The following is a 144,179-nucleotide window of genomic DNA, read 5'->3' as shown; positions in this document are numbered from 1 at the left end:
AGATCTTTACTCTGTGGAATGTAGAAAATTGAGGGGAGATTTGATAGAGGTATACAAAATTATGAGGGGTATAGATAGGATAAATGCAAGCAGGCTTTTTCTACTAAAGTTGGGTGGGTGGGAGTTCAACCAGATGCCATAGGTTAAGGGTGAAAGGTGAAAAGTTTAAAGGAAACTTCTTCACTCAGCTTCACGAGAGTGTGGAATGAGCTGCCAGTGCAAGTGGTGCATCCAAGCTTGATTTCAACATTTAAGTGAAGCTTGGATAGATGCATGGATGGGAGGATTATGGGCGCCTGGTGTAGGTCAACGCGCGTAGGTATTTCGAATAGTTTGCCATGGACTAGGTAGGCTAAAGGGCTTGTTGTACTTTTTTATGGCTAGATGCATATTTCACCTGAGCACCAGAAAAGGCAAATGACAGCACTAACAAGAAATGTCCGATTCTACCCTGCTCTGTGAAGTGTTAGTGGTGTGGAAAGTGTTCTGATTAAACATTGTCCTTTCAGGCTGAATACTTTACAGAGAGCCTTAGCTGCTCCAGAGTGTCCGTTGTCCAATGCGCTTGATGGGAAGCATTAGTCTGCATCCAACTTCATTTTGCCCTCCGGATAAACATTGTTTCCTTCAGAGACCTGGTCTCAGAGAGATGACTCAGGAGCAGGGAATGGCAAGATTGATAGCTGTACCTGCTGGGCAGGTTTGTAAGTGATGCAGTTAAAGGTCAATCGTTACAGGTGATTTTTCACCTGGTTTTGCTAAAATATACACTAGTCGCACTGCTGCCCAACTCTTGAAGGGGAGTCTCAACGATTTTTGGTTTCTCCTTTGATGTAGTTTGTTTTATTGGCTTTGTGCAGCAGCCTTTTCAGGAGGTTGTTGTTCATAGTGCAGATGCCTCTGCTTTTGAACAAAATACATCTGCATCAAATCTGACACAACCTACCCAGGAGACCAGGGTTCACACCTCCAGAAGGGTTAGGGTTAGATTCCTCTTCCTCAGATTTCTCCATCTGATCTAACCCAAGTTGATGTTCCCATGGAAGTATTTGGTGCAACAATGTAGAGAGAGCTCTGTTCTGCACTAAACTCATGTTACCCCAACATGTTACTCTGAAACAGGACAGTGTAGAGGGAGTCTTACTCTGAATGTAACTGATGCTATCCTGGTATGCAAGTGGTTGATAGAACAGTGCCTGTTCAAGAAACAATCCATGGTCACTGCAGAAGGCCTCACATTTACGCCCTCTCGCTTGTGTTCAATAAAAGTAAAAAGAAAAAAATGCCATCCTTGGTCTGAGTCGCTGTTGAGGTAATTTTTTTCCCACTTTCCATTCTTCAGTCCCTGGACCCTGCTGCAGCTTTTTATGATCCACTGTGTACTGTTTTCTCACAGATAATACGGGCCTTTGGTAGGCTGCATCTGCAGGATGCAAATGTGAAGCAGAGCCTGTTGAACCGACAGCTTGGAGAGGGACCACTCGCCAGGTATCTTGAGAAGAATCAATACAGGGTCACACACACATAGTTTCCTTTCAGTTTAGTTGCAAATGCAGAGAGCAAGGTCCTTTATTCAATTCCCAAGCTGCAATGGTCAGCCCACTATACTGACGGATCTGGACTTTGGAACCATCATGCCCACACAAACAGTCTCAGCTCCTGCAGTTTAACTTGGCTAGGTTAACAATGGGCATGGGCAGGTGATTTGAGGATGCAAGAACAAAGGTTAAGAGGGAAAAATAAACTAAAACAAAATACAAAATTATGTTTCTCCTTTTAAGGAATGACTCCTTCCATTTACCCATCAGTGCTCTGCACCAGCTAACATTAAGACAGGTTGATCTGCAGCCAATCACTGCTGCTGTCTTGCTGCCACACATTACTTTTGAGCACTCATCTGCTCCTTTTAATGGGAATGCATCCTATCTTATTTGTGAAAGTTCTTTCTTTCTTTTTCAATCTTTTTATTGAATTTTTCAAAAACAGAAAAAACATAAAAAAGATGGAAAAAATCCCAAATTGAAAAATCAAAAACAAAATAAACTAAACACAACTAAACCTAAACTTAAAAAAAAGGCAAGCTGGGTTATTCTATTACATCAAAAAAAAATTATTAGTGTCATCAACTCCACTCCTCTACTCAAATTAATGAATAATATTAAGGAATCAGAAAGGGTCAAATTACATTCCGTGAAAGTATTGAATAAAAAGCCTTGAAGTTTCTTTAAATTTAACCGAGGAATCAAAGGTACCACTTCTAATTTTTTCTAAGTTTAAACAGGATATGGTTTGGGGAAAACCATTGAGATGTAGTTGGAGGATTTATCTCTTTCCAATTCAATAAAATAGATCTTCCAGCTATTAAAGTAGCAAATGCAATCATCCGCCGAGCTGCAGAGGGCAGATCAATCATTGGTAAGCCAAAAATTGCACTTACACGGTGAGGCTGTAAATCAATGTGCAAAAATATATCAAAAATATCTTTCCAAAACTTTTCCAAAAGAGGGCAAGACCAAAGCATATGAGTCAGAGAGGCTACCTCAGAGTGGCATCTATCACAAATTGTATTTATATGAAAGTAAAAACGAGCTAATTTATCCTTAGACATATGAGCCCTATGTACCACTTTAAATTGAATCAACATACGTCTAGCACAAATAGAAGAAAAATTAACTAATTGAAATTTTTTCCCCATTTCTCTAAAGGTAAAGAAAGTTTAAGTTCCTCCTCCCATTTATTTTTAATTTTATTGGATATATTTGGTTATATATTCATAATCATATCATAAATGATTGCTATTAAACCCTTTTGATAGGGGTTTAAGCCTAAATTTTTTTCCAAGATATCAGTTGGATATGAAATTGAAAAAGTAGGTAACATCGTATTTTAAAAATCTCTGATCTGTAAATATCTAAAAAAAAGGGATCTGGGCAAATTATATTTATTAGACAACTGTTCAAAAGACATGAAAGTTATCCAAAAATAAATCACGAAAACATATTATACCCTTTGTTTTCCAAACCAAAAAGGCTTGATCCATGAGAGAGGGTTGAAAGAAAAAATTAGATATAATAGGACTTGATAAAATAAATTTATTCAGGCCAAAAAATTTACAAAACTGAAACCATATTTGAAATATATGTTTAATTATTGGATTAACCATTTTGTTTATTCAATTTAGAAAAAAACAGGCAAGTGAGGTCCCTAAAATGGAAATCAATGAAAATCCTTGTCCAGAATTACATTCAAGAATAACCCATCATGGACTGATGTTAATATCCACATCTTGTGTGCGAAATATTAAATATCGAATATTAATTGCCCAATAATAAAATCTTAAATTCGGCAGTGCCAAGCCAGTTAGCCTAGGGTTTTTATTTTGCCATATATATGAAGAAATTTTATGATCAATAGTATCAAAAAAGGATTTAGGAATAAAGATTGGTACCACTTGGAAAAGATATAAAAATTTAGGTAAGATAATCATTTTAATAGTATTGATTCCACCAATCAATGATATAGACAGTAAGGACCATTTAGTAAGCGATTGTTTAACCTGGTCTATTAAAGGTAGAAAATTAACGTTAAATAAATCCTTATGTTTTTTAGTAATCTTAACACCTAGATAAGTAAAATAATCCATAACCAATCTAAATGGTAAACGTCTATAAATTGGAACTTGCATATTTAAAGGGAAAAGTTCACTCTTATTAAGATTCAGTTTATAACCAGAAAAGTTACTAAGCTGAGTGAGCAAGGATATGAAAGCATGAATGGATTTCTCAGGATTCAAAATATATAATAACAAATCATCTGCATATAATGATAACTTGTGTATCACATTTCTGTGGGAAATGTCAAATGTAGAAAGTGAGTCACGAATAGCAATAGCTAATGGTTCCAGGGAAATATCAAATAACATCGGGCTAAGAGGACAACCTTGTCTAGTGCCCCGAAACAACTGAAAGAAAGGAGATCTTATATTATTGTTAAGTACCAAAGCCATACAGGCATAATACATCAATTTAACCCAAGATATAAATTGCGGGCTAAAGTTAAATTTCTCAAGTGTACTAAATAAGTATGGCCATTCAATGCTTTTTCGGTATCCAATGAGATAACACATTCACTCCATTCTAGCTGATGGAGTATAAACAATATTCACTAATCTCCTAATATTAAAGGATGAATAGCAGTTTTTAATAAATCCGATCTGTTCAACCAAAATAATTTGAGGCAATACATTCTCCAATCTAGTTGCCACTATTTTCAAAAACATCTTAGAATCTACATTCAATAAGGATATAGGTCTATATGATGCACATTCAGTGGGATCTTTATCTTTTTTAAGAATTAAGGAAATAAGAGGCACCATAAAAAGATTATGGTAATTTACCTATAAATAATGCATCCTTAAAGATTTTACATAGCCAGGGAGAAAGTATAGTAGAAAAGGATTTAAAAAGTTCTAATGTATAACCATCTGGGCCAGGTGCTTTACCTGAATTCATCGAAGAAATAGTATCTTTTATTTCTTGTTCTGTAATAGGAGCATCTAATACTAAACGTTCATTAGGTGATAATTTCAGAACATTCAATTTCCTTAAGGATTCGTGCATTATAGTGGGGTCATCAGGAGATTCTGATTGATATAAGGAGGTATAAATTCTTGAAAAGATTTGTTTATCTCATCATGATCAACCATCGAAGTTCCATCTCATTTACGAATTTTAATTATCTGATGTTTAACCAAAGCAAATGTCAATTGACAAGCCAATAGTTTATCAGATTTATCACCATACATATAAAATTTACTCACAGACTTAATTAATTGATTTTCAATTGAGGATGTTAAAAATAAATTATGCTCCATTTGAAGTTCGACCTTTTTTTTAGAAAGCTCTTGACTGGGAGCAATAGTGTATATCTTGTCAATTGTTTTAATCTTATCAACTAACATACAAATCTCTTTATCTCATAATCTGCTGGATTGAAAAAAACAAATTAATAATCTGTCCATGGATGCATGCTTTAAAGGTGTCCCATAGTACCCCGCTGGAAATTTCATCCGTAGAGTTTGTTAAAAAGAAAAAAATCAATCTATCCCTTAATGAAATTCACAAAGTCCAAGTCATGTAATAATACAGAATTAAATCACCATTGTCCAAAACTAGAAGGTGTATCCATTAGTTTAATAGAAAGTTTCAGTCGCGCATGGTCAGAAATGACAATGAAATCATAATTACAGTCAGTAACAGAGGGAATTAGATGAGAGTCAATAAAAAAGCAGTCAATTCGAGAATAACAATGATAAACATGAGAAAAGAATGAAAACTCTTTTTCTTTTGGGTGTAGAAACCTCCAGATTTCTGAAATTCCAAAATGAAGCATAAAGGAATTAATAAAGGTAGCAGATTTATTCAGAAGTGCCTGATTAGACTTGGATCTATCCATTGAAGGATTTAAACAGCAATTAAAATCTCCTCCCATTATCAAAATATAGTCATTTAAATTGGGAAAGGATGTGAATAAGTGTTTAAAAATTCAGGATAATCAATATTCAGAGCATAAACATTAACCATAACCACTTTTTTATTACAGAGTAGGCCAGTGATTACCAAAAATCTACCATTCAAATCCAAAATTGTTTCGTAATGAACAAGTGAAATAGATGAATCTATAAAAATTTAAACGCCTTTCACTTGAGCCTGGAAATTCAAATGGTATTGTTGGTCTTTCCAAAACCTGAAGAAATGCTGATTATCCTCTTTCCTCACATGAGTTTCTTGTACAAAAATAATATGGGCATTCATTCTGCGGAATATCTTGAGAATTTTTTTCTGTTTAATCAGATTATTTGATCCATTTGTATTCCATGAAACAAAATTAATAATCTTAGCCATCATAATAAGACCAGTAATATGGTACGTAAAGGGTTAACCAGAATATAAACTCATGAACTCGGAAGAGGAAAAGAGGTTCAAAGAGGAACCGGAAGTTACGATATATCGGACATCTTAGTAGTTTCAAAGTAGCCCAGGTGAAAAAATCTAATTTAAAAAGCAAGTAACTCCCATTCCCCACCCAAGAAGACCCAGAAAAAAAAGCCAGAGATTGGCCAAGAGATAAGCTAAAGCTAAATCTATCCCCATCTCTCCTGATAGCAGCCCAAAAGATAAATGTTTTTAAAGAAAAGCTACCCATAATTCAAAAAACATATGACGAAAAGTATCAAACAAAATAGCAAGAAAAAAAACTACTGCTATTTTTTAGAAAAGGTTTAAATCATGGAACAGAGTACTAAGATACTGGTATTTCAGAAAAAAGAGAAAGCAAGCACCAGTTTATGTTGTTAGTTATTATTTTCACGCATGAACAATTGAAAATGATGCAGCAGGAAAATAAGGTCTTATGGGAAGAACAACGCAGGATGACATCTTAAAATGTAAAAATAAGAGAGCAAATGTAACTCTATTCAAAAAAAAAGAAATCGAACACCAAAACATCTACTTAATAATTTCAAAAAAAAAAGCAGAATCCCAAAAAGGAACAGCAAAGTTAATCTAGAAATACTAAAAAAAAACCTACAGTACAAACCAAAAAAGAGAAACAATTGAAAATGACACAGCAAGAAAACAAGGTCTTATAGGAAGAAGAAAGCAAAACAACATCTTGAAATGTAAAAAAAGAGTGAATATATCTCTGTTCAAAAAAATCAAAAACCAAAACGTCTACTAAATAGTTTCAAAAAATAAAAAAAAGCAGAATCCCAAAAGGGAAAAGAAAAGTTAATCTAAAAATACTAAAAAAAAGCTACAGTACAAACCAGAAAAGAGAACCCTCACATTCTAACTGACCTGATCAGTAAGCTGGTAAATAGCTTAGAAATTTAAGTAAAAACCAAAATAAAACAGAACCCAAGTCAGGCCATAGTACAGGAAGTTTGCTGGTCAAGAAATTTTTGAGCTTCATTTAATGTCTTGAAGAGACAACAGGAATTATCAGAGAGAACGATCCTCAATCGAGCAGGAAAAAGCAGAGCTGGTTTGAGGCCCGTTCAAAAAAATTCCAACATCAGGGGTTTAAACGCCATTTGTTCCTTCAGAACCCCGGGGCTGAAATCTTCAACGAAGCGGGATTTGAAATCTTTAAATTCAAACGTGCCTTTCTGCCGAGCAAAGCTAATCAGACGTTCCTTGATATGAACATAATGAAGACGAACAATTACTGGCTGTGGATGATTAGATTTTGGATGTAAAGAGTGATGGACAAGGTCGATTTATGGAGGGTCGTCCAGGACTTCCGTGCTGAAAACATCGAATAAAAATTGAGAAAATTAATTAATAGGATCATCCTCCTCAACATCTTCAGGGAGTCCGATTATCCGTAGATTAGACAATAGACAATAGGTGCAGAGGTAGACCATTTGGCCCTTCGAGCCTGCACCGCCATTCTGAGATCATGGCTGATACTATCAATACCCGGTTCCTGCCTTGTCCCCATATCCCTTGATTCCCCTATCCATCAGTTATCTATCTAGCTCCTTCTTGAAAGCATCCAGAGAACTGGCCTCCACTGCCTTCCGAGGCAGTGCATTCCAGACCCCCACAACTCTCTGGGAGAAGAAGTTTTTCCTTAACTCTATCCTAAATGACCTACCCCTTATTCTTAAACCGTGCCCTCTGGTACTGGACTCTCCCAGCATCTGGAACATATTTCTTGCCTCTATCTTGTCCAATCCCTTAATAATCTTACACGTTGCAATCAGATCCCCTCTCAATCTCCTTAATTCCAGCGTGTACAAGCCTAGTCTCTCTAACCTCTCTACGTAAGACAGTCCGGACATCCCAGGAATTAACCTTGTGAATCTACGCTGGACTTCCTCTACAGCCAGGATGTCCTTCCTTAACCCTGGAGACCAAAACTGTACACAATACTCCAGGTGTGGTCTCGCCAGGGCCCTGTACAAATGCAAAAGGATTTCCTTGCTCTTGTACTCAATTCCCTTTGTAATAAAGGCCAACATTCCATTAGCTTTCTTAGCCATTAGATTCTGTCTTTGAGATCGATAACTTTAGATTTATAATGATCCAGTTGTTGAGACATCGAAGCTAAATTTTGTTCCAAAGTTGCAATTTTTCGGTCTATTTGCCGAGCGCCCTCATCAAGTTCTGAGATTGTTGTTTGCTGCAGTTCAACTTCACGTTTAAGCGATCAAAATTATCCTCGATTGTCTTTAAAACTCCTTCAAACACGGCAAATTCTTAAGTAAATTTATCATCTATAAGTTTCCACATTGCTTCAACAGTTAATGGAGGCTGTTAGATTGTTTAAAACCACCATCTCTTTTTCCATTAGGATCCGAATCTTTCCTGTTTTTTGCTTCTCGTGATCTGGTATTCATTTCCAGCGAATTAAAGTCAAATCCAAAAGTATATCTTTAACATAAACCTTTTGGTGTAGGTATAAAAGAGAGTAAATAAGGGTGGCTACAGGTAATAAAAGTAAAGGGAATGGAGCAAAGCCAAATTAAACCTCACTCCATGAGTGCCACCAGGAGACCCCATTTGTGTAAGTTCTAAAATCCAAAGAAACTCAGTGTGTTTACTGAGTGCTTCTGAGATTAGCACTGATTAAGATTCAGAGTTAGGTGAGGAAACTCAGAAGACAGTGGCAGTGAAGGAGACAACATCAGCATTAATAAATACACTGCTGTGACGTCAGCTGCCTCAGACCTTTTGTGTGATATATCACTTTATTGGATATGAAGTTCACCTCAACCAAACAAAGGATACATAAATTATTATGTAATGATGAGTTTTATGAGATTTTTATTTCTTACTCCACAGATGGTGACCTGAATATGGACAATTCACACTTACAAGTTTGAATATCTTGTTGACCCAGAGCCCAGATCCTGCTCTCTGTGGAGGCAAGCATACTGACCTGCCCAGAACCTTGATACATGTTACAGCTGACTCCCTTTCACAGCCCAAAAGCTTCATTGCTAACTACTTAACTTGTACATTCTCAGGGTTATAGACTGAATTTATTATCTCCTTTGATCAGGAACTCATGCAACATCCCTCTGCTTATCCTTGCTTTCTGCCCTGCTCAAGGGCATATTCCTCATTTGTAGGACATCTCCATTCCATCCAAAGGATGACCCTGAGCTTCCAGTGGCCTGTTACTTAAGTTCTCACACACACTGAATGTCTAGCGTCTGCGTCTTGTAGCAAAGTCTAACCTAAACTTGAGGGTTATCACCTTGTCTTCCAACAGAGTGCAAGAGTCAATACTGAATTCAAGTTTCAGGTGCTGGAAATCTGCAACAGAAACAAACTACTGGAGATGTTCAGCAGGTCAGGCAGCATCTATGGGAGAGGAACAGTTAATGTTAACATTAACTATCTCCCAGTAGAACTCGCAAACCAACTGAATGTTTCCAGCATTTGTTTTAATTTCAGATTTCTAGAAGTTGCAGTGCTCAATATCTCACAGTCCCAGCAAGGTTTTTTACTCTCCCCTGTCCTTACTCTCCTATTTATAACTCAATTTCTAAAGTTCAAAGTAAATTCATGATCTGAGTATTTCTATGTCACCATATACATCCATGGGATTCAATTGCTTGCAGACATGCTCAATAGAATATTAACCATTACAGAATCAATGAAAGATGGCACCAACTGGAGTGCAAAAGAGAACGAACTGTGCAAATACAAATAGAAAGAAATACTAATAATAAATAAGATCATGAGATGAAGATTCCTTGGAAGTGAGCCCATAGGTTGTGAGAGCATTTCAACGATTGGGCAAAATGAAGTTGAGTGAAGTTATCCTCTACACAACTGCAGAATTGGCTGTGATTAACCCACCTTCAGCAGCCTCTCCCAATTACACAGCATCACTTTCTTCTGGTCTCTGTTGGACACCCCATTTGTTCTCTCTGCCCCTCTTCTCTACAACACAAAATATTTGATTTTGATCTATAGTCTGATTCACCCAAAAGCATGAAAGGCGTTTCTCTCCACAGAGGCTGCCTGACGAACTGAGTACTCTTTTATTTCATAATTCCCTTTCATCCTGGGAAGCCACAACTGGGAGCAGGGTTTGTGAGACAATTCTCTACATGCACTGTTTCCAGCACAGAATGTCACAGTATCATATATTCGACACCTCAACTTAGTTATAGTCTGACATCAGACTGCATCAGTATTTTATCCACCCAAACAATAGTAGCCTTCACTCCTTTAAGATTGGGGCTTTATACAGAGGTGTTTTTTCATCAACCAAGTAAGAAACAGATGTTTGGAAACCTCTGCCACAGTCAGAAGTCTGGTGAGGCAGCATGGGCAATATTTCTGATTCCTGGCACTGCATGTCTAACAATGACATGGTTCAGGTACTCGGGCTCTGTCTTCATCACTTACTGCTGCAAATCAATCCCTGCTCCACAATTTTAGCATCTAAACCCAAATCATTCAGACTGGAATTAGAAATTATTCTATTCTGATTTACACTGGACCAGTATCTGTTGTTTGCTTTGTTACAGGGAGGCGCATAAAGCAATGATGATCCTCGAGAAAGCATCCAGTCATCAGAAGACGTTTCCACAGCTGAAGGTCCTCTAGGGGAGATAATACTCTGCACTGTAACTCAATTTGTGAGTGAGTTACAATCAACTGGATTAATCTGGCCTGGTTCTTAGTATATCTCCATCATAAAATCCACAATGTTCCATTCAGCTATCTCAGTTCTTTCTGGCTGTGAAGCCCATACCTGAAGGTACCTCCTTAGCTGCCCTCTTCCCTATGTTGACAGTGGACATTCATTCAGCTACATCCTTCATTTCAGAATCACATCTGGTTCATGAGATTCTCAATGTAGATGGAAATAAACCTGCAAAAAGATGTTCTACTCCAAATTTTTTCAACATCCTCTCGTCTGGAAGCCCAGCAGTGGGGTAATGTTCTGACTTCCACCTCCTGAGCCGAGGCTGTGTGTAGAAGTAGGTAAATTTGATTATTACACCACTGGGGCCACATGCTTTCCTGATCCTGCTGATATCCACACAAGCACTCTTTTTAACCAAGCTTTCAAACAAACCCACTGCCTGAATTTTCTTTCAGCAGACCAAAGGGTAGTGAGAAAAAATGCAGCATTCATCCTGTACTCAGCATCATACACTTTGGGAAGTCAAACTCTGGTAGAACATAATAGAGTAAATGGCATTGTTGAGAGTGGACCTCTAGGGTGCAAGACAACAGCTGGCCGAACATGGTGACACAATTTGATAGGGTAGTGAAGATGGCATAGTGAAGACAACAGCTGGCCGAACATGGTGACACAATTTGATAGGGTAGTGAAGATGGCATAGTGAAGACAACAGCTGGCCGAACATGGTGACACAATTTGATAGGGTAGTGAAGATGGCATTTGGCACACTTGCCTTCATTGGCTGAAGGCGTTGTGTAGAAAAACTGGGATGCCATGTTGCAACTGCACAAATAATTGGGCAAGTTGCACTTAAAAGTATTATATACAGTTCTGGCCACTGCACTCCAAAGATTAGTGTAATTAGAGAGCTGAGAGGTTCAGCAGCATGTTGTCTGGAATGAAGAACTGTAGATGTAAGGAGAAGTTGGATGGAGCACTTGGAAAGGCCAAGACTGAATACAGGTAGTCGTCATGGTTTTGTACATGGGACTCATACATCACAAATCAAATTAAGTTCTTTTGAGGAAATTACTATGAAAATTGAAGGTAGATCCAGAAGATTGTGATAAGGACAGCTTCCTAGGAACACAACTTCCCTTAATGTGAGTACCCACTTGTTAGATGGGGGTGTGGAGCAGGGTCTAGTATTCCGATGGCAACAGCAGCAAACATTCTTAGCCAAATGTTGAAACATTGGGATTTCTGAATAATAGTTTTACTGTATTCAGGTTCAGTAAAAATTCTGCAAATTTCAGCCTCCCCAAGAATAGGGAATAAAGGATAATGATGCTTGAACTATTTGATATGGTGAAGTATAATTTTGGTAGTGAAGGGCAAGCTTTTCCACACAATGGGTGGTGAAACTAGCTGTCAGAGCTGCAGCTAGAGGAGCTACAATTCCAACATTTCAAACACAAGTATGTGGAGAGAGCAAAACAACACGGATACAGATCCTTCAGCACAGCCAGATCATGGGAAACACACTATATCCACCCAAGTTGTCCCAATTCCTGTGTTTGGCCCGAATCTCCTCAAGTCACAAACCTTCATGTACTTATCCAACTGCTTTTTGAATTATACCTGCCTCAGCCACGTCCCCTGGCAGCTCATCATATCCACCACTCTGCATGAAAACTTCACCCTCAGATTCCCTATTAAGTCTTTCTCCTCTCACCCTAAATCTATGCCCCAAGTTTTGGATGCCCCTACCTTGAGGAAAGACTTTTTTTTGTATTATTGTAGCACAGTGAAAACTTTGTCTTACATACTGTATACAAATCATTACACACTGCATTGAGTTAGAGTAATAGTAAACTATTGCACAGAAACAGGCATTTCAGCCCATCTAATCTGTACCAAACTGTTTAAACTGCCTAGTCCCATCAACCTGCACCCAGACCATAGCCCTTCATACATATAACCTACCCAAACTTCACTTAAACATTGAAATCCAAATCACATCCACCACTTCCACTGGCAGCTCATTCCACACACTCACTGTGAAGAGCTTTTCCCTCGTGTTCCACTAAAACTTCTCACCTTTCACCCATAACCCATGACCTCCAACCTCAGTGGGAAATAGCCTGCTTGCATTTACCCTTTCTATACCCGTCATAATTTTGAATACCTCTAGCAACTCTCCCCTCACTCTTCTACATTCTAGGGAATAAAGTTCTAACCTATTCAGTCTTCCCTTGCAAATTGGGTCCTGCAGACCTGGCAACATACTTGTAAGTTTTCTCTGTACTCCTTCAATATTATTTGCATCTTCCCATTTAAGAACACACTGGTGAAGCACAGTGATAGCACATAGAATAGTACTACACATTACAGGCCCTTCGGTCCACAATGTTGTGCTGACCCTCAAACACCGCCTCACATATAACCCTCCCCACACCTTAAATTCCTCCATATACCTGTCTAGTAGTCTCTTAAATTTCACTAGTGTGTCTGCCTCCACCACTGACTCAGGCAGTGCATTCCAAACACCAACCACTCTCTGAGTGAAAAACCTTTCTCTAATATCCCCCTTGAACTTCCCTCCCCTCACCTTAAAGCCATGTCCTCTTGTACTGAGCAGTGGTGCCCTGGGGAAGAAGCGCTGGCTGTCCACTCTATCTATTCCTCTTAGTATCTTGTACACCTCTATCATGTCTTCTCCAATCCTCCTCCTCTCCAGAGAGTAAAGCCCTAGCTCCCTTAATCTCTGATCATAATCCACACTCTCTAAACCAGGCAGCATCCTGGTAAATCTGCTCTGTACCTTTTCCAATGTTTCCACATCCTTCCTATAGTAAGGCAACCAGAACTGGACACAATACTCCAAGTGTGGCCTAACCAGAGTTTTATAGAGCTGCATCATTACATCGCGTCTCTTAAACTCTATCCCTCGACTTCTGAAAGCTAACACCCCATAAGCTTTCTTAACTACCCTATCTACCTGTGAGGCAACTTTCGGGGATCTGTGGACATGTACCCCCAGATCCCTCTACTCCTTCACACTACCAAGTATCCTGCCATTTATTTTGTACTCTGCCTTGGAGTTTGTCCTTCCAAAGTGTACCACCTCACACTTCTCCGGGTTGAACTCCATCTGCCACTTCTCAGCCCACTTCTGCATCCTATCAATGTCTCTCTGCAATCTTTGACAATCCTCTACATTATCCACAACACCACCAACCTTTGTGTCATCTTCAAACTTGCCAACCCACCCTTCTACCCCCACATCCAGATCATTAATAAAAATCACGAAAAGTAGAGGTCCCAGAACAGATCCTTGTGGGACACCACTAGTCACAACCCTCCAATCTGAATGTACTCCCTCCACCACGACCCTCTGCTTTCTGCAGGCAAGCCAATTCTGAATCCACTTGGCCAAACATCCCTGGATCCCATGCCTTCCGACTTTCTGAATAAGCCTACCATGTGGAACCTTGTCAGAAAAGCCGTAACAATTAACTTATTGTACTCCAAGAACTGAACACCAAGCACAGTAAAAGCTTTATGTAATAATGTTATCATGTTAGACCAGCCTCTTAACATGAAATGCCAATTGAATGCTGCTGGTTGTGAATTTTGTACGTTTCCACCAATTATGTTATCCTACAGACCCCCCAGACTTCATTAAAACCAAGACTGTGAACCCAGCCCCAAGTTCCATGAGTGGAGTAACAGCAAGTGCATCTGGCTTGCCAAGAGGTGTATTGGCATGCTCATGTTCATGTTGTGATGGCAGAACAGGCCATCGTCAGGCCTGAGCGGATGTTAGTATGCATCCTGGTGGACGAAAACAAATGACGCGGGATGTAAGTAACAAGGAACCCAAAAGTGGTGTATGCCATGATGGGAGGCAGCAATGGATGAAAAGGGATCGTATTTACCGAGGAGGCTGGAATACTATTCAGAGGCCAACAAGGAAGTCGTGGCAACAGGAATGAAGTTATCTGGCATTCATAATGGCTGCCTCAATACCAACACAGCCATAGTCAATGGCAGGTCCTCTTCTGGAGCTGTTCTGGGCCCCAGCAGGATCCAAGGAAGGAAATCATGCCAACACTAGTTGGTCAGAAAAGCCCTCAGAGAAGCGAAACACTGTGGTGTGATGCAGCTTAATGCCTCTGAGCCCATTGCAGCCCAGGGGTCTGATACCAATGGCAGACTGCAATCGGAGGAAATATCAGATGGGGTGACAAACCAAGCAGCCCAGATGCTGATGAATGCCTGAGCCATGTCTACGGCCATTGTCAACGTTAGAGGGATGACCTCCGTCCACCTGGTGGTAAATTCCACCATGGTAAGGAGATGCATGAAACTGTGGGGGGGGGGTGTGGGGGTAAGAGGACCACAAGGTCCACATTGACATGGTCAAACTATCATTCAGAAATAGGTGCTAATGGCACTTGAACATGATGGTTAATATTTGCCTGCAGACACTCAACACAGGCTGCAGTCTAATTGTGCACGTCTTTTCTGAAGCTATGCCACACAAACTTGAGTGCAACCAGTTTCTGAGAGGACTTCCAGCCTGGATGCGAGAGGCCATGTACGGAGTCAGTAATAGTCCACCTGCAGCTTGCTGGCACTATGCGGTGAGGACAACCGGTGGAGACATCACACAGGAGAGAAACCCCAACTTTCCTAAACTTAATGTCAGCCAGCTGCAGGCCCATGACTGATGTCCAGCAAGCCTGGACCTCTGGGTCAGTAACTTGGCCGGCAGCCATAGTCAATCCCTATGTGTATGGCCTCAACGGTTGTCCTTGAGGGGCAATCAGCCACGGAGTTATTTTTCCCCTTGATATATTGTATACCAGTTGTGAACTCTAATACACAGGCCAGTTCGTACTGCTGCCATGCAGACTAAGCGTTTGATTTTTGGCCATCGTGTGCATGAGAGGTTTGTGGTCAACAAACTCTGTGAAATAGCAATCCTCCAGAAGAAAACCAGTGGTGGACAACCAGATAGAGACCAAGAAGCTCACAGTCAAACATTGGGGAGCAGGTGCGCCAGTACGGTTGTGTTGGAACGAGCTTGTCTGGTATTATCAAATGCCCTGGTCACGTCCGCTGACCAGTGATTAGAAGTATTGCCTTTAAGCACACTATACAGGGGGAGCATCAGTTTTGCAGCTCATAGAATGAAACTGTGATAGAAATTCACCCTGCCTAAAAATTCCTAGTTTTTTTAGTAGTTTGTGGCCATGGGAAATCCATAAAAGTAGTTATTTTTGATGGGAGGGATTTTGCACCTTCTATGGAGATGTGATGGCTGAGGAAGTCAGTGGATGACAACCCAAACTGGCATTTAGCAGGGTTAGTAATCAACCAGTGTGGTTTAAGCGGTGGAAGAGTGTGCGGAGAAGAGATAAGTGTTTGAATTTGGATGTACTGGCGACAGGTATGTCATCCAGGTAAGCAGAAAGAAAATCTAAGTCTTTATTCATCCATCAGCTGTTGGAAAGTCCGTTCTGTATTTTTCCAGCCCAAACGGCCAGCATACACAGAAATTCAGGGTTTTCACAGCTGTTTTGGGAATGTCTTCCAAACACACAGGCACCTGACAGTAGCCCCTAACTAGATTAATTATTTTTTTCCAGTCAACTTTCTGGCTAAACATGCTGAAAAATCTTGAATGTGTGGGACTGGATAACAATTGTGGGTGGTGACCTCATTAAGACACCAATAATCACCACAACATGAGCAGCAACCACCATCAGAATTAGGGATCATATGGAGGGGTGAAGCCCAGGGGCTATTTGACTTGCATACAATGCCAAGTCTTTCCACATTGGCAAACACAGCCTTTGCGGTTGCCAGCTTTTCTAGGTCCAGTCTATGCACGTGGGCATGAATTGGCAGGCCAGTTGTAGAAACCTGGCATTCATCCACGTTTAGTGACTGTAGTGGAGAATGTGGGCTTAGTTAGGTTTGAGAATTCACCCAGTAGTTGAGTAAACTCATGTGCAGTGGTGCATGCACTTGGCAGAGTCATGGGGAACTTACTGGGGGGGGGAGTAGGGTAAAGAATCAAAGTCCTTGACAACCACAAACTGGGAGTTCTTAAGACAGACTTAATAGGCCTTGGGTACACAGGAATGGTCTAGCCACCTTAGCCAGGACGAAGTCACCTGATGAGTCCCACAAGTCTGGATCCAGCTACTATTGGCAGCAACCAGTGAAGTTTTATTGCTCTTTACCTTCTCATCAATAGGTGATGCTGACAGCGCACTCACTTGGGCACCAGTGCCATACAGGAAGCACTGCCCATAATGAATAGCAGAAGGGGTAGCTGGAACTGATGGTGCTCACAGACCTCTGATGTCCCAATACACTGGCACTGTCAAAGCTGCAAGGCAGTCAGCACTTTGCACCAAACTTGTGTTCATACACAAGCAAGCGGGGTAAGAACACAGGCCTGATGCCTTCTGGTTTGCAGCTGCAGGCATCTTTATGTTCGGGGCCTAGCTGACCAGATTCGGAGGTAGACAAAGGAGGAGGAACGATGCACTGCTGCCTAGCTGAGTGTAGTCTATCAGCCACTTCAGCAAGCGCCCCATAGTCCTTCATGGGTGCATTAGTGAGCACTAGGCAAACTTGATCAGGCAACGTTAAAAATAAATGTTGGTGATTTCCCAGGAGAGACAGCATGTGGTTCATTAGCTCCAACAGCTTAGCACTGTCCAGGCTGGGCAGTGAGAGCAACTGTCAGGTGCGCTCAGTCTCTGATTGTCCAAAAATCTGTAAAAGGTGTGTTTTCAGCGATCGATATTTATCATGGTCAGGTGGAGTCACCACTCTCACAGCTGTAGCAATGCTACCACATAGAAATATTTATCGTTGTCAGCAAAGACTTTTCACAGTTCAAATTGGGCCTCCACCTGTATGAACCAAGCAGCGGCATTTTCTCACAAAACTCTGGCAATTTCAAAGCAACTGTGTTGACCAACACGTTCAATAACTCTGGAATCATCCCAGAGCATCAGGATTACCAATGTAGGTTTTCACAAATAAAAACAGTGGAGGCGTTTTATGTTTAAGAAAAGCGGTACAGCTCATTAAATGACTCCAAAAACTGAACACCAAGTGCGGTAAAAGTAGTTTACATAACTGCATCATCGTATCAGTGAACCCCAACTCACTGTTGGTGGTTGTGAATTATGTACAGTTCCATCAATTACCCTACAATGACTTGCTGGGTTGCAAACAAAACTATAATTTACTATATTCACACTGTTTCTCTCAGATATGATTACTGCAAACCTGCAATTTCCCTTTTGGAGTTGAGCTTTTGAAACACCTGCATGGCCTAGCATTTTTGCCATGTGAAATAAAGTCTTGAAGATGCAGGCTGATTGCAGTATGGTGTGCTTAGGCCCTTTACCATGTGCTGTTCCTTATCGTGGTGAGGAAGTTTGTGTGCCTTAATGATTCTGGGAGCTATACCAGCAGGGACTTCAATCCCTGGTAGGTTCAACTTTGCTGGGCAGGTTCCAGGTGAAGGGCCAGACGAATATAGCACCTGGGGTTAGGCGTAGGGCCAGCAACCCTACCCTGTAAAATCTTTACCGCTATAGAAACCGAAACAAAGAAATTTATTAATGCTGGTGAGAGCAGTGATGCAGAACTGGGAACAGAAATTATGATGGACGGAGATCAAAGCCACCAGGACATCTCCGGACTGAGAGCTAATCTTCTTTCACCCAAAGAAACCCTCCATATTGGTTGCTGGAATGTTCGAACTTTATATCAAACTGGAAAGCTTGCACAGACGATCAAAGAAATGGAAAACTATTGACTGCAGCCACTTGGAATACAAGATACATATCGGACAGATTCTGGAAACCGACCCCTAGCATCTGGCAATACAATCATATGATCAGGCTGCAAGGACAACCACCATTTACAAGGTGTGGCACTCATCATGGGCAAGGATGCCTTGAGGGCCTTATTAGAATGGAACCCCATCTCTGAAAGACTCCTGTATGTTCATTTAAACTCTAAGTTTGCTAAACTGTCCATAATTGTGGTATATGCACCTACTGAGGATGCAGAAGAAGAAACTAAAGATGAGCTTTATAACAGCCTTCAAGCTGCCGTGGAAAAGATCCCGAAACACAATGTGGTCATTATAATGGGGGACCGTAATGCAACAGTTGGGAATGAAAACAGCAATCGCAAAAGTACTATTGGAAGGCATGGTGTTGGAGTCATGAATAACAATGGTGAAAGACTTTGTGACTTTTGTGAAATGAACCGTCTTACAGTAGGAGGCACCATTTTCCAGCATAGAGATATCCATAAACTCACGTGGAAATCCCCAGATGGGAAAACAGAGTCAGATTGACCATATCATTATCAACAACAAATGGAAGAAATCACTCAATGATGTTCAGATAAAAAGGCTAGCGGATGTTGGTAGCGATCACCATCTCCTTGTAGCAAAAATGAAACTAAAATTGAGGAAAGTGAGAATGGGCTTAGGCAGAGGCCGATGCTGCGATTCTAGCAAACTTCAAAACTTCAAGGTACAAAGAAAATTTACACTCAAACTTACAAACAGATTTAGCATACTTGGCAAAGATACTGACATGACAATCCAGGACTTTACTCGTCTCCTTCATCACATTATTAAAGAGATCCTGGGATACCAAAAGAAACGGAAAGAAGAATGGACTACAAGCAGTCCCCAGGTTACGAACAAGTTCCGTTCCTGAGACCGTCTTTAAGTTGGATTTGTACATAAGTCGAAACAAGTACATCCGGTATTATTTAGCATCAGTTAGTCAAACATTTGTCTTAGTATATATTTTACCTTTCTATGCATATAAAACACTTAAGAAACGTATGTATTCCAATAATTAAACCAGTGTTGCTTAGTAATAACTGTAGCTTTCATCAGGGCAGGACCTTTCACATGCTCCATTATTCTCACTTTATCCTTTAAAATTGTTCCAATCGTTCTGACTGTAGCCTAACGCTTTTCCAATGACCGATGGCATTTCACCTCTTTCCAAATGCTTTATTATTTCCACTTTATTTTCAATTGCGATCGCTTCCTGTCAATGGAACAGAAACACTGTGGGCGGCGGGTCCCGACCTCAGCCAGCTCCCGAGGTCCGCTGGGTCCTAAGGACCACCACACTGAATTTCCCGGGCCCTAAAGTCCACTGCACTGAGACAGGCTAAATGGGACAAGTGGGGGCTGTGCTGGGTTTGGGTATTTGATCCTCCACAATATTCTGCGTGGGAATTTAAAATGGAGGTGGCAGTGTTTTTTTTTTAACAAGGTCGAGTTGTGAGCTTGACATCAACCCGGCACAGATGGTATGGGAGTCACTGGATCGACATTAATCCAGCACTGGGTCGAACTCAGGAACCTCCGTTCTCGAGCCTGGTGCTGATCTCACTGCAGCACCAGCCGACTGGAACCTGGGGGGGAGGGCAGGGTCAGGGTGAATCTTGCTAAGGAAAATTTAAGGCTTAAAATGGCGGTCGCCGTTCTCCTTCCTCAGTTTGTAAGTATGAGTTGTCCGTAAGTCAGACATTCATAACTCGGGGACTACCTGTATAAGACAACCTGGATGAAAACAACAAAAAGGAAAGAAACCAAGAAAAGAATGCTGAGTACAACTTCCCGTCGCCTGAAGGAGAGACTTGCTGCTGAATATGCTGAGAATGACAAGGATGTTAAACGAAGCTGCAGAAAGGACAAGCGACAGTATTTTGAGACACTTACCTCAAAAGCTGAAGAAGCTGTTAAAAAAATAAATAAATATGGATATGAGAACATTATACAAAGTAACCAAGTGCATGAAGGGGAACTATGGAAACAAGCATGATATCGTTATTAAAGCAAAGGCTGGCAATATTATCAAAAATGAGAAAGGAATAACCATCAGATGGAAAGAACATTTTGAAGCGGTTTTGAATAGACCAACACCTCGAGAAACCCGAGATCTGTGAGAGTAATGAAGACCTTGATATCTCCACAGAACCACCCACAGTTGAAGAAGTCCAGCAAGCCATTAAGAAAATGAAATCAGGAAAGGCACCCAGAGAAGATAAGTGCAGAAATGCTTAAGGAAGGTGGCAGAGAAATGTGCCATGTGCTGTGTCAAATCTTTAACTCCATCTGGAAAAGTGAAGAAATACCCGAGGAGTGGAAAACTGGACTTATTGTAAAACTGCAAAGAAAGAAGATTTAAGTATATGCGACAACTGGAGTGGTATTACACTCCTCTCAATTACAAGCGAAGTTTTCAGTCGCATCTTGTTAAATCCGCACTCAGAGGTTGTGGAAGATAGCATCCGTAAAGAACAAGCTGGCTTTAGAAAAAGTCAATCTTGCATAGACCATATATTTGTACCAAGACAAATTCTCGAACAATCTGCAGAGTGGAACAGCAATCTTTATGTACTATTTGTCGACATCAAAAAAGTACTTGACAATATCCACCAAGAAACACTCAGGAAAGTTTTAAGATACAGATTTCCCCTAAAAATTGTAAGCATTATCCAAATGATGTACAGCGACTTTCAGTGCAAGGTGATTTGTGGAAAGCAACTGACAAAAAGCTTCAGGGTATGCACAGGAGTTAAACAGGGATGTATCCGATGACCTTTTCTCCTCATTTTAGCAATGGATTGGCTTATGAGGGAAAAGAAACGGGGTATTCAATGGACACTTACCTCAACACTTGAAGACCTAGTTTTTGCTGACGATATCTGCTAGCAAGATAGCGAGTCGTCATTGTGACATTCAGGAGAAATCAGACAGACTTACACCATATGCATTGCAACTTGGGCTGAACATTCAAATGAGAAAAACAAAGATCATGAAGATGAACGCTTCCAACCTCCAATCAGTAACCATCAAAAATCAGCAAGTGGAAGAGGTAGATGAGTTCACGTACCTTAGGAGTAAACTATCTAAAGCAAATCAAGCCTTTGGCAGCAAAAGTAGCACTAAGGTGGACCCCACAGGGAAAGCTAAGTTGGGGCAGGCCCAAAATGATGTGATGAAGATCTATGGAAGCAGCACTAAGGTGGACCCCACAGGGAAAGCGAAGTAGGGGCAGGCCCAAAATGACGAGGTGAAGATCTGTGGAAGCAGAACTGAAAAAAGTAGGCATGAACTGGGTAACAGTGAGCAGCAGAGCGAAAGAGCGGCAGAAATGGAAGACCCTTGTGGAGGCCCCATGTGCCACCTAGGCACTAAGGGTTGAGATGAACGACGTGTTTTGGCCGAATCGAGACTGCGGGACCTGGGCCCAGGAGTGGGGAGTGGGCCGATGTTTGAACATTGCTGGAGTAGACCTGGTGCCAAGTCAATGCGGCAGAACTGAAGAAAGGCGAGGCAAAGCTGAGGCTGCACGGCCCAACAGCGAGGAAAGATCTGAAGTTTGATCGATTCAAGTGCTGGCCCAAATTGGAAACATCAGGTACGGGCTGAATTGAGGCGGTGGGACCCAGGCCTGAGAGTGTATCAAAGCAGCGGGATCCAGGTCCAAAAGTGAGGAACAACCGAGGGTTTAGATGATTTATGTGCTGGGCTACATTGAAAAGGTCAGTGTCAAGGCTGGAGGCAAGGGGTGGGCTGGTTCAGCTCACTGCTCCATGAGGTTTACTCATCTCTATGTTGAAATGAGGCTGTGGCCTGCAACTAATGGGCTTCTGAATCTGCTGCAGCGATAACTGGCTTTGTGGCTGTGGACTCACTTCAGTTCTGAAAGCTACTTGCTTACTTTTATTGTTAGCACAATTTTTTCCCGCACATTGGACGTTTCACAGTCTTATTTAAATGGGTTCTATTGGGCTTCTTTGTTTTCTGGTTGCCTATAAGGACACAAATTTAACAGTTGTATATAGTATACATGATGATGATGGCATCGGTTAGTCTCGCAAGACCATGGATCTGCGCCTGGAAAGTCTTGCTTCAGTCGTCCTCACCAGGGTGCAGGCCAGGGCAAGGTCGTATGGAAGACCAGCAGTTGCCCAAGCAGCAAGTCTCCCCTCTCCACGCCACTGATGTTGTCCAAAGGAAGGGCAAGAGCCGACACAGTTTGGCGCCAGTGATGTCGCAGGAGTTGCCAGAGTGAGGTTGAAGGCAACGTCGGACTGCCTTGGGGACTCCAACTCTGGATTTGTCCTCCAGGTTTAGTCCCGAAGCCTTTCCCATAGTGGGTACAGCTGCATGGCAGTGGAGGTTTGAAATCAGTTTTCCCTCTCTTTGATGGACTGTCGTCCCAGGCTGACAAACTCCATCTACCCGAAGCACTGGTTTTAAGGTGCCAGGACCCACCTTCGCCCCTTCTCCTGTCAGTAGTAACAGTTCCACCGGGCTTAGAGGCTAAGCCACACGAGAAGACCAGGAGTTGGACTTGGTTGTCATGCCATGAGGAGCACTTTTAAGTAGTGGGAGCTTGTCCCCACTACCACTCCTCGACTTGACAACCTTGGAACCGTACTTTGATAATAAATAAATTTTGAACTTTGAACTGTACACAACACGCCAAATTATACCTGCGATGCCACTTTCAATGAATTATGGACCTGTATTCCCAGACCCCCTTTCTTCTACCACACTCCTCAGTGCTTTACCATTCACTGTGTATGACCTACCCTGGTTGGTCCCATCAAAGTGCAATATCTCACACTTGTCTACATTCCTTACCATTTTTCAGTCCAGTTTTCCAGCTGGCCCAGATCCCACTACAAGCTTTGATAGTCAAGGAAGCCACTGAACCTTGTTGACCAATAGCCTATGTGGGCCCTTGTCAAATGCCTTGCTGAAATTCATTCAGACATTCACTGCCTTACCTTCATCAACTTTCCTGGTAACTTCCTTGAAAAACAATTGCTTAGACACAACCTATTATGCACAAAACCAAGCTGATTATCCCTAACTAGTCCTTTTCTATCTAAATGTTGTCCATTGTGACGAGATCTGAAGGATTATTCTAAAGTGGACTGTTCCTTTAACAAGAGAGAGCAGGAGCGAACAGCTTGTGTGTTATTTCAGCAGGGAGAGAGAACAGAAAGTCTGTGAGTTGCCTTGGAAACTGTAAGGCGGAGCTATCTGATGGACAGCAGGTGTTCCCCACTACTGAGATATATGCAAGGTCAGTTGACTTTTTAAATCAGACACACCACAGGAGACACATGACTCCACAGGCAAGGAGGACACTGGTGAGCTTCGTGTGCCCATGACAAGAGCGGGGGTTTTGCTCACAGTATGGACAAAGGGGTGACCGGTGGGGATCTATCGGTGTTGAACCCTGGTCTGGGTTGATAACTCCACCACAGAAGGCAGCATCCTCTTTTTGTGGTCACAGTCAGTGACTATCAGTTTCGGGAGCAGGACGACGACATGGAGGATCCGCAGTGGAAGACAAACCAACACTACCTCTCTCTCTCTCTCTCCCCAACTCTACTCAAACCAAATTCCACAACTGAACTGATTACTTACCATACCACCGTAAGACTGTATCACCTAATCACCTGAGCTGGGGAGCTTGGGAACCTTATCTACTCACCTATATACATGCATATACTTTGCTAACCTGTTTACCTCATCTTGTTTTATATTACTTAATTCACGTAGTCATTAATAAAATAGAGTTTATAACGGAAGGCTCAGACTCCAGGTGTGTCCATTTCTGCTGGTTCTTTTTAACCCGTTACGGGGTACATAACACCATGTAGACAACATCCACTGTCTTGTCTTCAACCATTTTTCTGGTAACATCCTCAAAAAACTCAAAGCTTGGCTGGGCATGACATACCACACAAAGTCTTGCTATCTTGATCAGTCTATCTATATATATCTCCAGCCCCTTAGAATACCTTCCAATAATTTTCCTACTACTGATGTCAGACTCACCGGGCTATAATCACCTGGTTTATGTTTAGAGCCTTTCTTAAAGAGCAGAACAACGCTGGCCATCCTGTGGTAGCTCACCTGTCCCCAAAGATGAGTTAAATATGTTAGGACCCCTGCAATTTGTGCACCTGCCTCCCACAGCATTCGAGGGAACACCTTGTCAGGCCCTGGGGATTTTCCCACCATAATTTGCCTTAAGACAGCAAATACCTCCTCCTGTATAGGGTCCATGGCTTGGCTGCTGCTTTTACCATACTTCTATAGACTCTGTGTTCATCTCCCAAGTAAATACAGATGCAAAACATCCATTAAGATATCCCCATCTCTTTTGGCTCCATGCATAGATTACCATTGTTATCTTCCAGAGGACCAATTTTGTCCCTTGCAATCCTTTTGCTCCTCACATATCTTAGAAGCCCTTAGGATTCCCCTTCAGTTTGTCTCCTGAAGCAACCTCATGCCTTTTGTTAGCCTTCCTGATTTCTTTCTTGTGTTCTCTTACACTTCTTATACTCAAGTACTTTATTTGTTCCCACCTGTCAATACCTGCTATGGACTTTCAAATCTCTTACTATCTTTCCTTTCGGTTAGTCCTGACGAAGGGTCTCATCCCAAAACGTCGACAGTGCTTCTCCCTATAGATGCTGCCTGGCCTGCTATGTTCCACCAGCATTTTGTGTGTGATGCACTTCCTTCGTTTTCTTAACCATGGCCTCAATATCAAGGTTCCTTAAAACTGTTATCCTTGCCTTTTATTCTGGCAGGCACATACAAGCTTTGTACTCCCAAACTTTCATTTTTGAAGGCCTCCAACTTACCAAATACACATTTGCCAGAAAACAATCTGACCCAATCCACACTTGCCAGATCCTTTGTGATACCAACAAAATTGACCTTTCTCCAATTTAAAATCCCAACCCAATGTCCAGACTTACCCTTTTCCATAATTACCTTCAAACTAATGGCAATGATCACTAGTGCAAATTGTCCCCCAGACAACTTCTATCTGCTGCCCTGTCTTTTCCCTAATAGGAGATCTAGTATTGCACTCTTTCAAGTTAGGACTTGTATACTTGTATATACTGTACTGATTAAGGAAACTTTCCTGAACACATTTGATGAACTCTTTCCCATCCAGCCCTTTTACTGTGTGGGAGTCCCAGTCAACATACGGAAGGTTTAAAAACACCTACAATCACAACCTTATGTTTCTTGCAACAGTCCGCAATCTCTCAACACATCTGTTTCTTTAAATCCCATGGACTGTTGGGTGGTCTATAATATAGCCCCATTAACATGGTTATGCCTTTCTTATTCCTTAGTTCCACACATAAAACCTCCAGTCTTACCTCCAGATAAGTTCTCCAGTCTGTTCTGAGCATAGCTGTGACATTTCCCCTGACTAGTAACACCACCCAGACCCTTAATCCCTCCCACTTCACATCTTAAGCAACAGAAGCCCGGGATAACGAGCTGCCAGTCCTGCCTCTCCTGCAACCAAGTCTCACTATTAGCTACAATATCATAATGCCATGTGTTGATCCATACCGAGCTTATCTGCCTTTCCTTCAATTCTTACATTGAAATATACGCAACTCAGAACTTTAGTCCCACCATGATCTATTTTTGACTCCTGACTTTGTCTGAGACCTTAACATCTGTCTCCCCGAATATCTGTATTAGGACTTTGGTTCTCATCTTCCTGCAAGTCTAATTTACCCCCCCCTCCCCCCAAGATGCAGTACCAGCAAACCTTCCTGCTAGAAAGTTAGCCCCCCTCCAGTTCAGTTGCAAACCGCCTCTTCTGCACAGGTCCTACGCTCCCTGGAAGGCAGTCCAATGACCCAAAACTCTGAAGTACTCATAGAAACATAGAAAACCTACAGCACAATACAGGCCCTTTGGCCATCAAAGTTGTGCTGAACATGTCCCTACCTTAGAAATTACCAGGCTTACCCATAGCCTTCTATTTTACTAAGCTCCATGTACCTATCCAAAAGTCTCTTAAAAGACCCTAATGTATCCACCTTCACCACCGTTGCCGGCAGCCCATTCCACACACTCACCACTCTCTGTGTAAAAAAAACTTACCCCTGACATCTCTTCTGTACCTACTCCCCAGCATTTTAAACCTGTGCCCTCTTGTGGCAACCATTTCAGCCCTGGGAAAAAGCCTCTGACTATCCACACGATTAACTCCTCTCATCATCTTATACACCTCTATCAGGTCACCTCTCATCCTCTGTCACTCCAAGGAGGAAAGGCTGAGTTCACTCAACCTGTTTTCATAAGGCATGCTCCCCAATCCAGGCAACATCCTTGTAAATCTCCTCTGCACCCTTTCTATGGCTTCCACATCCTTCCTGCAGTGAGGCGACCAGAACTGAGCACAGTACTCCAAGTGGGGTCTGACCAGGGTCCTATATAGCTGCAACATTACCTCTCGGCTCCTAAATTCAATTCCACGATTGACGAAGGCCAATACACTGTATGCCTTCTTAACCACAGAATCAACTTGTGCAGCTGCTTTGAGCGTCCAACCTTAGATGCGTTAAACTGTGTGATCTTCCCATGCTGGCCTCTCTAGCGCATGGCATGAGTTGCAGTCCTGAGATCACATCCCTGGATGTCCTGTCCTTTAATTTAGCACCTAACTCCCTGAACTCACTTTGCAGAACCTTGTCCCTCTTCCTCCCTACATCACTGGTACCTACAGTGCCTATAAAAAGTACTCACCACCCCCCCCAGAACTTCTCATGTTTTATTGTTTTATAACACTGAATCACAGTAGATTCAATTTGGCTCTTTTGACATTGATCAAAAGAAAAAGACTCGTGTCAAAGTGAAAACGGATCTCTATGAAGTGATTAAATTAATTAAAATTTAAAACACAAAATAAATGATTGCATAAGTATTCACTTCCTTTTCATATGACACATCAAATCATCACTGGTGCAACCAATTAGTTTTAGAAGTCACATTATTAGTTAAATGGAGATCGCCTGTGTGCTGTCAAGGTGTTTCAATTGATTGTAGTAAAAATACACCCGTATCTGGAAGGTCCAACTGCTGCTGAGTCAGTATCCTGGCAAAATAGCCAAACATCCAGGATATAGTGTATCGGAAAGATAGATTAGCAGGCAGAGGGCATGGTGTGGCTCTAAGTATAAGAAACAATATTAAATCATTTGAAAGAGATGATATAGGATTGGAAGGTGTAGAGTGTCTTTGGGTTGAGTTAAGAAATGGCAAGGGTAAAAGGACCCCAATGACAGTTGTATGCAGGCCTCTAAGCAGCAGTCAGGATCTGAATTACAAATTACAGCAGGAGATAGAAAAGGCTTATCAGAAAGGCAATATTATAATAATTGTTGTGAATTTTAACATGAAAGTGGATTGGGAAAACCAGGTCCGTACGGGACCTCAAAAGAGGATTTGTAGAATGTCTAAGAGATGGCTTTTTAGAACAGCTTGTTGTTGAGGCCACTAGGGGATCAGCTGTGCTGGATTGGCTGTTGTGCAATGATCTGGAAGTGATAGGAGAGCTCAAGGTTTAGGAACCTTTAGGAAACAGTGATCACAATATGATTGAGTTCACTTTGAAATTTGAGAAGGAGAAACTAAATTCCAATATGTCGGTATTTCAGTGGAATAAAGGAAATTACAATGGCATGAGTGGGAAACTGGCCAAGGTTGACTGGAAAGGGTGTTATGTACCCCGTAACTGGGTGTCTGACCAGCAGAGAAAGAAGAATCCGTTGGAGTCTGGTGGTACTATATTCAAAAGTGTTTATTTGTAAAATAAACAAATCAATACCAATAATGCAAATATATAAATAACACAAGTTAGCAATAATAAACCTAAAAGTGTAGGAGTAATAATAAGCAATAATAAACAAGCTCTATCGATGTCTAGGGGTAAATGAATTGTCATAGAATATAAAGTTCAGTTCAGTTCATGCGTGCTGAGGTAGATCTGGCTGTTGTGGAGAGAGAGAGGGAGAGAGAGGGAGAGAGAGGGAGAGAGAGGGAGAGGGAGGGAGAGGGAGGGAGAGGGAGGGAGAGGGAGGGAGAGGGAGGGAGGGGGAGGGAGGGGGAGGGAGAGGGAGGGAGGGGGAGGGAGGGGGAGGGAGGGGGAGGGAGGGGGAGGGAGGGGGAGGGAGGGGGAGGGAGGGGGAGGGAGGGGGAGGGAGGGGGAGGGAGGGGGAGGGAGGGAGAGGGAGGGAGAGAGGGGGAGAGGGAGAGAGGGAGAGAGGGAGGGAGAGAGGGAGAGAGAGAGGGACAGAGAGAGAGAGAGAGAGAAAAAAATAACAGCTAGTCAGGCAAACCTTCCTTTGCGTTCTTGATCCGTCGTGTCATTGTGGTTATTCTGTTATGACCCCCCTGTCCTTCAGCTAGACCGTTCTTCTGTGGTGGACTCATCACCCTGGCATGAGTGGACACACACTCAAGTCCCCACTGGCCCTGCTATAACACTGAGTTTTTCTGACTGATCTCCTTGTTCGATCTCCGAAGCCCCACAGCTTCCTGTGGGTTCCAACACTCAATCAGTGTCCCCTGGTGTGTCTGAAGGGTGTCTCTCCAGACCTGACTTTTAACCCTACTCACAAGGTCTCAACTATCAATCAATTCTGAATGACTGTGTCCATCAAACCAGCCCACTCCTTCTGTCCACTGAGGAACGTTAATGAACAGAATGGTATAAGACAAATAACCCTCTCAGAAGTCAAAATATGGTAAATCAACAAGACTCTCTCCCCTCTCTTATCTGTAGCAGATGTTCTTGCATGTTTTCTTTTTCATCTCTCTCTCTCTCATGAGCAGCATAGCAACAGTAATGGCTTGTGATTCTCCTGGGGGGGGGGGGGATATGGGCAACTCTGCACCCTTTTGCCCATCAGAACTGTTCATTCTTCATAACAAGGGACACTAGCAGGAAGGACAGCAGAGCAGCAATGACTGGAGTTTTTGCAAAAAAAAAGAGGGAAGTGCAAAACAGATATATTCCAAATAAGAATAAATTTTCGAATGGAAGGAGGACACTACCAAGGCTGACAAGTGAAGTCAGAGCCAAAGTAAAAGAAAAAGAGGGAGCATACAAAGAAGTCAAAGCGAGTGGGCAGACGGAGCATTGGGAAGCTTTTAAAAACTTGCAGAAGTAAACGAAGGTCATTAGGAAGGAAAAAAATTAATTATGAAAGGAAGCTGGCGACTAATATCAAAAAAGATTTTTTAAGTATATAAAGGGTAAAAGAGTGTTGAGGGTAGATATAGGACCAATAGACACTGGAGATATTGTAATGAGAGACAGAGATGGCAGAGGAACTGAATGCAAGTTTTGCATCAATCTTCACAGTGGAAGATGCCTGCAGTCATTATAGAGTGTCAAGGAAGTGGAGTTGGTGCAGTGAAAATTATGACTGAGAAGGTGCTCAGGAAGCTTAGTGATCTCAGGGTGGATAAATCTCCTGGACCTGATGGAATGCACCCTCGGGTTCTGAAGGAAGTAGCTGGAGAGATTGCGGAGGCATTAACAATGATCTTTCAAGAATTGATAGAATCTGGCATTGTACCGGATGACTGGAAAACAGCAAATGTTACTCTGTTATTTAAGAAGGGTGGGAGACTGCAGAAAGGAAACTGCAGACCTGTTAGCCTGACATCAGTGATTGGGAAGTTGTTGGAATAGATTGTCAGGGATGAGATTACGGAGTACCTGGAGGCACATGACAAGATAGGCCAAAGCCAGCATGGTTTCCTGAAAGGAAAATCCTGCCTGACAAACCTACTGCAATTTTGAGGAAATTACAAGCAAGGTAAACAAAGGGGATGCAGTAGACATGGTGTACATAGATTTTCAGAAGGCCTTTGAAGGTGCCACAAGAGGCTGCTTAGCAAGATAAGAGCCCATGGAATTACAGGGAAGTTACTAGCATGGGTGGAGCATTGGCTTGTCGGCAGAAAACAGAGAGTGGGAATAAAGGGATCCTATTCTGGCTGGTTGCTGGTTACCAGTGGAGTTCCACAGGGGTCAGTGTTGGGACCGCTGCTTGTTATGATGTATGTCAATGATTTGGACTACGGTATATAAGGATCTGTGGCTAAATTTGCCGATGATACAAAGATAGGTGGAGGAGTGGGTAGTGTTGAAGAAACAGAAAGCCTGCAGAGACTTAGATAATTTAGAGGAATGGGCTAAGAAATGGCAAATGAAATACAATGTTGTAAAATGCATGGTCATGCACTTTGATGGAAGAAATAATTGGGAAGACTATTATTTAGATGAGAGAATTCAAAATGCAGAGATGCAAAGGGACTTGGGAGTCCTTGTGCAAGATACCCTCAAGGTTAACCTCCAGATTGAGTCAGTTGTGAAGAAGGTGAATGCAATGTTGGCATTCATTTCTAGAGGTATAGAATATAAGAGCAGGGTGTGATGTTGAGGCTCTCTAGGGCACTCATGAGACTACACTTGGGAGTATTGTGTGCAGTTTTGGGCTCCTTATTTTAGAAAAGATATACTGACATTGGAGAGGGTTCAGCGAAGATTCACGAGAATGATTCCAGGAATGAAAGGGTTACCGTATGAGGAACATCTGTCAGCTCTTGGGCTTTTTTCCCCGGCGTTCAGGAGAGTTATTTCCCATGGTAGGGGATTCTAGGACAAGAGGGCATGACTTCAGGTTTGAAGGAGAATATCCTGAGAGGCAGGATTTATGAACATTTGACGAGGTATAATATGATGATGAGAAGTCAGTATGGCTTTGAAAAGGGCAGGTCATGCCGTACGACCCTGATTGAATTTTTTGCGGATGTGACTAAACTCATTGATGAAGGAAGAGCAGTAGATGTAGTGCATATGGATTTCAGCAAGGCATTTAATAAGGTACCCCATGCAAGGCTTATTGAGAAAGTAAGGAGGCATGGGATCCAAGGGGACCTTGCTTTGTGGATCCAGAACCGGCTTGCCCACAGAAAGCAAAGAGTGGTTGTAGATGGTTCATATTCTGCATGGAGGCCAGTGGCCAGTGGTGTGCCTCAGGGATCTGTTCTTGGACCCCTACTCTTCATGATTTTTATAAATGACCTGGATGAGGAAGTGGAGGGACGGGTTAGTAAGTTTGCTAATGACACAAAGGTTGGCGTGTTGTGGATAGTGTGGAGGGCTGTCAGAGGTTACAGTAGGACATTGATAGGATGCAAAACTGGGCTGAGAAGTGGCAGATGGAGTTCAACCCAGGTAAGTGTGAAGTGGTTCATTTTGGTAGGTTAAATCTGATGGCAGAATATAGTATTAATGGTAAGACTTGGCAGTGTGGAGTTTCAGAGGGATCTTGTGGTCCAAGTCCATCGGACGCTCAAAGCAGCTACACAGGTTAACTCTGTCGTTAAGAAGGCATATGGTGCATTGGCCCTCATCAATCGTGGATTTGAATTTAGGAGCTGAGAGGTAATGTTGCAGCTATATAGGACCCTGGTCAGACCCCACTTGGAGTATTGTGCTCAGTTCTGGTCACCTCACTACAGGAAGGATGTGGAAGCCATAGAAAGGATGCAGAGGAGATTTACAAGGATGTTGCCTGGATTGGGGAGCATGCCTTATGAAAACAGGTTGAGTGAACTTGGCCTTTTTTCCTTGGAGTACCAGAGGATGAGAGGTGACCTGATAGTGGTGTGTAAGAAGATGAGAGGCATTGATCATGTGGATAGTCAGAGGCTTTTTCCCCAGGGCTGAAATGGTTGCCACAAGAGGACACAGGATTAAAGTGCTGGGAAGTAGGTACAGAGGAGGTGTCAGGGGTAAGTTTTTTCCCCTCAGAGAGTGGTGAGTGTGTGGAATGGGTTGCCAGCAACGGTGGTGGTGGATACAATAGGGACTTTTAAGAGACTTTTGGATAGATACACGGAGCTTAGAAAAATAGAGGGCTATGGGTAAGCCTAGTAATTTCTAAGGTAGGGACTTGTTCAGCACAACTTTGAGGGCCGAAGGGCCTGTATTGCGGTGTAGGTTTTCTATGTTTCTAAGTATATTCATTCAAAACAGAGAAGCCGAGAAATTACTTCAGTCAGAGGGTGGTAAATCTGTGGGATTTGCTGCCAGGAGCAGCTGTGGAGGCCAAATCACTGGATGTATTTAAGGTAGAGCTAGATAGGTTCTTGATTAGCCAGGGCATCAGAGGGTATGGGGTGAAGGCAGGGAGTGGGGATGACTGGAAGAATTGGATCAGCCCACGATTGAATGGTGGAGCAAACTTGAAAGGCCGAATGGCCTACTTCTGCTCCTATATCTTATGGTCTAAAACCCATACCATGAAGACATAACAACACTGAGTGAAAAGGTCATTGAAAAGCACAGGCCAGGAGATGGATACAAGAAAATTTCCAAGTCGCTGAATACAGTTATGTTAATCATCAAGAATTAGAAAGTATGACACAGCTGTGAATCTGCCCAGAGCAGGCAGTTCTCAAAATCTGAGTAACTGTGCAAGAAAGGGACTTGTGAGGGAGGCCACCAAGAGAGCTCTAACAACTCTGGAGGAGTTACAAGCTTCAGTGGCTGAGATGGGAGAGACTGCACACAACAACTGTTGCCTGGTGCTTCACTGGTTGCAGCTTTATGGGAGAGTGGCAAAGAGAAAAATCATTGTTGGGAAAAAAAATCTCAACACGAAATCTTGGCTACAGTTTGCCAGGAGGCAAGTGGGAGATTCTGAAGTCAGCTGGAAGAAAGTTCTATAGTCTGCTGAAACCAAAATTGAGCCCTTTGGCCATCAGACTAAATGCTATGTTTGGTGTAAGCCAAACACCACACATAATTAAAAACACATCATCCCTACTATGAAGCATGGTAGCTGTAGGGATGCTTCGCTGCAGCAGGCCCTGGTAGGGTTGTGATGGGAGAGGGTAAAATGAATGCAGCAAAATCAGAGAAACCCTGAAGGAAAACCTGATGCAGTCTGCAAGAGAACTGTGCCTTCAGAGAAGGCTTGTTTTCCAGCAAGACAGTGACTCCAAGCATCAAGCCAAAACTACACAAGAATGGCTTAAAAACATCAAAGTTAATGTCATGGAGTGGCCAAGTCATAGTCCAGACCTCAATCCAACTGATTCTTGTGGCTGGGCTTGAAAAGGGCTGTTCACTCACTATCCCCACGCAAGCAATCTGACAGAGTTTGAGCAGTTTTGTAAAGAAGAACGGGGGAAAATTGCAGTCCAGATGTGCAAGCTGATGGAGACCTATTCACACAGATTCAGGGCTGTAATTGCTGCCAAAGGTGCATCTACTAAATACTGATTTGAAGGAGAGAATACATATGCAATCAATTATTTTGTGTTTATATCTGTAATTAATTTAGCGATTTGTAAATTTGTAGATTGGTTTTCACTTTGACACGGAAGTCTTTCTGTTGATCAGTTTTAAAAACCCAAATATGATTCACTTGCAAAACAGTAAAACATGAAAACTTCTGGGGGGGGGGTTATACATCTGGCCAATCACTCTCCCATTTAAGAACGCTGAGGCCTCAATCCAAGATCTCTTGAACCCCGACACCCGAGAATCTCGTTCTCATCCATGGAACCTCCTTTTTGTTCACCTAACGAATCCCCTATTATCACAGCACATCTCTTCCCTTCTGAGCCATGGAGCCAGGCTCAGTGCCAGAGACCTAACTGCACGACTTTCCTTTACTTAAAAAATGGTATAGCTGTTATTGAGGGGGCTGGCCACAGGGCTACTCTGCACTGGCTGTTTAATCCCTTTCACTCTCCTGTCACTCAGTTTCTTGTATCCTGCACCTTGGGTGCAACTACCTTTCTATGTCCTATCTATCACCCCATCTCGCAAACGATCCAGAGTTCATCCAGTTCCAAATCCTTATTGCAGAGTGTTAGAAACCGCAGCTGGATGTACTTTTAGCAGGTGAAGTCATCAGAAACATTGGACCCTGCCTTCCCATATCTCGCAAGAGTACCATTCAACTATCCTGCTTGGCATCCCTACTGCTCTAAATGTGCAATTATAAAGATATAAGCAATGAATAAACTGAAAAAAAAATCTACCTAGAGCTGGTCTTCTCTCACTCAAGTTTCTCCTCAAATCTCCACTCCAAAACTGTCCACTACAACAAAACCACTCCACTTTGCCCCTACCTTATTTTTTTTATTTGCCTATGCTAATGAATCCCAATCTCTAATTGGCCACTGCACAAATACAAACTCCAGTGCAGCGCTGCTTTTTAAAGTACTCGCCAACCTGTGTAAATCACTTCTTGTCTCGCTTACAACCTCTGATTGGCTGCTGTTCAAACCCCGAAATACCCATGAAGCACTCCTTTTTAAAGCACTCACCAAATTGTGAGTCACTTCCTCTCTCACTCCCAATCTCTGATTGGCCATTGTTCATGACTTATACTCAAGTTCCTCTCTTCTACAATACTCCCCAATGCTCTACCATCCATTACGAAAGGTCTACTCGTTTGTCTTCTGAAACACAATTTTTTACTTATCTGAATTAAACTTAATTTGCCATTCCTCAACCCACCGCAAATCCTGATAACTGTCTTCACTGGAAATTCCACCACTTATTCTCATATCATCTGCAAAAATATTAACTAGCACATTTTCATTCAAATCATTGATATGGACGAGTAATAGCAACGGGCCTAGCAATGACCCCTGGAGAACACAATTAGTCAATGGCTTCGATCTAAAAAACAATCTTACACCATCACCCCTTATTTCCAGCTGGGTGTCCAAATATCTCACAGAGTGATCCCATGTTTCGACACTGAAGACACAGCAATCTTCAGCTTCTGGTTATTCAGAGAAAGAGTGATCGCTATTTAATTATTAAGTGTGGAATGAAGACTCACCTTAAAGCAATGAACCATCATATTAATAATTTAAATTAATTCTGGTCTAGGAAACATACATCATTGTACAGCATGCAACATCTCACAACCACATTGTCCAGAAGCAAGAAAATGTTACAGAATGACAAGGGAGTATTTTCAGAATATCTTAATAATTTGTTATCAAACTAAGAACTCAAGGAAATATGAGCCAGAGTAGGCCCCCATTTTCCCTAACCTGTCTTGACAATATAATCCTGGCTGGTCTGTACTAGCCTCAAATCCTCTTTCTGTGCCAGTTACCCAAAATTCCTCAAACTTTCGATGATTTATTTTTCTCCACCTAATGATTTGATCTCCACCAATCTGAGCAGAGAATTCAAAGAATTTCTACACACCTCATTTCTTTATACCTATTATCACTTGTTAAAGACTTCCTCCCCCCCAACAACCCAAAGTAAAAATATCTTGACATTCATCCTGCTATGTTTTGCGGGCCTGGGAACATAGTCCAGGAAGATGGGATTTGACTGGGTGGCTTTTTATCAACTGGTACAGACATAATGGGTTGAACAGCCTCCTCATTCACTGATTCTAAGGCCAACGTATTCCAGATCCCCACTTATGTGCAAATGTTACCTTTCATATCACTTGGTTCTTCTGTCAAGTCATTTGTAGGCTCCAGATGGAACTGCACTGTCTGGCTCACACTTGAATAGAGCAAGATAGAAAAAGCTCCTAGAATCAGTGCACTGTAAAACCAGTGCTTTTTGGATTGGAGGACAGAGCTCAAGCAAGTTCAGAAAACCATACAGCACTGGAATTTAAAGAAAACATTTATTAAAGATATGAAAGTCACATATGGAGAGGAATCAAAATGGGATCAGTTTCAATAAGGTATACAGAGCAGATGATGCTGGCTGACTTCAGCCAAGAAGCTATTCTATGTTTACATTTTCCCTTTTGATCAAGTGACCCTTGTCAAAAAGTGTGGTTGAGAGTCTGGACTAAAGTAGTATTGCTCCATGATAAAATAGTTACATGTCAAAAGTTAAATAAACATGTACAAGGCTGAGTTAAAAAGCTTGAAAAAGTGGCTAACCGGACAGCCCTTGTCAACAAACCACCTTTGATGCAATAGTTAGCCATCTGGTAGCCTTCTCGCCTGCTGTTAGTTTCAACAGTATATTGAGGGCCAGAAGGAAAAGTTGTCAGAAGAAAGTGTTCCCTTCCCAGACAGGACAATGACCAAACTTTGCCCTCTCCAGCCAGCCTGCTATGTAATATACCCTTTCCACAGGATCAAAGCAAATCTACAAGCTTAAAGTAACCTTCCTGCTTGACAGGGACTACATTAATAAACGTCTTGTAGAGGACTGCCCCCTTAGGGAGGCGAGAGATTACTTTTATAGCCTCTAAGCTGCGAGGAGGAGGGATGTAGACCTCTTTTGTATAACACACAGTGCCATCTTCAAGAGCAACAAGAGTTTTGTTTCGACCCATTGCTACCTGTAACAAAAGGAACAGAAATCAGTGTATGTGTAAAGTATAACAGTATTTCCATCTAATATAGGGCATCACAGAGCATAGCGATTAGCGCAGCGCTATTACAGGTCGAGCGAGCTTGGCGTTCAATTCCAACGCCATTTGCAAGAAGTTTGTATGCTCTTTCTGTGAGCACATGGGTTTCCTCTGGTTCTCACCATTCCAAAGACACCGCACACTGGTTAGCAGATTCTCATTGTAAATTTTCCTGTGATTAGACTAGGATTAAATAGGCAGGTTGCTGGGTGGTGTAGCTCGCTGAACCAGAAAGGCCTGTTCCATGCTGAATCCCTACAGTAATAAAATTACATGCAACAGTAAAGTTTTACATTAATTTTGCTGGAGTGGTCAGAGTAGCAGTGATCCATGGTGAAATGGTCACTTACCATGAAAAAGTAAACATGGGGAAAGAACTGGGAAATGTGACTAACTAGAGAGCCTTTTCAAATGAGCCACCCCAGACACAATGGACCTACTGTCAACCTCCAACCTTGCTGACAGATTTAGATACCCTCAGGGCAGATTCACAATTGAAAAGAGACAACGGTCAATAGGCACTTGTGGATCTCAGTATTCTTCAACATTTCCAACTTAAAGGAACACCAGTTATGGCCCTACGCACTAGTGATTGCTGTTGAGAAGTCCTCACATGAAAAAGAGAGATCTAAATCATGATTTTCATGTTTGTGTTGTCATCCAGTTAACCTGTGATTATAGAGACAGGAAAGACTCCAGATGCTGAGATCTGAAGCAACGCCCAAAGCACTGGAGGAACTCAGCAGGTCAGGTGGCATCCATAGAAGGAAAGGGACAGTCGACATTTCAGGTCAAGACCCTTCATCCGTACACTAAAATAGAAGGGAGATAGCCAGTATAAAAATGGGGGGGGGGGGGGGGGGGCGGGGGGAAGAGGGTAGAACCTACATAAACAGAATAAGAGGGGGCTAATTGTTGGTTTCCTGTATTTATCGTGGGAACAACTGACACTTGTTGACTCCAGCAACTTCTCCAATTCCCCACTCTATCAAACACATCAGGTCAGAGCACAGTACAAAGAGATACCCCAATTAGTATCATGAACAAAGCAGATGAGCTTAGAGCATGATCAGTACTTAAGAGCTGTGATGTTGTGGCCATTACAGAGACTTGGACGGCTCAGGGGCAGAAATGGCTACTTTTCTGCCAAGCTTTAGATGCTTCAGAAAGGACGGGGAGGGAGGCAAGAGGTGGGGCATGGCACTGTTGATCAGAGATCGCGTCACAGCTGCAGAAAAGGAGTAAGTCATGGAGAGACTGTCTACAGAGTCTCTGTGGGTGGAAGTTAGTAACAGGAAGGGGTCAATTACTACTGGGTGTTTTTTTTATTATAGACCACTCAATAGTAACAGTGAGATTGAGGATCAGATAGAAAGATAGATTCTGGAACAGTACAATAATAACAGGGTTGTCATGATGGGAGATTTTAATTTCCCCAATATTGATTGGCATCTCCCTGGAGCAAGGGGTTTAGATGGGGTGGAGTTTGTTAGGTGTGTTCAGGAAGGTTTCCTGACACAATATGTAGATAACCCTACAAGAGAAGAGGCTGTACTTTATCTGGTATTGGGAAATAAACCTGGTCAGGTGTCAGGTCTCTCAGTGGGTGAGCATTTTAGAGATAGTGATCACAATTCTATCTCCTTTATCATTGCTTCAGAGAGGGATAGGGGCAGACAAGTTAGGAAAGTGTTTAATTGGAGTTAGGGGATATATGAAGCTATCAGGCAGAACTTGGAAGCATAAATTGGGAGCAGATGTTCTCAGGGAAATGTATGGCAGAAATGTGGCAAATGTTCAGGACATAATTGGGTGGTGTTCCGCATAGATACATTCAAATGAGACAGGGAAAGGATGGTAGGGTACAGGAACTATGGTGTACAAAGACAGTTGAAAATCTAGTCAAGAAGAAAAGTTTATGAAGGGTTCAAAAACAAAACCTAGGTAATGACAGGGATCTAGAAAATTATGAGGCTAACAGGAAGGAGCTTAAGAATGAAAATAGGAGCTCCAGAAGGGGCCATGGGAAGGCCTTGATGAGCAGGATTAAGGAAAACCCCAAGGCATTCTACAAGTATGTGAAGAGCAAGAGAATAAAACATGAGAGAATAGGACCAATCAAGTGTAAAAGTGGAAAAGTGTGTATGAAACCCAAGAAGGTAGCTGAGGTACTTAATGAGTACTTTGCTTCAGTACTCACAATGGAAAAGGACCTTGGCAATTGTAAGGATGACATATAGTGCACTGAAAAGCTTGAACATATAGACATTAAGAAAGAGGATGTGCTGGAGCATCTGGAAAGCATCAAGTTGGATAAGTCACCGGGGACAGGACAAGATGTACCCCAGGCAGAGATTGCTAAGCCTCTGGCAATGATCGTTACATCATCAATGGGAACAGGAGAGGTTCCGGAGGATTGGAAGGTTGCAGATGTTGTTCTCTTATTCAAGAAAGGCAGTAGAGATAGCCCAGGAAATTATAGGCCAGACTTACTTCAGTGGTTGGTAAGTTCATGAAGAAAATCTTGAGAGGCAGGATTTATGAACATCTGGAGAGGCATAATATGATTAGGAATAGTCAGCATGGCTTTGTCAAAGACAGGTCGTCCCTTACGAGCCTGATTGAATTTTTTTGAGGATGTGATTAAGCACATTGATGAAACTAGAGCAGTAAATGTAGTGTATATGGATTTCAGCAAGGCATCTGATAACCCCATGCAAGGCTTATTGAGAAAGCAAGGAGGCATGGGATCTAAGGGGACCTTGCTTCGTGGATCCAGAATTGGCTTGCCTGCAGAAGAGTGGCTGTAGACAGGTCATATTCTGCATGGAGGTTGGTGAGCAGTGGTGTGCCTCAGGGATCTGTTCTGGGACCGCTTCTCTTCATGATTTTTATAAATGACCTGGATGAGGAAATGGAAGGGTAAATTTGCTGATGACACAAAGGTTGGGGTGTTGTGGATAGTGTGGAGGGCTGTCAGAGGTTACAGCAGGACACCGATAGGATGCAAAACAGGGCTGAGAAATGGCAGATGGAGTTCAACCCAGATAAGTGCAAGGTGGTTCATTCTGGTAAGTCAAATATGATGGCAGAATATAGTAAGGTAATGTTGCAGCTATATAGGACCCTGGTCAGACCCCACTTGGAGTACTGTGCTCAGTTCTGGTCACCTCACTGCAGGAAGGATGTGGAAACCATAGAAAGGGTGCAGAGGAGATATGCACGGATGTTGCCTGGATTGGGAACATGACTTATGAGAATAGGTTGAGTGAGCTTGGCCTTTCCTTGGAGCAACAGAGGATGAGAGGTGACTGATAGAGGTGTATAATGATGAAAGGCAATAATCATGTGGATAGAGGCTTCTTCCCAGGACTGAAAAGGCTAACACAAGAGGGCACAGTTTTAAGGTGCTTAGAAGTAGGTACAGAGGGGATTCCCGTCAGGGGTAAGTTTTTAAAAAAAATATCGCAGAGAGCGGTGAGTGCTTGGAATGGGCTGCCAGCGATGGTGGTGGAGGCGGATACATGGGGTCTTTTAAGTAGGTATGTGCAGCTTACAAAAATAGAGGGCCATGGGTAACCCCAGGTAATATCTAAAGTACATGTTCAGCACAACATTGAGGGCCGATGGGCCTGTATTGTGCTGTAGATTTTCTATGTAAGTACCCCAGTTCTCTTGTGTCGGCCCCTTCTGGTGCATTTTAAAAAGGGGGGGGGGGGGAATTATGCTAATGAGCTAATATTCCACTTGTTAGCAAGTTCAGTCATTTATTCACGGGAAATGAGACCCAAAATCTCCGAGAGAAACGGAGTACCCTGACTAGTGAGTCAGTGATCTACACTCCGTTTTGTAATAACTTACATTTGCTCCTGGGTGCCAGCGAATCAGGCGCTGAGTTGCCAGAATGTTACCTGTATGAACAAAATCCCCTGTGGGAGTAAAGGCAAAAAGTCATTACCCAAAATCAAAAGAAAATGCAGAGCAGAGTAATGTTTTTAAATTTTGTCTGTAGACATATTACCACATCTGAAGCTTAGAATCATGTTCAAAAGAGGCACTAGCTCGTACTGCAGGGTAACGCAATTGGTAGAAATGTATATACTTCACAACCACCAACACTGAGTTGGATTTTAACTTTGAGATGCTAGTCTGAAAAGTTAAAGTAATTATGCAAGGTTTTTTCTGTTTTGTGTTGTGTTTGGAGTACAATAAATGAATTTTTATGGCTTTTCTTAAACATAAAACACCTCACACCATTTTATTTGTGAAAACCTACATTGATGATCCCGATGCTCTGAGACAACTCTGGAGATATTGAACATGATGGCCAATGCAGTTGCTGTGAGACTGCTGGAGTTTTGGGAGCAAAATGCCATTGCTTGATTTGTGCAGGCAGAGGTCCAATTTGTGCTGTGAGAAATCGCAGGTAACACCAAATATTTCCATGTGATAGTATTGCACAGCAACTCCACCGCTGCAAAAGGTGGGTCTACTGGAACACCCACCTGAGCACGGTACACAGAGTTGCTGGTAACTCACTTTTAACAGACTTTTAGGCTATCAGAGTTTGAGTTTGCCAAACAGTTGCTCTCCTTACCCAGCCTGGGGGATACAAGGCCGTTGGAGCTTACGGACCACATTCTGTAGCTCCTGTGAAGTCACCAACCTTGTTTTATTTTTAAAGAACTCTTCATACAGCAAGTGCCTGAACAAGATCATACAGCCCTCACTAATGCACTTGTGAAGAACGATAGGGAGCTTGCTAAAATGGCTGACAAGTCTACACACAAGCAGGCAGCGACGCATCATTCCTCCTCCTTTTTCCACCTCAATAAGCCCACCAGCAAGGCCCTGAACACAAGGATGCCCAGGGCAGCCCTTGCTTTTATGACACTTGCTTTGGTACTAACGTTAGGGAGTGTGAACCACCTCCTCTCCTGTTTCAGGACATCCTTTCTAAGATAGAGGGCCTAAAACTACTCACAATACCCCAAGTGAGGCCTCACCAGTGCTTTATAAAGTCTCAACATTACATCCTTGCTTTTTCTAGTCCTCTTGAAATGAATGCCAACTTTGCATTTACCTTCCTCGCCACCGACTCAACCTGCAAATTAACCTTCAGTGAATCTTGTACAAGGACTCCCAAGTGTGCCTTTGTGCCTTAGTTTTTTTGAATTTTCTCTCCATTTAGAAAACAGTCTACCCTTTCCTTTCTCCTACCAAAGTGCATGACCATACCTAACTTCGTCCTAATCCAAGTGCTTCTGTAACCTACTTCCTCAAAACTACCTGCCCCTCCACCTATCTCCATTTCGTCTGCAAACTTTGCAAAAGAGCCACCAATTCCATCAACCAAATCATTGACATAGAATTGATTCCAGTACAGACTCCTGTGGAACACCACTAGTCACGGCAGCCAATCAGAAAAGGCTCCCTTTATTGCCACTCTTTGGCTCCTGCCAATCAGCCGCTGCTGTAACCATGCTAGAAGTTCCTGTACCAATCACTCTGACCCCATATTGCTCAAATTGGAGATGGAGTGTTTTCGACTCCATATGTGGTCTCTTGGATCCAGGTTGGAAGGCCTCACAGAAACTGGTTGCAGCATGTGCACGTGTGGAATGCCAGCAGCCAAAAATTAGCCATCATGGTCAGGTGCCATTGGCACCTTTTGAGGTTGCCGAGCAATGGTTTTACCACTGCAAAGTGGACCCTGTCGGTTGTCCTCACAGTTTTAAACACCTTCTTAACATGGCGGACCATACCACTAGGTGGCCAGAGTTCATCACTCTAGCATCGATCATGGCCGCAGACGTGGCTCGGGTGTTCATTAGCATCTGGGTTGCTCTGTTTAGCACCCTATCCGATATTTCCTTTGACCCAATTCATACTGGATCCCTAGACTGCGATAGCCCAGAACCTTGGCGTTAGGCTTCAACACACCATGGGGTACCACCTGCAGCCTAATTGCCTATGCAAGTGGTTTCACTGCTCCTTAAAGGCTGCCCTGAGGGTTTCTCTGACTGATGAGTGTTGGCATGATCGTCTCCCATGAGTCCTGTTGGGGCTCGGATTAGCTCCAAAAGATGCCTGCAGGCGTCCGTGGCTGAGTTGGTATTCAGGCAGCCATTATGAGTGCCAGGTTGTTTCATTCCTGATGCCACGACCACCTTGTTGGCCTCTCAATGGTGTTTCACCCTCCTCAGTAAATTCAAATCCCTTTCCCCTATTCTTGACTCCCATTGTAGCATTCAGCACTCTTAGGTTCCATTCTGCCTGGTTTGTTTTTGTCTGCAATGTTGCACACCAGCATCCCCTTAGGCTCGTTCTGCATTTTGGAACAGGGAGAAGACTTTTAGCATAGATAAGAGGGGTACACCTGAATGTATATTGATAGATCATCTTAAACTGGCCCACCAAGATTTGGATGATTCTGCTACTATGCCCCAGTCATCATGACGTAATGATGAGCAAGTCAACACACCGCTGACAAGCCCCGGGCACCTGCCCTTACACCATCCACGCAGCACAGGACCCCAGAATTTCCAACCACTGCATTTCTGCCATCATCGCTGATATAGAAACTTAGAAAACCTACAGCACAATACAGGCCCTTCGGCCCACAAAGTTGTGCTGAACATGTCCCTACCTTAGAAATTACTAGGCTTACCCACAACCCTCTATTTTTCTAAGCTCCATGTACCTATCGAAAAGTCTCTTAAAAGACTCTATCGTATCCACCTCCACCACCATTGCCGGCAGCCCATTCCACACACTCACCAATCTGAGTAAAAAAACTTACCCCTGACATCTCCTCTGTACCTACTCCCCAGCACCTTAAACCTGTGTCCTCTTGTGGCAACCATTTCAGCCCTGGGAAAAAGCCTCTGACTATCCACACGATCAATGCATCTCATCATCTTATACACTTATCTTATGATGTGCTTATTTCTGAAGATGTAGAAGTTCTTTGGATGGGGCTGATGGCAGCTGGTTTGAAGCGTGGGTAAGTGAAGTGTTGAAGCAGTCCATGAAGAGGTCGGTGAGCTGGAGTGTACACTACCCGGGTATTAGCCTGGGATATTGTCTGGCCTGGCAGTGCGAGTGGGGGGGGGGGGGGGAGGGCAGGGTTTGACCCTCTGCAGTGTCCTTTTCATGTCTGCTGCAATTACAGACAGTGCCTGCTCACCTCCTTAACTTACTTCTGAAAACCTTCTCTTACCATGTGTTCCTTTAGCCTCTCCCAATCAACTTCTGCAAGTTGCTTTCTAATGCCAAATCTTTAGCAATATGGCAGTCCCAGATAATCTTAAGGAAGTTAATATCACAACCTTATTATTCTTGCAATCTCTCTATAGTTTGATCTATTTCTTACTAATTATTGGGGGACTTACAGTACAGCCCCATCAGTATTGATTGGAGTGGGTAAACCTGTTACCATATCAGAGGACTAGACTGACAAACTACTTTAGATATATAATGGTGAGTATTCCAACTGGATGCATTAAGGCCTGGTATGGAAACACCAATGCCTAGGAATGGAAAAGGCCACAGGAAAGTGGTGGGCACAGGTAAAGCCCTCCCTGCCACTGAATATATTTACATGGAGTAATCCCACCATCAAGGCCATGCCTTCTTCTCACTACTCCCATCAAGCAGGAGGTACAGAAACCTTAGGTCCCATACCACCAGATTCAGCAAGTTATTATCCTACAACCATCAGGCTTCTGACCCACTGTGAATACTTTCAATCACCACTAATCTGAACTGATTCTACAATCTACAGACCTACTTTCAAGGACTCTTTAGATTTTTTCCATTTTTTTTTATTTGCAATCCCCCCATAAATGTCTGCAAGGTAGTATATGGTAACACGTAACGTAGTTTGATAGTAACTTTGCTTTGAACTTTGAAGCTTCTGGAAGGAATTCTGAAGGACACGATTTATTTGCAGCAAGTGTGCGCTCCGATTAGAGACAGTCAGCATAGCTTAGTGCTCATGAAACTGTGTCTCGTGAATCTTGAGTTTTTTTTTGAAAAAGCGTCCAAGAAAACTGACAAAGGGAGGACAGTAGAGTCATAGAGTCATTTAAAAATACAGCAGAGTAACAGGCCCCTCGGTCCATCTAATCAATGCAGAAATCATTTGAACACTTACTCCCATTGGCCTGCCCTGGGACCACAGCCCTCCATACTGCTACCATTCATGTACCTATCCAAAGCTGAAATTGAACTCGCATGCACCTCTTACACTGGCAATTCATTCCACAATCTCATGACCCTCAGAGAGGAAGTTTCCCCTCATATACCCCTCAAACTTTTCACCTTTCACATTAACCCATGACCTCTGGTTGTAGTCCCAACCAACCTCAGTGGAAAAAGCCTGCTAGCATTTACCCAGCCTATATCCAGCATAATTTTGTATATCTCTATCAAATCTCCTCTCTATCTTCTCTGGTCCAAGGAATAAAGTCCTAATCTATTCGATCTTCTCTTATAACTGTGGTTCTCCAGTCCCAGCAACATCCTTGTAAATATTCTCTGTATTCTTTCAAACTATTTACATCTTTCCTAAGCACTCAGAGGAAACCCACACCATTATGGGAAGTAGAAACTCCTTACAAACACCACTAAGATTGACCGCAGATGCCCAAACTGTAATAGTGTGATGCCAATCACCATGTTAACATAGCCCTTAATAGTGTACATAAATTACATAACCAACACTCAGAAAAATTAAAACCATTCACGCATAATTTTACAACATAACTAAAACAAACAAGTGCAAACTAATCGAAGTACACCTGGTGTTGATATACCTCTATCAAATCTCCTTTCAATCCTCTATATTCCAAGGAATAAACTCCTTACAAATTCAATCTTTCCATATAACTCAGGTCCCCCGGATCTGACAACATTCTTGTAAATTTTAACTGTAATCTTTCAACCTTATTTGCATCTTTCCTGAAGACAGGTGACCAAAACTGCACACAGTATTCCAAGCAACACACACAAAATGCTGGTGGAACGCAGCAGGCCAGGTAGCATCTATAGGAAGAAGTACAGTCAACATTTTGGGCCAAGACCCTTCGTCAGGACTAAGTGGGAGGGGGAGGGGGAAAATGCGAAATGATAGAAAACAGGGAGGGATGAAGCTAAGAGCTGGAAAGGTGATTGGCAAAAGGGATACAGAGCAGGAGAAGGGAAAGGATCATGGGACGGGAGGCCTAGGGAGAAAGAAAGGGGAGGGAAGCACCGGGAGAGATGGAGAACAAGCAAGGAGTGATTGTGAGAGGGGCAGAGAGAGTAAAAAAAAAGAGGAAAATGGGGGGGAGGGGGAGAGAAGGGGAATAAATAAATAAATAAATAAATAAGGAATGGAATAGGAAGGGGAGGAGGGGCATTAACGGAAGTTCAAACATTGATTTCACTAACTTCCATTAATGCCCCTCCTCCCTTTCTTACCACATCGCTTATTTATTATTTCCTCCCTTTTTTCCCCTCTCTGTCCCTCTCACAATCACTCAATGCCTGCTCTCCATCTCCCTCTGGTAATCCCCTCCCCCTTTCTTTCTCCCTAGGCCTCCCGTCCCATGATCCGTTCCCTTCTCCAGCTCTGCATCCCTTTTACCAATCAACTTTCCAGCTCTTGGCTTCACCCCTCCCCCTCCTGTCTTCTCCTATCATTTTGGATCTCTCCCTCCCCCTCAAACCTCTTAGTCCTGACGAAGGGTCTCGGCCTGAAACGTCAACTGTACTTCTTCTTATAGATGCTGCCTGGCCTGCTGCGTTCCACCAGTATTTTGTGCGTGTTGCACAAATTTCCAGCATTTGCAGATTTCCTCATGTTTGCGTTTTTAAACACACTATTCCAAGTAAGGCCTCGGCAATGCCTTGTACAACTTCAACATAACATCTCATTTCCTCAGCTCAATGCTTTGATTTTGAAGGCCAATGGGTCAAAAGCTTTATTTGGGTCCTTATCTACCTGTGATGCCACTTTCAACAAATTATGAACCTGTATTTCCAGATCCCTTTGTTCAATTGTTGAATAGTTTCTACAACACATCATATGGTCTTCTGTTCTCATCCCCTTTCCTCCCTGCTGAAGTAAAAATAGGATTCTTACTGTCCTCTCCCAACACCCCAGCATATTCAAAGGTTTATTCTTTCCATAATTTTCAAAACTTTCAGTGAGATTCCACTATCAAATACTTGTGACTTTCCAGCTGCTTGGTCTCCTCCATCTGTAACACAGCACTTCTTCACGAGAGAGCGAGGATATCATGCCTGCCTCGACTCCCTTCCCTCCTCTCATACTGACATCTCCAGATTGGTTGGCAATGACAAACATTCATTCCCTCTTCCAGATGGCACCAAAATCAGGCCCTTCACCCAAGCTCATTTGTGCCAAATAAAGTGTCTTCCTGAGCTAGTACAATTTATCATGTTAAGGCCACATAGTCCACTATGAAGTCCAAATAGACAAGGTCTACTGTCCTTGGCATTCTTAAGTGGGAGAGTGAATAGGCAGAGGATGTGATCCCTGTAGGGTAGGAAGAGTTACATGGTTCTGCAGAGGGAGTTCAGGAAGCTGGGTGCTAAGCTAAAGAGCCTGACCTCCAGGGTTGTGATCTCAGGATTGCTACCCATGCCATGTGTGTGCTAGTGAGGCCAGAAAGAGGAAAATTACAGTTAAACACTGGCTAAGTTAGTGTAGGAGGAAGGGGAAAGCTTTTTGGATCATTATGTTCTCTTCCTGGGTAAGTGGGATGTATAGAAGAGATGGTTTGCACCTGATCTGGAAGGGGACTAATACTCTAGTGGGAATGTTTATTAGTGCTGCATGGAGGGTGGGGGGTTGTTTAAACGAGAGTTTCAGTAGGATGGGAACCAGAGTGGAACAAACCCCACAGCAATATTAATTTTCTATTTCTTAGCTCTCTTTGCTACTTCTCTCAAAACAAACTAAACAAAGGAACAACAGAGAAAAGGGGAAACTTAGGTTGGAAGCGCTGCGCCTTTCCTAGATACCTGAAACAACAGTTATAAATTGACATAGGGATAATGTATTCAAGGCTAGAATCAAGAAGAACAGAGAGTAAGACATGAATAAGATTAAGTGATAGGCCATAGTTGAAAGAAATATCCTTGAGACACATGCACAACCCTAATCACAATAGACCTGCTCAGAAGTTTGTTCACCACAGTTATAAAACATGTGGTGAGGTTGTATCTGGAGGACTGTATACAGTTTTGTTCACCATGTTACAGGAAAGATCTCATTAAGCTAGAAAGAGTACAAACAAGATTTATGAGAGTGTTGCCAGGGCTCAAGAACCCAAGTTATACAGAGAGTTAGGCGGGCTAGGATAATAAAGTCCAAGGAGCGTAGGAGAGAAAGGTAACCATACAGAAGTATATGAAAGACAGGCATCAACAAGGTAAATGCATAGCTTCTTTATCCCCCTCTAAAACTAGAGGGCATAGTTTAAAGGTAAGACAAGAAAATTTAAAAAGTGACTCAAGGGGCAACTTCATGTATGGCATATATGGAACAAACTGGCAGAGAAAATAGTTGAGATATGTGCAGTAACAGCATTTAAAAGACATTTTCACAGGTACATGGATAGGAAACACTTAGACGGATATTGGTCAAATATGGGCAAACTGCACCACCTTAGATAAGCCTCTTGGTTGGCATGGATTAATTGGGCTCAAGGCCTGTTTACTCTACTTCATATTACTCTACAACTGAATTAAGGAATCCTTTGAAAGCAACACCAACAATGGCATAAACACAGAGTAGTGATCCCACAATAATCATGCTTACAGTATTTGCTATTCCCCAGTGGAAGTTGCTGTACTTCATTATGTACCTGTTACTAATGTTCACAATGATTAGTGCTCTGAAGTGTGCAGTACTTCCTCCTCCCTTGCCCTTAAAGCATATAGTTTTCATATCGGATGCTACTCAAGCCCAATACATACCATCTGCCTTCTTCCATCCATAACGTCGACCTGGGCTGTTGCCCCCCAGATTTTTTGAACTGCCTCCTGCCTTTTTGGATGCATATCTCAAGGCAGTAACTGTGGTCAGTGGAAAAGTCAAAAATCCTGAAGGAAATATGAGAAGTAGAAACCATCTTACAAAAAGAAAATGATTGCAACATTTGAAATAATTGTGCAAACTAACTCCATTCACAGATCTGCAGATGATACTGTTGTTATGAATGTACCACAGCTCTGAGGGGCGAAGGGGCGGGAGCAGCCCCCTCCTTCCGGAGAATCACAAGATCGCTATTAATTCGGGTCTCGGACCCAGGAAATGAGAGACAATGCAACAGTTTTGACCATTGTTCTTAGAGACACCTGTGTGAATTGCCTGTCCCTGCTACGTGACAGCTACCATGGATATGGACACCCTCGGGCAATGTGGGGGTGGGGATTGCATCACCCTACTTTGATGCACATCTACAACTCTGCAAGTCAAGATAAAAGGGGACTGCAGGAGGCGGTACCCCAGTGACGCACCAGAAGGACTCCCTCGCTCAGTGCTCCCGTAATAGCTGGAAGCCATTCAAAGCCACGTGCGCTCCTAACTCCTTTGCCTGGGGACCGGGTGGCTGATAACACCGAAAAGGGCTTCAAACTAACAATGGGGAAACAACGCTCCCCTGATTCAACGGAGTTGCTTCATAAAGACCCGGGCAAGTTTTTTCCTTTTCTCACCAATCTCTCTAAAACACGTGAAACCCAGCGATTCCCCAAAAGGCTAAAGCCTGCAGACTTCTGAGCGACTTTTATATCTCCAATGGACAATATATTATCCCCTAGACAACAGTCGAGATTATTTCTTAATGATGAACATTACTATATCCGCGCTTTAGATTGAGTATTGACGACGTGCATTATCTGAATGTTTGTATTAACCTTACTTTTGTGCCCCTTTATAAATAAAACCGTTTGAAATAGTGCCAACAGACTTCAACGGACCTCTCTATCTTTGCTGGTAAGTTATCCAGTTACGGGATACGTAACACTGCTGTGGACCATATCTCAAATAAAAATCAGTTAGAGTACAGGAGACAGACTGTGATGTCATTGCGTCATGACATAGACAACTCAAAGACAACTAAATAAAAAGCTGGTCATTAATTTTAGAAAGGGGGTGGTGCACCTGCTCCCCTCTACATCAACGGTGCAGAGATTGAGAAGGCTAAGAGCTTCAAGTTCTTAAGTGTGAAGATTATTAGTCTGTCAGCTGCAATTACATTGATGCCCCAACCAAGACAACACCTCTACTTCAAGAGGCTAAAGAAATTCAATAATTCTTACCAATTTTTATTGATGCACTATACAAAGTATTGTCTGCATGCTTAAAGACTTGTATGGCAACTGCTCTGCCTGTGCCGACAAGTAAGTGCAGAGATGTGGTCACAGCTCAGTATACCACAGAAATCAGCCTCTCCCCTCACTGTCTATACCTCTTGTTGCCTCAGTAAAGTAACACAATAACATGGTAGATTATGGGAAGATGGAGCCAGCAAACAACATAACCAACGCAACATCCTTCAGACAGTTCACAAAACTGCTTTTCTCCCCCCACTTCTTTTTGGTTCTGCTACTGTTAGAGCCTGTGACCTACACTTTGGTGGTGTGCTTTCAGGCTGATTGAGCAATTTGGTGCTTTGCACGTCTCCGAGGGGGGGGGTTCATTGAGGTTTCAAGTGAAGGGTGCAGCCTGGAGACAGGGCTCGAGCCCATGATCGACTCCATTTCTCACCAATCTAACTGTCAAGGAAGATCGAATCATCAAAGCAAGAGTGGAAGGTGAGCAGGTGTTCAACTCCATCTACTATCACCTTACTTGCAGCTGCTGAAGTAAGGTGTTCACGTGTGACAGTTCTCTCTACTTCTTGCTCGCTGTTTCTGGAAGAAAGTTCCTGCATTTTAATGGTTTCTCTTTCTCCCTCGATGCTTCCAGAGGATGAAGCTGGAGCCTTGGGTGTTGGGCAAGGTTTAATTGACACGGTTTGTGGATTAGACTTGGTAGCTCATGTTACAATGTGTTTCTGCTCACTGTTGACATTTTGTGCGATTTTGATTGGCATGGACAGCCTCCATGTTTTAAAGTTAGACTGAACCAAATATGCCTAGGCTGGTTTGGTATGTTTTTCCACTTTGTTTCTTTTTTTTTGCTATTTGCATAATCTGTTCTTTATTTTTTTGCACACTGGGGGTTTGATGTTTTTCTCTGTGTGGGTTCCATGATTTTCTTTTTTTGTTTCATGGCTGTATGTGGGAAGATGAATCTCAGGGTGGTATACTACATACTATGGATCAAAGTACATTTATTATCAAAGAACGTATAAATTATACAACCTTGAAATTTGTCCACTAACAGGTGTCAGCAAAGCCAGAAACTTGAAAGAACCCAGTTAAAAAATTCCAACACCCAACGCGCAGAGAGAGAGAGAGAGAACAAATCGGGAATACAATAGAAGTGAGCAACAATAACATCCAAACAGCCAAACCAAGCTGAGTCTTTACTGTAGATCCAAACCGGGGGAGCAGCCAAACCAAGCTGAGTCTTTACTGTAGATCCAAATCCTGGGAGCAGCCAAACCAAGCTGAGTCTTTACTGTAGATCCAAATCCTGGGAGCAGCCAAACCAAGCTGAGTCTTTACTGTAGATCCAAACCGGGGGAGCAGCCAAACCAAGCTGAGTCTTTACTGTAGATCCAAACCGGGGGAGCAGCCAAACCAAGCTGAGTCTTTACTGTAGATCCAAACCCCGGGAGCAGCCAAACCAAGCTGAGTCTTTACTGTAGATCCAAACCGGGGGAGCAGCCAAACCAAGCTGAGTCTTTACTGTAGATCCAAATCCTGGGAGCAGCCAAACCAAGCTGAGTCTTTACTGTAGATCCAAACCCCGGGAGCAGCCCAGTACCAGCTCATCATATTAGCGGGGCAAATGGCCGCAAAGTTTTCAGACACTAAGCATAGAAGCTGGGGGCAGTCTCACAAAGAGGAGCCCCAGGGAGGAGCCCCCTACAGTCTACCTGGGCTGGCTTTAAATTGTCCTAACAGTGGATAGTACCTTGCATTAGGACCTGGGCTCCACCCATAATAAATGTACTTTGAATTAGGAGTTTGCACTTCACTTGTTACCACCACTACTCTTTGGTATTCTGCATTGTTATTGTTTTACCTTATTCTGGCTCAGTACACTGTGTAATGATTTGATCTATATGAAAAGAATGCAGGACAAGCTTTTCACTATATCTTGGTACATGTGACAATAATGAACCAAAACAAAATTTCTCTTATACATATACGTTAAGCATGCTTTCCAATTTATAACTTGACTTGGATTCAGAAATCTGAAGAGAAGTGACAGTGAAATGTAGCTCAGAATGTTTAACAAAATACACATGAATAGAGAAATACGTGCTTCTTCATATGTAGGGTGATTCCTTTCCCACGCCCCCAACTTGTATTACAGCTAGTTAGGTAACCGAAAAGTTTGCCCTTGCAAATTTCACAATTTATCCAAAAATGAGGAGTTGAATTTATGTGAAATGAAGCAAATAAATCAATACTTTTTTCCCTCAACTCATGGTCTTGAAGGATCCAACCATCCCCACCATGATACAGCCTGTAAGAAGACATCAACATGCACAATGAATAAATCAAAAGTAATTAAAACATTAATTAGAAGTTGTACAAGATTCTAAACCAACTAGAGGAGCACACGCACACTGTTCACAGAGATTTTCAAACAGAGCACAATGGAGGGAGCTAACAGTTGAAACAGCATCCCTAGGGATGTGATACCCTGGCACGTGTTCACCTTGACGAATGAGAAAGCAGCCAAAGGCCTCCTCATTCCTTTTGGACACATGCTTAAACCTCTCAATGTGCTGCTCAGAACCCAGGCTTACGAGAGCTCATCGGCAACATTGTTAACAACATGGCTGACAACACTTGGGAAGCATTTTTCCCCTCACTAACACCAGGTCACTGTTACAACCAAAGGATAAAGATGAAATTGATCTACTCAAGGACTATCTGCCACATATAATGAGGTACGAGATCTTGCACCTGAACAGCAATAGCTAACCTGTCTTTTGAGAGATTTGAAAGATATATCAAGATGACACTGTACCCCCTCCGGGTCTTGAGATAATGTAATCCATGCAACAATGATTGGTATATGAAGAAAATTATGGCAACAGTATGTTATGTGCACAAATCCCATGGATTTCCAAATCTGAAAAATTTGAGAAATAAGCAAATGAGTCTTGGTCTGATGAAGCAGACTAAGATGTCATAAAAATTATTGGTATCTTATGCTAGTTCTTACAAAAGGAACAACACACAAAATGGTGGTAGAACACAGCAGGCCAGGCAGCATCTATAGGGAGAAGTGCTGACGACGTTTCGGGCCGCGACCCTTCGTCAGGACTATCCGAAAGGAAAGATAGTAAGAGATTTGAAAGTAGTGGGGGGAGAGGGAAATGCAAAATGATAGGCAAAGACCGGAGGGGGTAGGATGAAGCTAAGAACTGGAAAGATGATTGGCGAAAGTGATACAGAGCTGGAGAAGGGAAAGGATCATGGGACGAAGGAGATGTCTTCCTTTTTTAAACAAAGGGGCTTCCCTTCGTCCACCATCAACTCTACTCTCAAACGCATCTCTCCCATTTCCCGTACATCTGCCCTCATCCCATCCACCCGCCACCCCACTCGGGATAGGGTTCCCCTTGTCCTTACCTACCACCCCACCAGCCTCCAGGTCCAACGTATAATTCTCCATATCTTCCGCCACCTCCAACGGGATCCCACTACCAAGCACATCTTTCCCTCCCCCCCTTCTGCTTTCCACAAGGATCGCTCCCTACGCGACTCCCTTGTCCACTCTTCCCCCCCCCCATCCCTTCCCACCGATCTCCCTCCTGGCACTTATCCTTGTAAACGGAACAAGTGCTACACCTGCCCTTACACTTCCTCCTTCACCACAATTCAGGGCCCCAGACAGTCCTTCCAGGTGAGGCGACACTTCACCTGTGAGTCGTCTGGTGTGGTATACTGCGTTCGGTGCTCCCGGTGTGGCCTTTTATATATTGGTGAGTCCCGACGCAGACTGGGAGACCGTTTCGTGGGACATCTACGCTCGGTCCGCCAGAGAAAGCAGGATCTCCCAGTGGCCACACATTTTAATTCCACGTCCTATTCCCATTCTGATATGTCTATCCATGGCCTCCTCTACTGTCAAAATGAATCCAAACTCAGGCTGGAGGAACAACACCTTATATACCGGCTGGGTAGCCTCCAACCTGATGGCATGAACATTGACTTCACTAACTTCCGTTAATGCCCCTCCTCCCCTTCTTACCCCATCCCTGACATATTTAGTTGTTTGCCTGTTCTCCATCTCCCTCTGGTGCTCCCCACCCCCCCCTCCTTTCTTTCTCCTGAGGCCTCCCATCCCATGATCCTTTCCCTTCTCTAGCTCTGTATCACTTTCGCCAATCACCTTTCCAGCTCTTAGCTTCATCCCGCCCCCTCCGGTCTTCTCCTATCATTTTGCATTTCCCCCTCCCCCCACTACTTTCAAATCTCTTACTATCTTTCCTTTCGGTTAGTCCTGACGAAGGGTCTGGGCCCGAAACGTCGACAGTGCTTCTCCCTATAGATGCTGCCTGGCCTGCTGTGTTCTACCAGCATTTTGTGTGTGTTGTTGTTTGAATTTCCAGCATCTGCAGATTTCCTCGTGTTTGCTCTTACAAAAGGAGATTTGTTAGAACTCCGGATGGCACAGAAGCATGGTAGTTAGTCCAACGTTATTACAGCGAATCAGTTCTGGTTACAAGTTCAATTCTGAGCTATCTGTAAAGAGTCTGCATGTTCTCCCTGTGACCGCATGGGTTCCCTCTCACATTACAAAGACCTACAGGATAGTAAGTTAATTGATCACACGAGTGTAATTGGGCAGCACAGGCTCATTGGATCTGTTACCACGTTGTATCTCTAAATAAATAAATAAAGATGGAAACAACACAAGCCATAAGAAGAATTATCACTGACCGACCGTCACAAGACAGCTCATTAGGAAGGGCTTTCAGAGACACACTTCCACACTGAGAATGCAAGACATCCTCCATCAAGGAGGTGCCTGTCTCCCAACACCTCCATTTAAGATGTAACTGCTTGTAAAATGTTATTTCATTGTTCCAGACACTCATATTGATGTATTTAACTGTTTACACGTAGGTGCTGTGTGTAGAGTCTATGAGGAAGGCTAGGCCGTGTTAAGGCAAAATTGTACAGTAGGATAGTTTGAAGTGTGTCTATTTTAATGCAAGTTCTTTGCTCCTGACACAAGGGTGATGCACTTACGACAATGGGACAATGCATGGACCTATGATATTGTGACCATTATGGAAACTTTGCCATTCCTGCCTGTGTGATAGCTATGTTTCAGGATATGGATATTTCAAAATGAACAAGGAAGGAGGTAAAGAGGTGGGGATTGCACTAGGAACAATATCAGAGAGGACACTGTGTACAGATTGTCTACTGTGTCAATGTGAATGGCATTCACAAACAGGACGAGAACAATCACTCTGCTGGGAGTATTTTATAGCACCCCAATAGCAACAGAGATACTGAGGAAAACATCAGGAGGCAGATTTTGGAAAGGTACAAAAATAACAGGGTAGTTGTCATGGGGGAACTTCAACTTCCCCAATATTCCTTAGTGCAAAAGGTATGGATAGGGTGAAATTTGTTAGGTGTGTCCAAGGATTCCTAATTCAACTGCAGACAGGCCATATTAGATTAGGTACTATGCAATGAGATCCAGATCAGTTTGGATATGGTGACAACTCCCTGCGAGGGATAGGAGCAGACTGAAGGTAGGTCTGAACAGTTAGTGGAGAAATCATGCCAAGAGCCAAAGGAAGTAGGGGAGGTCCTTAATGAAACTGTTTCAGTATTCACCAGAGGATGTGAATATTAGGACAGTTAGATGGGATGTACCCCAGATTACTCTGGGAAGCAAGGAACCAGACTGCTGTAAACACAAAGTACACTGCAGATGCTGTGGTCAAATCAACACGTACAAACTGGATGAACTCAGCAGGTCGGGCAGCATCCGTGCAAACGAACAGTCAACGTTCGGGCCGAGACCCTTCGTCAGGACTGAAGGAGGAGGGGACAGGGGCCCTATAAAGAAAGAAGGGGGAGGGTGAAAGGTGCCAGCTGAAAAACCAATCAGAGGAAAGATCAAAGGGTGGGAGAGGGGAAGCAGGGAGGGGAGGGATAGGCAGGAGAGGTGAAGAAGGAATCTAAGGGGAAAGCACTACAGGTAGTAGAAGACAGAATCATGAGAGAAGTGATAGGCAGCTAGAAGAGGAGACAGAGTGAAATTGGGATGGGGGAAGGGAGAGGAAGGGAATTACCGGAAGTTGGAGAATTCGACGTTCATACCAAGGGGCTAGAGACTACCCAGACGGTATATGAGGTGTTGCTCCTCCAACCTGAGTTTGGCCTCATCATGGCAGTAGAGGAGTCCATGTATAGAACATATCCAAATGGGAATGTGAAGCAGAGTTGAAGTGGGAGGCAACTGGGAGATCCTGTCTGTTGTGGCAGACAAAGCGGAGTTGCTTGACGAAGTGGTCCCCCCATCTGCGTCGGGTCTTGCCGATGTAGAGGAGGCCGCACTGGGAGCACTGGATGCAATAGATGATCCCAACAGACTCACAAGTGAAGTGTTGCCTCACCTGGAAGGACTGTTTGGGGCCCTGAATGGTGGTAAGAGAGGAGGTGTAGGGACAGGTGTAGCACTTGCACTTGCAGGGATAAGTACCAGGTGGGAGATCTGTGGATAGGGACGTGTGGACCAGGCAGTCGCGGAGGGAACAATCCCTGTGAAAAGCAGAGAGGGGTAGAGAGGGAAAGATGTGCTGGGTGGTGGGGTCCTGTTGAAGGTGGCGGAAGTTGCGGAGGATAATGTGCTGGATCCGGAGGCTAGAGGAGCGGTAGGTGAGGACAAGGGGAACACGGTCTCTGTTGTGGTGACGGGAGGACGGGGTGAGGGCTGAAGTGCGGGAAATGGAGGAGATGCAGGGGAGGGCATCATTGATGACGGCAGAAGGGAAACCACGATTCTTAAAGAGGACATTTGAGATGTCCTGGAATGGAAAACCTCATCCTGGGAACAGACGCAGCAGAGACGGAGGAACTAGGAATAGGGAATAGAATTTTTGCATTTGGCAGGATAGTAAGAAGTATAATCAAGGTAGTTATGGGAGTCAGTGGGTTTATAGAAGATGTCCGTGGACAGTCTATCTCCAGAGATGGAGACCGGGAGATCAAGAAAGGGAAGAGAAGTGTCTGAGATGGACCAAGTGAATTTGAGGGCTGGGTGAAAGTTAGAGGGAAAGTCGATGAAATTGACGAGCTCAACATGGGTGCAGGAAGCAGCACCAATGTAGTTGTCAATGTAGCGAAGGAAAAGTTGGGGAGCACTACCAGTATAGATTTGGGGCATAGACTGTTCCACATAACCAATGAAGAGGCAGGCATAGCTGGGGCCCATGCAAGTGTCCAAAGCCTCACCCTTGGTCTGAAGAAAGAGAGAAGAGCCGAAAGAGAAGTTATTAAGTGTGAGTACCAGTTCCGCCAACCTGAGGAGTGTGGTGGTGTTGGGGAACTGGAGAGGTCTATTGTCACGAAAGTAGCAGAGGGCTTTGAGGCCTTCTGGATGGGGAATGGAAGTGTATAAGGATTGGACATCCATGGTGAAAATGAAGCAGTCAAGACTGGGGAACTGGAAGTGATTGAAGAGGTGGAGGGCATTTGATGTATCCCAGATGTAGGTAGTGAGGAACTGAACTATGGGTGACAAAATGGAGTCCAGGTAGGCAGATACAAGTTCGGTGGGGCAGGAGCAGGCCGAAACTATGGGCCTACCAGGACAGTCAGGCTTGTGGATCTTGGGGAGGAGGTAAAACCAAGCAGTGTGAGGTGTGGGAATTATGAGTATTTTGGCTGAGGATAGAAGGTCTCCGGAGTTGATAAGGGCAGTGATGGTACAGGAGACAATGGTTTGATGTTTTTTGGTGGGGTCCTGTGGCAGGGGTAAGTAAGAGGAGGTGTCAGAGAGCTGCCATTTGGCCTCAGTGAGGTAGAGGTCCGTCCGCCAGACTATTACAGCACCACCTTTGTCTGCGGGTTTGATGGTGAGGTTAGGATTAGTGCGGAGGGAATGGAGGGCAGTGCGTTCAGAGGGAGTGAGGTTGGAACCGGAGAGAGGAGTGGTGAAGTTGAGACGGTTGGAGGTGAAAAGATCGAGTGCAGGTAGAAGGCCCGGTGGGGGTGTCCAGGAGGAGAAGTGTTGAAGATGGGAGAAGGGGTCATCAATAGGGGGAGGGGAATCCTTGTTAAAGTAGTACGCTCGGAGACGTGACAGAAGAGTTTAGTGTCATGCCGGGCACGGAACTCACTGAGGTGTGTAGGAGGCGTGAGGAGAGGGACAGTAGTGAGGCCCTTGCTAAGCACAGAATGCTCTGCTTCAGAGAGGGGAAGGTCAGAGGGGATGGTGAAGACATGGCAAGAGTTGGGGCTGGGGTCAGAGGAGGGTAAAGAGTGGGAGGTCTCAGGAGGGAGAGGGGGGCTGGGATGTTCAGGGAGAGGAGGCTGAGGGATCAGAGGAATGGAGGGGAGATGAGGGGTGGAGGGAAGGTTGGGAGTCGCAGGGAGGATAGGGAGTAGTAGAGGAATAAGACAAGCGGTAGGACCCAGCAGCAGTAAGAGCATTCCAGGACATCTCAAATGTCCTCTTTCTTTAAGAATCGTGGTTTCCCTCCTGCCGTCATTAATGATGCCCTCCCCCACATCTCCTCCATTTCCTACACTTCGACCCTCACCCCATCCTCCCGTCACCACAACAAGGACCGTGTTCCCCTTGTCCTCACCTGCTACCCCACCAGCCTCCGGATCCAGCATATTATCCTCCGCAACTTCCGCCACCTTCAATAGGACCCCACCACTAAGCACATCTTTCCCTCTCTACCCCTCTCCGCTTTTCGCAGGGATTGTTCACTCCGCAACTGCCTGGTCCACACGTCCCTATCCACAGATCTCCCACCTGGTACTTATCCCTGCAAGCGTAAGTGCTACACCTGTCCCTACACCTCCTCTCTTACCACCATTCAGGGCCCCAAACAGTCCTTCCAGGTGAGGCAACACTTCACTTCTGACTCCAGTGCTCCTGGTACAGCCTCCTCTACATCAGTAAGACCCAACACAGATTGGGGGATCGCTTTGTCGAGAACCTCCGCTCTGTCCGCCACTACAGACAGGATCTCCCGGTTGCCACCCATTTCAACTCTGCTTCACATTCCCATTCGGATATGTCCATACATGGCCTCCTCTACTGCCATGATGAGGCCAAACTCAGGTTGGAGGAGCAACACCTCATATACCGTCTGGGTAGTCTCCAGCCCCTTGGTATGAACACCGAATTCTCCAACTTCCGGTAATTCCCTCCCTCTCCTTCCCCCATCCCACTTTCACTCTGCCTCCTCTTCTAGCTGCCTATCACCTCTCTCATGATTCTGTCTTCTACTACCTGTAGTGCTTTCCCCTTACATTCTTCTTCACCTCTCCTGCCTATCCCTCCCCTCCCTGCTTCCCCTCTCCCACCCTTTGATCTTTCCTCTGATTGGTTTTTCACCTGGCACCTTCCATCCTCCCCCCCACCTTCTTTATAGGGCCCCTGCTCCCTCCATCTTCAGTCCTGACGAAGGGTCTCAGCCCGAAACGTTGACTGCTCATTTCAACGGATGCTGCCCGACCTGCTGAGTTCATCCAGCTTGTTTGAATGAGACTGCTGTGTTTTTGGCAAATATCTTTGCAACCTCACTGACCACTGGAATGGTACCAGATGATTGGAATGAGACATTGTTCAAGAAAGGGAGTAGTGATAGTTCAGGTGCCTTGCCGTTCGGCGTGGGCAATCATGTCTCTCCATGGAAATGTGATAACCATGGGAATTATAGACAAATGAGTCTTTAAGTAGTGGGGAAATTGTTGGGAAGGATTCTTCGAGACAGAATTTACAAATATTTGCAGAAACATATAAGGGATAGTCAACATGACAATGGGTAAGGGGAAGGTCATGCTTCACAAGCCTGCTGAATTCTTTGAGGATGTGACAATGCACATTGATGAAGATAGAGCAGTGGATGTGGTTTGTATGTACTATAGCAAGGCATTTGGTATGGTTCCCTGTGGTAGGTTCACTCAGCAAGTCAGGAGGTGTGGGATCCAGAGAAACTTGTCTGTATGGATACCCATGCAAGGCAGAGGGTGGTAGTAGGTGGAGGTGAGTGACCAGAGGTGTTTTCCAGGGATCTGTTCTGCGACCCCTGCTCTTGGTGATTTTTATAAATGACTTGGATGAGGAAGTGGAAGGGTGGGTCAGTAAATTTTCAAATGGCACTAAGATTGGTGGAGTTGTGGATAGTACAGAGGGTCGTTGCGGGATGCAACAGGATGCAGAACTGGGCCGAGAAGCAGCAGATAGTGTTCGATCAGAAAAAGTGTGAGATGATTCATTTTGAAAGAACGAAGGCAGAATACAGGGTTCATGGCAGTATGGTAGAACAGAAGGATCTTGGGGCCCACATTCAGAGATTCCTCAAAATTACCAGGCAAGTTGATAGGGTTGTTAAGAGGGCAATAACGTGCTAACCTTCATTTTACTCAGGGCGACTGAGTTCAAAAGCTGCAAGGTAAAGTTGCAGTTCTATAAAATCCTAGTTAGACCACACTTGGAATATTGTGTTCAGTTTTGGTCACCTCATTATAGGAAAGATGTGGAAGCTTTAGGGAGGGTGCAAAGATTTACCAGGTTGCTGCCTGAACTACAGGGTGTAGTTTATAAAGAAAGGGTGAACGAGCTAGGGCTTTTTGGAGTGAAGGAAGATGAGAGGTGACTTGAAAGAAACAAGAGACAAGATGAGAAGAGGCATAGACAAGAATGGATACACAGAGACTTTTCCACAGAGGATACATGGAGACTTTTCAACAGGATGGAAAGGGGTAATATAAGAAGACATAATTTTGAGATGATTGGAGGAAAGTATGGGGGAGGGGGAATGTCAGAGTTAAGTTCTTTACACAGAGAGTGGTGGATGCATGGATAATTCTGCCAAGAACAATGGTAGAGGCAGCTATACTGTGGGTTGAAGGGCTCTACCGTGTTATAATGTTCTATGTGTAGGATTACTTTGACTAAAGGAGCTCTGAAATGCAAGAGATTTTACATTGAAATGGAAAATGCTTTTTTTAATAATTTAATTATTTAGAGATAGTAAGGCCTTTCTTACTCATTGAGCTTGCTCAGTCCTATTATACTCATGTGAACAAATAACTTACTAACCTGTACACTTTTGGAATGTGGGAGGAAACACAACACTTGGAGGAAACCCACTCAGTCACAGGGAGAACGGACAAACTCCTTACAGATATTAGTGGGAATTGAGCCCGATTGCTGGTGCTGTAATAGCATTACACTAACTGCTACACTACCGCAGCAGTTCACGAGTAAAAATTTAAGAATTTTCTTTTAAAACATTTGCCTGGAATAGAACATTTCTAAATTGGGGAATAACAGTGAAAGAGACTAAAGGGGATGAAGCAGTAAAGTGGTACTGAGATCAAAAATCAGGTGAACTATGAATTTATCAAATGGTGATGCCTACTCAACTGACTACTCTGCTTTACATCCCATGTTCTTAAAGCACCAACACAGGAAAGGGTTGGGTTCAACCCTCATTGGACTGGGATGGACACAGTCAACAAGGAACAGAATTAGCAGAAAAAGCCAAAGGTAATCAGTTTGGACTTGCTGTTTGGTTTAGCTGTTTCTCTGTAATACTAGGTGCAAGCAGAGCAATAACAGTATTCAGAAGCAGCAAAAGAACCAAGAGAGGCCAGACTGGAAGAGTTGGACATCACCAACATTCGCGTGGGTTTTCTAGATGACTGGTCTGTAAGTGAGAAACAGAAAAGTTCCAAGGACAGATCTTTTAGTGTGCCGAGAGATTAGCTGTACAGAAGCACAAAAAGATGCCACTGAAGGTGGTTCTTCAGACAAATTAGGTAGAACCAGGTGGTTTTGCCAGAAAACAATAGAGAAGTTGGAGCTGTCAAAAACTAAAGAGAGATAGCAGGAAATGTTAGCTTCATCACAGGCATAGGATAATTTTTGAGTCTTTTTAAAAGTGTGACAGGGTGGAGAGATACTTGAAGGGCTGAAAGCAAAGTTCCAGGTAAAATAAGGGAGAGCTCTGGATGATAAAAGCATGTTCAAAGACAAAGAAAAGAAGTTTGAAAATAGAGTGTTGGCCTGAATGACGTTTTCCTAGACTGTATGTATACTGGCTGTCTTTCCTCTAACTCGTTGAGGCAAAGAGCGGGGCAAGTGCTGGCGAGCAATAGGACAATCCAGATAAGGGTGTTATTCTGGAGATGGAGTCATGTTGGGGAGGGAATAATGCAGATCGTAATAGAGGCTGGGACATAACAGGCAAGGTAACAAAAGGGTGGCACAGTCGCACAGTAGTTAGCACAACAATTTACAGTACCAGCAACCTGGATTCAATTCCCACTGCTGCCTGTAAGGAGTTTGTACGTTCTCTCTGTGACCTCACGCATTTCCTCTCACAGTCCAAAGTCACAATGGCTGATAGGTTAACTGGTGATTGTAAATTGTCCCGTAATTCGGCTAGGGTTATATTTGAGGTTGCTGGCAGTGCAGCTCGAAGGCTTGTAAGGCCTATTCCACACTATCTCAATAATAAAAAAATACACTTCCTTATACTATATTCCATCTGCCATTTCTTTGCCCATTCTCACAAAAGATAAGATTTCAGGGTACTTCGAGGCACATAATAGGCAGAAGTCAATAACAAACAAAAGAATTAGTGGATATTGTGTACTTACATTTTGACAAGATACTACATGAGTCTATGAAGCACGATAGTATTACAGGAAATTACGATTCAATTGAATTGTTTCAATGGTGCATGGATAGAAGATTGGCTGACTGGCAAGAGACAAAGAGTGGGAAGAAAGGAGACCTTTTTTAGTTGGTGTCAGTAACTAGTGGTGTTCTACAGGGGTCAGTGGTGTTGGGACCACTTCTTTTCATGTTATATGTCAATGATTTGGATGACAGAACTGATGGATTTGTGGCCAAGTTTGCCGATGATATACAGATAGGTGGAGGGGCAGGTAGTGTTGAGGAAACAAGGAGGCTGCAGAAGGATTTAGACATATTGCACGAATGGGCAAAGAAGTGGTAGATAGAATACAGTTAGGGAAGATTGTGGAAAGGAATAAAGCCATAGATTTTTCTAAAATGCGGAGAACTTTCAGAAATCAGAGGTGCAAAGGGACTTGCAAGACTTTGTGCAGGACCTCCTAAAAGTTACCTTAAGGAGCGCTTGATGCCTGTATTAGTTGGAGTTTAGAAGAATGGGGGGGGGGGGGGCCAGGAGGGAAATTTTATGGAAACCTATCAAAAACTGAAAGACCTACATCAAGCGGATACGGAGAGGATGTTTCCTACAGTGGTCCAGGACCAGAGAGCACAGCATCAGAACAGAAGGACATCCCTTTAGAAAAGAAATGGGGAGTCATTTCTTTAGCCAAAGAGTGGTGTGGCAAATTTATGAAATTAATTGTCAGAGACGGCTGTGCAGGGCAACTTAGTGGTATATTTAAAGCAGAGGTTGATCCATTCTTGATTAGTAAGGGCATCAAAGGTTACAGGGAGAAAGGAGGAGAATGGGAATAATAAATCAGTCATGTCGGAATGGCAGAGCAGACTCAACGGGGCAAATAGCCTAATTCCACTTCTAGTGTCTTGTCTTCTCACTACCATCAGGAGACTTAAGACTGGCAGTCAATGATTCAGAAACGGCCTTGTTCCCTTCTCCATTAGATTTCTGACAGTCCATGACCACACCTCATTATTTATTTCATAATTTATAGTAATTCTACATCCTTACGTTGTAATGCTGCCACAAAACAACACAATTCATGTTGTTTGGAAAGTCAGATCACTGCTCAATCTTGCTTCTGCCGATGTAAACAAAAGGTGGCCACAGTTAAAAACGTTCACTGCTGGTCCGACCAATCATTCTCCATACTACAGAACTCCTTTAACAACATCAACTGGAATATCCTCCATGATAAGGATGTCTCCGAGTTCACAGATGGGGTCACAAGCTACATCCGGATGCTGTCCCCTAGAAATCAGTAAGGGTCTACCCAAACCAGAAACCCTGGATTAACAGTTCCCTGCGTGCTGTGCTCACCATGTGAGACAGAGCTTACTTTGCCAGGAACTGAAGACATGCAGCTAGGATCTATGCAAAGTCATCAAGGCAGTGAAACAGCAACACAGGGACAGGATCCAGACAGTACTCTCAGCAACAACACACACAGCTTATGGCAAGGTCTACACACCATCGCAGACTTCAAAGCTAAACACAGTGGTGCCGCCAACATCGCTGCCTCTCTCTCAGATAAGTTAAATCTTTTTATATAAACGCTCGGATCGACGTCGCCAACACTGAGCCCCTGAGAAGAGGTGCTGAAGAGACCCGGACCCTGGTCATCCGAGGCTGAAGCACGCAGGTGTTTCCAACAAGTGGACAGTCACAAGGCTGCGGGATCGGACGGCATCCCAGGGTGAGTGCTCAGGTTGTGCGCAACACAACTGGCAGGTGTGTTTACTCTCTCCCTCTCCCAGTGCAGAGTGCCCTCCTGTTTTAAATTATCCACTGTTGTCCCTGTACTTAAAAAGACCAAGGTATGTCTGAACGACTGCATCCTGTCGCACTCACCTCAATAATAAGCAAATGCTTTGACAGGCTGGTCAAGGGCTACATCTGCAGCATGCTACCACCCAAACTGGATCCCCTATAATTTGCCTACTGACACAACTGATTGAGAAATGATGCAAAAACCACAGCTCTACTCACCATCCTTACATATTTGTAGAAGAAGGATACTTATGTGAGAATGCTGTTCTTGAACTACAGTTCAGTGTTCAACACTATAGTTCCATCCAGGCTAGACATGAAGCTTAGAGACCTCGGCCTTCACCCTGCATTGTGCAGCTGGATCCTGGACTTCCTGTCAGATCACCAGCAGCCTCTACCCCTCAGGGCTGAATCCTAAGCTCCCTCTTTTACTCTGTAGACCCATGATTGTGTCACCACCCACAGCTCCAATCTGCTAATTAAACTTGCTGTCAATACTACATTGATTGGCTTTATCTCAAATAATAACGAGGCAGCCTACAGAAAGGATGTCATCACCCTGACACAGTGGTGTCAAGAAAATAACCTCTCCCTCAAAAACAAAGGAGCTGGTTGTAGACTACAGGAGGAATGGAGACAGGCCAACCCCTATTGACATCAATGGTTCTTGGGTTGAGAGGGTGAATAGCTTCAAGTTCCTCGGCATAAACATCACCGAGGATTTCATGTGATCAACAGCACCTCGTTCACCTCAGACGGTTGAAGAGGTTTGGTATGAGCCCCCAAATCCCAAGGACTTTCTACAGGGGCACAATTGAGAACATCCTGACTGGATACATCACTGTTTGGTATTGGAACTGTCTATCAGACCGAATAATTCACGCTGATACAATTGTATTTAGATAGTAAATTGACTGTCCTGTTGTACATACTATTTATTACAAATTACTATAATTTGCACATTGCACATTCTGATGGAGACCTCAGATATAGGATGTAAGAAGTATAGTCAATTCAATACCAGGCTGTGATAATAAACCTGAGTCTGATCCTGAAATTTGTCCCAGTAGGAATGTTTTAGACGGTCAAACTGGGGTATTCCGAATCGACAATAACGCTTTAGACAAATGGAGCCAGGCTCAGTGCCCGTTAATCCACGTGTTTCCCCCGCACTGGGACAACTCACCGGCTGGAGTGCAAGTCGCCCCCCGGCTCCAGTACATGAGGGCCGCCATCACCCCGGCCCGCATCCCCCAACAGCCGCGGCCCTGCGCATGCGTCCGTTTGGCGCCCCGCGCGTAGGGCGAAGGCGGCCGTTTCGCTCTGCGCATGCGTCCGTTTGGCGCCGCGCGCGGAGGGCGAAGGCGGCCGTTTCGCTCTGCGCATGCGTCCGTTTGGCGCCGCGCGCGGAGGGCGAAGGCGGCCGTTTCGCTCTGCGCATGCGTGGAGCGTAAACCGCCTCCGTTTCGCTCCTCTTTCTGTCATGCGGGGTTAGGATTGATTTTCTTTCATCACCATTTACCTGTTCTGCCGAGTTTCTCTGGCTCTGTACCTTATATTCGGAACCTCATCATTAGTGGCGTTGTGCGTTAGATTTTTACACAATATATGGAGGGACGGCATTTAAACGCTTTTTGGCTGCGAATTTTCAAAGTGTCGCTTTGTGTACACAGTTTTACTCTATGTGAAGCATGATCTGCTGAATTCCTCTGGCGATATTTATTTAATTGTATTTTCTTTTATTACCTAATAAATCGAGTTGGCGCTTCGCGGGAATGTCATCATAACGAAAGCTGTTCGCTGATAGGGTACTTCACACATCCCTCAAAGGAACGTTATGCCCATTGGCCAGCCTCATGGGCGTGCCGGTTCGTCGGCCAATGGGCGGCGGGGTTTTGGCGGTTTGAAGTGCACGGCGGTCTCGGAGTCGTTAACCCGGCAAAGCAGATCCACCCTGCAGCCCCGGCACAGGTAAGTCCCGCTCCACACCTCAGTCTGTTGGGGTAATCGTTTGCATCCGATGCGGCCTCCTCCACATTGGCGAGCCCTGACGCAGATTGGGGGACCGCTTCATCGAGCACCTCCGCTCTGTCCGCCACTACAGACAGGATCTTCCGGTTGCCACCCACTTCAACTCTGCTTCACATTCCCATTCGGATATGTCCATACATGGCCTCCTCTGCTGCCATGATGAGGCCAAACTCAGGTTGGAGGAGCAACACCTCATATACCGTCTGGATAGTCTCCAGCCCCTTGGTATGAACATTGAACTATATAACAATTACAGCAGGGAAACAGGCCATCTCGGCCCTTCTAGTCCGTGCCGAACGCTTATTCTCACCTCGTCCCACCGACCTGCACTCAGCCCATAACCCTCCATTCCTTTCCTGTCCATATACCTATCCAATTTTACTTTAAATGACAATACCGAACCTGCCTCTACCAATTCTACTGGAAGCTCGTTCCACACAGCTACCACTCTCTGAGTAAAGAAATTCCCCCTCGTGTTACCCTTAAACTTTTGCCCCCAAGTCTCAACTCATGTCCTCTTGTTTGAATCTCCCCCACTCTCAATGGAAAAAGCCTATCCACGTCAAATCTATCTATCCCCCTCATAATTTTAAATACCTCTATCAAGTCCCCCCTCAACCTTCTACGCTCCAAAGAATAAAGACCTAACTTGTTCAATCTTTCCCTGTCACTTAGGTGCTGAAACCCAGGTAACATTCTAGTAAATCTTCTCTGTACCCTCTCTCTATTTTGTTTACATCTTATAATTCAGTGTCTAGAACTGTACACAATATTCCAAATTTGGCCTCACCAATGCCTTGTACAATTTTAACATTACATCCCAACTCCTATACTCAATGCTCTGATTTATAAAGGCCAACATACCAAAAGCTTTCTTCACCACCCTATCCACATGAGATTCCACCTTCAGGGAACTATGCACCATTATTCATAGATCACTCTGTTCTACTGCATTCTTCAATGCCCTACCATTTACCATGTATATCCTATTTGGATTATTCCTGCCAAAATGTAGCACCCTTAGAACCCTTTTTAAACAATGGAACCACATGAGCAATATGCCAATCCTCCGGCACAGTCCCCGTTTCTAATGACATTTGAAATATTTCTGTCAGAGTCCCTGCTATTTCTACACTAACCTCCCTCAAGGTCCTAGGGAATATCCTGTCAGGATCCAGATTATCCACTTTCATATTCCTTAAAAGTGCCAGTACTTCCTCCTCTTTAATTGTCATAGTTTCCATAACTTCCCTACTTGTTTCCCACACCTTACACAATTCAATATCCTTCTCCTTAGTGAATACCGAAGAAAAGAAATTGTTCAAAATCTCTCCCATCTCTTTTGGCTCCACACATAGATGTCCACTCTAATTCTCTAAGGGACCAATTTTATCCCTCACTATCCTTTTGCTATTAATATAACTGTAGAAACCCTTTGGATTTATTTTCACCTTACTTGCCAAAGCAACCTCGTATCTTCATTTAGCTTTTCTAATTTCTTTCCTGAGATTCTTCTTACATTCTTTATATTCCTCGAGTACCTCATTTACTCCATGCTGCCTATATTTATTGTAGATATCTCTCTTTTTCAAAACCAAGTTTCCAATATCCCTTGAAAACCATGGCTCTGTCAAACTTTTAACCTTTCCTTTCAACCTAACAGGGACATAAAGATTCTGTACCCTCAAAATTTCACCTTTAAGTGACCTCCATTTCTCTATTACATCCTTCCCATAAAACAAATTGTCCCAATCCACTCCCCTTAATTCCTTTTGCATCACCTCCAAGTTAGCCTTTCTCCAATCAAAAATCTCAACCCTGGGTCCAGTCCTATCCTTCTCCATAATTATATTGAAACTAATGGCATTGTGATCACTGGACCCAAAGTGCTCCCCAACACATACCTCTGTCACCTGACCTATCTCATTCCCTAACAGAAGATCCAACACTACCCCTTCTCTAGTTGGTACCTCTATACATTGCTGCAAAAAAACTATCCTGCACACATTTTACAAACTCTAAACCATCCAGCCCTTTTACAGAATGGGCTTCCCAGTCTATGTGTGGTAAATTAAAATCTCCCACTATCACAACCTTGTGCTTACTACAAATATCTGCTATCTCCTTGCAAATTTGCTCCTCCAATTCTTGCTCCCCATTATGTGGTCTATACAACACCCCTATAACTGATACTACACCTTTCCCATTCCTCAATTCCACCCAAATAGCCTCCCTAGACGAGCCCTCTAATATACCCTGCCAGAGCACCGCTGTAATATTTTCTCTGACAAGCAACGCCACACCTCCCCCTCTTGTTCCTCTGATTCTATCACACCTGAAGCAACGAAATCCAGGAATATTTAGTTGCCAGTCACACCCCTCCTGTAACCATGTTTCACTAATAGTTACAACATCATATTTCCAGGTTTCAATCCATGCTCTAAGCTCATCCACCTTTCTTACAATGCTCCTAGCATTAAAATAAATTCATTTAAGAAATTCTCCACCTCTTACTCTCTGTTTATCTCTAACAGCACAAAGAACTTTACTGGCTTCTTTTTCTTCCTTCTCCCATACATCTGTTCCTACACTCTGCTTCCCCTCCTCCCTCGTATCTAGTTTAAATCCACTGGAGCCTCTCTAGCAAACCTACCTGCAAGAATATTTGTCCCCCTCCAGTTCAGATGTAAACCGTCCCACCTTGCTTGGAAAACTGCCCAATTATCTATAAATCTGAAGCCCTCCGTCTGCACCATGTCTTCAGCCACGTGGTGATCTGCACTATCTTACTATTTCTAAACCCACCAGCACGTGGCACTGGTAGCAATCCTGAGATTGCTATCCTGGAGATCCTGTCCTTTAACTTGGCGCCTAGCTCCCTAACCTCACCTTTCAGGACGTCCTCACTCTTCCTACCCACATCATTGGTCCCTACATGGACCACAACATCCGGCTGCTCACATTCCCTCTTCAGAATATTGAGAACGCTATCCGAGATATCGTGGGCCCTGGCACCAGGGAGGCAACAGGCCATCCGGGATTCTCGATCTCTTCCACAGAACCTCCTATCTGTCCCCCTAACTATCAAATCCCCTATTACTACTGCTCTCCTCTTTTCCCTCCTTCCCTTTTGAGCTGGGGGTCCAGTCTCAGTGCCAGAAACACAACCACTGCAACTTGTCTCTGGTAGGTCATCCCCACCAACAATATCCAAAATGGTATACTTATTGTTGATGGGAATGGCCACAGGGATGCTCTGCTCTTCCTGTCTATTCCCCTTCCCTCTCCTGACAGACACCCAACTACCTGTCTCCTGACTCCTAGGGGTGACTATCTCCCTGAAACTCCTGTCTATTTCTGCCTTTGCCTCCCGAATGATCTGAAGTTCATCCAGCTCCAGCTCCAGTTCCCTAACACGGTTAGTCTGGAGCTGCAGCTGGATGCACCTTTTGCAGGTGTAGTCATCAGGGGCAATTGTGCTCACTCTGACTTCCCACATACTGCAAACAGAGCACTCAACTGCCCTAACTGCTGCCTCCATTACCTACTCCTAAGCTAATTAGATTAATTGAAGGAGCTTACCCGGTCTTACCTCACCTGGAGTGAAGCTCATATTCAGTCTCTGCTCGCTACTTAAATTCTCCCACTGCCTCACGGGCCGACTTTCACGTGCTTGTGCAGTTGTGTTCTGTTTAAACCTCGCCTCTGCCTGTTCTCACTGAAGCCTGATTGAGCCAAAGCTGGCCCACTCTGCCTCAGTCCACTCCGACAATGGCCGCTGTATATGGTGGTCTTTCTTTTTAAACCTTTGGCGCGCTGCATCACGCGCCTGTGCAGTGTAGCCTCTTTGCCGCGATTGGTTAAAAAAAAAGCTTCTCTCCGAGCTTCTTTTACCTCTTCCCTCTCTGCCTCTTGCCGCGATCTGAACTAGTTGAATTCTCCAACTTCCGGTAATTCTTTCCCTTCCCCCATCCCACTTTCACTCTGCCTCCTCTTCTAGCTACCTATCACCTCTCATGATTCTGCCTTCTACTGCTACCCATAGTGCTTTCCCCTTACATTCCTTCCTCACCTTTCCTGCTATCCTGCTTCCTCTCCCCCACCCCTTGATCTTACCCCTTACTGGTTTTTCACCTGGCACCTACCAGCCTTCTTCCCATCCTCACCCCACCTTCTTTATAAGGCCCCTGCCCCCTCCCTCTTCAGTCTCGGCCTGAAACGTTGACTGCTTGTTTCCACGGATGCTGCCTGACCTGCTGAGTTCCTCCAGCGTGTTGTGTGTGTTACCTTACCAGAGTTCATTTAGATCACACACATTACCTTACCTTCAATTACTTCATTGCCGCCTCAAAAAAATTTAAGTTTGTAAAATGTGATCGGCCATAAGACATAGGAACAAAATTAGAGCATTTGGCCCATATAGTCTTCACCATTCCATCATGGCTAATTTATTATCCCTCTCAATACCACTCACCTGCCTTCTGCCCATCATTTTGATGCCTTTACTAATCAAGAGCCTGTCAGGCTCCACTTTAATTATATACAGTGAATTGGCCTCCATAGCCTTCTGTGGCAATGAATTCCACTCACCGGTTAAAGCAATTCCTTCTCACCTTTGTTTAAAAGAGACATCCTTGTATTCTGTGGCTATGCCCTCTACTCCTATATTCTGCTACTAAAGGAAACAGCTTCTCCATGTCAACTCTGTTTAGGCCTTCCAATATTTGATAGCTTTCATTAGGACCCCTTTCTCTGTTCCCCCCCCCCCCCACCCATTCTTCTATCCTCCAGTGAGGACAGGCCCAGAGCTACCAAACACTCCTCACATGTTATCCATTTCATTCCTGGGATAATTCTTGTGAACCTCTTCTGAACCCAATCCAATTTCAGCACATCCTTTCTTAGGTAAGGAGCCCAAAACCGCTCTCAATACTCCAAGTGCAGTGTGACCAAAGCCTTTATACCCTCAGCATCACATATTTACTTTTATATTCTCTGCACAGAGTTTTGCTGGTTGTCCCTAATTAGTCCATGCCTTTGCAAATCTGAGTGAAGTATTATCCCCTAGAATCCTCTTCAATAGCTTCCCTACCACTCGTGAGGATTGTGTCAAGAGCGGTAGCTAATATTTAAAGTATGTATCTATGATTTACAGCAATTACTCATTCCTGTGTGGTACAAACATGACCTACAGAGGAAGGTGGGACAGTATTAGATTCAAGGATTAGCAGTTGTGCAGCAGAGAAGTTAGCTGAGTAAAAGTTGTTAAACTTATTCGAGGAAGAGATAAATATTTTTCTTGAAGCTAAAGGAATCAAAGTAATTATGGAGAGAAGGCCGGAAGTGGATGATAAGCCATGATAATGTTGCATAAGGAAAGGACCTAATAGTTTACTCCTGCTGCCATTTTCTGTTGACTATGACTTATGGCAATAGCGATGTGCTGAGTGGAATGAATTAATGCAAACCTTGGTAGTTCAAAAATGAAGCATTCTTGAATGCCAACAACCACTATCAGCATTTGAATTGCATTTCATCTGTCATCTTGTGGCCTGGCATATCTCTTGACTCCTCCATTATCTTCTCTTGCCAAATCACAGAAATTGCCTAGCAGACCATTTATGCCACTGTGTCTGTGCTAGGTGAAAGAGCTCAATTTAATTCCACCTAGCACTACATCTGTAGTCTGAACTATTAAGTTAGCAACCAGTACTGAAACCAGTAAAGTTTTGTCAGTGTTTTGGTATTTATGGTCATCATTACTTGGGGATAATTTGAAAATTCCAGCTTATTAACTAAATTTAAATTTCACAATTCCAAGGTAGGGTTTGAATTGTTAGTCTAGGCTTTGACATTAGTACTTCATTAGGTTACTATGTCACTACTATTTGTTCATCATTAAGTTAAAGCAACCCCTTCAGTATCCTCCCATTTATTATGTATTTTTGTGCTTTGTTACATCGCCAACCAAACACTATATATTACCTCTCACCATAGTACAGATGTACAACAGAGTAGAGGCTTTTGGGCTCACAATATTGTACCGACCTTTTAACCTACTCTAAGATCAATGTAACCTTTCCCTTCTACATAGCCCTCCATATTTCTATCATCCATGTCCCTCTCTTAAAGAATTTCTTAAATGAACCTAATGTATCTGCCTCTACCACCTGGCATGCATCCATCATTCTCTGGGTTGAAACAAACATTCAAGTAAATTTATTATCAAAGCACATGCTTGTCACCAGATTCATTTCCTTGCAGGCATTCACACTAAAACAAAGAAATACTATAGCAAACACAAGGAAATCTGCAGATGCTGGAAATTCAAGCAACACACTCAAAATGGTGGTGGAACGCAGCAGGCCAGGCAGCATCTATAGGAAGAAGCACTGTCGACGTTTCAGGCCAAGACCTTTCGTCAGGACTATAGCATATATTTTTTTTAAAACTACATGCAAAAATTGACAGACAACTATTATGCAAAAGAAGACGAACTGAAAAAGGATCTAGTGCTTTCAGAATCAGGTTTATTATCACCAGCATTAGCAGCAGCAGTTCAATGCGATACATAATCAAGAAGAGAAAAAAATAAATTAGTAATAAATATACAAGTAAATCAATTACAGTACAGTCGGTCGTCCTTATCCGCGAGTTCCACATGCGCGAATTCAACCGCGAATCGAGAAAACTTGGAAGTGCTCTTCCAGCACTTGTTGTTTGAGCATGTACAGACATCTTTTTTCTTGTCATTATTCTCTAAGTAATGCAGTATAACAAATATTTTACATAGCATTTACATTGTATTAGGTATTATAAGTAATCTAGAGATGATTTAAAGTATATGGGAGGATGTGCGTAGGAATCATGGATCGGAATCGAAAAAAATCGGAAGTTCTCTTACTATATAAGTCAGAACAGGAACATCTGGTATTATTTAGCGTCAGTTAGCCAAACGCTTGTCTTAGTATATAGTATATATTTTGTCTTTATATACATATAAAACACTTAAGAACGTATGTTTCAGCACCAGGCTCGGGAACAGAAGTTCCGGAGTTCGATCCAGTGACAAACCGCTATCGAATGCGCTCTCCACCGTGCAGGGTTGATGTGGAGGATCAAAAACCCAAAACCCAATAATTAAATCCCTGCGTTGCTTAGTAATAATTGTAGCTTTCATCAGGGGAGGGCCTTTCTCACTTTATCCTTTAAAATTGTTCCGATCATTGACCAACTGTAGTCTAACACTTTTCCAATGATCGATGGTGTTTCACCTCTTTCGGATCACTTTATTATTTCCACTTTATTTTCAATCGTGATCATGATTATTTTCGTGAACAGAAACACTGCGGATTCAGAGCTCCGCCACCAGGTCCTAATGTCCACCACACTGAGACAGGTTAAATAAGGTCTGGGGTTCCGCTGCGTCCTAAGATCCATCGACTTGAGACAGGTTGAATAAGGGACTTGAGCATCCGCGAATTTTGGTATCTGTGAGGGGTCCGGGAACCAATCCCTCGCGGATAAGGAGAGCCGACTATATATGTATATTGAATAGATTTTAAAATGTGCAAAAAAACCTGAAATACTGTATATTTTTTAAAAAGTGAGGTAGTGTCCAAAGGTTCAATGTCCATTTATGAATTGGATGGCAGAGGGGAAGAAGCTGTTCCTGAATCACTGACTGTGTGCCTTCAGGTTTCTGTACCTCCTACCTGATGGTAACAATGAGAAAACAGCATGCCCCGGGTGCTGACAATCCTTAATAATGAACGCTTCCTTTCTGAGACACTGCTCCCTGAAGATGTCCTGGGTACTTTGTAGGCTAGTACTCAAGATGGAGCTGACTAAATTTACAACCCTCTGCAGCTTCTTTAGGTCTGTGCAGTAGCCCCTCCTTATCAGACAGTGATGCAACCTGTCAGAATGCTCTTCACAATCTGCATAGATTGTGGTCTTCCGGTTAGGAAGTCGAGGATCCAATTGCAGAGGGAGATACAGAGGCCCAGATTCTGCAACTTCTCAATCAGGGTTGTGGGAATGATGGTATTAAATGCTGAGCTACAGTATAGTCCAGGGGTCGGCAATCTTTACCACTGAAAGAGCCATTTGGACCCGTTTCCCACAGAAAAGAAAACACTGGGAGCCACAAAACCTGTTTGACATTTAAAATGAAATAACACTGCATACAACGTTTTTTTTTTGCCTTTATGCTATGTATAAACAAACTATAATGTGTTGCATTTATGAAATCGATGAACTCCTGCAGAGAAAACAAAATTACATTTCTGCATGCAACAAAATTTTACTTTTACTTTTTAAGTAAAAGTATTTTACTTTTAAGTAAAATACTCAATGTCTACCATGAAGTGTAGCTTTTCCAGCCACTCTGAAAGGTGAGCCCTTTGCTGCCCAGGAAAGTTTTCACTTCATCCAGACACACGACAAAGCGTTTCAGCACCTCCCCTCTGGACAGCCACTGGACTTTGTTGTGCAGCAGGAGATCAGAGTATGCGCTTTCCAGCTCGTCCAGTAACAAACGGAATTGATGGTGATTTAAACTTTTTGCCATTATTTTATTGACCATCTGAATGACAACATCCATGACTTCTGTGCATTCCGGAGGAAATGTTTGAGCGCACAGTGCCTCTTGGTGCAAGATGCAGTGAAAAGTCAGCAGCTTTCTGTCCAGCGACTTCTGCAGTAAAGCCACAAATCCCTTGTGCGCTTCTGTCATACTTGGTGCCCCATCAGTAGCTACTCACACCAGGTGGGTGGTCTTTATTCCTTTGGCTCTTAAACAATTCAAGACAGCCTCACAGATGTCCTTCCCCCCCCCCCCCCCATGTTGTTTGGCCTTTTAGAGGTATCAACTCAATCATTTCTTCCTGTGGCCCGGCAGAGTTTACATACTGGCAGAACAGCGCTATTTGTTCAATATCACCTTTGTCTTTAGACTCGTCACAGGCAATCGAGTAGGCCACAGCTGAATTGATGTCTTTAATTTGCTGTCTTGTGATGTCTTCTGCCATTTTTATGGTTGTCTTTGACAGTCTTTGCAGAGAGGGGCATATCCCTGATTTTCTGCACAAAAGAATATTCACCATCTGTAAACTGCTTCCCGTGCCTGACTATTTCCTGGGCGGCAACAAAACTAGCATATGTAGTTGATTTTCCAGACTTCATCCACTTCTTGAAAAGATTTTTGCTCAGATCACCCTTCCGCATCAGTTCCGAAACGGCTTTTTTTCTCTCATCTCCATCCGGATATTTTTGAGCAAAGGCTGCGTGTTTATTCTGGAAATGTCTTGCGACATTTGACTTTTTGTTGTTTGCTAGTTTCTCATTGCATGTTAAGCATACCGGTAAACCAGTCTCGTCAGCAGTGAAAGCAAATGAATCTGCCCATGTATCATTAAATGTTCTGTTTTCTTCAGTCACTTTTCTTTTTTTAGAATTCTCCATAGTTGGCCTACCTTGGATCGAAAAATTAAAGAAATCGCGCACTGGCGGGTGTCAGGCATTGGCAGTGGTGACGTATATTAATAGCGACAAAAAACATGTTTTATTTAGATTGTACAAAATCGCCGTAATCTTCAAATTTAGAATTACATTTCAAAAACTAACAAACTAACATAAAATACATTTTAATTAAATACTCATCATTTATTTTCCAAAGCCACAGGGAGCCGCAGCACAGAGATGAAAGAGTCGAATGCGGCTCCGGAGCCGCGGGTTGCCGACCCCTGGTATAGTCGATGAACAGCATCCTGACCTAGGTGTTTGTGTTGTCCAGGTTGTGTACAGGTGTGTGAAGAGCCATTGAGAGCCAACCACAGAAGTTTTTGAGACATGCAAAATCTCTTCAAACTCCTAATGAAGTGTAGCTACTGTCTTGTCTTCTATATAACTATATTGATATGTTGGGACCAGGTTAGATCCTTAGAGCTCTAGACACACAGGAACTTGAAACTGCTCACTCTCTCTACTTCTGATCCCTCTATGAGAATTGGTATGTGTTCCTTTGTCTTACCCTTCCTGAAGTCCACAGTCAGCTGTTTTGTCTTACGTTGATGGCTAGGTTGTTGCTGCAGCACCATTCCACTAGTTGGCATATCTCACTCCTGTACGCCCTCTCATCACCACCTGAGATTCTGTCAACAATGCTTGTATCGTCAGCAAATTTATAGATAGTATTTGAGCTATGCCTAGCCCCACAGTTGTGTGTATATAGAGAGTAGAGCAGTGGACTAAGCACACACACTCAAGGTGCACCAGTGTTGATAGTCAGCGAGGAGGTTATTTTATCACCAATCTGCATAGATTGTGGTCTTCCAGTTAGGAAGTCGAGGATCCAATTGCAGAGGGAGGTACAGAGGCCCAGATTCTGCAACTTCTCAATCAGGATTGTGGGAATAATGGTATTAAGTGCTGAGCTGCAGTATAGTCAATGAACAGCATCCTGACATAGGTGTTTGTGTTGTCCAGGTGGTCTACAGGTGTGTGAAGAGCCATTGAGATTGCATCTGCCATTGACCTGTTGTGGCGATAGGCAAATTGTAAAGGGTCCAGGTCCTTGCTGAGGCAAGAGTTCAATTTAGTCATGACCACCCTCTCAAAGCATTTCATCACTGTCAATGTGACTGCTACCTGGAGATAGTAATTAAGGCAGCTCAAGTTATTCTTAGGCACTGGTATAATTGTTGCCTTTTTGAGGCAAGTGGGAACTTCCACCCATAGCAGTGAGAGATTGAAAATGTCCTTGAGTACTCCCAGTGTATATGACAAATAAACTAATCTCAGGCTTCCAGCTGGGTGCAGGTATTGATTATAACCAAAGTTTTGATACTGAGCTCTGCCATCTTCATCAGGGATGATGCCTGGGCATATAATGTCTGACGGTATTTATACCCCTGTCGTCTGTCCCTCTTGATTGATTAGTCCTCATTCAATCAGGTTTCCATTGTCCGGCTTTGTTTACAATTGAATTCCACTTCTTACCTAGAGGGAAACCTTCGTCTTTGTTAAAATTCTTTTCTTCTCGTTTTATTTTAATTGCTTCCTTCACCAGGTGGTGCCAAAAACCTTGGTGCGACAGTTTTGTGCTGTCAAAGTCAATCCTATGGCCATTGTGAATGCAATGTTCTGTTACTCCAGGTAACCCTAATGGACACACCTCCTGTGCTCCTTGATGCAGGTTTCCACTAAACATCCTGTCTGGCTCGTCTGTGTATCTTGGGGAACACGTAAAATCTTGGTACTGACTCCTGAGGTAGAAGTGTACCCCACCAGTGGCCTCACAGTTGTAAGTGTAAAAGAAGTAGAGCAGGGGGGTTAAGAACACAGCCTTGCAGGGCACCTGTTCTGATGGTGATCGGAGAAGACGTTGTTGCCAATCTGAACTGACTTTGGTCTGCAAGTGAGGAATTTGAGGATCCAGTTGCATAATGAGCTAATGTCTTGGACATTGATTAGTATTTAGGGATGATAGTATTGAATGCCATGCTGTAGTCAATAAAGAGCATCTGAGATGCTTTCAGTCGACACACTACCCAGTTGATCAGCACAGGTACCCTGTCTGGGCTGGATGCTTTCCGTGAGTTCACTCTCCTGAAGGATGCTTTCATGTCGGCCTCAGAGACGGAAATCACTGTGGGAGTTCATGAAAGTTCCTCTGTGTTTGCTGGTCAATGCAAAAAGAAAAGGTATTGAGTTAATCTGGGAGCAAAACCTTGTGTCACGTGTATTCCTCCAATCACCTTAAAATTTATCCTCATTTGCCATCTGTTTTCTGTACAACAGACCAAACAATCTGCCTAAAGCTTCATTTCTCACTGCCAGTCAACCAATTTTTTGTATCATCTGCAAACATATCAAAAGCAGAGGACAGGGTACTGAACTGTGTGTGTCCCCTCTGGTAGCAGCCTGCCATTTACCGTAGATTCCGGACTACAGAGCGCACCTGATTAAAAGCCGCACGCTCTAATTTTAGAAAGAAAATCAATTTTGTACTTGTACAAGCCGCACCAGATTTTAAGCCGCAGGTGTCCCACGTAATATGAGATATTTACACGTGAGGATTTTTTAACTTTTAATTAAATCCGTGTGGTAACATAAACAAATACATATTGCAAATGCTTTTTTTCGAACAGTGCCTGTAACACAGCTACTTTTAAATATACATAAGTATCGGTAACACACAAATTATGTTGCGTATACTTTTTTACTGAACAGTGCACGAACAACATTCCAATATTCCTAACTACTGGTAAAAAAAAATATATATACTACAGCCTACCAAGAAAAGTTATTGATCGCCTTCTTCATCTTCCTCCTGCGCACTAAAACCATCAAAGTCCTTCAGTGTCCGAATTGAATAAAACCTCAGGATCTCGTCACTCACTTCAGTCTCTTCATTGTCGCTCTCACTTGAGCGCACGCGGTCCTCTTCATCACGCAGCAGTCCAGCCTTTCGAAACCCGCTGGTGATGGTGGATGTTGTGACACGGCTCCACGCATTTAGGATCCACTGGCAGACTTGAGTTAAAGATGCTCTTCACATGCGTCCTGTTTTGGTAAAGGATTTCTCGCCGTTCGTCATCCAAGCCTCCCACTCAACGTGCAGCGCCACTTTAAATGCCCGGTTCACGCTGATGTCCAGTGGCTGCAAATACTTCGTGGTGCCCCCAGGAATCACAGCTGGAATTGAGTTTGTACTCTTGATGGCAGCTTTCACTGAACTTTCATTGTCAGCCGCTTAAAAAATCACCATCGGTGGAAGCTTTAGTCCGGATGCTGTGCAGCTCAGAACACAAGTAAAATGCGTTCTCTCTTGGCCACTTGTTTTCAGTGTGATGGACGAGTCACCTTTTTTATTAACAGTCCGAGTGAGAGGCAGGTCAAACGTCAAAGGTACTTCATCCATATTTATGATATCATCTGGCCCGATGGAATTCTCCACTATCTTTGTTTGAGTGAATGTGCGGAAGTTAGCAAGCTTTTCCTCGTGGTCGGGAGGGAGCTGCTGACACAGAGTCGTGCGTACCCTGACGGACAGGCCTTTTCGTCTCATAAATCTAAAACACCACGATGGCCCACCTCTAAAATCTTCGATTTTCATTTTGGTGGCGATTGCTTTAGCCTTCAGTCTGATCTGCACGGTGGAAACACCGCGGCCGCCTGCTGTCTGTGTGTTAACCCAGTCTTCAAGAAAGTTTTCAAGTTCGGGCCATCTGCTATGATTACCTCTGAAAGCTTTTGTCGTCTTTTTGCATTGACTCAGTTCTTCATGCTGGCGTCTCCACCGTCTCACCATCGATTCATTTATGCCAAGATTACGTGCAGCAGCTCGATTTCCTTCTTCAACCGCCAAATTGATCGCCTTTAACTTAAAAGCTGCATCATATGCTTTTCTTCGAGTGTTTTCCATGTTGATGAGGGCGAGTACAAATGACTGATTTACAATAATTTAATTGTGAAAGTGCGCTTGATTTATTGTACAATTTCATTGGATCTCTGAACTACTCATCAATTTTATTGGTCTACTGTTACGAGGCAAAATGTTTTTGGCGGCATGAAAAAAAAACATGCATTAGCTGCACCGTAGTATAGGCCGCAGTGTTCAAAGCGTGGGAAAAAAGTACCGGCTTATAGTCCGGAATTTACGGTACTTCCTTCCCCTTAGGCAATTTTTGGAGTCCAGTTTGTCACAATAGATCCCATGGTAAGTTACTTTTTTGATCATCTTCATATCTGGTAACTTGCTTAAATCCACACAAGCATTGTCCTTAACAAAAAATGCAATCCCTGCTTCATTAACAAGTAACCTCAGAGCAGGAACAGAAATACTAACATTCGATTATTCATGTCCTTAGATGCTATCCGACCTGTTGAGTTCCACCAGCATTTTGCGTGTGTTACCTAAAAATAATGCTCTAATGCTCTAAAAAGAATGCTCTATTATTCGCAGCAAAGTAATGCCACAACCAATGTAGCAGATTCTATAATTCTGTTAACATCATGAGCACTGCCAATTCTTAGCAAAGTCAGAATCCAGCATCTGTTCGAAAAGCAAGAGTGAAGTAAGTGTTCCATCATCTTTTGCATAATTCCAGCATTGAGTCCATGCAATCAATAAATAGTTGAATAAATTAGTTACAGTTAAATTTACAGTCCTACATTAACAAACTGTATTGGCAATGATTTATTACCAGCCAGGCTAGACCAGAATTGCTACAACAATGGCATTCTGAAAAAGTGCTCAGCAATACACTCACGCAAACGCGAGGAAATCTGCAGATGCTGGAAATTGTTGTGTTACAGCAATACACTCAGCCAGCTTGACAAATTCAACCTGGCCAGCTATCTGGTGTTTCTTTTCAGCCTTTTGGCAGCAAAATTATGGATAAAACCATTAATGTTGCAATCAAGTGACCTGTTCACCAATGCTGGCATGAAAATATAATAGAAGCAGGAGTATGCTATTTGGCCCCTAATCCCTGCTGTACGTTCAACAAGATCATGGCTGATATCTTCTGTACAAATCCCATAAACATCAATTCCCCAAATATCTAAAATTAAAACCTTATCAATTTTTGTTCAAACATTCCAAACTTGAGATGAATTAAATTTATCAGTGCATAAGTTTATATAAATACATCACCAATGAACCTTATTCTGTAGGCAAAGTGGAAGTGGATTGGGAGAAACACATTTATGATTTAGTCAAACCTACCATGAAGGAGATTTATTGTGAAATGAAACCTCTTGCTGAGTGAAACTAAAGTTGTTATGTAAATACCCATGGTACTTAATGCTTGCATTCCTCTGCACAGCTCAAACATCTTCAGCTGCTTCATCAGAGATGAGTTAGTTAGAAGGGTGGTGCTGTTGTGTTTGCAAGTACAGTTGGCCCTCCGTATCCGCGAGGGATTGGTTCCAGGACCCCTCGCAGATACCAAAAAACACTGATGCTCAAGTTCCTTATTCAACCTGTCTCAATGCGGTGGAACCAGCAGAACCCTGGATCTTATTTAACCTCTCTCAGTGCGGTGGACATTAGGACCTGGCGGCAGAGCTCTGAATCGGCGGTGTTTCTGTTCACGAAAAGATCACGATCACGATTGAAAATAAAGTGATCGGAAAGAGGTGAAACGCCATTGGTCATTGGAAAAATGTTAGGCTACAGTCAGTCAATGATAGGAACAATTTTAAAGGATAAAGTGAGAAAGGCCCTGCCCCGATGAAAGCTACAATTACTAAGCAACGCAGTGGTTTAATTATTGGGTTTTGGGTTTTTGATCCTCCACATCAACCGGGCATGGATCTCCCGAGTCCAGTGCTGAAACATACATTTCTTAAATGTTTTATATGCATAGAAAGGTAGAATATATACTACATACCAAGACTAACTGACGCTAAATAATACCGGATGTACCTGTTCCGACTTACTTAGTAAGAGAACTTCCGGATTTTTTTTTTACCCCAATCCACAATAACCTACACACGTCCTCCCGTATACTTTAAATTATCTCTAGGTTACTTACAATACCTAATACAAAGTAAATGCTATGTAAAATAGTTGTTATACTGCATTGTTTAGGGAATAATGAAAGAAAGTCTGTATGTGCTCGAACAACAAGTGCTGGAAGAGCACTTCCGGGTTTTCTCGATTCGTGGTTGGTTGAATTCGCACATGCAGAACTCGAGATACAGAGGGCCGACTGTAGACATGTATTGTGCAATAGTGATTGCCAATTAAAGAACATCCGATCATCTATGTACAGCATTCAGTATTATTACTCATGCTAAACCCCAAGCATTGACTGAGTGATGGATAATCCTTAACAGTTTATCAGTAGTTATTATCCGTCAGGCATTGGATCCAGAGAGGATAACTTTACTGTCCCAGGTAGTGTTAATCTGTGTGTTTGAGTGTACATAGTATTTTCTAAAATCTGTCATTACAGTTCATATTTTTCTTTGTCACTTTTCTATTTAATTATTATTAAATATTATTGTTACCTTTTTTTTTCTTTTTGTAGTTGCAGTTTGTTGTCTTCCACACTGGTTGTGCACCCTGTTAGTGCAGTCTTTCATTGATTCTATAATGGTACAGCAAAAAATTTGTATATTAATGTCACTGTTTGGCATTCTGTCTTATTTAAGGTGTGCCGGTTTAGAGTTGCCAAGAGGATGCTGTGGTGTAATGATTCCGAAAATGAAGCTAGTGATACAAATTTAGATGATTCAACCAAGTTACCTGCTATCAACTTCACAGGTGTTCAAAGTTGCACAATTTCCGATGGCCCCTTGGATTTTAAGTGTGGAACTCCAAAGCGGGCTGCTGTAATTAATGTGGGAGGTTCAGACTTCAGAAGCTATGACCTTGCATTATCTAATGAAGTTGAATGCTGTCAGCTGGATCCCAGCCACTCTTCTGCCTGCTTGTCCAATGAAGTAGTAACTGTAGTAAATAGTGAGAGTGATGATGAAGAAATTCTAGAAATTCCTCTGTCAAAAAGGCTGAAGATAAAGCTTGGTGAGAAAATGTTTGACAAGCCTAATTGCACAATTTCCAATTCTAGTCAAGAAAATTACAGTCAGGTCCATGGTAGACTTCAGTGCAGTCAAATAGATCCAAAGATTAAGTTAGCTGATGTCATTGAACTTAAAGACCAAACTAGAGAACCTTCACTTATTCATCAGAGAGCTGTCCCTTCCCGTTCAACGTGGAGCATTTCAGACTCTGATGATGAACTCTGTGTATTGCAACCAGTAAAATCATGTGAGCCATACTCAAATTCAAATCAATCCTGTATCAATGATCTTGCATCTTGCAAAGACCTATTATCAGCTGGCTCTAACCATAAGAAAAGGGTTAAACAGACCTCATCAGAAATGGGAAGAGCTAAACAGGAGGCACTGAAAAAATGTCAAGAACGAGAGCAGAAGAGAGCGGAGAAAGAAAATATTCGTAGACAACGAGAGGAAGAAAAAGCTACAAGAAAGATGTTGGCTGGCATTGAGAAGATGTTGCGACCAGGGGAATGCCTGAAACATATACAAGTCTCAATTGATCCAGGTTAGTTTTTAAAAACAAATCTGATGTAATAAGTAAAGAATGAAATTATTTGTGAAATCACACTAGCATTAGTTATTCTTACAATAGTTACCTAGTTTAATAATGTGAAAAACACTACATGTTCTGCATGTAAGAGATTCTATATGAAATAAAATTTGGAAGTGTTTCAGAACTGGTTGCAAAACCTAACTGACAGGCTTTATGTGTCTTTGAATGTATTCACTTCTACACCAGTTAAATGAGCAGGACAGAGCTGGAAGAAAACTGTTAGAAATTTCTTTGCTGCATTTGCTATGGTTTAATGATGCAAGCATGAATATGTTGGAACCTGTGCAGAGTGGAGAAGCTGAGCCTTGAAATAACAGAACATGCTTATGGGCTAAAATTGTTCTAATTGAACGATCTACTGAATTTTCAATGGCTGGCAAAGATTTAAAATCGCCTGTCAGTACGCCAGCAATCTTCTCCTTTGTTTTCCAAAGTAGCCTAGGATAGATTTTGTCAGGCCTTGAAGATTTATTCACCTTTTAAGCTTATTGAAACATGTGATACCGCAACCTTTAACACAAAAGTGTTCTAGAATTTTGTTAACAAGATAAAATCTGCAGATGCAAAAATTTGCGGATACAAAATTTCCTAAAAGTGGTGTCACAGGTAGATAGGGTAGTAAAGAGAGCTTTTGGTACATTGGCCTTTATAAATTAAAGTATTGAGCATAAGAGTTAGAATGCTATGGTGAAGTTGTATAAGGCATTGCTGAGGCTGAATTTGGAGTACTGTGTGCAGTTTTGGCCACTGAATTACAGGAAGGATATTAATAAGGTTGAAAGAGTGCAGAGAAGGTTTATAAGGATGTTGCTGGGACTTGAGAAACTGAGTTACAGAGAAAGGTTGAATAGGTTAGGACTTTATCCCCTGGAGCATAGAAGAATGTGTATAAAATTCTAGAGGTGTATAAAATTATGATGGGTATAAATAAAGTGAATGCAAGAAGGCTTTTTCCACTGAGGCTAGGGGAGAAAAAAACCAGAGGACATGGGTTAAAGGTGAAGGGGGGAAAAGGTTAAAGGGAACATGGGGGAGGCTTCTTCACACAGAGTGGTGGGAGTGTGGAATGAGCTGCCAGATGAAGTGGTAAATGCGAACTCACTTTTAACATTTAAGAAAAACTTGGACAGGTACATGGATGAGAAGTGTATGGAGGGATATTGTCTAGGTGCAGGTCAGTGGGACTAGGCAGAAAAATGGTTTGGCACAGCCAAGAAGGGCCAAAAGGCCTGTTTCTGTGCTGTAATGTTCTTATGGTTCTATGCTGGAAATCCAAGTAATACACCAAATACTAGTGGAACTCAGCAAGCTAGGCAGCATCTATAGAAATGAGTACAGTCAGCATCATGGCCCGAAACGTCGACTGTTTATTCCTCTCCATAGATGCTCCCTGGCCTGCTGAGTTCCTCCAGCATCGTGTGTGTGTTGCTAGAATTTTACTGTTCCTTTCCCCAATTTATCTAGTTACAATGTCTTTCTCTTTCATGAAGTATTCATTGTAAAGCTCTTTCCTGGCTTCATACACTGACTTCACTTTCCTAATGGTTCTAACTCTTTCCTTCTTTCTCTTAAAATTCTCAGGATCAGGGATTTCCCTTAATCCTGCCACAAGTGAGATTTCATGCTTCCTCTTTGCTTTCCTGATCTATATGTTTTCCTGTACGCTTCCTATACTCCTGAAAGTTCTTCCCTGTTTTCAATTCTCTATATTGCTAGTTGCTCAAGTTCTCATTAATTTTATACACCCGCAAATGCTTTGATATTCGATGTTTCCTTGCCTTTCTGTCCTCTCCCCTCCTCATTACGAGAACACAATCATCCTGAAATATTAACTATATCACATTTTGGTGCTTTCACCTTGCCATTGAAGATCTACCTTCAAGTTGCTTCCCCAGTATACTTTTACCAGATCCTGTCTAATGATATTGAAACTGGATTCTCCATTTTCATAACTACTTTGAAACATAAAAGTTATGGTCATAAGTTTTAGAATCTTCCACAGACCTATAACCACTTATCCAGCTGCATTCTCCAAGATTAGGTCTACTACTGCCTTTTCTCTGATCTACTTCTAACTCAAAAGCCAGTTGTACTTTAAAAATTCTGAGTTTTTTAATACTAGAATGCTTCCAGTTAATTTTGGGGAATTTAAAGTCCCCTACTACTATAACACTATTACTGACACATCTCTGATATTTCTAATTCATCTTGAATTTATAAACTAATTCAAAGGAAGACACTGGAGTCTGAAATGTGAATCTAACTTCATGTTTTATTTTAAGCAAGGTACACACACATTGTGTGGTAGCATGATGATGTATGCAATTCATGTATTTATATATGTGACCAATAATGATTTATTTAAACGTCCACAGTGTCACGTGATTTCAGTTTCATTTGCTGAGTGTGATGTACCTATAGTCTTGTATTGCTGGAAGCTCTCAGTTTCAATTCCTGGGACATCACGTGATTTACGGGAATCCATGATTTTGTCTCTGTGAATGGCACGTGATGACATATCCCCAACGGTATAAAGAGCAACGCTAACTGCTGCAGGGAGTCGAGTTGGAAGGAGTCGCAGTCGCATGGACAGGAGTCAGGGAAAAGAGAGTGAGAGTGAAGATTGTAACAAACCCAAAAGGAGTGGGTTAGTCGGCAGCATGCTGTGCATTTCGAATTGTGACTGACATTTCGTGAAATCCATACGTGGGTGTTGTGCGGTGGCCATTCCGGTGAAAGGGAAACAACCCCTGCGAAAGGGACAGTTCCTGTCAGTTATGTTGTGAAATCTCGCTCTTTATGGACTCTACAGAGATTCTTTAGAACATTACGTCACGGCTGGGAGTAGCCGCAACTGCTTCTTTGTTTATCCCCGTGGACTTCAAGAAAGGTACTCTGCGCTGCTGCAAACTTCGGTAACTGTGTCTTTTCCTCAGTGAGATCGCTTCTCCACTGCATTGTGTATCTCCAAGATCGCTTCTCTGCTGTATTTTGAATCCCCGTTTCTTTGAGAATCACCTCTTTGCCACATTTTGAATCTCTCCTCTCAACTACCCCGTGAATCACTGAAACTGCCATTCTAAGACTGTGCTGGAGTAAGACTTTGTTAAGAATTGTTTCTAAGTTTAAACTACTTGGGAGCTGTAGGCGCATAGCACTGTTAACTTCTGTTTAAGTTAATCACTTGTTTAATTTTCTATGGTTCTGCACGAGTGTTAATATATTTCATTGTTTTTTTTGTAATTTTTTTTATTGAAGTTCATCATCAAACAAACATTTCCATAAAATGTATTTCAGACATTGTACATATATATCAAATAATCATATATATCACAAATCTCCACAAAGTATTAATCTGAGGTATATACTTATAGAAAAGAGTGGAAAGAAAAAACAAGCAAAAGGAAAAAACAATGTACAACTAGGGAGTGATCTTTTTTTTTAACAACATATTCATTGATTTGTGAGAATAAAATCAGACCTATGAGGCATTATGTAGTTAAACCATTTTTCCCATTATGAATCAAATTGTTCCAGCTTATGATTAACAGATGCTGTTATCTTCTCCATTTTGTAAATGTCCATTGTAATTTTCATCCATGCATTTAAAGTTGGACTCTCCTGTGATAACCATTTCCTAGTAAGAGTCTTTTTGCCAGCCACCAACAGTATATTCATTAAATATTTAACTCGTTTCAACCATTCTTGAGGTATATCCCAAAATAAATGGTCTTACTTTCTAAGGGTATTTCACATTTAAAGATGTCTTGTAGGGCATTGTGTATCCCCCTCCAATAGTTTTTGATAACAGGGCAGTAACAAAAAATATGATGATGATTTGCATTTTGATTTCCACAATTCCTCCAGCACACGGGGGTTACCATCATAATGGGATTTTTGAGAGGGTGTAATAAAATATCTTATCAAGTTTTTTTCATCCAAACTCCCTCCATTTCTGTGAACTGGTACACTTCCATTGATACCTCCATATTATTGTCCATTCTTCCTCAGATATAATTATCCCTCCTTCCTTCTCCCATTTTGTTTTAATGTATGAAGTCGAATGTGTTTTAAGATTTGACAACCCCTTATACATGCTTGAAATGATTCTACTGTGGTGACCCACTTTCCAGCGCACTCAAACCGGCTCACAAAATGGCGCAGGCCAGCCCCAAAAAGGGCGCCAGGCCTTCTTCACCAGCAAGGGGGAGAGCCTGTGCGCAGGAAGGGACTGTGAATATGCGCCCTCTACAGCATTCCCGCCCGGGGACGGCGGAAATGGAAAGGCTTAAAAGCGAGGCCGCGAAGTTTGAATAAACCTTTTACGCAACTGCAACTCACCATCTGTGTGTCGTTATTCCAGCACTGTGTGTAGCACACCGCTACACTACTACCGTTATACTTGCCTTGGTTACATTTTTAAGTGTCTCATTAACATATTGTCGCATTTGTAAATACCGATTTAAAAAAATCTTGTTTTTCTAATAAGTGTTTCTCTGTAAGCATTTCAAAACTGAACAGTACTCCTTCTTTCATTATGTTGCAAAGAATTGTTATTCCTTTAGCTGTCCACTCCTTAAATCTAGCATCCAGTTTATTCGGCGTAAAATCAGAGTCTTATGCACACCATTAAAGAAGTGCAATATCTCCCTCTAGATTATATTCTTTTATAGTAGTTTTCCATATTTTAAGAGTCAATTTCACCCATGGCTTATCAATAGTATTTATGGACCTTTGCAGGTTGTTATCAGCCAAAATTCCTTGTATGGGGATGGGAAGTACCCACTCCTCAATGTTTTTCCATTGAATGTCATATGATAGGTTGCACTAACATATCACAGCTCTCAACTGTGCTGCAAAATAATAATCTCTAAGAGAAGGTAGGCCCCGTTCCCCGTTTTCCTTTGTTAATTGCAAAGGTTTGAGACCAACTCTAGGCCTTTTACCTTGCTAACTATACCTTGATAACATGTTGTTTCATTCATTGAATTGATTTTGATTAATCTCTATTGGTAGGGCCTGAAAGAGATATAACAGTCTGGGCAGTATATTCATTTTAATAGACTCAATCCTTGAACTGAAACTGAAAAAAGGAATCAGGTTCCATCTTGCCATATTCTCCTTAATTTTTTTGTATAAAGGCTGATAATTACATTCTGATAACTTTGCAAAATCTTTTGAAAGAAAAACTTGAAATACTCTGTTTGCCATGCCCAGGGATATCTACTTTCAATTTCTCTTGGTGGGCTATAGTAATATGAAAGTAATTGGGTTTTATCTATGTTGATCTTGTATCCTGATAATTGACCATATTGTTCAAAGGATTGCATCAATTTAGGTAAAGAGTATGTTGGTTGCCCTAGATAGATCAAAATGTCATCCGCTTAACAAGCCAATTTATGCTCTGTCGCTTTAATAGTAATTCCCCTGATATCATTTTGTCTGATGTATTGAGCTAATGGTTCCAGATATAATGCAAAGAGTAGCGGTGACCATGCACAACCCTGTCTCGTACCCCTTTCTGGGGTAAGACTATTTGATAAATATCCATTGATTTTAATCCTAGCAGTAGGGTTGTTATATAGTGTCTGTATAGTTTTAATAATTGTGTCTTGGAAACCAAATCTATGTAAAACTCTGTAAAGAAAATTCTTCAGCGTCCACGCTTATCACTATTGCTTCAATTTTATTTTTTTGTATATGATCCCCACAATGTGAAGTGTCCTTCGTATATTGTCTTGTGTTTGGCGTTGTCGTATAAAACCTGTCTGATCGTTATGTATCAGTATGGGTAGAAACTCCTCTAATTTGGCCATGATGGAGGTAAATAATATATAATCTATATTAAGAACGGATATTGGTCTAAATGACCCGCATTCCATTTTATCCTTGCCTTCTTTCGGTATAGCTGAGATTATTGCTTCCTTCCAACTGGGTGGCATTTGTGCCTTTTTTAGAGCCCAGTTCAGTGTGGGGAGTAAAACAGGAATTAACTAATTTTTAAATTCTTTGTACCATTCTGTAGTATACCCATCTGATCCTGGTTACTTGCTTAATTTAAGCCTACTAATTGCAGCTTTTAATTCAACTTCAGTTATGTCAGCAGTCATCGTTCTATTTTGTTCTTTGCTTAAACTAGGTAACTCTAGAGAACTCAAGGTGGTGTCAATTTGGGTTATGCTTCCCCCTGGAGCTTTGGAATATAGAGTTTTGTAAAACGCTTCAAAAGCTTCTTGAATTTCACTTAGCTTAATTTTTATCATTTTCGTTCTTGGGTCCCTATGAATTGCATTTTCTGCTATCTATTTTTTTCAGTTTCCATGCCAGTATTTTCATAGATTTTGATCCACTTTCATAATGTCTCTGTTTCAGAAACATTATATTTTTTCCTGATTTCTTGTGTAGCCAAAATATTAATTTCATTCCTAATTTTTTTAATTTCCCCTCATGTATCCTGTGCCAAATTCAATTTGTGTTTTTTCTCTAGTTCCTTCACCCTATTTTGTAATTCCTCTAATGTTTTATTCCTTATTTTTTTCTTATAATGAAGATATCGCTATAATTTTCCCTCTTAAGACAACCTTCAGAGTATCCCATACAGTGGGAGGTGAAACCTCTCCATTATCATTAAATTCTAAGTAGAGACCAATTTCTTTTTTAATTTATTCCTTAAAGTACGGATCATTGAGCAGACTTGAATTTAGTTTCCAAATAGTATTCTTTGGTTATAGGTTAAAATCAACAGATAAATATATAGGTGCATGCTCATTTACATCTATTGTCCCAATTCCACAGGTGTTTATTTTGTCTTTGTCTTTTCCAAATGCTATGAAATAGTCTATTCTTGTGTATACAGAATGGGGAGCAGAATAATGAGTGTAATCCCTTCTGTCGGGGGAAAGGTCCCTCCATATATCAATTAAACCAACATCCTCAAAAACTGTATTAACTTTCTTATGTAAGGATTTTGTTTCATAGGTTTTTCTATTGGAAGAGTCCAAGTTTGGTTGTAATTGTAAATTTAAGTCTCCCCCGCATATCATTATCACTTAAAATAGTTTCCTGTAAATATACTACATGGGCTTGTTCTTTTTTCATTTTGGATAAAATTCTCTTAAGTTTGATTGGATTTAATAGCCCATTGACATTAAAAGAAATTAATTTTACCTTGTCTTTAGCCATCTGTATTTATCTGTCAATGTATCATTGAAATTAGAATAAAACTTAATCGATCTACTCCCCGAACAAATAACATAAATAATAACACAAATGGTAACGAACGTGTGATTCCAAGGCTGAGGTCTCTGGTAGATGACCCTGCGTTGAGCTAGAGGAAATATCTAGCTGTGGGGGATAACCCCTCCTATTTGTGAGTTGATGGCCCCCATTGCAGTATTCATAAAAGTCAGTGAACAAATCCGTTATACAGAAAAGATTTCCCTGTGTACTCCTATATATATGTGTGTGTGTATACGTGTATATATATATATATATATGTATGTAAACACACACACACTACATACATACATACACATATATACTCATTTTGGTGGGGGAAAATGAGTAAGTGAGTGAATAAAGAATAACAACTAAGTAATATAAAATCCACATTATAATAAGTATTTCTCAAGATAAGTATATCACCATGTACTTTTGCTTCCATTTAGCTTCTCAACATTTTTAAAGTTAGCCAAACCTTATGGCTCTTCTGGAGGGGGTGAGGACTGTCTTTGGAAAACTCCCGGTCTCTTCCTGATATACTTCTCTTGGCCTCCTCCCGTCTTCTGCCTTCTCGATTCTCGTACTATTTCCCAAGCGGAGTGGGATAATTCCTCTGCCAGGCTTTCCCTCGGTTTGATCACGCTGACGGGCAACCCTCTGGCCTTCATGTCTGTCGTCGCCTCTTCCACTGTCTGGTATAACCGTGTCCCGTCTTCATAAAACACTCAAAGTTTAGCAGGGTACGGTTGGAAATCTAATCCTTTCTTGCTTTAGTACTCGCTTTACTTCAGAGTATCCTTTACATTTCTGCAGGAGGGTAATCTTGGTCGAAATATATTAATTTGTTGTCTAAAAACACACGCTTTTTACCCCAGGCACTTCATAGAATCTCCGCCTTGGTGCTGTACCAAAGGAATTTTATTATTATTGAGCATGGCTTATCTTGGGTAGGCTTCAAGACGAGCGCATGATGCGCTCTCTCAATTTCCAGCTCCATAGTCGAGGGAAGCTCCAGCGCGTCCCACAGCAACTCTCCAACAAACTCCGTCATAGACAAGCCCTCCGCTCCTTCGGGAACATTGTATATTCTGATATTTTTCCACTATGATCTTCCCTCCAGGTCAAGCAGTTTACCTTCTTAGTGATTTAATATTTTTATCATCTTACTCAATATTCGTTCCAGGTTTTGAATGCAATTTTCCACCTTCTCAATTCGGGTCTCTGCCACCACTATTTTTTGATTGACGTTGGTGAACTCTGACTTGATATCATGTAGCTACTGCTTTATATTTTTCTGGAATTCCCTTATCTCTTTCAGAATTTTGATCATATTTGCCGCTTCGCCTGAACGAGGCCCAGCGTCCGTCTCACTAGCACACGGTCGGGTAGGAGAGCTTCTCGCTGCACTGCTCTCGGCCGCAGTGTCACTTTTTTTATTTTCATTCTTTTTTCTCCATTCTTGCCCCTCTTTTCAGTTCAAATATTTTTCGAAAAATACTGTGATGGGTTAGTGGGGCTTAATACGCGTTTTTCCGGAGGAGCTAGTGACTTAAGTTGCCATTCTTGATGATGACATCACCAGAAACCATTTTCATTGTTTTTCAATAATTTCCTGACTCCGTTCGACATCTATTGTTGCTGGTTTGTAACAAAACAAACTAAAGTGCCTAATCATACAATATACTGTATAAGCAAGATTACTCAAATATTGTCAAATTACTAAATACACAATACTCCTTCCTGCTTAACCATAAATCTCTAACTCAATGTTGAAAGCATCTCAACTATATACATGGTATACTATATAACACAGCTACTATATGCAAACATCCTCATCATAGTCAATTATTTTAATTGACCCATTCAGTTCTAAAGATTTAGTCGCTCTGGAGGATTTCTTACTCTTATAGAATAACATCTTTCCTGACCAGGAGGATCACTCTGCTTGGCGTGGTTGTGAAAGCATTTCAGGTTTTAGAACCTCTGTCGTGGTGTTGTAGGATTTGACTCTGGGACCGCAGGAAGTCATTTTGACATCTCTGGACACCTTTCTTCTTCCTTGTTCTTCTTTTAGTTCACTGGAGTATTCACTTATTATCCTATTGCTCCCATTATGATCTGATCTCTTGTTTTCATCGCAGCATCTGATGAATCCTCTGTTTTCGTATCTCCATTTACTTTTTTCTTTTTGGCTTTTTCATCCAGCTGGGCTTTGGTCTTTGCATCTACTTCTGCAAGCAGTTTTTTGTCTCCCACTTGTTCATGCATGCTTAGTCATTTCTGGTTCTCTATACTCACAAGAGCCGAATGCGTGCAACTTTCCTGAAGCTTCTTAAACTCTCTTCCAGCTTAAAACCAAGCCACATTTTGGAGATAACTGTCTGATTAATATATCAGAAGCTTCCTCAGATATGTTGCCTACAAATTCTGTTGTAGTCGTACCACTGCTTTCATCACTTTCACACTTCCTCCAAGCAGCATAGTCCTTCCTTAGTCTAAAATGCTTTCCAACCAGAGGCACAGAGATTGGCGTCAACACCTGTTTGTCCTCTGTTGGACAACGATTCATGGTGTTCAGCATGGAGACAGCTGTGGCATCATCCAGTACCTTTCTTAATTCGCTTTCAGTTGACTTTATTATAGGGGATGAGACTTGATGGATCATCAAGAAATGATGGATGGACCTCCAATCAAGTTATAGTTGTCTTAGCCAATCATGCCCCCACAATGCTGGTCCTGTTTTTATTGCATACGAACTCAATGTGGCTTGTTGGTTATTGTATTTCACTGTTAAGAATGTCATTCCCACATAAGTTCTTAGTTGGATATCTGCAGGCTTAAGTTTAGTATCTTTGAAGTGCCTCTGCCCATTTTTTGTAATGACTGAAAGAGCCGAACCAGTGTCCTATTCCATTTTGATTCTTTTTCTGCCATTCACCTCTGGCTTAAGCCATATTGCTTGCATATTGTTAGTTTTCACATTGTAAACCTCAAGGCTAGCCATTCCTGTGCCACTTTCATCATAATCCGATTTTCATCAACAGCATGCAGATTAGTGTTCTTTTTAAAACTGCAACTTGACTTTTTATCTTTTCTGTGTGTCCATTTATGTTTGTATGTGTCCTACTTTATTGCATTTTCTGCAAGTTTCTTCTTTAATCCTGTGTCGGTCTGCTGTATTTGAGTCCTTGCTACAACAGTAGCACGATTAGTTCGGCCAGACCAGTTTCTGTTTAGATTCCATTGATACAGGAATTTCAACTGCTATTTTAAATGTAATTAGTGCTTCAGTTAGGAGCCGTTTTTGAATTCTCTTCTGTAAGATTCCACAAACTAAATGGCCTCACCGTGCATCATTAAAACCATTACCAAACTAACAATGTTCAGACAAGCACTTCATTTTGGCCAGATACACTGAAGTAGACTTCTCTTCCTTTTGATTTTGCTTATGAAACTTAAAATTGTTCTGCAATCAACAATGGCTTCGGTTCCAAATGTTCCAGCATTACTTTTTGCAATATTAGCAAAGCCTATTTCTGCTGGTTTGGATGGAGCAAACTTCAAAGCAAACAGTATACCTTTAAACCTAATGCACTCAGGAGAATTGGATCTTGTGCACTGATCTATCTCTTGTGGAATCAAGAGCATCAATATTTCCGATGTAGCCAACCATTTCTACTTTTTTACAATTATTATCACCCAGTACTCAGTGCTTATGAGCCCCATGATTCGGTGTTCTGACTTTTTCTTTCCTTCCTTTCTAATATAGCTCCATGTTTTCAATGAGCTATTGTATGTTGGCTCTACCATGGATATCTCATTTTCAGCATATTGTGCAACAGTGCCACACAAGCATACTACATTGATGAATTTTCTAGAATTCTTTCTGACTTAATGCATTTTGCTGAATACATCCTTGCACACAAAATTCTCAACTGCCTTCAATGGCACCCCTAAACTCTTTTTTTCTTGATTTGTGACAATTTGATTCCATGATTGCTAATCTTCTAATACTTTGCATCTTCTAGTTGCCATGTCATCCTGCAACAAAATGTTGGAGTTATATTCTAGCTTGAAATAATTTAATCCGGTGGTATTGCTGCCTTTTTAACCTATCATTAGCGTATGAACAAGACCATCTGCCTGGTCCTATAACAATCACGGAATTTCAAAAGTTATTTGGGAATATATCTTATTAATTTATATTGTTTTTGAAATATAAGATAGTGCAATGAATCCCACTGCACACATAAGCAAAATTTTTTTTATATTTCACTTTCGCAGGATTGTTACAGATAGAAGGAGCGGGTCAACTGTTAAGTACCCTGCAAGCTATGGAGGTTAGCTGTGTGATAGAAAATCAGACAATTCCACACAGTGTGGTCTGGAGGAGAAGACAGTCTTATGTTGTTGAGCAGCAGATGGTATGTGATAATCCTATGTTTGTTTTATAAACTAGTAGTGTGGAAAATTTAGCATGCGAAAAAGCATAGCTTTATTACACTAGATTTCCAATCAATCTCTATTATGTTCAGAATTAACATGAACATTATAGTTGACTGAGAACTATGAACATTCAATCCCTCAAACCTAGTCTGCCACATAACTAGATCAGGGTAGATCTGATCTACCATGATTGGAGTAACCTTAACTCCAATTCATGTTCACTCATGGTAACCTTTCCCTGCCTTATTTATCAACTAGCTATCTATCTCTGCATTAGAAGTTATCGACTGCTTCAATAGCCACTTGAAGAAGCAGGCTGAAGATTTATACATCCCTGAGAGGAAAAAAATGCCTCTTCTATTTTAAAGTTTGATCCTTTTTTTGTGATGGTTCTGTATTCTTTAACAAGAGGAAACCTATTTCACTTCTGCACTGTCAGGACCATCTCAGATCTTTTATATTTGAAACAAGCCTCATCTCACTCATAACTCTCAGCAGATACTCCTACCCTGAACAAACTCTTAATGTTATATCTTGACACTGCCCGCCCCCCCCCCCCCCCCCAAAAGCAGCACTGGTCCAGTCACTTCCTTCCTACAGTTGTGTCACCACACGTGCAATTGACCAATTTAACAACTTTCTATTCCTTGGCCGCCTCTCTCACACCACCACATGTACCCCTCTATTCCTCCCTCCTGCCCCTCTCACCCCCCACCCCTTTCCCCTCCACCCCTTGCTTTTCTCACTCATTTCTTTGTGCAACTTTCCATAAGCTATTCTTTCCTACACAATCTATACAAATTGCTTTTCAACTCTTATTGAGGTTTTAAAGCTTTGAAAGGTCAAATCAACTTTCAAATGGTTTAGTTTGTACTTTTCACCTTTTCTCTATTAATTAAATAAATAACTTTACTTGAACCATGGTAGCAAAGTCTGACTTTACATATTAACCAGACTTCTGCAATGGTAGCCCAAAACGTCCTGCTGTCTGTTTTTTTTGCAGAATGAAGTAACTGACTGGATAGATGAGCTTCATGTTATAATTCACATTCCACCAGAGGAGTTTGTGTCAATGGTTCATGTCTATAAACAGGTAAATTTACTTCAGATTTTAATTTTTTATTGTATTTGAACAGACTAATCTTGGAAACATAGAAACGTAGAAAACCTATAGCACAATACAGACCCTTCAGCCCACCAAACTGCCGAACATGTCCTTACCCTAGGCTACCTAGGCTTACCCCTAGCCCTCTATTTTTCTGAGCTCCATATACCTGTCCAGAAATCTCTTAAAAGACTCTATCATATCTTCCTCCACTGCCGTTGCCGGCAGCTCATTCCATGCACTCACCACTCTGCGTTATATTAAAAAAAACAACTTACCCCTGATATCTCCTCTGTACCTACTTCCAAGCACCTTAAAACTGTGCCCTCTCATGCTAGCCACTTCAGCCCTGGGAAAAAGCCTCTGACTATCCACACGATCAATGCCTCTCATCATCCTATACACCTCTATCAGGTCTCCTCTCATCCTCCGTCACTCCAAGGAAAAAAGGCCAAGTTCACTCAACCTATTCTCATAAGGCATGCTCCCCAATCCAGGCAACGTCCTTGTAAATCTCCTCTGCACACTTTCTATGGCTTCCACATCCTTCCTGTTGTGAGGGGGGTCTGACCAGGGTCCTATGTAGCTGCAACATTACCTCTTGGCTCCTGAACTCAATCCCATGATTGATGAAGGCCAATGCACCATATGCTTTCTTAACCACAGAGTCAACCTGCGCTGAAGTAAGACTCACTGGTCTATAATTTCCTGGGCTATCTCTACTCCCTTTCTTGAATAATGGAACAACATCTGCAACCCTCCAGAACCTCTCCCGTCCCCATTGCTGATGCAAAGATCATCACCAGAGGCTCAGCAGTCTCCTCCCTCGCTTCCCACAGTGGCCAGTCCCGGTGACTTATCCAACTTGATGCTTTCCTAAAGCTCTTGCACATCCTCTTTCTTAATATCTACATGCTCAAGCTTTTCAGTCCACTATAAATCATCCCTACAATCGCCAAGGTCCTTTTCCATAGTGAATACTGAAGCAAAGTACTCATTAAGTACCTCTACTATCTTCTCCGATTCCATACACACTTTTCCTCTGTCACATTTGATTGGTCCTATTCTCTCATGCCTTACCCTCTTGCTCTTAACATACTTGTAGAATGCCTTGGGGTTTTCCTTAATCCTGTCCGCCAAGGCCTTCTCGTGGCCCCTTCTGGCTCATCTAATTTCTTTCTTAAGCTCCTTTCTGCTAGCCTTATAATCTTCTAGCTCTCTATCATTACCTAGCTCTTTGAACCTTTCGTAAGCTCTTCTTCTTGACTAGATTTACAGTCTTTGTACACAACAGTTCCTCTATCATACCCTGTCTCATTGGAACATATCTATTGAGAACACACAAATATCCCTGAACATTTGCCACATTTCTTCCATACATTTCCCTGAGAACATCTGTTTCCAATTTATGCTTCCAAATTCCTGTCTGATAGCCTATTTCCCCTTACTCCAATTAAATGCTTTCCTAACTTGTCTGTTCCTATCCCTCTCCAATACTATGGTAAAGGAGATAGAATTGTGATCACTATCTCCAAAATGCTCACCCACTGAGACACCTGACCAGGTTCACTTCCTAATCCCAGATCAAGTACAGCCTCTCCTCTTCTACTAAGTTTATCTACATATTGTGTCAAGAAACCTTCCTGCACACACCTAACGAACTCCACCCCATCTAAACCACTCGCTCTCGGGACATGCCAATCAATATTTGCAAAATTAAAATCTCCCAACACGACAACCCTGTTATTATTACACCTTTACAGAATCTGTCTCCCTATCTGCTCCTCGACGTCCCTGTTACTATTGGGTGGCCTATCTATAAAAACAAAACTCCCAGTAGAATTATCGACCCCTTCCTGTTCCTAATTTCCACCCACAGAGACTCCATAGGCAATAGGCAATCCCTCCATGCCTTCCTCCTTTTCTACGGCCGTGACTCTATCTCTGATCAACAGTGCCATGCCCCCACTTCTTTAGCCTCTCTCCTTGTCCTTTCTGAAACATCTAAAGTCTAGCACTCGAAGTAACTATTCCTGCCTCTGAGCTATCCAAGTCTCTGTAATGGCACAACATACTAACTCCAAGTACTGATCCACGCCCTAAGCTCATCCACTTTTCCCGTAATTCTCCTTGCATTAAAATAGACATATCTCAAACCATCCTTTCTTGTGCGTCCTTTCTTGGTCACTTGCCTATCTTCCCTCTTGCACACTCTGTAAGTTTTCTCTATTTGTGAGCCATCCGCCTCTTCCTCCATCTCTTCAGTTTGGTTCCCACCCCCCCGGCAATCCTAGTTTAAACTCTTCCCAACAGCCTTAGCAAACCACCCTGCCAGGATATTCAAGTGCAACCCATCTTTTTTGTACAGGTCACTCCTTCCCCAAAAGAGGTTCCAGTGATCCAGAAATCTTAATCCCTGCCCCCTGCTCCAATCCCTCAGCTTCACATTTATCCTCCACCTCACTCTGTTGTTATACTCACTGTCGCGTGGCACAGGCAGTAATCCCGAGATTACTATCTTTGTGGTCCTGCTTCTCAACTTCCTTCCTAACTCCCTGTAGTTTGCTTTCAGGACCTCTTCCCTTGGTACTAATATGTACCATGACTTCTGGCTGTTCTTCCCACTTCAGGATATCTTGGACGTGATCAGAAACATCCTGGACCCTGGCACCTGGGAGGCAAACTACCATCCGTGCTTCTTTCCTGTATCCACAAAATCGCCAAACATTTAATAAAATTTAAGCTGAGGTTGTCTTCTCTACAGTTTTGTATTCAAAATCAGCTAGTTCAGCCATAAACAATAGCTCTTAAAATATTTATATCAAGAGAAAAAGCTGGAAACATTGAACTTGATAGGCAGCATTTGTGGAGAAAGAACCATTTTAGTTTGTAAATAATTCCTAGTTAATGAAGCTGGCAAAAATTTCTGTATGGTCCTTTAAGAATGTAGGAGCTTAGATTTGATTCTAGCTCATTAAATTCCAAGAATCTGATGGAATAAAACAGAGGTAAAATTATATGTAATTAAAAGGTGTACAGTGGGATTTTCAGGTCTATAACCATGCTTCCTGCATGGGTTGATAGCTTATGACATGCTTGCCTTTATTAGTCGAAGCACTGAGTTCAAGAGTCACAAAATTATGCTGCAGTTTTATAAAACTCTAGTTAGGCCACATCTGGAGTATTACATTCACCTCTGGTCATTACATTATACAAAGGATGTTGAGGCTATGGAGTTGGTATATAAGAGGTTTACCAGGATGCACACCAATATGCAGAGAATAGATGGATATGGATTTTGTTTAGGTAGAAGCATAGATATAGTTAGGCATTTAAATACTAGTTTAATTAGGTCAGTATAACATCAAGGGCCAAAGCACCTGTTTGTGTTATATACTTACTGCATTAATACACTAAACTTGCAAATTCTTCCAGGTTCCAGTGTGTAATTTATGTTTTTCTATCTAGGAATTGGAAGGGGCCGCTACTGAAGGCCAGGAGACGTTAGAAATTTTTGCCGTTAACATTCTTCAGCAATGTGCAGGGAGAGTTCCATGTTTGGTCATTGTCGATCTGGAAAAGCACTTCAGGTTAGATTTTTGTATTGTATAGTGCTTACTTAACTCATTACTTTTGATTGCAAATACAGGCACTATAGAGCAGAAAATGTCTGTTAGGGCTACAGTCACATATCTGTGCACAATTCAAGCAATAATTAAAATGATAATTGGTTTAAAGTTGCTAAGTAGAGAAATTAAATATGCTCTACAAAATCTGCAGGCCTTGATGCCTTGGGCTGCACGTAACCTGTTGTGGTCTTCAAAGACTTTCCTCAATTATGGCAGTTAATGGGTAACATAAAGACTAAGTTTGACCTCGTGTAGCATCAGTGAATAGTGTTAAGACTGAAGTTGATGAGCTTCCATGAGATAGGTGTGGCTGAAGAGATTATGGAGGCATTTGTAATGATCTTTCAAGAATCAATAGATTCAGGCATGATTCCAAAGGACTTGAAAATTGCAAATGTCACTCCACTCTTCAAGAAGGGAGGGAGGCAGAAGGAAGGAAATTGTAGTCCAGTTATTCTGACCTCTGGTTGGGAAGATGTTAAAGATGTGATTTTGGGGTACTTGGAGGCACATGATAAAATAGGCCATAGTCAGCATGATTTCCAAAAGAGAAAATCTAACCTGACAAATTTGTTGCAATTATTTGAAGCAAAAACAAGCAGAATAGACAAAGGAGAAACTGTGTACTTGGATTTTCAGAAGGCCTTTGACAAGATTAACAGGAAAGGTACTAGCATAGATAGAGCATTGGCTGATTGGCAGGAGCCAATGAGTGAGGATAAAGGGAGCCTTTTCTGGTTGGCTACTGTTGACTAGTGGTGTTCTACAGGAGTCTGTATTGGGACCGCTTTTTACGTTGTATGTCAATGATTTGGATAACAGAATTGATGGGTTTGTGGACAACACAAAGATATGGGAAGGGGCAGGTGGTGTTGAAGAAGCTGAGAGGCTGTAGAAGGATTTAGATTGGGAGAATGGGCAAAGAAGTTGCAGATACAATACTGTGTTGAGAAACGTATGGTCATGCATTTTGGTAGAAGATATAAATGGAGAGAAAGTTCAAAGATCTGAGGTGCAAATGGACTTGGGAATCCTCATGCAGGATTCCCTAAATGTTAATAAGCAGGTTGAGTCAGAGATCAGCAAGACAAGTGCAATGATAACATTCATTTCAGACGTCTAGAATGCAAGCTAAGGCTTTATGAGACACTGGTGACACCTCAGATGCCACAGGAGTGACCATCTCCAGTAGGAGAGAGTACAACTGCCTATTCTTGTCATTCAGTGGCATTACTGTTGCTGAGTTCCCGCTATCCACATCAATTTGACCTACAAGTGCAGGTCAGAAGGCTTACTTTGCTGCACTAAGTGCCTCATTACTGACACCGGAAAGATTTTTCACCATTTGCAAAGGTCAAATCAAGAATATACTGGAATACTCTCCAGCTGTGTGGGTAATTTCAGTATCAACAACTCCCAAAGAAGCCAGACTTCATCCAGGACATTGTAGCCCACTTGTTCAGCACTCCATCAACCATCCTAAACATTGATTCCTTCACCATCAGTGGCTGTAGTGGTTACCATCTGCAAAACACTTCATTGCCTCACTCATGTCACTCCAAAGGCTTCTCCCACCTCATGTGACCTCTCATAGCAATAAGGATGAGAACATCCAAATTACACTGTTTGCCTGGAAATATATTGCCAGTCCTTCAAATCAGAATGCTCTTTCTGTGTATCACTCCCCAACAGCAGTGCAGTGCAGTGCAGAACAACAAAAGAACTGCTCCTCTCCACCTCCTGAACAGCGCTTGAGAATGGTTACTAAAACATCTACCAGGCCTGAAAATGAATGAATAAAAAGAAATGTACATGTTAGCTGCAAACTCTGGCATTTCCTAAGAAAATATAATACATACTGGGCATGCCTCTAGATCAGGGGTGGGCAAACTTTTTGACTTGTGGGCCACAAAGGGTTCTAAAATTTGACAGGGGGGCCGGACCAGGAGCAGATGGACGGAGTGTTTTGGTAATACACCTCATAAGAGAAAATAAAATATCATGGGATATGTAGAAAACATGTGCTTTAATTTCAATTGAAAATGAACAAATGCATAACAACAAAATATCTGTCTTTGAAGTCCCATGGTATTTAGCTATTTATTGAAATGACTTTTAAAACACTGAAAATTAAATGAATAAAATACAGCATTTTTTAATAGTAACAGTTATTATTTTAAAGCACTGAAAATTCTGTTATCCTTCAAAATATTATCATCATCACTCTCCTCCTGACTGTCTTTATTTCAAAAACGGTAGGAGATGCAGGTCTACTTGTCCTGCTCCTTCTTATTCAATTGTCCCCTGTGCCAAAACTCAACAACGACCCGCAGAATGACAAAGCAGGGAGAGCGCGCCGGTATGCGGAGCTCTGTGCTCGCAAATCCCCGCAGGCTATCTCTCTTAGCCGGAACGCTGGCAATTGTGAGCCGGTTCGGATGTGCTTGGAAATGGGTCGCCACAAGGTCACAAAGTAAAGCACAAATGTGGAGTAATACGCTGCACCTCAACAAAGGTCAATGTATATAGAGTGCGTCATCTATTGGGAAAACGCCAGAATTGCAGGGAGAAAACGTTAACAAGGTTTATTAATATAATTTCATCAAGTTCTGCGGGCTGGATTAAAAAGCTTAACGGGCCACATATGGCCCGCGGGCCGTAGTTTGCCCATGCCTGCTCTAGATGCTGCTTCTGCTGTGGTCATGATGTAGTTTGAAAGAACCACTTCCTGAGGTTTGTACAAGGAGCCTTCAGCCCACCATGATAGGTTACAATGACTGGTTTTAAAGTTCTTCGTCAAAAGTGAAGCTGTTTGATGTTCTGTTTTGGATGTGCAGTAAATTATCTAAATGTCACCTTTTAACTCCGTAAATAGATTGTGTTGATTACACAGGTAATCCAGGATGTCACAAAGATAGAAATTTAAAAAAAAACAAAGTACGTGGAAAAAATTGGATGTTGTCTTGAGGTAATGAGGAAAGAAACCACTTGAGTCCCAAGACAATAATGGTTTAGGTGGAGGAAGTAGATGGATATGCATTCTACTAGAACATGACAGCAACAATTTAACAGTAGCTTAGCAGTTAGCATAACATCATTGTGGCGCCAGTGACTTGGTTTCAATTCTGCCATGCCTATAAGAAGTTTGTACGTTCTCCCTGTGATGAGTGTATTTCCTCCGGACGCTTCAGTTTCTTCCCACATTCCAAAGCCATAGGTTAATTAGTCCCATTGTATAATTAAGTGGCACAGGCTCATTGGGGTGGAAGGGACTGTTACCTGCTGTATTTCCAAGTAAATAAATCACCTGTGGAAGATTTTTGGCACAGTTAATTTTTTCCCCATTTAACCTGATGTAGAAAGATTTATAGTAATGGTTGTGTTAACAACACGTTGGATGACAAGGAATATTGAGGCTTTGGTCAAGGGGGTGTAGCTCAGGTAAAGAGAGCTGGCAAGTGAATTTCAGGAGGCTTGTAGGAAAAGCAGGAGTATACTCAAGAAAGAAATCGAAGGGCAAAAAGGGGATATGATATACAAGATTAAGAAGTATCCAAAGAGATTTTCAAACTTTATTAGGGGAAAACATAATTAAAATGAGACCAGGGTCCCTCAAAAATCAAAGTGGACATCTTTGTATGGAGCTTCAGCAGATGGGCAAGGTCCTTGATGAATATTTCTCCTCTATTTTTAACATGGAGAAGGCCATGAAAAGTTAGGACCATCAAGTAGATAAATGCCTTGGGGATGGTCTGCATTACTGCAGAAGTATTTGATGTCTCAAAGTATGAAAATAGATCAGGTATATCCGAGAAGTGCCATGGTTGTGATCTTTATTAGTGATGGGTGAAGTGCCAGCAGGCTGGAGGGTAGCTAATTTGTGTCTTTAAAAAGGCTGCGAAGTCAAATCTGAAAGCTAAGAGACCAGTAAGCGTAACATCTGTGTTGGGCATGTTATAGAGGGGACACAAATGAATAATATATACAAGAATTTGGAAAGATGAGTTGATTAGAGATAGCATGGTTTGTGTGTGTGGGCAATCATGTCTGATTAATTTGATTGTGTTTTCTGAAGTATTGCTACTTCAAGAAGGTTGATGATGGCAGTATGGTAGACGTGGTCTATAAGGACTTCAGTAAAACCTTTGATAAGGTTCCACATGGTGGGCCACTAGAAAGTTAGCTGGCAAGAAATCTGCGGAAAGCTGGCTGGTTCAGTATGGAATTGACTTGATGGTAGGAAGAAGATTGTGGAAGGTTGCCTTTCAGATTGGAAGTCTGTGACTGGTGATGCCCCCATTGGTGCTGATCCCTTTGCTATTTGTCAACAATATAAAGGATTTGGATAAGAATGTACAAGGCATAGTTAGAAGTTTGCAATTAAGTGATGTTGATAGTGAAGATGATTATCAGGATTTATACCACCTCCTGAAAAGTTATCCTTTGGAATTCATTCTGAGAATTCCAAGAGGGCTGCTGATTATTGCTAACATTTTTGCAAGTGTGAACAACAAAAGAAGTGTGGTTTTAATGATTTATTTTCTGTAGTCTACAGAAGAAGCAGAAGTCACAGAAGAGACACGTGCATACTACTGCCAGAAATGGACAAGACAAACAAAGCTGTGAGCATAATATATCTCCCATATCACGAATGGATGTAGAATTAGTGAGTATTCTCTGAATTCGGGGTTGAAGGTTGCTTAGTTTCCACTGAAATATTTCCCTTATAGTAGCTCAAAAGAGCATCAATTGAAGTTCATCATCATCAGGAAGTAAAATACTGCAATTGCTGGAAATCTGAAACAAAACTGGGGATGACTAATCAGGCAGCTTCTGTGGACAAAAGGAAATTTAATTTAGATGTGCATCTTACGTCATGAAAATTTGTTTTTAAAGATTTTCAGGAGGAAAGAAATGTTTTAGAGCAAGGTGTAAAAATACTTTGTGTTATTTCAGAAGCACCAACATCAATGCTGATCAGCACACTGCCTGTTATATTCCCATCTAAATCACATTTGGAATTAGATTGCCATCGATCACTGTAGCCCTTTGATGTATTATTCAGTCTTTATCCTTCTATGTCTTGGCAATTTAGATGCTTCTCAGATTTTATGAGAGTATCTGTGTCCAGCATCTCTTCTATGGAGTACATGCTGGACCCTAACCACTCTCCATGGATGAGGGAAGAAACAATCACCCTTAAATCTCTTATAAACTTTCTATCTCTCACCTTAAATCCATGCTTTCTTAATTTAGACCTCCCTTACTATCTATCTCTCTCGTAATTTTATGTTTCTCCTTCAGGGAAAACAAGGCTATTAATCTCCGCTAACACAAAATGCTGGAGGAACTCAGCAGGCCAGGCAGCATCCATAGAAAAAAATACAGTCGCTGTTTCGGGCTGAGACTTCAGCAGGACTGGTGGGGGTGAAAAAACTGAGGAATTGACTTAACAGGAGAAGGGGAGGGAAGAGTGAAACACAAGGTGATGGGTGAAACCTGAAGGGGGAGGAATGAAGTAAAGAGCTGGGAAGTTGATTGGTGAAAAAGATACAGGAGATACTGGAGAAGGTGGGGTCTGATAGAAGAGGACAGGAGGCCATGGAAGAAAGAAAAAGGAGGGAGGATCACCAGAGGGAGGTGGTGTACGGGCAAGGAGATAAGGTAAGAGAGGGAAAGGGGGTTGGGAAATGGTGAAGGAGAGGGGTGGGTGGGAGCCGTTATCAGAAGTTTGAGAAATCGATGTTCATGCCATCAGGTTGGAGGCTACCCAGACGGATTATAAGATGTCATTCCTCCAACCTGAGTGCGGCTTCATCAGACAGTGGAGGAGGCCATAGATAAACATCAGAATAGGAATGGCAAGTAGAATTAAAATGGGTGGTCACTGGGAGATGCTGCTTTTTCTGGCAGATGGAGCATAGGTGCTCGGTGAAGCGGACTCCCAACTACATCGGGTCCCATCGATATACAGGAGGCCACACCGGGAGCACTGGACATAGTATATGACTCCCAACAGACTCACAGATGAAGTGTCACCTCACCAGGAAGGAATGTTTGGGGCCCTGAATGGGAGTGAGGGAGGAGGTGTCGGGGCAGGTGTGCCACTTGTTCCACCTGCAAAGATAAGTGCTAGGAGGGAGATCAGTGTGGAGGGACGAATAGACAAGGGAGTCACATTGGAGCAATCCCTGCAGAAAGTGGGGGGCAGGGAAAGATGTGCTTTGTGGTGGGACTCCATTGGAGACGGTGGAAGTTACAGAGAATTATGTGCCGGACACGAGGGCTGGTGGGGTGGTAGGTGAGGACAAGAAGAACTCTTATCTCTAGTAAGATGGCAGGAGGATGGGGTGAGAGCAGATGTGCGTGAAATAGAAGAGATGCGGTTGGTGGTGCATTGATGGTGGAGGAAGGGAAGCCCCTTTCTTTGAAGGAGGAGGACATCTCCTTCATTGTAGATTGAAAAGCCTCATCCTGAGAGCAGAAGCGGTGGAGATGGGGGAATTGAGAGAAAGGGATGGTGTTTTTCCAGCATCTTATTTTCTCATGTTTATTAATTTTGCCTAATGACTGCAATGCTGCACTCTCTCCAAAGCAATCACATCCTTCCTATGGTGTGGTGAACATAATTACATACAATACTCCTGCTATGGCCTAATCAACGTTTAATGTAGTTGTAACATGACTTCCAAGCTCCTCTCGTTCTGTTTCATTCATGGTTAATGTTGCCACACAAACTTGAAGTACAAACTATAGACAGCAGATGATATCACAATCTAAATTAATCTTTTGATCTTAACTGGTTACTGTAGATCTTTTCCTTTTTTAAAAAAAATCATCCTAACCACCAGCCAGTTACTACTCTGGTACATGTGCATTTTGTCATGTTGGGGCTCTGTCATCATGTCACTACCAATTGGATGCTTATTGCTTTTGATCTAGATGATTTATCCAAACCTAATGAAAGTAAACAATTTACTTCAGAAAAAATTAGAAACTAAGAAAGCAGTCTGATTTTAGATTATACAGATTATTTTTTTTCTCTCTTGCTTCAGGCCCTAGTGCACTTGCAGATGTCTGTTGGAATTCAGGTCCAACTCTTGGAGACATGGAAAGAGTTTGCAGATTATGTCAGCATGTTCACTAAAGCTGTGGCTGAGGCCCCATTTAAGTAAGTTCTTAGCTAACAGCAAAAGAAGTTTAGCATCTGTACATTTTCATAAATCTAAAACTCTCCCGTAGGAAGCAAAGTAATCTCTGAGTGGCTCAAAAGCAGCGGGCAATGGAAGTACACTATGTAAGAAAGTGGCTTCTCTCTCCCGATGTGGAATAAAAGTCCACACACAAAATGCTGGTGGAACACAGCAAGCCAGGCAGCATCTATAGGCAGAAGTACTGTCAATGTTTCGGGCCGAGACCCTTCATCAGGACTAACTGAAAGGAAAGATAGTAAGAGATTTGAAAGTAGTGGGGGGAGGGGGAAATGCAAAATGATAGGAGAAGACCGGAGGGGATGGGGTGAAACTGAGAGCTGGAAAGGTGATTGGCAAAAGTGATACAGAGCCGGAGAAGGGAAAGGATCATGGGAGGGGAGGCAGGGAGAAAGAAAAGGGGAAGGTGGGGAGCACCAGAGGGAGATGGAGAACAGGCAGGGTGATGGGCAGAGAGAGAGAAAAAAACCAAACAACTGAATATGTCAGGGATAGGGTAAGGAGGGGCATTAACGGAAGTTAGAGAAGTCAATGTTCATGCCATCAGGTTGCAGGCTACCCAGCCGGTATATAACGTGTTGTTCCTCGAACCTGAGTGTGGCTTTCTCTTGACAGTAGAGGAGGCCATGGATAGACATATCAGAATGGGACGTGGAATTAAAATGTGTGGCCACTGGGAGATCCTGCTTTCTCTGGCAGACCGAGCGTAGGTGTTCAGCGAAACAGTCTCCCAATCTGCGTCAGCTCTCACCAATATATAAAAGGCCACACCGGGAGCACCGGACGCAGTATACCACACCAGCCGACTCACAGTTGAAGTGTCGTCTCACCTGGAAGGAGTGTCTGGTGCCCTGAATGGTGGTGAGGGAGGAAGTGTAAGGGCAGGGTGAGGACAAGGGGAACCCTATCCCGAGTGAGGTGGCGGGTGGATGGGGTGAGGGCAGATGTGCGGGAAATGGGAGAGATACGTTTGAGAGCTGAGTTGATGGTGGAAGAAGGGAAGCCCCTTTGTTTAAAAAAGGAAAAACTCTCCTCTCAAACGCATCTCTCCCATTTCCCGCACATCTGCCCTCACCCCATCCGCCTGCCACCCCACTCGAGATAGGGTTCCCCTTGTCCTCGCTGTACCACCCCACCAGCCTCCAGGTCCAACGTATAATCCTCCGTAATTCCAGCCACCTCCAACGGAATCCCACTACCAAGCACATCTTTTCCTTCCCCCCCCCCTTCTGCTTTCCGCAGGGATCGCTCCCTACGCGACTTTCTTGTCTGCTCGTTCCCCCCATCCCTTCCCACTGATCTCCCTCCTGGCACTTATCCTTGTAAGCAGAACAAGTGCTACACCTGCCCTTGCACTTCCTCCCTCACCGCCAGAGAAAGCAGGATCTCCCAGTTGCCACACATTTTAATTCCACGTCCCATTCCCATTTTGATATGTCTATCCATGGCCTCCTCGACTGTCAAGATGAATCCAAACTCAGGTTGGAGGAGGAACACATTATATACCGGCTGGGTAGCCCCCAACCTGATGGCAGGAACATTGACTTCTCTAACTTCCGTTAATGCCCCTCCTCCCCTTCTTACCCCATCCCTGACATATTCAGTTGTTTGTTTTTTTTTTCTCTCTCTGTCCATCACCCTGCCTATTCTCCATCTCCCTCGGGTGCTCCCCACCCTCCCCTTTTCTTTCTCCCTGCCTCCCGTCCCATGATCCTTTCCCTTCTCCAGCTCTGTATCACTTTCGCTAATCACCTTTCCAGCTCTCAGCCTCATCCCACCCCCTCCGGTCTTCTCCTATCATTTCGCATTTCCCCCTCCCCCCACCACTTTCAAATCTCTTAGTATCTCTCCTTTCAGTTAGTCCTGATGAAGGGTCTCGGCCCAAAACATTGACTGTGCTTCTCCCTATAGATACTGTCTGGCCTGCTGTGTTCCACCAGCATTTTGTGTGTGTTGTTTGAATTTCCAGCATCTGCAGATTTCCTTGTGTTTGGTCGTGGAATAAAAGTGTTGGTCTGTTTGACTGCAACGTACCTGTAGCAGAACAGTCCAGCATTCTTCCTCTATTAGTCGGTGTCAGAACAATCCACAGTAGTTATAGTTTGTATTAAAGTATAGAATTATTCTATACTTTATTCTATAAAGTATCTAAATATTTTCTTAATTCTTTGTTAAACAGTTAATTTAGTAAAGTTTCTCAAAACATCAACTATGAAGAATTTATTCATCTTTTAAAATTACCTTTGCAAATTTCCAGTGGCTCCCTCAATCCTTAAATGTGCTGTATATAACAAAAGTGCATATATCATATAATTTCTCACTTTGGCCACACATTCCATGAGGAGGACATACAAACAGTGCTCAAATTGAGCTCCAAACTCCAGAAACACTTCGAGCAGTGATAGTGTTGTACCGTGGCGCCCAATTTTGCTGGTGCATTTATGCTCATCACCTTTAATTTTGCACTTTAAACATTTTTATTTTCAGCAGACAATTTCTCTTTAGGCTTTACACATTGGTACTGTAAAAGAAGTGACCATTCTTTTAGCTGAATACACATGTGAATGAATTTGAACAGCTTAATGAAGTATTTTTTTTCATCTTGCCAGGAGGGCACGAGACAACAAAGGATTATCTGTCTACTTAGAGAACGATGGGTCTAGAGGGGTGAAGGTTGATCGTTCTGGAAAAGGTCTCCTAACCATTTGGAAGAAGCAGATTCAACAACTAAATAGAGTCAGCTCTGAGATGGCAGATGCTATCGTGTCTGCCTATCCATCACCATGGTCACTAACACAGGTACAATTTGCTATGATTCATTAAAGCAGCAATGTTCTTGAATTTAATAGCAGTTGATTAGGAGATAATGTAAATAAATGATGTGTACTATGAAAGACACTGCCCAGAAGAAAGCAATGGCAAACCACTTCTGCAGAAAAATTTGCCAAGAACAATCATGGTTATGGAAAGACCATGATCGCCCACGTCATATGACACGGCAAATAACAAACAAATAAACTGGTAAATTGGGCGCAACGATGTTGGGGTCAATTGTTAAGGATATGGTTTCAAAGTACTTGGAGGCACATGATAAAATAGGCCGTAGATTGCCTGGTTTCCTTAAGGGAAAACTTTGCCTGATAAATTTGTGGAATTCTTTGAAGAAATAGTAAGCAAGGTAGACAAAGAATGATGCATATTTGGATTTTCAGAAGGCCTCTGACATGAGGTATCCAGAACTAGAGGACGCAGCCTCAAAGTTAAACGGCAACCTTTAAGAACAAGGGTGAGGAGTTTTTTTTTGCCAGAGAGTAGTGAATCTGTGGAATGCTCTGCCACAGATCAAGTCCATGGCTATATTTAAGGTGGAAGTTGATAGTTTCCTGATCAGTCAGGGATTCAAAGGATATGGTGAGAAGGCAGGTGTGTGGGGTTGAGTGGGATCTGAGATCAGCCATGATGGAATGGCAGAGCAGGCTTGATGGGCTGAGTGGTCTAATTCTGCTCTTATGTTTTATGCTCTTACGATTTTATAACAGAGCCAGCCTTTCTATTCAGTTTATTGAGCCAGTTGGATTTTGATGGGTGAAGTATATGGGCCTGAAAATGGAAAATGGAGTTTTATGTGTGCAGTGTTGCGTTTTGGAAGGTAAAACCAAAGTGAACAACAGTGCCCTGGAGGGTACTGTAGACACAAGAGCCTAGTGGTACAAGTATGAGTACATTGTTGTGATATCCATGGGAGACAGGATGTTTTGCACGCGTGACTTTGCTCAAGACATTCATAGAAGTTGGGATGTTATGTTGCCATTGTAGGACCATACCTGGGGTGATATGTGTAGTTTTGGTTACCTTATTATAGGAAAGATCTCATTAAGTTGGAAAGTGCAAAGAAAATGTACATGGTTTCTACCATGAATTCCAGGGAGACTTTAGGTAGTGCTTCTTCTACCCTGCTTCTTAAAGTTGATGACAAAATCCTTCATTTTGCTAATGTTGTCTTTGCATCATTCCACTACACTCTTTCTTCTTCCTATACTATCATTATTTAAAATGTGGTCCACTACAGTCGTGTCATCTACAAACTTGTAAGTGGAGTTAGAGCAAAATTTGGCCGCACAGAATGTATAAAGTAAGGTGTTAAGGACACAACCTTGTGGGACGCAGGTGCTGCAGATAATCGTGGAGAAGGTGTTGCTTCCTATCCTTAGTGTTAGTCAGGAAGTCAAGTTGTAAAGTCGGAGGTCTAGGAATTTGAAGATGGGTTTGAAATTACGGTGTTGAATACAGTACTATGATCAGTAAATAGGAGTTCTAATGTAGGTGTCTTGGTTATTTAGATGTTCCAAAGATGAGTGTAGAGGCAGAGAAATGCCTGTTTCAGTGATAGACAAGTTATTATAGAACATAGAATAGTACAGCACATTACAGGCCCTTTGGCCTACAATATTGTGCTGACCCTCAAACCCTGCCTCACATATAACCCCCCCACCTTAATTTCCTCCATATAACTGTCTAGTAGTCTCTTAAATTTCACTAGTGTGTCTGCCTCCACCACTGACTCAGGCAGTGCATTCCACGCACCAATCACTCTCTGAATGAAAAACCTTCCTAATATCCCCCTTGAACTTCCCTCCCCTTACCTTAAAGCCATGTCCTCTTGTACTGAGCAGTGGTGCCCTGGGGAAGAGGTGCTGGCTGTCCACTCTGTCTGTTCCTCTTAATATCTTGTACACCTCTATCATGTCTCCTCTCATCCTCCTCCTCTCCAAAGAGTAAAGCCCTAGCAACCTTAATCTCTGATCATAATCCATACTCTCTAAACCAGGCAGCATCCTGGTAAATCTCCTCTGTGCCCTTTCCAATGCTTCCACATCCTTAATGAGGCGACCAGAACTGGACACAGTACTCCAAGTGTGGCCTAACAAGAGTTTTATAGAGCTGCATCATTACATCGCATCTCTTAAACTCTATCCTTCGACTTATGAAAGCTAACACCCCATAAGCTTTCTTAACTACCCTATCTACCCGTGAGGCAACTTTCAGGGATCTGTGGATATGTACCCCCAGATCCCTCGGCTCCTCCCCACTACCAAGTATCCTGCCATTTACTTTGTACTCTGCCTTGGAGTTTGTCCTTCCAAAGTGTACCACCTCACACTTCTCCAGGTTGAACTCCACCTGCCACTGCTGAGCCCACTTCTGCATCCTATCAATGTCTCTCTGCAATCTTCAACAATCGTCTACACTATCTACAACACCACCAACCTTTGTGTCGTCTGCAAACTTGCCAACCCACCCTTCTACCCGGAAATCCAGGTCATTAATAAAAATCACGAAAAGCAGAAATCCCAGAACAGATCCTTGTCAGACACCACTAGTCACAGCCCTCCAATCTGAATGTACTCCCTTCACCACAATCCTCTGCCTTCTGCAGGCAAGCTAATTCTGAATCCACCTGGCCAAACTTCCCTGGATCCCATGTCTTCTGACTTTCTGAATAAGCCTACCATGTGGATCCTTGTCAAATGCCTTACTAAAATCCATGTAGATCACATCCACTGCACTACCCTCATCTATATGCCTGGTCACCTCCTCAAAGAACTCTATCAGGCTTGTTAGGCACGATCTGCCCTTCACAAAGCCATGCTGACTGTCCCTGATCAGACCATGATTCTCTAAATGCCCATAGATCTTATCTCTAAGAATCTTTTCCAACAGCTTTCCCACCACAGATGTAAGGCTCACTGGCCTATAATTACCTGGACTATCCCACTACCTTTTTTGAACAAGGGGCCTCCCTCCAATCCTCCGGTACCATTCCTGTGGACAACGAGGACATAAAGATCCTAGCCAGAGGCTCAACAATCTCTTCCCTTGCCTCGTGGAGCAGCCTGGGGAATATTCCATCAGGCCCCAGGGACTTATCCATCCTAATGTATTTTAACAACTCCAACACCTCCTCTCCCTTAATATCAACATGCTCCAGAACATCAACCTCACTCATATTGTCCTCACTGTCATCAAGTTCCCTCTCATTGGTGAATACAGAAGAGAAGTATTCATTGAGGACCTCGCTCACTTCCTCAGCCTCCAGGCTCATCTTCCCACTTTTATCTCTAATCGGTCCTACCTTTACTCCTGTCATCCTTTTGTTCTTCACATAATTGAAGAATGCCTTGGGGTTTTCCTTTACCCTACTCGCCAAGGCCTTCTCATGCCCCCTTCTTGCTCTTCTCAGCCCCTTCTTAAGCTCCTTTCTTGCTACCTTATATTCCTCAATAGACCCATCTGATCCTTGCATCCTAAACCTCATGTATGCTGCCTTCTTCTACCTGACTAGATTTTCCACTTCACTTGTCACCCATGGTTTCTTCATCCTACCATTCTTTATCTTCCTCACCGGGACAAATTTATCCCTAACATCCTGCAAAAGATCCTTAAACATCGACCATATGTCCATAGTACATTTCCCTGTGAAAACATCATCCCAATTCACACCCGCAAGTTCTCGCCTTATAGCCTCATAATTTGCCCTTCCCCAATTAAAAATTTTCCTGTCCTCTCTGATTCTATCTTTTTCCGTGAGCAGTGATCACTGTCCTCCAGATGCTCACCCACTGACAGATCTGTGACCTGACCCGGTTCGTTAGCTAATACTAGATCTAGTATGGCATTCCCCCTAGTCGGCCTGTCAGCATACTGTGACAGGAATCCAGCCTGGACGTACTTAACAAACTCTGCCCTATCTAAACCCTTGGAACTAATCAAGTGCCAATCAATATTAGGGAAATTAAAGTTACCCATGATAACAACCCTGTTATTTTTGCACCTTTCCAAAATCTGCCTCCCAATCTGCTCCGCGGTATCTCTGCTACTACCAGGGGGCCTATAGAATACCCCCAGTAGAGTAACTGCTCCCTTCCTGTTCCTGACTTCTACCCATACTGACTCAGAAGAGGATCTTGCTACATTATCCACCCTTTCTGTAGCTGTAATAGTATCCCTGACCAGTAATGCCACCCCTCCTCCCCTTTTTTCCCCCTTCTCTATCCCTTTTAAAGCACTGAAATCCAGGAATATTGAGAATCTATTCCTGCCCTGGTGCCAGCCAAGTCTCCGTAATGGCCACTACATCATAATTCCATGTATGTATCCAAGCTCCCAGTTCATCACCTTTGTTCCTGATGCTTCTTGCATTGAAGTACACACACTTTATACCTTTATACCCTTTATTCTGCTTCTTTTTCATCAAAGCCTCTCTATATGTTACGTCTGGTTTTACTCCAAGCACTTCTTTCACTGCTCTGTCACTCTGGGTCTCATCTACCTTGCAAATTAATTTAAACCATCCCGAACCACGGTAGCAAACCTACCTGCAAGGATATTACTCCCCCTTGAGTTCAGGTGCAACCCATCCAATCTGTACAGGTCCCACCTTCCCCAGAAGAGATCCCAATGATCCAAAAATCTAAAACCCTGCCCCCTGCACCAACTCCTCAGCCACGCATTCAACTGCCATCTCTTCCAATTCTTACCATCACTATCACGTAGCATTGGCAGCAATCCTGAGAACGCCACCCTTGAGGTCCTGTTCTTCAGCCTTCTGCCTAGTTCCTGAAACTCACACTTAAGGAGCTCATCCCTCTTCCTGCCTATGTCGTTGGTACCAACATGTATCACGACTTCTGGTTGCTTTCTTTCTCGTAACAGTATGTCATGCACCTGGTCAGACATCCCGGACCCTGGCACCCGGGAGGCAACAAATCATGCGGGTGTCCTTCTCACGTCCACAAAATCTCCCATCTGCTCCCCTGACTATAGAGTCTCCAATGATGACAGCTCTCCTCTTCTCCATCCCATCCTTCTGCACCACAGGGTCAGACTCAGTGCCAGAGGCCCTGCCACCGTGGCTCACACCTTCACCAACAGCATCCAGGACGGTAAACTTATTATTCAGGGGAAATGGCTACAGGGGTGCTCTGCACTACCTGTCAACTCTCCTTCGCTTTCCCCCCTCGGACTGTCACCCAATGACCTGCTTCCGGCAGCCTAGGTGTGACTACCTCTCTGTAGCTCTCATCTATGACTGCCTCATTCTCCCTTATGAGTCGAAGGTCATCCAGCTGCTGCTCCAGATTCCTCACACGGTCTTCCAGATCGCCCAGCCGCAAGCACTTCTGGCAGATGTGACACTGCGGGAGAGGGGAGTTCCCCCAAGACTGCCACATCTCACAGGAGAAGCACATCACCGTCTCAGGAGGCATTGTAATGACTAACTGGGAACAAGCTCGTCCTCCGCCTCTTCTCATCTAAGCCTCAAATCTCCACTCCTTCACTGGCCGCTCCGCTTGAGCTACCCCTCTATTGTTTGAACTTTTCAAATTGCTTGGTCACCTGACCTCGATTGCCCAATCAGCTGGTTTCTGCTGAGTCTGAGCTATTCAAATCTTGATTGATTTGGTTGAACAGTCCAACTGCCAAAACTGCCAGAATCACTCGAGTCAAAGCCTCAAACCTCCACTCCTTCACTGACCCACTCACTCATTGGCCGCTTTCCACAGGCCGCTCCGCTTGAGCTGCCCCTCTATTTGTTTGAACTTTTCAAACTGCTTGGTCACCTGACTTTGATTGCCCAATCAGCTGCTTTCTGCTGAGTCTGAGCTATTCAAATCTTGATTGTCTAATCAATGGCTTGAAGTTTGAAGATTATGGTTTGAAGTTATCTGAGAAGATGGATTTAATACATGCCACTATCAACCCCTTGAAGCACTTCATGAATTTGAACTACCAGAACTACTGGGCAGTAGTCATTAAGACACACGACATTATTGTTTTACACTGGGATGATAGTGATCTTGATTCAGGAGAGAACCTCAGAATGAAGTAGAAGGAAGTTAAAGATGTCTGCAAATACTCCTGCCAACTGGTCCATGCAGGATCTGTGGATGCAGCTGGAGAGTCCCATCTGGGCCACTTTCAATGGATTCACCAGTCTGGCGATGGTGACCTTGCATGTAGGTTCATCAAAGGTCGTCGGGGTGGATGATTGTCATTTCAGTGGTCATTCAAAGCAAGCATTGAATGGTTTGAGTTTTTGCCCACCAGGACTCGAGAGCTTGAGCTGTGGGGAAGGGAGTTGGACTGGCTAAAACTCAAGAAACGGAGAAGTGACTTGAGAGGTGTACCTCATGAGGGGCCTAAATGAGATGAATGCACAGTCTTTTTTTCCAGGGCTGACTGGGATTCAGAAACTAGAGGACATGGTGAAAGGAGATAAAATTGTAAAGGGACCTGAGAGCGTATGGAACAAGTGAGCTAGGTACAATAACAACACTTAAAAAGACATTTAGACAAGTACACAAATTGAGCCAAATGTTGGCAGGTGGGGCTGGTTTAGATAGAGTTATGATTGGCATGGATAATTTGGGCTAAAGGGCCTGTTTCCGTGCTAATTTTATAAAAATGTCTGAAGATGTGTATCTCAACTATGCCCCTCACAATCTTCTGGTTCTCAAGATCACCACTCACCCTCCTACATTTCAGCGACCATAAACTCAGAATATCCAATCTCTCTTTTTTCTACTAAATTGGTTAGCTATTCATAAGGTTAAAGGATAGCAAAGCTTTGAACTGATCAATTGGTCATGAGATCACTTAGCTATATCTGTTGAATGGTGCTTTCGTAGTTTAACATGCACTTAAACCTAGCTTGCAGTTTTATTCGGCTGAAATTTCCTGTTTGGATCTACTTATTGCAACTGCAAGCTCATAAAATTAGCCAAAACTGCAGATGTTGGAAATCTGAAATAAAAAGCAAAAAACTAGAAATACCTTAGCAAGTCAGGTTGCATCTATGGAAAGGGAAATAGTTCACATTCATGTTGGAGCCCCTTCATCAGAACTAGGAAAGTTAAATTAAAGGTAACACAAAACACTGGAGAATCTCAACAGGTGAAGCAGCATCCATGGAGGGAAATAAACAGTGGACTTTTCAAGTTGAGATCTTTCATCAGTGTTAATGAACTAAAGTTAAGTTGGAAAGAATGTGTTGAGAAGAATGAATAAAGCCAAGGAATGTCTCTGGTATGGTGAGACCTGGTCAAATGAGGTTGTATGGTTCTTTGCATGTGTTATGAACAAGGTGTGACGTGCTCTGCTGGTCAGGCTGTGCTAGTGCCAAATTGACAGATGGATGAGTGACAGAAATGACCAGTTTTGGTACAGACAGCAGATTGAGTAACCTAATGTAGGAGGATTCGGTATTGTCTATTGTTGCATTAGGCCATGTTAACAGTGCACAAGGTCACCATCAGGTTTGGGTGGGAACGGTGCAGGGAGCTCAGGGCCACCCCGTGGACTGATTGTAGGTGCTCCACAAAGCAATCACTCCAGACTGCATTGGTTGCTCTTTATTATCTCTTCCAGCTTTGATGAAGGGTCTTGAACCAGAAACTAAGTCTGTGTATCTTTTCACAGATGCTGCCCCACTTGCTGAATGTTTCCAGCATTTTAGTGAGATCCTGTTTTGTGAGTGGCAGTCCCTGTGCTATTTGCAGTTCAGCACATCTTGTAGCACAGAAGTACAGAACATGCTGGAGTTTAGACAGCTGACATTCTGTCCACTGAGGGATTCTTCATTAAATCCAGCAAAAGGACAGGCCCACTTGTGGCTGTTGTACCATCTGCAGTCTAGCATTGAGCTTCATGAAAAAGCTAAGGTCATTTTTCTTAGTATTAAGTATGCTTTTAATTGCCAGTAAAGCATTTAAACAAATGCAGTTTATCGCTATATAGAAGCATTGTTTAAACAAAATTGTGAAAGGTGCTTTTACTGTGGTGAGATACCGAGTACAGTCTGTTCAGTTGTTTTGTGTTGAAATGTTCTGCAAATTTATGGACTTTTCAATAGCCGTTTACCCACTCAATTATTAGATAATGGCAAATGTAGGCCTCTTTGGACTTACATTCTCTCATTGTACAACGTTTGTTCCAAACTCCAGCAAAGAGTAGAACTTGTGTCTATATACAGTAAAATTTATCTGTATTGGTACAGTATTTTTTACGGTCCTGGCTAACAGTGTGATATTTTCATTTTGTATGTTATTCAAGTTCATTCAAGGTGAAATATGTTTCTTCTTTCTCGTGTTGGTAATCTTTTGTATTTTCTTGTTGGGATGTACCTAAAAGAACAATATTGCTGAATTGGATGATAGTTCTGTAACTGATTACAGCACAATACTACTAAGTTCTTGTTTTCTTTCTGTTCAGGCATACCAGGAATGTACTTCTGAACAGGAGAAGGAGAAGCTGCTTGCTGACATTCTTGTTCGCCGTGGAGAAGGAACAACTTCAACAACACGAAGAATTGGACTTGAGCTGTCAAAACGGGTCTATTTGCTGATGAATTCCTTGGAACCAGAAAGTTTTCTTGAGTAAAGTAGCAGTAAAAGTTTCTAAAATGTTTCCATGAGTCAAATTGGGTACTGGACTGTTAACTTTGAAGCAAAGGTTACCGTTGTGGCAATGGTGTTGCACAGGACCAAGGATATAAGCAATGTGTAACTGATTACCTTAATGGAAGGTTTGAAAGGTGTAATTTTGATGGACTGGTGCAAGTGTTTCTGGCTTCTAAAAACATTCACTCCACTTTGATAATTTCAGAACACAGAGTGTAAGAGAACAAAAACTAAGCTTTCTTGATAACTCACACTACATTTACTAATGAGACCATGGGTGAAGACTTTACTAAGACTTCCATGAAGTATGAGAGTCGTCCCATACTGATGTGACCAAAAATTATCAGGCAGTAGAATTGGAATCTGCACACTCTTAATTCTGTTACATTACTCTAACTTGTGTACAAGGTTGAGACTGTTTGATAACTGTAGCTTCAAAGGCCTGGTGAGTAGTCTTGAGGAAATATTCCACCCATAGTCCAATGTCATATTGACTTCTAGGAACAAGCTCCAGCTTGAGCTTCAGTTCCTTGCATGTGGGTTGATTTTGGCCTTTGCAGCAAGTGAAGCTCTTTGCCTGGGAAGCTTAGAATATGGGCTATTCTTGATAGTTATCCGGTCAGGTCATGATGGAAAATGTGGGTGAGCACCAGATAAGGATTGAGTGTGGTGCCTTCACATCTGTATTTATTCCTTCGCCTATCGTAGTAAAAAGGTAAAGAATAACTATTTGAATTAGATAGTTTAAAATTAATGAACTGACCAAGTAAGAATCAGGATTTCCTGAAAAATGCTGGAGGAGTGAAAATCAACATAGTTAAGGGTATCTTCTCAGTCAGGATAAGGATTAAATACGTTTAAGGACCCTTTGGATAATTACTCTACCATTTACTATATCAATTTGTAATGTAGAGGATGACAATTCAGCACTTAGTGTCTTCGCAAACTCAAAGTTTCTCACAATCTTTCCCCATACCCTTTAACTATATACTAGCTCCATTTCAGACATTACCATTGAATTTATTTGCATTATTTTTTAGGGCTGTACACTGCAGATCATAATTTGTCGAGTAAAATGCAATTCTCCACAACTTTTCATTATTTGGCTAATTGCATTTAATTGTGTTCTTTGATTACAGACCATTCTGCCATTGGAAATAATTTCATCAAATTTTGTTTAAACAAAACTATGGTCTTGGACTCATTTATTTACATTGTACTTTAACTTTGTCTGGTTCAAGGAGACCAAGTTTAAAGATATTTTAATAAGTACCCTAAATAATACCTCACCAGAGAGACAGAACTGTGAATGCTGATCTGTATACCTGGTCCGGGACTGTTTTTAAATACAAGAGATTCTGTGGATACTGAGAAACACACACACAATGCTGGAGGAACTCAACAAGTCAGGCAGTATTTATGAAGGGGAATAAGCAGTCGACATTTCAAGCTGAGACCCTGCCTATTGTACTCTTTCCTCCTCGTCCTGACTTCTGTCCCCCTCCCTTCCTCTGCTAATGAAGAGTCTTAGCACAAAGATTTAGATGTTTATTTCCCTCCATAGATGCTGCCTGACTTGCTAAGTTCCTCCAGCAATTAGTGTGCATAACCCTATATTGAACTTTCCCTAAGACCTGAGGGACAAAGTTTCCAATTGCATATCTGAGCAAAAACTAATTCACTCAAAGAAGAATTTAAGAGTACAAGGGGTACAGCTCAAAGGCAAAGATCAAGCTAGCATTATATACTCAGTAGCAATATTATTAGGTACAGGACTCAAATAATAAAGTGACTACTGAGTGTGCATTCATGGTCTTCTGCTGCTGTATCCAATCATCCACTTCAAAGTTCAACGTGTTTTAGAGATGCTATTCGGCACACTGCTGTTGTAACGCACAGTTATTAAGTTAATCCAGTTTGGCCATTCTCCTCTGATCTAATAAGCAGGACGTTTTCACCCACAGAAATGCCGCTCACTGGATGTTTGTTGTTTCTTGCACCATTCTCTGTAAACTTATAGAGACTGTTATGTGTGAAAATAGGAGATCAACAGTTTCAGAGATACTCTATATGGCACCAAGAGTCATTCCATGTTCAAAGTCACTTGGATCACATTTCTTCCCCATTCTGATGCTTCGTCTGAACAACAAATTAATCTCTTGACCATGTCCACATGCCTTTATGCATCGAGTTACCGCTACATGAACAGCTGATTAGATATTTGCATTAACAAACAGTGTACAAGCATTCCTAATAAAGTAGCCACTGAGTGTATATCAAGTCATAGAAAAGTACATCACAGCAACAAGCTCTTTGGCCCATCTAGTGCATGCTGAAGCCATTAAAACTGCTTAGTCCCATTGATCTGCACCAGGACCATATCCTGATGTGCTTAAACAAACTTACCTTAAACGTTAAAATCGAGCTTGCATGCACTACTTGTCCTGACATTCCTAACTCACGATACTCTGAGTGAAGAAGTTTCCCCTCATATTCCTCTTAAACTTCACCTTTCATTCTTAACTCATCCAATCCTCAGTGGAAAAAGCCTGCTTGCATTTATCCTATCTATATCCTTCATAATCCTTAAATCTCTCTAAAGAATACAGTCCTAACCAATTCAATCTTCCCTTGTAACTCATCCCCCAGACCTGACAACATCCTTGTGAATTTTCTCTGTACTATTTCAACCTGAAGTTTGGATGTGCCTTTTACTTTTTAACTTCTCAGGTGATTTAAAGGTGCAATTGAGGCCATTCACTGGTATGTGGATACATTGATCAGTCCAGTAGCTTTGATAGTCTCTGATAGTCACATCGGCATTTAAATTACCCTAAAAGTTTAAAGCCAAATAATTACGTAGGGCTTCATTTATTTTTTATTGAGATACAGTGCCAAATGCCTTTTCATTGCCCAGCCCTAGCCTAACCACAGAAATTTACAATGATCCATTAACCTACCAACTGGCAGATGTGGTGGGAGGAAGCCCACACAGTCACAGTGAGAATGTGCAAACTCCTTACAGGCAGAGGTGGAAATTGAACCTGGGTTTCTGGTATTGTAAAGCATTGTGCTAACCTCTATACTACCATGCCGTTCTACTAATTACTGTACACCAATCAGATCATTACTAAAGTAGTGTAAGACTTCAGTAGATTATAGTACATCTGCTTTTGCATGAAATGTTAAGCTGTTGACTGAAAGAATGTAGAACATTACAGCACAGTGCAGGCCCCTCAGCCCACAATGTGCTGATGTTTTAACCTAAGATTAATACTTCCCTCGTACATACCCCTACATTTTCGTATCACCAATGTGATAGAAAAGTGTTTATTAATACCTCTAATGTATCTGCCTCTACCACCACCCCTGGCAGGACATTCCACACACTCACCAATCTGCTTATTGGGGACGTCTCTGACTATCCACTAGATCTATGGCTCTTATGCACCTCTATCAAGTCGCCTCTCATTCTCTGAGGTAAAAAGACTTATTCACTCGACCTTTCCTCATAAAGTTTGCTTTCTAATGCAGGCAGTATCCTCATTAAGAGTCATTGAGGTAATGGGAGGGCTATTAACCTTTACATGAGAGGTATGAAAGACACCAGCTATGGGCTACAGTCCTAACATCTTTACCCTGGAGTCTCCACAACAGTTCACACCTCCATCCATGCAAAGACTAATGACCCTTTCGTTACCTCTATGACTCTTAACAACCCGTGTGTGATTGCTCTGCCTTTAAACAACTCACGGAGTTTATAAACTGGAAAACTACCCACCATGGATCAGGATTGAAGAAGCCTCTTGGATGAGTGGTGAAGCATCTAGACAACACAGCAGGTTGAGTTGCCTTGATTTAGTACTGCTTGATATACAATGACCTGGATGACTGAGAACCTTCCTAAACTTGGCGTCATCGTGGTGGCTATCCCTCGAGGTTGACAATGATGGTCTTTGTTTCGTTGATCCACAGAGCAAAGACACCTGCATGTGTATTTGTTTACATGTACTTGATGTTACACTCCAAGAAGCACACGATACTTCAAATCAACCAACTGATTCCAATGGCATGGAAACCACAATGATTGGAGCTGATGGATTTGTTGCAGCCTTCATCCGCGTGTTCCACCGTTGAGGTCTTGGTTGGATTGTTCTTTGTCGGGCCTCACCCTTGACCTTACCTCCATGGGTGACCCTACCAGGAGCATAGCTCCAGATGGCATCGCTTTCAGGATCTCAGGACCACACAAGCTTCTCCACCACGACAAGGTGACAATCCATGGAGAAGATTCCTAGACTAATCATTTCTCCAAATGCTCATAAATCTTATCTCTAAGAATCTTGCCCTTTTCTTGAACAAAGGAATAACATTTACCAGCCTCCAATCAACTGGTACCTATCCCGTGGCTATTGAGAATGCAAGGATCATCACAAAAGGTGCAGCAATCTTTTACCCTCTTCCTGTAGTAGCCTGGGGTATATCACATCCAGCCCCATGGACTTAACTATCCTAATGTTTTTCAGAAGTTTTATTAAGAACCTCTATTTTTACCAAGCACATGTTCTCATGTATCAGCCTGTTTTACAAGGTCCTCCTCACTCATTCTGGCGGCCCAGTCAGAGCACAGCAAGGTTTCTCGTGGGTCTGCAACACTTGCACAGAAGGCTGGTGGTGAGAGCAGGAGTGTCAGGTTTCGGCTCAAAAGAGGCGTCAGCTCTGGGTTAGTTTCTCTTAAGGTTCCCTTTCTCACTCTTGCGGTACTTAGTGTAGTAAATGACTGTTACGTGTTCTTCATGCCGGACGTTGGAGTCTCCCAGGGAACGACATCTGCCTGAAGAGCATCTGAAGCAGCAGATGGATAATCTTCGGCTTGTACAGGAGAGTGAGGAGCTAATCGATCAGAGTTATAGGGAAGCAGCCACCCCGAAGTTGCAAGAGCTGGGTGACTGGAGACGTGAGTAGATAGCGCAGAGCACTTCCATGGCCATTCCCCTCAATAATAAGTAAACCGCTTTGGATACTATTGTTGGGATGACCTCCCAGGTGAAAACTACGGAGACTAGGTTACTGGCACAGCATGAGTCTGTGGTGCAGAAGAAGAGGAGAGTGGTGATGGTAGGGGACTCACATTAGGGTTAGAGGAACAGACAGGAGATTCTGTGGAAGTGAATGTGACCCCCGAATGGTATGTTTCCTTCCAGGGTCAAGGATGTCTCGGATTGAGTCCACAACATTTTGGAGGGGGAGGCAGGGTAGCCACATGTCTTAGTACATATTGGTACTGATGACATAGGAAGGAAAAGCAAAGCGGTCCTGAGGAGAGAAATTAGAGCTAGGTAAAAAGCAGAGAAGTAAGACCTCCGGAGTAGTAATTTCTGGATTGCTGCCTGTGCCATTTGCCAGAGGGTAGAAACAGGGTAACTTGGCAGATTAATGCGTACTGAGAAGCTGGTGGTTTGGTGGGGGGGGGGGGGGTGGCAGGACTTCAGGTTCTTGGATCAATAGGATCTCTTCTGGGGATGGTGTGGTCTGTGCAAAAGTGACAGGTTCCACCTGAACCTGAGGGGGACCAATATTCTCGTGCGTGGGCAAGTTGGTTAGAGCTATTGGGGAGGGTTTAAACTAATTTGGTAGGGGGGTGGAAACTGAAGAGAAAGGATTCAGGATAAGAGGATGCAGTTAGACTGTTAGGAAGGGCAGACATGATGAGACAAAATTGCAGCCAGCACGGTGAGTATCAGTACATTAGGGATACAGAATCAAAAAGGGCAGCAAATACAGCACTCAAAGTGTTATACCTCAATGCATGGGGTATAAGAAATAAGGTGGATGATTTTGTTCCACTTTTATAGATTGTTGGGTATGATGCTATGGCCATCATTGAATCGTGGCTGAAGAATGGTTGTAGTTGGGAGCTGAATGTCCATGGTTACTCGTTATTTTGGAGGGATAGCAAGGTAAGTAGATGGGGTGGCATGGCTCTGCTGGTAAAGAATGGATATTTCAGAAAGGACAGGGAGGAAGACGAAAGAGGTGGGGGTGTGGCGCTGTTGATCAGGGATAGTGTCACAGCTGCAGAAAAGGAGGAAGTCATGGAGGGGTTGTCTACAGAGTCTCTGTGAGTGGAAGTTAGGAAAAGGAAGGTGTCAATAACTCTACTGGGTGTTTTTTATAGACCACCCAATAGTAGCAGGGACATCAAGGAGCAGATAAGGGGACAGATTCTGCAAAGGTTTAATAATAACGGTTGTTGTGGTGGGAGATTTTAATTCCCCAAATATTGATTGGCATTTCCCTAGAGTGAGGGGTTTAGATGGGGTGGAGTTTGTTAGGAATGTTCAGGAAGGTTTCTTGACACGCGTAGATAAGCCTAAAAGAAGAGAGGCTGTATTTGATCTGGTATTGGGAAATGAACCTGGTCAGGTGTCAGGTTTCTCAGTGGGAGAGCATTTTGGAGATAGTGATCACAACTCTATCTCCTTTACCATCGCATTGGAGAGGGATAGGAACAGTCAAGTTAGGGAAATATTTAATTGGAGTAAGGCTATCAGGCAGGAATTTGAAAGCATAAATTGGAAACAGATGTTCTCAGGGAAATGTACGGAAGAAATGTGGCAGATCTTCAGGAGATATTTGCCTGGGGTTCTGCATAGGTACATTCCAATGAGACGGAACGGATGGTAGGGTACAGAAACCGTGGTGTAGAAAGGCTGTTGTAAATCTAGTCAAGAAGAAAAGAAGAGCTTATGAAAGGTTCAAAAAACTAGGTAATGACAGAGATCTGGAAGATTATAAGGCTAGCAGGAAGGAGCTTAAGAATGAAAATAGGAGCGCCAGAAGGGGCCATGAGAAGGCCTTGGCAGACAGGATTAAGGAAAACCCCAAGGCATTTTTCAAGTATGTGAAGAGCAAGAGGATAAGACGTGAGAGAATAGGATCAATCAAGTTTGACAGTGGAAAAATGTGTATGGAACCGGAGGAGATCGCAGAGGTATGTAATGAGTACCTTGCTTCAGTATTCACTACAGAAAAGGATCTTGCCAATTGTAGGGATGACTTGCAGTGGACTGAAAAGCTTGAGCATGTAGATATTAAGTAAAAGGATGTACTGGAGCTTTTGGAAAGCATCAAGTTGAGGTGGTCACTGGGTCCAGACGGGATGTACCCCAGGCTACTTTGGGAAGCGAGGGAGATTGCTGAGCCTCTGGCGATGATCTTTGCATCATCAATGAGGACAGGAAAGGTTCTGGAAGATTGGAGGATTGCGGATGTTGTTTGCTCTTTCAAGAAAGGGAGTAGAGATAGCCCAGGAAATTATTGACCAGTGAAACTTATTTCAGTGGTTGGTAAGTGATTGAGAAGATCCTGAGAGGCAGGATTTATGAACATTTGGAGAGGCATAATGTGATTAGGAATTGTCAGCATGGCTTTGACAAGAGCAGGTCGTGCTTTACGCGCCAAACCAGCAGAAATGGAATAATACGTTGGAGTCTGGTATTACTTAAGCTAATGGTATTTATTAGTAAACTAAGTAATACAGTATTATAAAATGCAAATATACATATAAAACAGATTAGCAATGATATATACAGAAGTGTGGAAATAGGAATCAAAACCAAGCTCTATCGAAGTCGAGGGGTAAATGAATAGTCTTATGATGGTGCAGAGTCTAGTTCAGTTTAGTTTAAGTCGAAGTAGTTGCTGTTGTACCGTTAGAGAGAGAGAGAGCCAGAGGTGAGCAGTTGCAGCAGGCAAACCTTCTGTTGTCTTGTCCTGTTGTAGTCACCGACTGTGACGCCTCTGTTCCAGGCTAGACTGTTCTTCAGTGGTGAGCCTGTCACCCAGGCGAGGGTGGACACACACAGAAGCCCCCACCGGTCTGCCTTCACGCACTATGAGCCTCTGACCGATTCCCCTGAATCAATCCTCCAAGCCCCCACCTTCCTGACAGTGCACAACACTCTTTCAGTGTCCTGTGGCGTGTCTGCCTGTGTCTCAGCAGACTTGCTTTTTATCTCCCCTGCTGGGGTACCAGCCATCCATCAACTGTCCATCACCTGGTCCCGCCTTGCTGTCTCAGCAAAAATCTTACAAGCAGGCAAAGAAAGTGTCCTTGGAGCAAAAGTAAATAATCAGCAATGGAGCCATAACTTTAAATCTTTGTCTCTTTCTCTCTCACATCTGCGCTGGGTGCCCACCCCCTTCTTCCCTCTCTCTCATTAGCAGCACAAACAGTGTCCAAAAGCCAGTATCATTTTAAAGTGGTTGTCCACAGAAAATATGAAGCCTAGGGGTACCTAACATTAGCCTGACCTTAGTGGCTGGGAAGATGTAGTTTTGAGTTCAGTTGTTTAGGATGTGGTTATGGAGTACTTGGTGACATAGGACAAGATAGGACAAAGCCAGCATGGCGTTCTTAAGGGAAAATCTTGCCTGACAAGCCTGTTGGAATTCTTTGAGGAGATTGCAAGTAGGGTAGATAAAGGGGATGCAGTGGATGTTGTACATTTGGATTTTCAGGAGACCTTTGACAAGGTGCCACATATGAGGCTGCTTACCAAATTAAAAGCCCATGGTATTACAAGCAAGTTACTGGCATGGTTAGAGCACTGGCTGATCAGCAGCAGGCAGTGAGTGGGAATGAAAGGATCCTTTTCTGGGTGGTTGCCAGTGGCTAGTGGTGTCCTGCAGGGTTGTTGTTGGGACCACTTCTTTTTATGCTGTATATCAATGATTTAGATGATGGAACAGATGGCTTTGTTGCCAAGTTTGCAGATGATACAATGATTGATGGAGGACAAGGTAGCAAAGTTTATGGGGAGAATGCCAGGAGGTAAGGCTAAGGAGGAAAAAAAAGATCAGCCATGATTGAATGGTGAAGCATTCTTGATGGGCCAAATGGCCTAATTTTGCTCCTATATCTTATAGTCTTATGAATACTGAAGCAAAGTGCCTCCCTTACCTCCTCTGACTACAGGCATGTTTCCTCTTCTGTCCATGATTGTTCCTGTTCTCACTCTGGTCACCCTCCAGTTCTTCACATATGTGTAGAATGCCTTGGGGTTTTCCTTAACCCTATTTGTCATGCCCCATTTTGGTGTTCTTGTCCATTCTTCAGCACCTTCCTGGTTACTTTGTAACTCCCTAGAGCCCCATCTGATCTTGCTTCCTAAACCTTAAGTAGGTTTCTTTCTTCCTCTTGAATAGATATTGCACAGTTCTTGTCAACTATGGTTCCTTCACTGTACCATCCTTTCCTTGCTTCAATGGAATAAAGTTATCCAGACCTTGTGCAAGTGCTCCATAAACAACCTCTATATTTCTGTTGTTCGCTTGCATGATTATATCTGTTCTCAAATTAAGATCCCAAGTTCCCAGCTAGTATCATAATTCCTCCTCCCTTGACTCCTCTTCCCCCCCCCCCCATTAAGTACTTAATAACCCCATCTGCTCCGATCTCTCTCTAAGGCTATAATAAAGGTCAAGGAGTTGTGGTCACTATCTCTGAAACACTCACTCAACCAGAGATTTGGCACCTGACCTGCTTCATTGCCCAGTACCAGATTCAGCATGGCCTCTCCTTTAGTCAGCCTGTACATACTGTGTCAGGAATTTTTCCTGAACAACTAATCTAAACCTTTTGCACTGAGGAGGTGCCAATCAGTATTGGAAGTTGAAGTCACCCATGACAACAACCCTGTTTTCACATTTCCAAAGTATGTCCTTCACTGTCTCTGTGCCTATTGGGGTGGTTTATAGAGTGATTGCCCCTTTCTTGTTTCTGACTTACACTCACACTGACAAGCCCTCCACGATGTCCTCCCTTTCTGCAGCTCTGATACTATCTCTGATAGCAATACCATATCCCCCACCTCCCCATCCCTTTTGAAACATCTAAGCCCCAAATAATCCAGCAGCCATTCCTGCTTTTGTAACAGTCTAAGTCTCCGTGATGGCCGCAATGTTGTAGTTCCATGATCTAAGTTCATCACCCTTCTTATTGAAGCTTGCATTAAAATAGATGCACTTAAATTTTGCTCTATCAACCGTTTATCCTTCTTGAGTGTCTCTACATGCTGTGTTTACCTGTACACAAACTGCCCCATCCTCTAACATCACCTTGCTTCCCATCCTCCTTTCAGACTGGTTTAAACCCTCCCAACAACTCCAGCAAATTTGCCAGCTGGGATATTGGTCCCTCCTCATTCAAGTTTTTGTACAGGTTATACCTTCCCCAGAAGAGATCCCATTGACCTACAAAGTCTGAAACCCTGCCCCTGCACCAAGTCTTCAGCCCCACATTCATCTGGCAAATCAACCTCACTGGCATGTGATGTGGCATAGGCAGCAAACCAGAGATTACCACTACCCCTGAAGTCCTGCTTTTCAGCTTTCTACCAGCCTCCCTATATTCCCTCTTAGAGATCCCACCCTTTTTCCTACCTCAGTTGTTACCAATATGTACCATGACTTCTGACTGCTTACCCTTCCCCTTTAGAATGCTGTAGACCCGATCTAAGAGACTGGAGGTCTCCCAGAACTCCCACATCTGACATGTAGAACACACCACCGACCCTGCATCTAGTTTTACTACTCCATCTAGGCACTAATAGGCAAAGAAAGAAAGAAACTTACCTTAACTTCTACCTCCTCTTGATGAAGCCCCTTGAGCCAAATTCTCAAGCCTCTAGTCCAACAATGGCTGTTCTAATTAAACCTTGCTTCTTTTTATACGACTTTGCTACGTGTCAAATAAATTGTGATATCACAAGCCCACCAGAGAATTCTATAAGGCCCCATTGGCTTTATAAATCTTGTGCCACTCCTCCAAACAAATGACTGCTTGTGATGTCTCATCCTATTATGTTAGTAGTCCAGTACCCAGTGTGCAAGATACACAATTCTTTATTACTTTCATATTAGACAATAGACAATAGGTGGAGAAGTAGACCATTCGGCCCTTCGAGCCTGCACCGCCATTTTGAGATCATGGCTGATCATCTACTATCAATACCCAGTTTCTGCCTTGTCCCCATATCCCTTGATTTCCCTATCCATAAGATACCTATCTAGCTCCTTCTTGAAAGCATCCAGAGAATTGGCCTCCACTGCCTTCCGAGGCAGTGCATTCCAGACCCCCACAACTCTCTGGGAGAAGAAGTTTTTCCTTAACTCTGTCCAAAATGACCTACCCCTTATTCTCAAACCATGCCCTCTGGTACTGGACTCTTCCAGCATCTGGAACATATTTCCTGCCTCTATCTTGTCCAATCCCTTAATAATCTTATGTTGCAATCAGATCCCCTCTCAATCTCCTTAATTCCAGCGTGTACAAGCCTAGTCTCTCTAACCTCTCTACGTAAGACAGTCCGGACATCCCAGGAATTAACCTTGTGAATCTACGTTGCACTTCCTCTACAGCCAGGATGTCCTTCCTTAACCCTGGAGACCAAAACTGTACACAATACTCCAGGTGTGGACTCACCAGGGCCCTGTACAAATGCAAGAGGATTTCCTTGCTCTTGAACTCAATTCCCTTTGTAATAAAGGCCAACGTTCCATTAGCCTTCTTCACTGCCTGCTGCACGTGCTCATTCACCTTCAATGACTGATGAACAAGGACTCCTAGATCTCTTTGTATTTCTCCCTTACCTAACTTTACACCGTTCAGATAATCATCTGCCTTCCTGTTCTTACTCCAAAAGTGGATAACCTCACACTTATTCACATTAAACATCATCTGCCAAGTATCTGCTCACTCACCCAGCCTATCCAAGTCATCCTGAATTCTCCTAACATCCTCATCACATGTCACACTGCCACCCAGCTTAGTATCATCAGCAAACTTGCTGATGTTATTCTTAATGCCTTCATCTAAATCGTTGACGTAAATCGTAAACAGCTGTGGTCCCAATACCGAGCCCTGTGGCACCCCACTAGTCACCACCTGCCATTCCAAGAAACACCTATTCACCACTACCCTTTGCTTTCTATCTGCCAACCAGTTTTCTATCCATGTCAATGTCTTCCCCCCAATGCCATGAGCTTTGATTTTACCCACCAATCTCCTATGTGGGACCTTATCAAATGCCTTCTGAAAATCGAGGTACACTACATCCACTGGATCTCCTCTGTCTAACTTCTTGGTTACATCCTTGAAAAACTCCAATAGATTAGTCAAGCATGATTTACCCTTGGTAAATCCATGCTGGCTCGGTCCAATCCTATCACTGCTATCTCGATATGCCACTATTTCATCTTTAGTAATGGACTCTAGCATCTTCCCCACTACTGATGTTAGGCTGACAGGTTGATAGTTCTCTGTTTTCTCCCTCCCTCCTTTCTTAAAAAGTGGGATAACATTAGCCATTCTCCAATCCTCAGAAACTGATCCTGAATCTAAGGAACATTGGAAAATGATTACCAATGCATCCGCAATTTCCAGGGCCGCCACCTTTAGTGCCCTTGGATGCAGACCATCTGGACCTGGGGATTTGTCAGCATTTAGTCCCATCAGTCTTCTCATCACCGTTTCCTTCCGAATGTCAATCTGTTTCATTTCCTCTGTTACCCTATGTCCTTGGCCCATCCATACATCTGGGAGATTGCTTGTGTCTTCCTTAGTGAAGACAGATCTAAAGTACTTATTAAATTCTTCTGCCATTTCTCTGTTTCCCATAACAATTTCACGCAATTCATTCTTCAAGGGCCCAACATTGTTCTTAACTATCTTCTTACTCTTCACATACCTAAAAAAGCTTTTGCTATCCTCCTTTATATTCCTGGCTAGCTTGTATTCGTACCTCATTTTTTCTCCCCGTATTGCCTTTTTAGTTGAGTTCTGTTGTTCCTTAAAAATTTCCCAATCATCTGTCCTCCCACTCACCTTAGCTCTGTCATACTTCCTTTTTTTTTAATGCTATGCAATCTTTGACTTCCTTTGTCAACCACTGTGGCCCCTTTCCCCCCTTTGAATCCTTCCTTCTCCGGGGGATGAACTGATTTTGCACCTTGTGCATTATTCCCAAGAATACCTGCCATTGCTGTTCCACTGTCTTTTCTGCTAGGATATCCATCCAGTTAACTTTGGCCAGCTCCTCCCTCATGGCTCCATAGTCTCCTTTGTTCAACTGCAACACTGACACCTCCGAGCTGCCCTTATCCTTCTCAAGTTGCAGATAAAAACTTACCATATTATGATCACTACCTCCTAATGGCTCCTTTACTTCAAGATCGCTTATCAAATCCTGTTCATTACATAACACTAAATCCAGAATAGCCTTGTCCCTGGTCGGCTCTCGTACAAGCTGTTCCGAGAATGCATCCCGTAGGCACTCTACAAACTCCCTATCCTGTGGTCCAGCACCAACCTGATTCTCCCAGTTCACCTGCATGTTGAAATCCCCCATAACCACTGCGACATTACCCATTCAACTTGCACCCAATATCCATGCTACTGTTTGGTGGCCTATAGACAACACCCTTTTGCCCTTACTGTTCCTCAATTCTATCCACACAGACTCCACTTCTCCTGATCCTATGTCCCCCCCCCCTGGAAAGGACTGAATCTCATTCCTCACCAATAGGGCCACCCCATCCCCTCTGCCCGCATTTCTGTCCCTACGATAGCACGTATACCCTTGCACATTCATTTCCCAGGTCTGATCTCCCTGCAGCCATGTCTCCATTATCCCAACAACATCATAGTTACCCATTCGCACCTGAGCTTCAAGCCACAGCACACTTCAGCTCGGAGGGAGAAATGAGATAAACTGAAATACTTGTAAAGAGTGTGTGGTTGTCTTGAATGTTATCTTAAAACTAGGTTGTGCCACATCCCATCCTGAGTAATGTCATAAGACACAGGAGTAGAGTTAGACCATTCAATCCATTGAGCCTGCTCCACCATTCCATTCTGGATAATTTATTATCTCTCTCAACCCCATTCTTCTGCCTTCTCCCCATAATCAAGAAGCTGTCAATTTCTGCTTTATATATTCTCAATGACTTGAACTCCAGACTTATCTGTTGCAATGAATACCATAGATTCACCAAAACCTGGCTGAAGAAATTCCTTTTCACCTCTATTCTTCTGTTTTGGGGCTGTGTCCGTTGGTCCTAAACTGCCCCACATTCATAAAGATCCTCTCCACATCCACTCTATGTAGGTTTTTCAATATGCAATAGGTTTCAATGAGATCCCCCTCATTCTTCTAAACTCCAGCGCTGACAAACTCAGAGCGTTCAAATGCTCCTTTCATTCCCAGAATCATTCTTGTGAACCTTCAATGCTGGCACATCTTCTGTTAGATAGTGGACTACAACTGGTCAGAATACTCCAAATGCAGTCTGACCAAAGCTTTATAAAGCCTCAGCATTATATCCTTGCTCTATTCTAGTCCACTCGAAATGAATGCTAACATTGCATTTGGTTTCCTTACCACTGACTCAACCTGCAAATTATGCAGGTACATATCCTGCCAGTATGCAGTTTCTTTCCTGAATGAAAGATAGTTAATTGTATTGAGTACCAGGTGTTTGTTACAGCCTATGGGGGGGAAAAAGGGGTGAAAGGGATTAAAAGATATTTTTTTTCTGACTGGCAGTTATGTTTTTATTTGCTTTGTGACCTGGGCATCATGTGCAGTGCTGCTTTTATTGTCAATCTTTATTCCTTTTAAGGAAGTGGAGATGAGCTGTGTCACATATTGTGAAAATGCTTGCACACCAAAGTTTCCTGTATTTGACCTAGTGATAATGAAGCTACAAAGATACTTCTTGAGCAGCATGATATATGACCTGTGGATACAAATTTTCATTTTTCCCAAGTTGACAGAGCTTTTGATTTGGAATGTAGTACACACTTTGGCCATTGTGTGGCAGTCGTAGAGCAAGTGATGTTTAAATGGCTGTCATGTGGGCTCCTTTGTCCTGGGTGGAGATAGGTTTCTTGAATATTGTAGAAGGAGCTTTAAACCAAGCAAATGGAAAGCATTCCACCACACTATTAATTTGTGCCTTGTTGGATATAGAATTGTGCACTGTAGTTATCCTCACTTGTGACCTCAGATGATAGGCCCCAGACTCCTGCCCTTACTCTGGGGTTCCCTGGGCCCCAGGGTGAGAACCCCCACCTTGAAGCAATGGGAAGGTAACTGAGAGAGCAGCAGCTGCACCTGGTCAGTGGCAATGATCCTTGCCAAACCTTCGGAACTAAAGGTTGAGATCCAGAGCTTGGGAAGTCTGAAGGGAGAAAGCCTGAAAGATCAAAGAGCAAAATCAGTGAGACTGGAGGGCAGAGGTCAATCTCTACAAGCTTTAGAGTCTGGGCCAAGGAGACATATCGTTGAGTTGGAGACTTTCCTGTGTGTATGAAAGGGCTTGTTTCACTGTGGTTGTCTGATTTGTTTTGTGGTTGTTGCCGCTGCTTGTGTTGTTCTCTGTTGTATGAAGATTATGGACATATTGGTGCTGGAAAGTGTGGGAACACTTACAGACTGCCCCCCAGCACTTCCTTGGGTATGTCGGTTGTTAATACTAATGATGCATTTCACTTCATTAGGTATACCCGTACGTCTGCTCATTAATTCAAATATCTAATCAGCCAATCACGTGGCAACAACTCGACGCATAAAAGCACGCAGACATGGTCAAGAGGCTTAGTTGTTCAGATCAAACATCAGAGTGGTGAAGAAATGTTATCTAAATGGCTTTGACCATGGAATGACTGTTGGTGCCAGATGGGGTGGTTTGAGTATCTCAGAAACTGCTGATCTGGGATTTTCACACACAGAGTTTACAGAGAAACAAAAAAAATTCAGTGAGCGGAAATTCTATGGATGAAAACACCTCGTTAATGAGAGAGGTCAGAGAAGAATGGCCAGATTGATCCAAGCTGACAGAAAGATGTCAGTAACTCAAATAACTATGCATTACAACAGTGGTGTGCAGAAGAACATTTCTGAATGTACAACACATCATCCCTTGAAGTGGATGGGCTACAGCAGCAGAAGAGCACATCTTATCAGATACAGGAAGTACCACTGAGTGTATGTTTCACCACACATATGATAAATAAATCTCCGTTTGACTGGCTTTCTAATACAATCTTTCCTCTTCTAGAATTGACTCAAGATGTTTAAAAATCTTCCCCTTAATTCTCCATGAACTGAACTTTACATTAACATGGGCCTTTTTGAGGCTGATAGTATTCTAAAAACCACAAATTAAGGATTCTTAGAATGGTGGTAAGGCCTTCTCACATCCTTGTGGAACCCGCATATTTGGAACATTGGGAGCCACATTTCAGCGAAAGGTTCATGCATTTATGGGCATTCTACATACGAACAACAAGATACGTGTTTTATTGCATCCAGAAAGAATTTCATGATACAACCAGGCAGCAGCAGCCCTGCATTCTACCATCTAGCATTTCCTTTTCCCTGCTATTACTGTCAAGCTTAAGGACAAGTCTTGCTTTACTGATTGCAGGATGAGGCGTATCTATGAAATAGCAACCTATCTAAGGTGGTGCTGGAAAGTGGCAACTCTTTGCATGCACATCTTCAAAGAGTGGTGTCTCAAAAGACAGCATCCATTATTCAGGACATCAGGTAGGAGGTACAGAAGCCTGAAGGCACACACTCAGCGATTCAGGAACAGCTTCTTCCCCTCTGCCATCTGATTCCTAAATGGACATTGAACCCTTGGACGCTACCTCACTTTTAAAAAAAAATATATAGTACTTCTGTTTTTTGCATGATTTTTAATCTATTCAATATGTGTTGTATAAAGTATACGGAATAAGATTTACTTATTTATTTAATATTGTTTTCTATTTTGTGTATTGCATTGAACTGCTGCTGCTAAGTTAACAAATTTCATGTCACATGCCAGTGATGATAAACCCAATTCTGATTCTGCAACTCTGATTCCCTTTTTGGACTACTACTGCTGAAGTCCACATTCACAGCTATGAGTACTTCATTAAGCCACATTGTTTTAAGACATTTAAAATATTTGTTGAACCTCAAAATCAGTGGATTCCAGACAGCAGGCTTGGTTCACGAATGCAGTTTCCCTTTAAGAAAAAGGAAACTTGGAAAGTGTGTGTAGTAAACTATGTGTATACCTGTCTGGACACCCCCCCCCTCCCGCTGACTGCTCCGGTGGCTCCTCCCACAGACCCCTGTATAAAGGCGATTGGAGGCACTGCTCCTCCCTCAGTCTCCAGGATGTCGTGGTCATGTTTGCAGCTAATAAAAGCCTGTCTTTTTGCCTCCCGTCTCCGAGAGTTATTGATGGTGCATCAGTGTGCTGGGCTGCAAGTAAGATTGAAATATGGGGCCCTGAAGGCGCCACTCCTTACCATCCTGCAGGCTAATGGAGAGTCTCTGGAAAATAAAGTAGAAGAGTTCAAAGCAAGATTGCAGTACCAGACAACATCAGGGTCTGCTGTGTACCTTGCTTCACAGAAGCATAGCTCACTCCCGAGGGCTTCACCTTCCACTGCATGGACGCAACAGCAAGGCCACCTAAAGGTAGAGGAGGTGGAGGTCACTTCATGATTGACTCACGGTGCACAGTCGCGTCAGTTCTGTCTCATTCCTGCTCTCTCCACTCTCCCACCCCCCCCCCCCCCCCCACACACCCTGACTTGGAACATCTGGTGGTCAAGGGAGTTCTCCTAGTAGAGGTGTACAATGTCAGGCAGGCACTGGAGGAGCTGTACACTACACCCCCACGTCTTCCTGGTCATTGCTGTGGTTTTTAACAGTCTGGCTTCTGGCAAACTACCACCAACATATCACCATGGACCCAGAGGAGCCAACACACAACAACTGTTACACCACAATCAACACTCACTGTGCTCTCCCATGCATATATTGGGTAAGTCTGACCACCTGTACTACTTCCAGGGATAGGCAGAGACTGAGGACCATTGTTCCAGTGGTGAGAACACAAAAGTATGGTCAGGAAGGTGGAGGAATGCTTACAGGACTGCGTTAAATCAGTCGACTGATCAGTATTCAAGGATTCATCTGTGAATCTGAATGAATATGCCACAGTTGTCACTGATTTCATAAAGGCCTGTATGGATGAGTGTGTGCCTTCTGGAACATAGCAGATCTCAAACCAGAAGCCATGAATGAACCATAATATTCAGTCAGCTGAAGGCTAGATCAAGACCTGTGATCCAGAACTCCACAAGAAGACCAATATGACCTAGGAAAGAGCAAAAAGAAATTCTGATTGAAGTTAGAGATGGAATTAGATGCACGTCAGCCCTGGCAGGGTTTGCAGACCATTACTTCCTGCAAGGTGAAACCTTACATCTCCCAGATGAGCTCTGTTACGTACCCCATAGCTAGGTCACTTACCAGCAAAGATAGAGAGGTCCGTTGAAGTCTGATGGTACTATTCTTAAAAGTCTTTATTTATAAAGGGGCACAAAAATAAGATTAATACAAACATTCAGATAATATACATCGTCACTACTCAATCTAAAAGCGCGGGTATAATAATAACCATCAATAAGAAACAGCTCAATCGTTTGTCTAGGTGATAATATATTGTCCGATGGAAATATAAAAGTCACTCAGTTCCTGCAGGCTTCAGCCTTTTGGGACTGCTGGGTTTTCACTTGTTGGAGAGAGAGAGATTTGTGAGAAAAGAAACTTGCCCGGGTCTTTTATGAAGCAAATCCATTGAATCGGGAAAGTTGGTTCCCCATTGTTAGTTCAAGAAAATCGTTTCTGTGGTACCTGCCACCGGCTCCCAGGCAAGGGAACCGAACGCACGTGGCTTCCTTCAAATGGCTTCCCGCTACTACGGGATTGTTAGCGTTTCTTCTGATGCGTCTGAAAGGGTTGTTCCCCCAGACCCTCTTTTATACTTCCTCACGGGGTCTCAGATGTCAATCAGGTGGGGATGATGCAATCTCTCTCTCAACCAGCCCACTTTGCCCGAGGGCTTGCACGTAGCATAGTCACCAATCCACAACCGTGGTCTCCGGGAGACAATCGTCAATGTCGCGTTATCTTCCATCGCCAGGGAACGAGGCATCCGGCACGTCTCTCTCCCATGTCCTGGGTCTACTGATCCCCCCCCCCACTAGTGCTCTTGCGATTCTCACAAAGGAGGGGGCTGCGGGCATAACACTTCCCCACTTAACAGCGTTTTTTACCAGCAGTTAAAAACGGAGTCGTACAGAGTCTTACAGGATTTTAGAATCTAACACATACACAAGCTTTTCTTTTCACTACAGAGCAATACAGGTATACATTTAATTCAGCATCCAAACAGTTAACGATTACAGTGGCATTTCCTTTAATATTGTAACATCTTGTACCTTACTAAAGTCTTGTAGCATCAGACTTCACCTTAATAACCACCTTTTTTTTTCAGCAACAAAACTAAGGAGTTGTGATCTTCGCTTATGTGCATCTACAAAAGTTTATGCGAATATTAATCGTTTCGGTCGTTTTACTTAACCGGCAGGTTTCCAAGGGGCTGTCTTTATTATTCACAGGCTGTGGCGCAATCCCGTTCAACCTGCTTTGCTGTTTAAAATGGCATCCCCATTAACCGTCGCCTCTTTTCCGGGTGAGTACCCACGTGGGGAACTTGAGTAATTTGGCGTGGTAAACTCCCACCCGCCTCTTTCATAGGGGTTATTTTATCAACACCGTGTCCCAAACTTAGACCATTTCCACCCAATTCTTTAATTTTACCCAGGTGGCTAGCCCTTTCGTCAGGACCCTTCAGGCTATTGATTTTTAATTCGAACTCTTCGTTCAAGTAGCATTTCGAATTCGGCCTCTTCACACCCCATCCTGGCATAACAATAGAGTGGGGGGCCCCGCTATCTCCCGGTTCACTCTGTAAGTGATCTGCCGGGTTTCAAATTTCTTCATTCGACTTGGGAACTACAGACTTTCTGTTTCCTTCAATAATAATTCTCATCTCCCCATTCTTAAATTCTGCATTAACTTTGAACACACCTTCGAGCACAAACACCTGGGAACTCTCACTTCCCACTGTTACCAAGGTTAACCCTTTTTCCACTGAACCAAGTCTATCTAACCCACAAGGACGGCCACCCCGTTCCACTGAATCAAATACCTCAGACTTTTTCTGAGCTCCTAGGTTCAGTACCACGTGCATCCCCATCTTGGACACACTCAAACGGGACATTGGCCTCTTCCAGGCTTTCAATACCCGTACCCTTTTCAAATTCTAAGTTCATCCTCCCAGTTACTCTCTGGGCAACTCCCTTCCGGAGTAAACTCAACACCGCGGGCTGAAACAACCTCATCTGCCAACCCAGCAGACTTCTTCAAGGTAAGGGCACCCTTTTCATCTAGGACTGCCCTCATTTCATTATCAGGAACACCTTTAGAAGTTTCAACTTCTTCAAACAGTTCTGCCAAACCAGACAGATCATCCCTGTCCAACTCTGGACATCTTAACCGCTCTATCAGTTCCTCATCTTTATTTTCTGCCTCTAGGACCTTTCTCCTCGCTAAGGGCAGATCTACCTCCTCTCCCTTACCCTCTTTCACTTTACTACTCTTCGTTTTACCACCCTCTAAACCCTCGTGGTACAGGGTCGGTAGAAACGTCTCAGCCAAATCGAAACTGGCCGGATTTAAACTGCTCTCATTCTCAGCCGCCTCTCTCGACATGCTGCGAGTGACCGTGCATGTGGGATAGATCTGGGACTCTAGGGGCAGGGCCGCTTGTCAGCGTCGTTGCTGCCCAAACCTCACCACCGGCTAAATCGTTACCGAGAAGGACGTCCGCGTCAGTTCTCGGGAATTCTGATCGCACCCCTATTTCAACTGGTCCAGACACCAGCTCACAATCCATAATGACCTCATGTAAAGGCACCATTTCTGTCCCTTTACTTATTCCCTTCACAGCTCCCATTCTTGTCTTGTGACCAAACTTTAGTACCTTACTGGTGATCAACGACAGCTCAGCCCCCGTGTCTCTCCAGATCCGTACTGGAACTGGTGTGTCTCCCTCCCTCCCTCACAGACACGGTTCCGTGTGACAGACAAGTCTCAGACCTTTCTCGTACTCTGTCTACCCGGGGCTCTCTTGTCGATTTACTGACTGCCACGGCACATCCGATAGGGACTGCTGCTTTCCATTTTCCTGTCTCTTTCCTTGGAGCAAAGCACCGAGATGCAATATGCCCCCCCCTTTCTACAATTAAAACAGGTCAAGCCCGGAAATCTCTGGCCGTCTGGCCTTTCCCCCTCAACCTTACCACTAGCTCCCGGCGGGACCTCTGCATCAACTGGCGGGCTTTCTCGATCGTTCCCCACGGTCTCTCTGGGAACTTTTATTCGAGGAAAACTTTGTCTTGTGGGTTATGGCATATTCATCCGCGAACCTAGCAAATTCTGATATAGACTTATTCGGCTTCTCGTTCAAATACATCCGGATATCCTCCGAAACACAACTTTTAAATTCCTCAATCAAAAGTAACTCCTGAGACACCATAATCCTCTTCCACTGTCTCTGCTGTGCACCAACGGTCCAAGAGCACACCCTTCTCATAGGCAAACTCGATATACGTCTGATTCCACCCTTTCCGTAAATTCTGAACTTTTGTCTATATGCTTCAGCTACTAGCTCGTAACCCCGAGAATGCCGCCTTTACTTGGTCATATTTCTCTTCCCCTTCCCCCTCCGTGGACAACGCTGCATATGCCCGCTGCGCCTTCCCTCTTAACACACTTTGTAACAACGCCACCCACTGCTCTCTGGGCCACTTCTGATTCCCTGCACCTTTTCAAAAAGCAAGAAATAACTATCAACATCCATCTCCTCAAACAGGGGTACCAACCTCAACGCCCGACTGACATCAAACCGCTCCTCTCGGTCCGACCCCTGACTTCGTTGCTCTTGCTTTAACATCTCCAAGTCATGTTTCCCCTGTCTCTCTGCCTCCTTCTCCTTCTCAGCCCTTCCTTCTCTTTCTCAGCTGCTTCCAGCTCTTTTAGCTGAAGTTCATGCTCTCTTTCTTTCTCGGCCCCCCCCCCCTCTCTCTCTCTCTCTCTCTCTCTCTCTCTCTCTCTCTCTCTCTCTCTCTCTCTCTCTCTCTCTCTCTCTCTCTCTCTCTCTCTCTCTCTCTCTCCTCTCTCTCTCTCTCTCTCTCTCTCTCTCTCAGCTATTTACAGCTGTTTTAACTTAATTTCATGTTCCCCACCTTAATTTCTCCAACTCTAACTGAGCCGCCCCACTAGCTGGTACCTTTTCAGGGATATTTTCCAATACCTCAGTTGCAAATACATCCTTCTCAATGTAATACTGAGTTATGGCCCTTCGACCTCCCACTTTTTCATTGACGACCTCACCTCTGTGAGGTTTAACCCCCTTCACCAAAATTACCAAATCTGATTTGGTGGCCGCCTCTAGCGCCCCCAGAGTCGGGTTTCCTATAAATTCATCCACATCCATCTTTGCCGGTTTCCCGTCTGGCTACCCGCGTAACCAGATCCAAGTTTGGACTTACAAGCCCGATTCACTGGCCCTCCAATTTGGTATCAAATCCTGGACGAGCCCCCAAGTTGTTACGTACCCCGTAACTGGTTCACTTACCAGCAAAGATAGAGAGGTCCATTGAAGTCTGATGGTACTATTTTTAAAAGTCTTTATTTATAAAGGGGCACAAAAATAAGATTAATACAAACATTCAGATAATATACATCGTCACTACTCAATCTAAAAGCGTGGGTATAATAATAACCATCAATAAGAAACAGCTCGATTGTTTGTCTAGGGGATAATATATTGTCCGATGGAAATATAAAAGTCACTCAGTTCCTGCAGGCTTCAGCCTTTTGGGACCGTTGGGTTTTCACTTGTTGGGGAGAGAGAGATTTGTGAGAAAAGAAACTTGCCCGGGTCCTTTATGAAGCAAATCTGTTGAATCCGGAAAGTTGGTTCCCCGTTGTTAGTTCAAGAAAATCGTTTCTGTGGTACCCACCACCGGCTCCCAGGCAAGGGAACCGAACGCATGTGGCTTCCTTCAAATGGGATCGTTAGTGTTTCTTCTGGTGCGTCTGAAAGGGGTTGTTCTCCCAGACCCTCTTTTATACTTCCTCACGGGGTTTCAGATGTCAATCAGGTTGGGATGATGCAATCTCTCTCTCAACCAGCCCACTTTGCCCGAGGGCTTGCACATAGCATAGTCACCAATCCACAAATGTGGTCTCCGGGAGACAATGGTCAATGTCGCGTTATCTTGCATCGCCAGGGAACAAGGCATCCGGCACGTCTCTCTCCCATTTCCTGGGTCTACTGATCCCCCCCCCCCAACTAGTGCTCTTGTGATTCTCACAAAGGAGGGGGCTGCGGGCATAACAGCTCAATGTAAACTTTGAAAGGGAGATAAAACTACATCTGTGTATATTGCTTCAGCATCTGGCAACACTGTGATTTCTGTCTGATGCTGACATCGCAACATCTTTCAAGAGGGCGAACCCTCACGAGGCATAGGGTTCTGAAAACCTGAGCCAACTGATGGGTGTTCAATCTGTCACCCTTTAGTGGTAAGGGACTGAAATCCTGTGCCAACTAAGAGGCAGGAGTGTTCAATCTGTCACTGTTATAGTCGGACATTTTCCACCTGCCTCATGGTAGTGGAGCATTTAGCATAATGCTATTACAGCTTGGGGCATCGAAGTTTGGAGTTCAATTCCTGCCGCTGTACGTTTTCCCATGATCGTGTGGATTTCCTCTAGTGCTTTGCTTCCTCTCCACAGACTGAAGACGTACCATTCAGTAGGTTAATTGATGATTGTAAACTGTCCTGTGATTAGGCTCGGGTTAAATCGGTGAGTTGCTGGATCGCACAGCTCTGTGGTCTGGAAGGACCTGTTCTGCGATGTATCTTTAAATTTATAAAATAAAAGTCATCAACAAGAGCACGGTGAGCTGCCTCAACAACTATTGCCCACTTGTATGTATCTGTTGTGATGAAATGCTTTGAGAGGTTGATCATGGCTAGAATTAACTCCTGCTGAAGCAAGGGCCTGGACCCCCTGCAATTTGCTGATCACCATAACAGGACTACAGCAGGTATAATCTCACTGGCCTTCCACTTGGCCTTGGACCAGCTGGACAATACCTCTGTCAGATTGCTGCTTATTGATTACAACTCAGTCTTCAACAGCATCACCCTCTCAGCACCTTCCCCTGCAGGTGGACTTTCTCAACAGGGTACTGTGGTCAGTACGGGTCAGAAATAGCATCTTCTCACAGACAGTCAACACCAGTTATGTGTGTGTAACCTGCTGCTCTACTCTCTATACTCTCTACACCCATGACTGTATAGCTATGTGCAGCTCAAATGCCACCTGTACATTAGTCAATGATATAATTATTGTTGGTAGGATTTCAGGTAGTGATGAGGAGATACAGGAGTGAGATAAATTGGCTGGTTGATTGCTGTTGCAACAATAATCTTATACCAAAGAATTGATTATGGACTTAAAGAAAGGGAAATTGAGGGAATACTCACCTGTCCTCATCAAGGGGTCAGCAGTAGACAGGGTGAGCAGTTTCAAGTTTCTGGGTGTCAATGTTTCTTAAGATCTATCCTGAGCCCAACATGTGGATACACTTACTAAGAAGGCATAGCAGTAGAGTTTGGTATGTCACCAAAGACTCCAGCAAATTTCTACAGATACAGTACCATGTAGAGCATTCTAACTGGTTACATCACTGTCTGGTATGGAGGGGGCACTGTGGACAAAGCTCCACAGGATTACAAATTTAGCCAGCTCCATCATGGGCACTGGCCTTCCCAGCATCGAGAACATCTTCAAAAGGTGATGCATCAGAAATGTGGCATCCATCGTTAAGAATTCCCATCACCTAGTAGGTGCTCTTTTTGTATTACTACCATGAGAGAGGTACAGAAACCTCCTCCGTTTTAGGAGCAGCTTCTTTCCCTCCATCATCAGATTTCTGAATGGACAATGAACCTCACTATCTTGCTCTTTTTTTGCACGGCTTATTTAATTTAATTTTTGTAATC

General features: G+C 42.9%; 2 protein-coding genes across 6 annotated transcripts; one reads left to right on the top strand and one right to left on the bottom strand.

Annotated features, from left to right (window-relative positions):
• Positions 1 to 36,269: 36,269 nt before the first annotated feature.
• On the bottom strand, positions 36,270 to 66,217 carry mrpl27 (mitochondrial ribosomal protein L27). The gene is made up of 4 exons (XM_059949032.1): positions 66,073 to 66,217; positions 49,024 to 49,149; positions 40,894 to 40,961; positions 36,270 to 36,960 (listed from the first exon to the last, which is right to left on the bottom strand). Exons 1-4 carry the CDS (start codon positions 66,215 to 66,217, stop codon positions 36,754 to 36,756), a joined length of 546 nt encoding a protein of 181 aa, XP_059805015.1. The 3' UTR covers positions 36,270 to 36,753.
• A 416-nt stretch (positions 66,218 to 66,633) lies between these two features.
• On the top strand, positions 66,634 to 120,890 carry eme1 (essential meiotic structure-specific endonuclease 1). 5 transcript variants are annotated; one of them, XM_059949004.1, is made up of 9 exons: positions 66,634 to 66,857; positions 83,085 to 84,000; positions 95,554 to 95,693; positions 96,719 to 96,808; positions 100,289 to 100,410; positions 104,998 to 105,115; positions 107,505 to 107,620; positions 110,270 to 110,459; positions 118,932 to 120,890. In XM_059949004.1, exons 2-9 carry the CDS (start codon positions 83,112 to 83,114, stop codon positions 119,097 to 119,099), a joined length of 1,833 nt encoding a protein of 610 aa, XP_059804987.1. In that variant the 5' UTR covers positions 66,634 to 66,857; positions 83,085 to 83,111; the 3' UTR covers positions 119,100 to 120,890. The 5 variants fall into 5 exon arrangements, with proteins under 5 accessions (XP_059804987.1, XP_059804986.1, XP_059804990.1 ...); XM_059949003.1 differs by having other exon boundaries at positions 66,634 to 67,142; XM_059949005.1 differs by lacking the exon at positions 66,634 to 66,857 and adding an exon at positions 82,591 to 82,827.
• The last annotated feature ends 23,289 nt before the right edge of the window (positions 120,891 to 144,179 follow it).

Source organism: Hypanus sabinus, chromosome 23 (genome assembly GCF_030144855.1).
Source record: "Hypanus sabinus isolate sHypSab1 chromosome 23, sHypSab1.hap1, whole genome shotgun sequence".
Lineage (NCBI taxonomy): Eukaryota > Metazoa > Chordata > Chondrichthyes > Myliobatiformes > Dasyatidae > Hypanus > Hypanus sabinus.
This window is presented reverse-complemented; position numbering and strand designations above follow the sequence as displayed.

What these genes read in the sequence shown, in the direction of transcription:
- eme1 (XM_059949003.1), top strand. Translation starts at nt 67,056, where the DNA reads ATGGCCTCCTCTGCTGCCATGATGAGGCCAAACTCAGGTTGGAGGAGC. An exon ending in ATGTTGTTGAGCAGCAGATG is followed by an intron (nt 95,694 to 96,718) that starts GTATGTGATAAT and finishes TTTTTTTTGCAG; the next exon opens with AATGAAGTAACTGACTGGAT. An exon ending in GATCTGGAAAAGCACTTCAG is followed by an intron (nt 100,411 to 104,997) that starts GTTAGATTTTTG and finishes TATTTTCTGTAG; the next exon opens with TCTACAGAAGAAGCAGAAGT.
- mrpl27 (XM_059949032.1), bottom strand. Translation starts at nt 66,217, where the DNA reads ATGCGCAGAGCGAAACGGCCGCCTTCGCCCTACGCGCGGGGCGCCAAA. An exon ending in GGCGACTTGCACTCCAGCCG is followed by an intron (nt 49,150 to 66,072) that starts GTGAGTTGTCCC and finishes TATTTCCTTCAG; the next exon opens with GATTTTTGACTTTTCCACTG. An exon ending in GCTGGCACCCAGGAGCAAAT is followed by an intron (nt 36,961 to 40,893) that starts GTAAGTTATTAC and finishes CTTTTGTTACAG; the next exon opens with GTAGCAATGGGTCGAAACAA.